Here is a 144,179-nt window from a genome sequence, read left to right as displayed (position 1 = left end):
TATCTGCAGAACAAAGGAGCTTCTTTAGGAGCTTCTTTCTATTAAGTCCACAAATTTCTTTAAAAAAGTAGTGAAAAAAAATGGAATAAAAGATGGCTGGCTGTCACCAAACCTTTAACTATCTACCATTTAATTAATGTACCTTGAGGATTGGAAATCCAGGAGACAATTATCCCAGTAAAGAATGATGGGATTATTCTGGAACTGAAATCCTGTATTATCTTTGAAATATAATGCAGCATGATGTGGGTTATTTATTTACACACTGCAAAAGTTTATTTGTAGGCACGAAAGTGGAGACATTATCACTGAAGACAAGCTCTCCTGCCTTAGCTTGTCCGATTGCTGTGATTGACATTATGCACCAGTTAGTTAGGGATGTCGCTGGATGCAGAAGATCAGTTACAACAAAGGAGGCATTCTGATGTGGGCACAGCCTAAGTGCTAAACTCTCCATGACTTTATACAGGAAATTTATATTTCACTTCAATGGGAGATTTTCTGGATGATGCCACCAAGCATGGCCATGAAAGAAAGCATGAATTGGAAGGTGTTAATCTGCTTGATAATTTACTGGTAGAGGTTTGATAGGTCAATTGCAGCTGACAGGTTCCCTTTAAAGGGTTCTGCCTAAGTCCCATTAGTCCTACAGCAATGTTATAATCAGTGTAGCCAATAACTGACCCAAGCAATCATCTTCCATATATTAATATATCTACATGTTGCACACTTCTCCCCTTAGGAGCTAACCACAGCCTAGGACCGATCCCCACCGAGCTCCACAGTTTCCTTGTTCGTTGACCATCAAACAACGGACTGGTTGAGTATTTGATTGGAAACAACTAACAAGGAAATATAATTTTTTTTATATTCCATATTCCATGTCAGCATGAGTGCTGAGGACATTAATGGCTACAACAGTCAAGTCAATGATGTATGTAGTAATATCAATACTGTAGGATGGATGGGGATTGAAGTAGTAGCTAGACACAGTGATCAGGTGAATAATGTTCTTCCTTTTTATAAACTTACCTTATATCCTTTCTTGACATGTATTGCCCAGTTCATACTACAACTATAATTTCCATTTATGCTTTTCTGTTATAAAAAGAATAAAACAGAAACTAAATTTTTATTTAATCTATGGGGTTACATGGCTCCCTTCCAACATAATTCCATTTTTAATCATGAAGGCATTTTGTGCTGGAACCTCCAGATGTGGTCAGTATTAGCTGAATATATAGTTCTGTAAGCTAAATTGATAAGGTAGAGAGAAATGTGTTCCACTTTATTAATGAATATGTTAATTAATAAGTTAAAAATGTTATGCACATGAAAGGGTACCAGTTGAACCATGTGCCACCGTATGGTGCAATTCCTTCTAAGAATATTTCTGTAATAGGACAGTAGACAGTATTGGCAGATATCAATACAAAAGAAAAAAAATACATTTATGCTTGAAGTTGGTGCTACATACAGTAGAGCTAAAAATAAGCCCATAAAATCTAAGGGTGTGGTTTACAGCTCAGAACTTGTACAGTATTCAGCTGTAATACAGAGATGTGTTCATGAGCAAAAACTTAGAGTTGTTTAAATAGCTAAAGGCCAAATCGCAGACATGTAGCCTGGTCAAGAGCCTTCCCACGACCCATTGTGCTACTATACATTTGTTTAACCAGGTGTCCAGCTATGTGTGTTTCTGTAGTATTTCATTATTTATTTGAAGGATTTCTAGAAAAAAAGACCTCTAAGTATATACATAAAATACATCTAGACAGTTATTAACGAATTTGGTGCAGCGGAAAAATTATTTTAAAGACATTTTCAAGATTTCAGACTCTTTTTTTTTTCATCGTTTTTTCAGTTTTAAGTAAGTTCTCCTGATCATGGATATCATGTCATCATGATATAAATCAGTCACATGCAGTAAAGTCATAATCTATTTTGCATTACATGTAGGGGATAGTGTGTTGTTTGTTGTGTATAGCACCCAATTCCAGTAGTAGGCAGACCCAAGTCAGACCCAATTCTCCAGATGCAGACATAATTGAGTGCAGTAGTAACAGTCTACTACTCTCCTGCATATACACCACTGTTTTAAAGTTTGGAGTCACTTAAAAATGTCCTTACTTTTGAAAGAAAAGCACATTTTCTTTCAATGAAGCTAACATTACATTAATCATAAATACACTCAATACATTGTTAATGTGACATATGACTATTCTAGCTGCAAAGGTCTTGTTTTTAATGCAATGTCTAAATAGGTATATATAGGCCCATTTCCAACAACCATCACTCCAGTGGTTTAATGGTACGTTGTGTTTTCTAACTGTGAAAGAAGGCTAATTGATGTTTAGAAACTCCTTAAAATCCCTTGTCTAAGCATGCTAGCACAGCTGAAGACTGTTTGGCTGATTAGAGAAGGTATAAAACTGAGAAGCTATAAAGTTGAGAATCTGAAGCATCACATTTGTTTGTTCTATGAAACTGTCACAATCACCAGAAAAAAAAAGACCTTTTATGTAAAACTCGACAGTCTATTCTTGTTCTTAGAAATGAATGTCTCGCTGTAACCAAAGTAGAAAGAGAAATGGGAGGCCCCACTGCACGACTAAGCAACAAGACAAGTACACTAGAACCTCTAGTTTGAGAAACCCACTCCTCAAAGGTCCTCAACTGGTAGCTTTATTAAATAGTACCCGCCAAATACCGGTGTCAACCTCTACAGTGAAGAAGCGACTCCAGGATGCTGGCCTTCAGGGCAGAGTGGCAAAGAAAAAGTCATATCTGAGACTAATTAATACAAGGAAAAGATTAATATGGGCAAAAGCACACAGACATTAAAAAGAGGAAGATTGGAAAAGTGTTATGTATATCTAAGTTTGAGGTGTTTGGATCACACAGAAGAACATTTGTGAGATGCAGAACAACTGAAAAGATGCTGGAAATGCCTGATGCCATCTGTCACCATGGTGGAGGTAATGAGATGCTCTGGTGCTTGTAAAGTGGGAGGTTTATACAAGGTCAAAGGGATTTTTAATAAGGAAGGCTATCACTCCATTTTGCAACACCATGTCATACCCTGTGGACAGTGCTTGTTTGGAGCCAGGAAGAAGCAGGCAGTTGGTTTTCTATCTGTATCGTTGTGGGAGCGGCTTGACCATAAGGTACGCAAAAAGTACCCATCAAGCCAATCCAACTTGTGGGAGGGGCTTCTGGAAGCATGGGGTTCAGATTTCTCCACATTACCTCAGCATATTAACAGCTAGAATAACAAAGGTCTGCAATGGTGGAATAGTAGCAACGGGAGCATTCTTTGATTAAAGCAAAGTTTAAACGAGAAAATTATTATTTCAAATGAAAAAAAATATTTCAAACCTTGTCAATGTCTGGGCAATATTTTCTATTTATTTTTCAACTCATTTTAAAAACAAAAGTATGAGTTTTCATGTAAAACACTAAATTGTCTGGGTGAACCCCAACTTTTAAGCGGTAGTGTACATTATGGGTAATCTGCAAATATGTTTTCCAGGATGAGATAACATTGCCTCTTTTGACTACATGTTAAGAGATAGTGTTTTCCATATTCGATCTTGTAAAAATTATTGTACACAAATATATGAACTAAGATTGTGTTTACCTGTGCCCAGCATGAGAAATAGGGGGCCCACCTTTGTACTGGGCCACCCAATGTGTTGAAACAGCCCTTGACACCAGCTCATGCTGGCACACTGGCCCAGATTTATCAAAGTGTTTGTGCCAGTTTTCTGTGTGACTTTGCACTAGAAAGAACATGCATACATGTGCAAGCAGTTTGCACTTTAATTTCAGTGCAAGTCAGAAAGAATGAATAAATGTGGACCAAACGGTTAGAAACAGCACAACCGTGTAAGGGATTTACTCTGAACTGCAGGTGACCACATAAGCATTGGTCCACTCCACAAGCTTATGACTGTCCTATTAACCTCTTTGCAATTTTTTAGGCATTTTGGAGATATGTCTGAATTCAAGTTCATACAGGCACAATGATTTACCAAGCACTGAAGACCCCTTTGTTATAGAATTGCTTGGGGCCCCAGTGGGTGGGGATTTTGTCAGAAGTGTCTGACAGCAGTTTGTCAACTTTAGCTTAGGATCATCATTCATCCTGTAGGCACAAACATGTATGCACTGCACATAGGCACACCAATAGTTGTCCATCCTTAAACACACTCCTCAATATGGAAATGGCAAGTCATAAAGTGATGCAAAAAAGGCTGTAAGTTTATGCAAAACCAGGAAGTAGTACAGGCTGTCCCCGGGTTACGTACAAGGTTCTGTAGGTTTGTTCTTAAGTTAAATTTGTAAGTAAGTCAGAACTGTGTTATATAATTGTAACTCCAGACAATTTTTTTTTGGTCTCTGTGACAATTGGATTTTAAAAATGTTGGATTGTTATATGAACCAGGATTAACAATAAAGCTTAATTGCAGACACCTTTGATAACTGTTATAGCTGTTTATTGTAGCCTAAGGCTAAAGTACAGTAAATTACCAACATCCAGAGGTCCGTTTGTAACTAGGGGTCGTCTGTAAGTCAGGTGTTCTTAAGTAGGGGACCACCTGTAGATGTTTCTTAAATCTAAAACAGATCACAGTTCCAAGCACCTACTTCTAATCTGTATGTAGCATGTGGGAATGTGGGACATGAAACTTTACAATTTGGATTTAGTCTTTTGATATGATTGTGCGATACCTCCTCTTTCTTCATATGCCACTTATTACCACTTATCTCAAATCAAGAAGGATAGAATCCTCGAAATGAAAGCTTGGTACATCACTACAATGAGCAGGTCATTCTCAGCATAGATGGATTGTCAGATTGTGTTAGAAGAATGGTGTTCAGTTAGGAGATCGATGGTGTTGCTTTATATTTTGTGGTTGGTATTATCTGCTCTTGAACGTAACCGGCTAACCATACAATTGGACTTTTCCACTCAGAACTTGATGTGATGTAGTCATTGTCTACATGTCCATTATCTTTCGATAGGTTTTTTTGGTATGCTACTGTGAGCAGCCTTCATGGCCTAAACAAGCTACCATGACCTACAGCATTTCCAATATATCTGGCAAAGGAAGTTGTCAGAAGTGAATCTTGATGGTTTACGTGCCCATTCAGTGTGACAGAATTTCTGTACAAAGGCATCATATTCAATACTGAATAAATTTGAGATGTTCTGCATAGTATGTTTCAATTATTTTTAACATTTGCATTTCATTGACTTGTCTATTGATCCTGTTGTTTTCATTATAAAATTCTTCATCTTGGTGTTGAACTTTCAATTTAAAGAAGTGCATGTTCAAGATAGGAGACCTTGCAAGATAACCGGCGCGGACGTCTGTAGAGATTTATTATAAAGAGTTACTGTTATTGCTTCTTAAGTATCGGCAGGTATCCAAGGCTATAGACTTCTAGAATGGGCGTGCACACATGTCTTCCTGTTTTTCCTCTCCCTTTCCCCTCTTGGATTACTAAATTGACCCTGCATACAGCAAAGGAACCCAGAATTACTGATTAGTGTTTTTTCAGAAGGGCTCCACTGACCCTCTTAAGACAATGGCAGGAAAACCTTTAGAGACAGGCTGATGTTTTCCCCAAATGTATATATATTTTCTTTCAATCAGGTCTTTTTTTATCTCAAGTCCTCTTTCCTGGTCTCTTCACCAATGATTCACTGATGCTTTTCAGTCCAAGATTGAAGTCTCCTGTTTTGTCTTACTTTCCTTGAAGAACATGTACAATTGAGGAAAATAAATCTTCTATTGAATCCCTTAAATGCAATCTACTCATATACTTTTTGTCCATTGAAACATAGCGATAGTCTGAAGCATTACAGTATGCATCAAACAATGCTCATTGTTACTGTGAGAGCACTACATAAGGATTTTACTATAATGGTATATATTATTGAAACATTGCTGTGCACAGGCGGCGCAACTGCTGTGGCAGCTGCACAGGGGACCTAGAAGGTAAGGGGGCCCTCTGTTATCTACTGTCTTTTATATTGTATATACAATACATTTTCTAGCTTAAAAATACTATCAAATTGTAACTGGTACATGAGGATGGTGCTTTACAATAACATATATGGGACCCCTATACTATTCCTGCACATGGGGTCCTCTACTATTTGTATCATCCAACAATGTAATGCTGCATAGGCATTTTACAATGGGTATATCACATAATTTACATTACATTAGCAATATAACAGATGAAAGAGGATGTGCATATAGACCAAGTACAACATCTTTATTGATCAGAGACATTATATATATATATGTATATATAGGACAACAATTTAAGTATGAAGAAAGTAAGAGTGGATTCTAGAAAGATTGACAGTAGGGAGACAAATAATAGAGATAGAAATGCCCATACAAAGGCGAGCGAACGAGTGAGACTGGCATCCGCATGGTGGATTTTATATGCGCATTTTTACTCTTGTTTTGTAAGTATGTTTTATCTGAATAAATTTTAACCTGATTGAACGTACTGCACTATCGCTGTTTAAATCTTCCTGCAGCAACCCGTAATAGATAAAGTAGTTGTAAGGCATAAGAAAACGCAGCGGAATCATCTGAATAGTGGTCTATTCTCATCTAAGTACCTTTTTTTGTGGAACCACATTTGAAAAGTTCCTAAGGAGCAGAAGTAGAACGGAACCGTGGATTTATTAAAGAACATTTGAAAGGACACAGCAGGAGCTCCGGTCAGATTGTTTTTATTTACAAGATAGAATTACATTCCTGGATATACAGGTTGCCAGTGGTGGCGGTGGGGATGAAAAACCCATGTGTATCACTTATCTAACAGGGTACCTCAGTGTCCCCCTTGCTCAGTCACAAGGGCAAATATAACTCCCAGATTAGCAAAGTCATAATAATGAAGTATATAAATGGATATAAGAAAATAGTAGCAAACAAAAGAAAAAAAACATGTAGCACCATTTTGTCTGGTAACATGAAAAACATGATGATATGTAGAGAGACAAAAAGACCATCGGTGGGGCGCATATGACACATTTGAGGGGAAAAAGCATACACTTTCTGCTCCGATGGCAAAATAGAAATAAAAAATATTTAATATGCATCTGTATGTCTGTACATATAAAAACATGGCATCATAAGTATCATGGGTTAGGCTTGTGACAGAGTGTTCATTAATATAAAAAACCTAAAGGAATGTTCATTATGAAAGAATGATGCTGACATATCCTGGATGATGTGTACAAATATGTGTTTATTCTAATAAAATTGCAATAGAAGAAAGAAGAGTGCTGTCCATTCCCTACATTGCATTCATAAATGATCACTGCACTATTCATAAAATAAACAGATAAAGTCATGATCACCGGGGCACCATTTTGTGGTTTAGCTGCACTAGTCATTATGCAACAGAAATGGGACTCTCCGGTGTTCAGTCGGACCGTGCGCCAGATTTATCATGCAAAGTCTGTTGCACGCCCTATGTTAAAAGTGCAAAACAAAAAAATTGGTGAACTCTGTCAGGCAAGTGCAGGGAGCGCCAGATTCATAAAGAACGGGTGCCAGAAATCATGAATAGGGTGCACACTGTATTATACAAAGGCAAACTACATATAGTGCAGTTTACACTACTCTAATTAAATGTGCCCCATTATGTTCCAATGTGCCTAATCTAGTAAAAAAAAAATATATATAATCTATTTATAATATATATTTTATACAGCAAATGTGTAACAGAAAAAAATTACCACCCTTAAATATATGAATAAAATGTGATCAAGAAGCTGTACAAATCACAAAATGGTATCTATGAAAAGATCAGCTGGTCCTGCAAAATTTACACCTTACACAGCTCCATAAAGTAAAGTATGAAAATGTTCTGGATGATAGAACATGACTACCCGCAGACCCTTTTTTTCCTCCAAAGATTTACCATATATACTTGAGTATAAGCAGATGTACCTAATTTCACCCCAAAAAACTGGATAAAAACCTATTGACTCGAGCATAAGTCTAGGGTGGCAAATGCCCCCTGTATATAGCTAGCCTACTGACCCTCAGTATTTAGCTAACCAGGCACCTGCCCCCCAGTATATAGCTAGCCAGCCTGCTGCCCCCCTGTATATAGCTAGCCAGGTTATATAGCTGCCCCCCTGTGTATAGTCAGCATCTGCCCCTGTATATAGCCAGCTGCCGAATATAGGCATCCAGCCTCCATATATAGCAAGCCCCCAGTATGCCTAGCACTTAAAAAAATAAAGTCAAAACTCACCTTTAATACGCCCCCCTCAGGTCTTCTTCTTACTTCTGGAAGTGCAGGTCCATGTGCGCTGATCGCACACACACTATGACATCAGCTGACGCTTACATCATAGTGTGTGCGCAGCCTGCGCGCACAGACCTGCCAATCCCGGAAGTAAGAAGAGGACAAGGGGGGTGTTGGAAGGGTGAGTTTTGACTTTATTTTATTTTTTTACTCGAGTTTAAGTCAAGTGTCAGTTTTTCAGCACATTTTTTGTACTGAAAAACTTGGCTTATACTTGAGTATATACAGTCCATTTTTAAGGTAATAAAATATACCAAAACTATATCAATTTAGCATCTCCTGAATTGCAATGACCCGAACCTAAAGTGAATGTGTCATTTGAACTGTGCAGTGCAGCAATCTATAAAAGCAAAGCCCCATAAAAAGGGTTGCAGGGTTTTTTTTTTGTTAATTTCACTACAATTAGAATTTTTTTTCAATATGTTACATGGAATTTTAAACAGTACTACTGTTTTTTCCTCAGAAAACAAGCCCTTATTTTATTATATAAACTGAAAAATTAATGTGGTAAATGTTTAAAAAGTAAAATTAGCAGTACAGGCATAGTTTTACTTTTGCTATCCTCAAAAACGTATTTGTATATTCCTTTTCTAGAATTCTCAATGGAATTTGAATGGCCTTTAAGACTTCAAACATTTGTAAATTAATATAAAGCCCTAGATGAAATATTGGCTCTAATTTCATTGGACAGTAGCCATTTTTGTGATCTGGGATAATTTATTAAGAAATTCTTCTACAGTATGTGTGTCATAGTGCATGGAACTTAGCTGTGAGAGAGTGGATGAAGACATTTCAGAGCATGGGAATTTTCAAATTCTTTAGGTCCTTAGGGGATGTACTGTAGTTCTAAAACATTGCCTGTTAGAAGGGGTCAGGACAAATGTTATGTTGCAGGACAGAATCTATCCAAACCCTACCAGCACCAATATATTTTTGAAGGGTCTAAAAGATCAGGCTTGAGGAGCTTTAGTTACACTAGGTCAGGTTTCCAAAAAGACAAGTAGGTATCTAATTCTTCTCCTATGATAGAAATTCTTTCCCTTAATAGGGTGTTGGCGTACCCTCTGATGTCATAATCATGCTTGCTTCAGTGCTACTGAGAAGAAAAAAGACAAGAGCTGGGGGAAATGTAGAAAAGTGAGTATGTTTTTTTTTTTTATAAAAAGAAAATAATGGCTTGAGGTAATATACAAGAAAAGGGAATATTATGGACATGGGGATATGATAATGAAGGTGATATATAAAAGGGGGCATAAATATGGGAACTACAGAATAGGGGTATTATAAGTTGGGGGCTGGACTAAAAAGGCATTGTAAATCTCATTATCCCGAGGATATCAGCAATTGGACCCCCGTCAGACAGTTGTCATGTGGAGACTTACAGTCCAAAGGATAGGAGCAGGGCTGGCGCTATGGGTAGGCAAAGTGGGCAATTGCCGAGGGCCCCCTGCCCCCTGGAAGAGGAGAATTTCTTATTTCAAATGAATCTTGAATTTTGTTTCTAGGTGCTCTGGATCCAGAGATATTCAGGTTTAAAGTGAGAATATCAGGTGGCATTTTTATATATAAAAATCAATGACAACAGCAGTTAAACAGTTAATATCTCCGTTTTCCTGACACACTTACACTCACAGAGCCAGAGATACAGCCCCCTGAAGTGTACCCCCCTCCAGATTCTTAGCCATCAGGCTGCAGGGAGAATTTGCTGCACACAGGAGCTGCTGCACCTCACAGATAATGGAAATATTCACTTTATATGTTACTGCATTTTGAGAAGGAATAAAATCAACTAATGTTCATGTTTTTAACCCTTCTGTATGCAGAACTATCTGAGAACACACTTTCTCTCTTATTGCCTTTTATTTCGTGATAGTTCTTTTTGCAGAAATTGACTGATATGATGAACATTCGATCCTCTTCGCCTAATGTCGCTACATATTAACACCGCAACCCAGAACATGTCCATAAAGTTATATGTAACACCAAAAACATACACATGGAATAAAGTTATTATTTTCCGCCATCCTCCATTACTTACACCTATGTTATGATGTTCTCACTCAGATTCTTATGAAGCGCGGAGGGTTCTGTTATTGTGCAGATAATACATTGGCGCACATCTAAAAGTGACTTTTATTATGTCATAAGAGGGGTTTATGGATATATAGTTATTATTTGTGTTACCATTGTGTAAGGAGCATATAATGATAGATCTGTGTGACGCTCACGTAGTTTGGTGTCCCCTGTGGATGTAACGTTCCCTTTGCTGCATATTTTGGTGAATATCCACATGTGGGGTATGTATGATCTCCTCACAGCTTACTGTTTAAGTATATTTTCTTTATATGAGTATCTGGATTTGTACATATTTTAGAGGCAATTTTGAATGTTAATTGCCAAATGCATTGCCTGGTTGTTGGATTTCAAAATTCTATAGGTTTTATGGCGCTTTTACTGTTTATTCTGTTTTATTGCTACATTTTGCCGGTTGTGACTGTCTTACAATTTCTTGCTGAAAAGCAGATATCTAGTTATTATAGTTTTAGTGATATTATGTGGATTTATTTATGTGACCATATCAATATGGGACATTTGTGAACTCTACACATGTCCATCTATTACATTTAGGAGATGTGAAGGTAAATATTTTCTGTTTGGAGAACATTTTTTGCCATCAAAGTTCAAATTTTAAGTATTTTTTTATAAAATGTTTCAGTTTGAATCAAATTTGCATGAAGGAGCCTCTGTCTATAAACTCTTTAATGCAATTTTGAAAATGGGGCAAAATTTTATTTTTTAAACGTCAAAATTGTAAAAATTGCTTAATAGCCCTTGGTTGAATTCCTGGGTGAAGGTGCTTATCATCTATCCCCTGTCTATATATCTATCTGTCTAGCTATCTATATCATATAATCTGACCATTTATATATCTCCCTTTTTCTCCATCTATTTTTCAATCAATCTTCTATTTCTCTTCTACTGTATTTATCTCTCATCCATCTCCTGTATATATGCTGTAACTACGTTATAGTTCTGCATCTGGAAATCTCTATCATCTTTCATATTCATCTTCTATTATAATAATTATAATTAATAATGCTCACAATCTATTCAACCTACCAGTCATTTTGTGGAGTGTGGGAGGAAACCGGAGGACCCGGAGGAAACCCACACAAACACAGAGAGAACATACAAACTCTTTGCAGATGTTGACCAGCGCTGCAAGGCTGTAGTGCTAACCACTGAGCCACCACGCTGCCCATCATTCTCCCTATCATCTATAAAATTCTCCCATATTACAGTTTGTTTTACCATACTAAAGGGAGCCTCTTACTGACTGTGACTGGTTATAAAATAGTTTTATTTTGGGGCCCCACTTTTAGTTTTGCCCAGGGCCCCACTTTGTCTAGAACCGGCCCTGGATAGGAGATAATGTTCAGTTGTGGTAAAGACCTTTTACTAGGCAGCATAGGATAAACATGGATAGATGGTAACAATTTATCCCTTGGTTCCAACTAAAAGAAATGTATATGTTTAGATGATCAAATTAAATATATGGGAAAATCCAAGAAGATAGCAACACATTAGATGAAGACCCACCTATGTAACATTCACATTGACTACAGTAATAATTACATTGATGTCAAACATAAAAATCCTTATTGTGCTAGTGGGTTCAAAGAGGAGGCTTCACGCACACAAAATGAACATTATCTAGGCTGAAAAGATGTGCTACATGAATTATTTGTCCCAGCATTTATTTGTCTGATAGACACAACAGAAACAGGAATCCAGGCCCTTAAAGCAGGACCTCTCTGAGCAGAAGAGGTTAAGAGCGAGCAGACACTCCACCATCTGCTTATGGATTTTTAAGTAACCCCACACAAAGAGCACATCCCAGAAATGTTTTATTTATTTGTTTTACAACTTGTTAAGAGAGAGAAGTTAGCAGATGGTTTCCTGGTCTGTCCGGTTAACTGAAGGTTTAAATTCCTCTTTTAGTCACTGTCATGTCTTTTACCTCTTACACGCCTCTAGTTCAGCTCTTGAAATCTTCACCTAAGGCCCTGTGGAAGGCAATAAATACACCTTCTAACACAACCATCTGTTAATGCATTGTACCTTCTGCTAGCTGGTCGTATGCCATAGGCAATATATGACAAGGTCATCATGTCTTCCGCAGATACCCATTTTATATCCCAGATTAAAGCTTATATTACAGATTATTTTATTTGCCGTGTAGCAATTCCTAAATGTTTGCATTTCTCCTACTGAATATTATTAACAAATTAAATTGTAATATGCATACAATGTTTACATATGTAGTATGGCTTCTGGGTGCACAGAAATATTTCTTAATCTTAATAAATAAACTTAAGTAATTGCTTAAAGGGGTTTCCACACTAAACAACTTAGGCCCTATCCAGAGGATAAGGCCTAACTTACTGATTATGGGGGTCTCAGTGATGATACCCTCACAGATCACAAGAAGGGGGGTCTTGTGTACTCCCATTGGACTCCTTGTTGTTCCCCAAGAGCATTCATCTGTATGGCGCTGACAAGATGGCCAGTGTACTCTGCAGTATCCATCAGCTCCAATAGGGAAGAACGAGGCAGACCGGCCATGTGGGACCAGTTACTCCGCTCATCTGGGGGAGGGACGAGGGGTCCAAGGTGGGTACATTGGACTTGTTTTGTGGGAAAACCCCATTAAATTTTAAAACTTTAAAGTGCATTCCACATTTTCTCACTCTTACTGGATATCAGGAATTCATAATGTTGACTATAAACATTACACAAGGAATCACATCTCAGCCTTATGTCCTCTTTTCTTAATAGTCTGTCTTGTGCTGTTGTTTTGCTGTTGCTTCTATAAATGTATGAGCAGCTAAGCCAAATAGGTGTAACCACTGCACAGTCTTATACTGCCAACACTGATTGGACTGTATACAACCCTAAGTGATACTATCCACTTCAAGGGATAACACATGTATATAAAAATATAAAAACATGTAAATGAGATAATTGTAAAAGAACACTGATCAAAATTAGAGAACGCTTTGGGTGCAGTCACACACTGCATGACAATCAGTTTTGAGGTGGGTTTAGTTTTGTTATTTTAACAGGTGAATTACATTTGTGGAACAGGTTTCCTCATCAAAATCAAGTTTGCCTGATCAGTTCATGTCTTTCACCTGTGAAATTAACAAAACTGCCCCTAAAACCACCTCAAAACTGATTGCCATGTAGTTTTAACTGCAACGTGTGACCGCACCCTTTCAATACCTGCAAGTTATTGGTGTTAATCTGGCACCTGGTGCCAATTTCCTTCATTATCTGACAAACCTTATTTAACAGCCTTCACATTTTTCAGGTTGGCCAAAGAAGTGAGTCATTTTAGCATATTGATTTCTCAAATATTGTATTTTTACAACATCACAACTAATGAAGTTGAACCTCTTCAACAGTGAATGCAGGTGTGTATCAGAAACTTCTTCAACAAAAAGTGGTTCCTTCCTTAAGTTCTTCACTCAATCAGCCTTCATGCAGGACAATGTCCCCTGTAACAAAGTAAAACAGGTAAAGCAGTTCTTTGATACAGAAAACCTCAAAACAATGAAATGGCCAGCCCATAGTCCTGATCTAATACCAATTTCACAGAACTATGGAAGAGACTGGAAGAAGAATGGACCAATATCCCACCAGAGCAGTGTGAGGGTCTAGTGATGTCCCGCAGATGTGCTGATGTCATTCACAGCAAAGGTCTGTGCACATCCTACTGATTAATAACTGCATAAAATGTAATTATAATCTTTCTCTGTGCTACAATCATTTCTCTTCTCTAATTATAATACATTTTTTTGCAAAGTAATACTGTTCTAGTGGCATGGTGTACTCCTTTGTATTCATCAAATGTTGATCAATATACATTACATTATTTCTGAAAAACGCTGTCTCATGAGTAGCTATTTTGCCTGAGCTAATATCTCAATGGGGCACATTTACTAAGGGCTTTGTGCCAGTTATTTGCGCATTCTTTTAGGTGTAAACTGCTTGCACAGGTAATTAAGAAGTGTCTGTGCTACTATTGAGTTGTACGTGAGTATTTTGTGGCGCAGCTGCGCTAGCCTCCTTGCGACACAAATTAGAGGGCATTTCGGCTTACTAAAGTAAGCAGCTCCTAGTGCAACAACAGCTGAGGCAATGTTACACTGCTAGTGTTATCGGAACCCTCTTATAACGCTAGCAGACACTGCCACGCTGTACAATAGAAATGCCAGACCGTGCTGTGAGCGGTCGGCGTATTCATGAGGGGGTGAGTCCATGGCCAGGTGCTGGGCAGCTGTAAACCGAACCTCCGATGTTGTGGCCTGGTTCAACACCTGAATGGAGTTCGGTGAGAATGGGACCTACTGGGAGGTATTCGTGTCCCAGAAGTCCGTGAAGCAGCCAGGCCTACCTGAGAGCCTCCATAATCTGTAGCAGGGTGAGTAAGTCACCTTCTCCCTGCAGCAGGGCCCAAAGGACTCTCCAGGAGTACTCCAGCCCACCGATCCCGGGCACTGGGCTCGCAGCCTGGATAATGAAGAACCAGGGGAAGCAGATTGTTCCCCTCCGAGTTCATTCCCACCTGCACCTTCTGGAAACACGGCATCAGGGATTGGCAGAGCGGCGGTGAGGCAGAGCATGGCCTCAGTCACAGTGTCTGTGGGGACCATGACAGTCTCCACAGCAAAAGAAGACCCAACAGGGGCTCCTGGTCTTTCTTCCGGGGATGCACCGGCAGCCGCCACACGTGAGGCCAGACCACCAGATGTGTCAGATCCTGAGAAGCCTTGCACCACAGAGGAAGAGGAAAGTCAAGCCGCTGATGTTCCTGAAGCTTCAGGAGGTGATGACCTCCCTTAAAGGGCTGATGCCCTGAATAGAGGTATTTTTTGTTTTGTTTTGTATCCCAGTTAGGATGTACCCTAATACCCCCACAGTTTAAAGCCAGAGACTGGACTTTGTAGTAGTTCATAAGTCAAGAGACAATACTTGAACTTCTCCCCGTTGTGCTTGAAAGCACCCCTCTCTGCTAAAAGCAGAATGTAATTCTCTCACTCAAGACAGAAGTAGTGTACCCTCAGTTATTCTGGGAGCCTGTGGCCTGCTCCTCAGGCCATGGAGGATTGAAAGAGACTCCACTAGTTCAATGAAAGCTCACCGTTTTCAAGAAAGGCGGTAAGACTTGTCTGCTCTACTGGCCACCACAGTATTTCAAAAAACAGCTGACACAGAAACAAAAAATGGTCTGTGTGCTCTACACTGTTCCCAGAGACCAAGTTAGTTAGGTGGTTTTTGGCTGATATCCACCCCCAGGACCTAGGAGTAGGGAAGCTGTTTATACTTCCATTGTTATTATGAATATTGTCTTCCTTTTCAAGTAAAAGGCTGTAATTGATATGAAAAGGACTTTTATTGCAATGTTAAGCAACGTTTTATGCCAAAGATGTATACCCATTGGGCGGATATATGCCAATGTGAGGTTTGCACTGAGATATTAATGTTTACTATGCCTAGTTTGTCAGGCCTTTCAGCTGAAGAAAGAGATTATATTTGACCGACTTTATATCTGTCAGTCAGGAGGAATGTAGTACCCTCCACTTTGTGTAAAATGCCAGGTCCTACAGCAATGGCAATGTACTGTGAATATACATTTAATTGTTATATGTTTAATAAAGGAGCAGCACATTTTTATGGGAAGAAGAAGGTAGGAGTTAAGGGTTAGTCAGTGGTCAGAGAGTTGCAAGATAACCTAGAGGAGACAGGCAGGAGAGCATGGGGGCTCTGAGGAGCCAGGCCAAAGTGGAGGCTGAGTGAATTAGCACATCTGGCAAAGTGCAGTTCAGCTGAGGAGCAATTTAGGAGCATTTTAAGGAGCATTGAGGATAGCCCACCAAGGTGGCCGGTACCCCTACAGTTCTCAGGGACTCAAGTGAGCGAACTGGCATCAAGAACATTTTCCTACAAGTCCCCCTCCTTTTCAGTGAGCATAGTGGTGGCCTCTGGTTCCCCTATCAGAAAAAGGACCTCAACCTAAAGGGGAATGGGCGCCACTGAAGCAATATTGATTTTTTTTCCCATATATTTCCTATATCTATATAATCATCTATGGTAATGCTTTTTGTGATATAAATTAAGTGACTGTTAAATAGAAATCCTCTACCAAATTAGCAACTGTCGGTCTATTACTAAACCTAAGGGCCAAACTAAAATTAAAAACATGTGTAAATGACCTAAAAAATATATATAAACATTGCTAAAAAAAAAGGTGACACCTTCCTTAATTATGTGGCTACTATCATTGGTGGCATCAGGATTTTTTTTTCACAAGTCAACAAATATTTCTGTTTCATTTAGATTAATGATGATCAAACAGATCATGTCATACTCTCAGGCTCCAGGAGTAACTTGAACCCCATGGGGCATATTTACTTACATGGTCCGCGGAGTTCACCGAAAGTGCATTGTTCGTCGAGAATGCAATCTGCCGTGATTCACTAAGATCTTCCTGCATGTTGTTACTTCCCCGCTCCGGTCCGCCGGAGTTCATCTTCTTCTTCCTGGTGCATGTAAGTCCAATGGGATACATTTACTAAGGGTCCGAATCGTGTTTTTCCACTGGGTTTTCCGAATTTTACCGTCTTGCGCCGAATTGCCCCGGGTTTTTGGCGCACGGGATCGGATTGTGTCACATCGGTGCCGGCTTGATGCGATAAAAAGGGGGCGTGGCCGTCGGAAAACCTGACGGATTCGGATAAATTGCGCTATTTAAAAAAAAAATGTTGCTTGACACGCACTTGCATGCACCAGGAAGAGGATGGTGAACTCCGGCGAACCTCGGCACAGCAGCGACACCTAGTGGATATCGGGCGGCACGACCTTAGTGAATCCCGGCAAGCTCTGAATCCTCGTCGGAGAAGGCACCATTGGATCGCAACAGGACCGGGTAAGTAAATGAGCCCCATTGTCTTTCGGCACAATTTAAAAATTTAAATCCCGTGCTCACTCCGAATCAGTTGGATTGACCAATGGCACGCCCCCCAATTTGTGTCGTATGAAAGCCAGCGCAGCTGAGCCAAAATCCAATCGCATGCGACACAATCCCAACGCAGACACCTAGTAAATACCTGTCACAGCCGCGCACAGTCCGACGAGAATGAGCAACTTGACCCTTAGTAAATAAGCCCCTATGTGTTTCAAGGAAAAATCTGTAATAGCCTTCCATGATACTATGAGACTATGTGCCATTTATAATAACAGTGTTTTGTTATATGGAAAGGGGCCAATGGAGCTCATCAGGCCCAATGATCTAGGTGTGACTTCTACTTTGCACCCCCTGTAGATAAGCCACTGTCTCATAGCATTTTTCGCTCATCTGACTTAGCTAAATACCATCTAGAACTGCCTTGTATGACATAGAAAGCTGAAATAACATGGCATCCTATGGAGAAAGCTTTTACTACTTTCCCTAGATGCTACAGTCATGCTTCAAGATCTGTTTTAGCAGTTGTGCTGTTGAGTTGCCACCCAAGACAAAAGTTATAATAAATCTTACCGGTATACATAAAAATAGATAAGTGGTTTTCATTTAATGTGTGATATTTTTATTGCAATACATTCTCCTTACACTCTTACTGATACTGATCGCTATATGATGACTATATCTTCTATAGGTCCTGCGTGACTATACATCACTGCGCACCTGAGTTGAGCGATTTCGTTATAACAACCTGTTGTGCTCTTTATTGTTTAAATTACTTTATATATGGAAGTTGAAAAAAGTAGTTAATTGATCAAAAAAATCTATCTGTGATTATAAGATGACATATAAAATATTACAATCAGGCTTCTTCCAATTTACAGTGGCTTCATCTTTTATAGCTGTGATTTATCAACTTAGAGTTACACTTTCTGTGCACATTTATTCATGTGTCATCCATGTGTTGTCAAGAAACTGGACCTAAATGCTCATATAGCATGACTAATTATGAATGTGTTTCATCAGGGATGTACATGTCAGTAAGAGGTCCTTACACATAAACTATGGTTTTACTTGTTTAGAGATTTTTATAATGTAATGTTGATTGTATATGCATCATCAGTATTTTCATCAGTCCCAACTGGAGCTTACTATTTGTATCAGAAAAAGATTCTAATGTTCTTTATCCATGGATACAATGTGTGTAGATTGATTTTTACATTTAATGATACCCACTTATATACTCGATTATAAGCCGACCGAGTATAAACTGAGACCCCTAATTTTACCACCAAAAACTGGGAAAACCTATTGACTCGAGTATAAGGGTGTGAAATGCATTGGTCACAGACCCCCCAGTATATAGCCAGCAAGCCCCCAGTAATATTTAGCCAGCCAGCTCCTAGTAGTATATAGCCAGCCTGCCCCCTGTAGTATACAGCCAGCCCCCATCTAGTATACAGCCAGCCCCATGTAGTATACAGCCAGCCAGCCCCATGTAGTATACAGCCAGCCAGCCCCCAGTAGTATACAGCCAGCCTCCATGTAGTATACAGCCAGCCCCCGTGTAGTAGACAGCCAGCCTGCCCCCTGCAGTATAAAGCCAGCATGCCCCCTGTAGTGTACAGCCAGCCTGCCTGCCCCCAGTAGTGTACAGCCAGCCCACCCAGCACTTTAAAAAAATAAACTTATATACTCACCCACTATCGGCCCAGATGCTCCTCTTCTGTCTTCCCTGTGGCTCCTCTTCTTTCTCTGTTCTTTAAAGGACACCTGTCATCAGGTCTGTGTCACTTGTCCTGTCACTACTACCTGTTGGAGCAGCTCACAAGGATCCCATCCCAGCCTTTATCTAGTCAATTCATACATTAATCATTATAAAATAATCTTATCTTTATTATGTAAATGAGGCTGGTCACATGGTCAGAGGCAGTGATGTCTCTCCTGTTCCCCCTCCCCTCCCCTCGCTCATGTCTGTGTGTAATGTATAGTAAAGCATTGCTACTGTGTGTGCTGCATCTGCTGCATCCTCCTAATACACAGACATCAGCTACACAAGTACCTGACATGTTCTGCTATAACATGGCTGTATCCTGGAGCTGTTCTATCTCTCCTATATACACACACACATACACACACAGGCTGCAGGAGGCGGGGCCACCAGCAAGCACAAGGAGCAGCCATTACATGGAGCAGTTGTCAGTCAAGCACTGGGGGTGTGGCTGTACCTCCCACTCATGAATAAGCTTGACAGCTTGAATATGCTAATGACTCATTGGACATTTCACAGGTCATTTGCATACAGCTTTAGGACCTCATTGCTTAGGTTTACAGGCATGTAGAGGGACAATGAAGGGATAGAGGCAATGCTCACTAATGGCAGTTTATGAAAATATATTTAGTTTAGGGGGGTTATTTTGCATGACGGGTTCTCTTTAACAGCTGGCATAGACACAGCAATGTTATCTGCCGGCAGGCGCATACTATGATGCATGCAAGGTTTTCTCCAGCTCACCTAGATCCACTTTTTTTAGATCCAATTTTTTCTCCATGCACAGATCCACCCCGCTGCAGGGCAATATATCCACAAGAAAACAAAATTCCGGATCCAGCTTTTATGCAGAATAAAGCCGCCTTTATTTCTTACTTCATGGCATCCACCAGGTAAAATACAGGTGGAACGGTTGGCAAATTTGACCGTTCCACCTGTATTTTACCTGTTGGCTGCCATGAAGTAAGAAATAAAGGCGGTTTTATTCTGCACAAACGCTGGATCGGGATTTTTTTTTTGCGGCCGCTGCTGACGTCATAGTATGCGCCAGACGGCCGGAAGATACCATGGCCACGTCTGTTAAAGAAGAACGAAGAGGAGCCACGGGTAAGACAGAAGAGGAGCCGTGCTGACATGAGGGAGCCGCGCCGAGAATTGGGGCTGCTGGAGGGTGAGTATATAAGTTTATTTTTTTTATTGACTCGTGTATGAGGTGAGGTTTTTCAGCACATTTTATGTGCTGAAAAACTCGGCTTATAAACAAGTATATATGGTAAATATGTTAAAAGCAGGTGCAGATTTGGCAAGCGAGTCCCTCCTAATGCAACACTCATGTGCAACTGGCAGAGCAGGCAGTCTATTGCTACCTGCTCCTTGGCATCCTACTGGAGGACAGCTTAACTGGTTATATTTCCCAGGATATGCATGTTCCTCCTAATTTGGGTGTGATGCTCTACCAGGATGAATAGCCAAAAGAATATATGGATCAATCAATTTATTAGATGATGGACTATGCATTTGCATTTTATAAAACCGTTCCCTTCATCAGTCCCAGTAGAAAAAATTTACGGTGCTATGTTACATACACATACATGGTTCCTCAAAATACACTCCTGCAAGTACTTACAGTTTTGAGTGGTGGGGCAATACGGAGGTTAAACTTGGCCCACTTGTTCTGTATGAGTGATAATGACTGATGAGCCCCAGAGAAACTAATTACTGGCTTGTCCCAAAGTTTTGTGATGTTTGCAGGAGCAGTAGTGGATTTGGCTATTTGTGAGAAACATGTAGCAGCTGGAATACGACAAGAGGCCAAGAGCACTGATGAGAGGTGAAGCCCAGCAGGTCAATAACTTCAGGTATGTGAAAACCTCCTAAATTAACTTTTCAAAAAGAGCATTTTATTAATATCTCAGAATGCTGAAAAACCAGTTGGGTTTATATAACAGGTAGATTACCGGTGGTAAAGTGTCCTCTTGTGCATGCTAGTTTCCCCTGATGATGGTGCAGGTTCCAGCTAAATCTAGGGCTCCTGTATTGCAGAGAGAAGGACTGGTGGTAGATGTCCTTTAATTAAATAGAAATTAATTGTGCCAAAAATAAAAATGATTATTATTACAATTGTGATCAGGGCACTGTTAATACCATTGTGAGCCCTCACTTGGAGGGTCCTTCTTCCACACAGTTCAGTTTTGTGTCCTTATTACTGTACTTATTTGTGCTTGTTTTTATGCTTTGTATTTGAACCTCTTTTCAAATCACGCTATGAAATTAATGAGGCTCCAAACATAAATAATAATAGAATAATAATAAAAAATAACAATGGTACTGCTTTCAAGGCTATGCATACTATAATACTATGGTCCATGGTACTACTATGTATGGAGATTTTATTGTCTGGGCTCAATAAATGTATCAGCTCAATGTTATTGTCAAGTTATTTAGAATCCACCATATTTTTTGTATATCATGTATCCTGTCTGATATGCATTGAATATAAATAAAACACTGAGGAAATTTGTTAAAATTTGTTTGTAATTGGCTGTGTAATGTCAACGCTTCTTTGCTGGGTGATTGCAGTTTTTCTGCGACACGTAAAATCATCATTTTCAGCAGTACATTGCTTTTTGTAAATGGGGGTGTGCTGCTCACAGATAAACGTCTATTGCACACTATTACAGTAGTGTTCTATGTAAAAAGGCTAAGGAATAATCTTCTTTAACCCTAATTCTCACTAAACTCTGGCCTGTGTATTATTACTCCTACTCATAATAAAGGTGTCCTAACATAAAATAAACACAAATCTGATACTTTCTTAATATCCACAGGGTTCCCACATTAAAAATATAGCTTAATACCAATAATATTTTATCTTTAATGTCAGAAAAATTTCAGTGATGAATGTAAAAAATGTAGAATCTGATGTTATTTTGATATGGAAATTTATATGATGTTTGGCTGTGGGCCATTGGGGCACATTTACTTACCCGGTCCTTGTGCGATCCCCGATCCAGACGTGGATGAACTCTGCCATAATTCGCTAAGATCGTGCACCCGATTTCCTGCATGTGTCGCTTCCCCGATCAGGTCTGCCGGAGTTCACCTTCTTCCCGGTGCATGTAAGTGCATGGCTTGCGACACAATTTTGAAGTTAAATCTCGCAGCTTGTCCGAATCCGTCTGATCGTCAGACGCCCCGCCCCCAATATGTGCCGCATGCAAGACGACACGATTGCGCCAAAAAACCCTTTTAAATCCCTGTCCCAGTGGTGCAAAGCGACGGGATGTCTAACAAAAGTGCGGTCCGCGGGGCCCTTATTACATGAGCCCCATTATGTTCTGATACACATTAAGCAGTTTGTTGAGAAATTTTAGAATTCAGAAAATGTTTGAGAATCAAAGCACTACATCAAGATGAATGCCATAGCACATGGATATTGCTCAACAAGAAGCCAAATGTGTGCAAAACCCTGGTTCAGGTGGATTATGCTTGGTGTGCTGAGACTGTCACTTTATTACCAGACCTGGAGAACTGTATGACTTTCCAAGACGAGGAGTTACTAGGTATCATCTTCTCTTCATTTACTATTTATAACTTACCTATCCCATCATTGTACAAACTATTGTTTTACTGTTTCTTTTATGTTGGTAAATCAAATAAAAAATATTTTTAATGAATAACTGACATCACTTACAGATGAGCCATGATTGCAGTAGTAAGTACAGAATGCATCATACAATAGCTACTTGTGAACACAGACTGCAGACACCACCTGAGTATCTGTACAGAAATGGCAGTTGATCACAATTTTTTTTATTCATTTCTTTTTTCCATTTGCAACATTTGTGACTTTATTATTATTATTATTATTATTATTATTATTATTATCATCATCATAAAATAGATAACCCCTTTGATAAAAAAAACAGTTATTCTTTGTCTTTGCAGGCAAATGCAAATGACTATTACTTGGCAGAACACCGACTACCTAGAAACTAGGAATGAATCAAAAACATGATTATTTGACCCTTTGCTTCCTGAACATCTGCAATCTTGAGTTCATCATTCCTGGAAAATGAACCCTAGGGTAAATTTGTTCCTGCCATTACTTCTTAATGTCCATCCAAAGATGTCCTATATTGTGCCTGTTTGGCAGCTACACAATTGATTTAATTTTAATTTCAAAACTGAGTGGTGACTACACAGGAAGTTACTGACTACAATATAAGTCATTAGCGCATCTGCCCCTGGCCTCATTGTGTCTCAATCTCTCCGCTGCAGTCACCATGTTTCAGGGTTGCTTTAGTAGTAAATAGGTGTCATTGACTGTCTACACGATTGTGAACTTGGAGGGGAGGGAGGACAAAAGAAAAGTAGTCTAGAGAGCAAAAGAGGGTGACACCCTGAGAATACAAAACTGTTTTCCATCGGGATATACACCTTCTAACAGCTGATACTCCAGGTAAATCCACAAGGGACATCAAAGCTTTGTCTGGGACAGTGAATCTCCCACCTAAAGAGAGGCTTTCAGAGTCAATAAAGCCATTTCACACCTTTTAATCCTACAACTGGAGCAAGATCCTTCATGAAAGAATGGGTTTTCAGGCTGCAGGCCATCTCTGCATATGGTCCTGTGAAAGGTGTATTAAATATAGGAAGGTGTGAAAAGTGACACGTTCAGGCTTGCCCTAGACTCATGTCCTAACTGCATTATACTGGGCTTAACTGGGCCGCAATAATCCTCTTGTGTTTGCAAAGGATTGGCTAGAGGAGAGGTTCAGGGGCCATTGATGCAGAGAAAATTGCTTTATTAACAGTTCTTAAAGAAGGTAAATAACTGCTTTGATACTTATTACATCTATTTTATTGTTTTATAAATGAATAACTTCTATTGAGTAAGAATATAAGCATGTTAGTAGCCAAGTATATTCTGGTGGATAGGTGTGGAGTTCATATAACACAGATTATAATAATTAACTTAAAATTGATTGATGTTCCAATTTGTTATACATAGTGACACCAGCCACTGAAATGCCACTGTAAGATACCTCCCACCATTGTAGCTCTTGATAAAGGCATCAACAGATACTCCATATGTAAAAATGCCACAATAGAAACCATATAGCACATTGCCCTTACTACAATAATGAAACATAACAGATTATATGAAAAAACCCTTCCTCATGGGGTACCAAGATGTATCTGGAGTTGGAGGCTAATTCTACAACAAGTCCTGGAACCTTATTTGATGCCTTTGTTATTGTTTTTTGACATCTTGGAAGAAGACAAATCATAACTATTGGCATTCACCTTAAAGCGTCATCTTGAAAGTCAGATCTGTAAAAAAAATATGTGCAATAGATTTTATGAGGACTAGGTCGATCTCTTAGCTTAGTCCTGTGATTTTTTTTACCATGGTACTCTACTGACCAAGGCTTTATGAGGTATGAAGTACCATACGCGGGTATTACATGGCCCATGACTAATTGCCCTAATTGTCACAATAGGTTACAAATTAAGCAGATCAAAGAAAGGTATAGAATATCACTAAGGAGCGCGCCATCCAAAAGTCTCTGTACAACACAATGAAAGAGCGCTATATGCACAGTAGTCCAGTGTGGAGTGTGCAAAAATAGGAATTGTGTTTTAAACCTACGTGTCCAGGATAGTGTTTTAAAAAACATCCAGTTTACAGGGACAGTAAAGTCTCTAGCACCAACTTAGTGTGGAAGATGTTGATAATCAAAGGAAACATAAGAGAGGTCAGTCTGTCTTGCAAGCGGCCATACGTTGAGGTGCTGCAAGACACACCCAAGGGTGTAAAGCAGAGCAAATGCTACCCCTGCTTTTTCACTGTCTTGCACACACCCCGCTGCTAAGTATTGTGCTGTGATAGCAGATGCTGCTCTGCATATGTGCCTCTTATGATACATACCATCCACAAGCTGTACCCAGAGAGAGGTTGCATTGGGGCCCTATACCTTTAGAAATACCATTAGAAATATGATACCAGAGTTAGTAAAGTCAAAGTGAATTAGAGAACGTGAGAAATGAATGCTGTGTCTAGACGTGTAAGCAACTGGAATCGCCAAGTAAAAAGGATTGCCTTTAAGCTAATACAAGTGAAGTGATAGGAGTAATTATTTTATTTTTTGACTGCGCTTTTAGACAGCATCTGCGCAGAGCTAATACAATCTGTGCAGTGTGGAAGGGGCACTCCTGGCAGAAACGGTTTCATAAAGAGCCAGACGAGCGCACGTGCCAAGTCAAAGGGTTCTTCACGATCAACAAACAAACCACCAAGTACAAGTGAATATAGTTCATGAATTCAGCAACTATCTCTTGCCTTCTGCTGTCTTTTTGTATGCAGTACAGATGGTGGTTTGTCTGCCTTCTGCAACTGTCTAGATGTTTAGTGAAGAAAGGGACGAAAACACCCACCAGGTGGCTGTCAAATATAAAAAGGTATTCATATAATTTGGATGCCCTTCCATGGTCTCTGGTAAGTCAGTACATTCTTTGGCTAGGTAACCGCTTTGGGCTAGGATTACACAATGATTTTGACCAAAACACCTGCTATGAATATATATTATTATATGTATATTATATATATAATGCTATATTGAAATGATGAAATGAATGGGAACGTGATAAAACTACAGTTGCAAGAAACCCAGCATAGCCATGGCAATATGAAAAACACCTTATCTTCTTGCATTATGCTGCAATGTAGCATCGTGAATGTGTGATCTTTAGTAGCATTGTGTGTGATAATCGATATTTAGCCTAAGCCAATAAAAGTTTATATTTGATAATCATACATCTCACCTGAAAGGGATATCAGTTCTCAATGGGCTCAAGCTCAACAGGTTTACATTTCAAATAGTTAGACCTGTGATTTCCATCCTGCGGAAGCAACAAGGCTGGGGCCAGTTCACACCTCAGACATTTAATAATTTTTTTACATCAGTTGATGGAATTTGTAAACTACGCTTTAATAAGAAAACCTTTAATAACTTCTAGACACAGGAATAATCTATCTTTAGTCTTTATTGATTATTTTCATCTTTAATTTAGCTGTGAACTATTCGGCATTTGAGTTTGATGGTTTTTTTTGTTTGTTTTTTTTTAAGTCGCAAAGTCTGAAGCTACCCATACCATTCTATTGACTATGTCTGTTGAATGTGTATGTGTGACTTTTTCATATGTCCACATCTGGATTTTGAAGATGCATTATCCACAACACTGAAAAAAGGACACAATGAACTTTTCTGGGCATTTGAAAAAGTTCATATAAGCAAATATTCAAATGTGCCAAAAAATTTGGAAAAATAATAGAACATATTAGGATTAATGAATCCCAAAGAGTGAGACACCATGGCCAAACTGCAAAACTCATATAAGCAACTTCACTTCAGCAATATTCAAAAGACTTACACTGGTTTGTCATTTTCGGTGTGAAGAGACACAGGCTCATTTTGTGATGCAAAGGAAAAGCGTAAAGTAAACATGTCCATCCTTGCTCTATCCAGCCAGCACAATTCTTCTCTAATATGCCTACTAGTTGTATACATTTGCTAAATATCCTTTGTACTTGTATCCTGTCTGTGAATAACTTTGCTCTCCTCTTTTGCTATGATAGTCTGCTGCAATTTAAATTAAGTTCTCCTAATGTTATCCACTTAAGTTTTTTTTATGGTACATCCTATTGTTTAGCAAAAATAAATCTAGAACATAAATTGCCCTAAAGGGATAAACACATAACAAAATAAACACAATCTAAATGTTTATTTTGGACATTTTTCCATTTAATTTTTTTGTAAAAAAAAAAAGAGGAATCTCATTCTCTTAGAACTATTTCATTAGCTATATCTTTACAATATTTGGTTATTTTAATGCTGCATGTTCACTGGGTCAGGCTTCATAGCTAGTAGTGCACAGTGCAGAAGGAGAGGGGGCTAAGGATAGTGAGGGAGGGTCAGAGCCTAGGGAATGGCCGGGGAGGAGCTGAAATAATGTGGATAGACTCCTGATTGATGTCAGTGGGTGGCCTTTTGCCTTTAATTTGTCTTTCTGGGGGTGGGGAGTTCAGGGGATTCTTTAAAGAACTTGAGTGAAGGCAGCTTTCATATCAGGTCAGAGCAGAGACAGAGCACACTAGCAGAAGTCCACTGCCTCAAGAAGTGAACAAGAATTTAGCACCGAATTGAACCCAACAATGCAGAATACAGAAATGGATTATGATGATTCCAACCCCGACTACGACTATAACTACACCTATGATTCAGATATGTCATGTACTGAGTCAGACTGGGACTTTTCCTACTCCTTGCTGCCAGTATTTTATATGCTGGTTTTTGTCTTGGGACTATCTGGAAATGGAGTAGTCATCTTCACAGTGTGGAAAGCGAAACCCAAAAGACGATCTGCAGACACCTACATAGGTAACCTTGCCCTTGCTGACCTAGCTTTCGTTGTTACCTTGCCTCTGTGGGCTACATACACTGCTCTTGGCTTTCACTGGCCTTTTGGTTCAGCCCTGTGCAAGATCAGCAGTTACCTTGTATTGCTCAACATGTTTGCCAGTGTCTTCTGTCTCACCTGTCTCAGTTTTGACAGATATCTGGCCATTGTTCATTCTCTTTCCAGTGCAAACCTGCGCTCACGTTCAACTATGATCATATCCCTGACAGTTATATGGCTGCTCTCAGGGTTGCTGGCTCTTCCAAGTCTGATTCTACGTGATACACGTGTTGAAAATAATCACACTCTCTGTGACTTGGACTTCAGTGCTGTCTCCAGCAAGGAGAATGAAAAACTTTGGATAGGAGGACTCGGCCTAATGACCACAATACCAGGCTTTCTGCTACCACTTCTTCTCATGACAATCTTCTACTGTTTCATTGGATGCAAAGTTACCATGCATTTCCAAAACCTGAAGAAGGAAGAACAGAAGAAGAAGAGGCTTCTAAAGATCATAACCACACTGGTTGTGGTGTTCGCCATATGCTGGCTGCCATTTCATATTGTCAAAACCATCCACTTCCTGGATCTGATGGGCTATCTGGACCTCTCATGCTCTGTACAGAACCTGATTGTCAGCCTTCATCCATATGCCACATGCCTGGCATATATTAACAGCTGTCTTAACCCCTTTCTCTATGCCTTTTTTGATCTTCGATTCCGTTCCCAATGTTTTTTTTTTTTTGGACTAAGCAAAACCCTTCATGGACAAATAAGTAACACCTCCTCCAGCCTGAGTGCTCAAACACAGAAATCTGAAATCCACTCTTTAGCAACTAAGGTTTAATTGGAAAATGGACACATGATAGACAGGGGAGGGAGAGACACTGCCCTTTGTGGCTAATTGAACTTTATCTCTTCTGCTGATAAAGGAGAAAACTCTCTGTATCTTACACTGGAGCCTGAAAGACTTTATTGGTGACTGTCTCCTTGGAAAATAACCGCGCTGTCTCCAGGTCATCAAAGACTTGCTCAATCTCTCTCTGTGGTACAGGGGAGCTGGCTGGATGGAGCAAGATATGCTATATCTTGGTGGGACTGTTACAACTGTAAATGATAATACTTTGATGACACTTGCAGTGTCAAACTGGGCATCACATATTTCAATATTTAGTGATTCTGTTTTGAAGACTGTATATACATGGCATGTTATAGCACTTCCATAACAATATAGAGCTTTTATCTAACACACTTGTTAAGAGCAATTGTTTATGAAGAGTTGTATAATTAATTTTCTGCAATGTCTTCCAGTTTTGCACCCTCTTATGATAGAATGTATGTGAATAGGGAGTTGAATGGGTTAATTATAACCTCTAACCCTAAGATAACAGCAATTTCTTGCAGAGCAAAGTATTGCTGGTCTCTTCACTCATGTGCAGTGTGTTGCTCTCAGACTTGTATTTATGTATATAAATAATTATAACATATTCCCTCGGAGAGGGACATCTTTTTTTAATGTTTTGTATACTTTTGTAAAATGTTGCAATAAAATTTCTCAATTTAGAAAATAAAGTGAGAGTCTGAATGGTTTGTAAACAGAAGGGTCAAAGTGCAGAGTTTCTTTGCTGTAGGCACATTCAAGTCTTTATTAAAGAGATTTGGATATAATCCCATATAAGCCAAAAATGATACGTTTAAAAAAAAGACACTAATGCAAGAGTCAAAATGTGGAAACATGTACTTACCCTTAAAGCCAACTGTGAAATCTCATCCTCAGGCATTCTTTTTATTACCAAAAAGTCAGATACACATTCTTATCATAATACTTATTTCCATAATTATTAATAAATATATACATTTCTCAAGTAGTTTGAGGTTTTCTCTCCATTTAGAAGGTTTCTCCATTGATTTCCATGATAAAAGCACAGCAAATTAAACAGAATGTTTAGGACCCAGATTACAGGAGAAAATGAAGTCAGTAAAATACAAACCATAAGATGGCCATATATCCTAGACTGAACACTGCCCCCGGACAGTCATGTATGAAGTTAGGAGTCCCTGCCTCCCTCTTGGACAAAAGCCAATGAAAACATGAAAATAGTACATGACAAGAGTCCTGAAAGGAGGCAAGGACTCTTGGTGTCCTAAATTACTAAAATGCTGGGAGTCTAATTCCCATTGCAATCATACAGTCTGCATTTTACTGACTGATAACACCTGTGTGAATGGGCCTATGGCTGGAATCACACATGGAATTTTAGTACAATGCTTGTAAGTCATTTCAATACAAAAGATAAGTCATCAACTGAAGATCAACACCCTTCATGCTCATTAATTAGCCGGTCCAAGAGCTATTATAAAGAATGGAGCTGTAGTGGCCAATCAGGGTAACTGCAGCTCAACCTCCATTGAAATTCAGCTAAGCTGAATTAGCCAGCCCAGCCACTACAAAGTGAACTGAGTTTTTTGGGTTTTTTTCAGCTAACTTCGGATCTTTGTTGGTTCCACTGTTAGAGGTAGTAAGGATCAGCTTATCGGTAAGTGTGCCGGTCATCAGTATTACATAAATGGATAGGATGTAAGGATAGGTCACCAGTATAATAATAGTCACTGAGCCAAGAAACCCCCTATGCTGTCCATACACATAAAAGAAGAAAGTAAAAAATGTAAACACACTAATTTCAACAGGACCGGCTAGCTATGTCTTGTATAAAGGGGTATGCTGATTCTCCCCCAACACTGACTGTCAGACATGTTCAATTACCGACTCAGAGATGTCTGATAGCATAACAAGGCCATAAAAAACCCTGTACAGCGCCACTCACTCTCTGTATGGTTCCTTTAGTATAGAGCTATACACACATCATGCCCTGCTATATGGACATTATGCATTATGCATACACAAAATATCCTCCCATGAGGCAATACTGTGGAAAAGAATGCCAATGTATATATAGTACTGTACCTGCACCAGTGCATGATGTATACCCCACCTTTCTACTGCACAGGATCCAACCTCCTAACATATATGGCAGTGATGGCGAACCTTTTAGAGCCTCAGTGCTCAAACTTCAACCAAAATCCACTTATTTATTGCAAAGTGCCACGCAGCAATGTATTTCTCTTTGTTCATTGACAACTTTCAATCTTTCAGCTTCCCAAGGACACCAACCCAGTTGAAAAGAGGAGGGCAAATTCATCTATCATTGTAGGAAGATTCTGCAGGCAGATTCTTTGAGTTCTGTTTGGTGAACTTCATTCTGGGGTGATGGTCTGGGTGCCCACAGAAAGGGCTTAGAGTGCCGCCTCTGGCACCCGTGCCATAGGTTCGCCACCCCTGATATATGGTGTGAGGCTGCACTGCCAGACAATTCTACTCCAGGTCCAATCTTGCAGACAATTCTGCTATAGCCTGTGCCAGTTCCTTGCTCTTTAGGTAATGCAGCAGTGACCCCTTCATGCCTCTCCCTGCCCATATGTAGTGAAGGTGGTGTGAGAGGGGGGGGTTATAGTCATTGCTGGCTGTGACAATTTCAGGGCTTGTATGCCAGTTTTTTGGTGTACAAGCTTGGCTTACATCATCTCCTAGAATAGTTGAACCCATTTTTAACTATAGATTATGTGGTTCATTGTTGGTTTCAGAAGTTAAACTTACTATGGTCAGCTACCACATATTCACAAGGGATGAGTTTGGTATAAATAAAAAATGTAGATTTAGGAAGTTAAATGTGTCTATAATGTTATCCCCAATTCTAAGATTTAAATGGTTTTTCATGGATAAATTATTATTTATTATAAGTGACAAGGGCTGCGGTTACACAACAAAAAATAACTTGAACGTAACTCTGTCCCCACCAGTGCCTCCCATCACTGCTGGCCTTTTTTGGTATATGTCATGTCAATAGTGTTTGGTTACATAAGCCACTGCCACTAATAAAAATAACATTTATCCCAGAAAACCCCTTTAAGTTTCTTAAAGCCACAGCTTCACTTTAAATGTGAACTCTTCAGCTATAAAGACATAATTTACAATTGTTTCCCATGGAAGGAAGAGCTTGTTTTAATGACAAGATCTCCAATAACCACAGGCCTGTCTTACAGAGACACAACTACACCTATTGCAGGAAGTTAGTGCATATAAACAAATACGCCATGTTCCAAATGATTATGCAAATTATATTTTTCTCCTAAATGGTCCATGCAAATGACAGTCAATATAATAAAAGTCATCACTTACAAATTTTATTAAACAAACCTCCTAATGATAACAGTATATTCTTTAAAATTAGAAAAAACTCCAAATGCACAGTTCCAATTTATTATGCACATCAACATTTCAAACCATTTTATAGGTTGTAAAGAACAGAAAATGGTCATTTGGTGAATTTGCAGCACAAGGAGGTCACATTCACTGAGATCATAAACTATTTCAATCCAAAACATCCTAACAGGCCAAGTTACATGATAACATCTTCTTGTGTCACCCCCTCATCCTCACAGTCTGTAAGCTCTTGTGAGCAGGGCCCTCACTCCTATTGTTCCATATGACTGTTAGTTCTTTATAATGTAATATAGTTGTATATGTCCCCTATGATTTGTAAAGCGCTACGGAATTTGATGGCGCTATATAAATAAAGATTATTATTATTATTTATTATTAACATAGGAACTCTTCTTTGATATCACCTTTACAATTCTTGCATCCATTGAACTTGTGAGTTTTTGGAGAGTTTCTGCTTAAATTTCTTTGCATGATGTCAGAATCACCTCCCAGAACTCCGGTTTTGACGAACTGCCTCCCAACATCATAGATCTTTTGCTTGATGATAGGGTTAACATTAGAGTTGAGGTTAGTGGGCCCAGACAAACATGAAGACTAAATTTCAAAGACTAAATTTCTTGAAAAACTACCAATTCAAACATATATAGTTAAACATACTAGTGTGCACACTTCAATAATGTGCACATACACAAAGTCTGGATGCTTTATTGCTGTCTTCTCAGTAGATAACCTTTGCTATGATGAGTGCATACTGAGAACAAGATAAAATGTCTGCGACCTATGACTTTATCTGTCAGCCCCATCTTTCTGCTCCTACTCTAGGGCTCTGGATATTGTCAGATATGTAAAGTTTTGATGTTTGGGGGAGGTGGACCTTCCTTACCATTTGCTAACATGTTTACTTCTTACTCTAGGCTGTGATAAACCATCTGCTGGTTCTCTGTCTTCCACCCCCTTGTGCAAAACAAGCATCACCTTAAACCATCACTAATGCCCTAATAACACAGCCCTCTAAATCCACAAGAGCACTTTGCTTGTGGGGGTATATCTTTATTTATTTATCTGGAAGGCTGGATTTACACACACACATCACTGACCAACTAGACCATTACTGTGAAGTGGTCTGCCCTGGCGCTATAGGCTGTATTCACATAGAGGGGATTTGTTGCAGAATTGTCTACCTTTGTCCCAATTACCTGTATGACATTTTACATATTAAGCAAATGTTGCTATCAGGAACATGATTTTAATGGAGACCAAACACAAGTTCCAAACTTGGATCTACTTTATTCATAACACTAACACATAATCATGAAGAAAAGATCGAGTTCTGGAAGGCAGTAGAACTAAGCACAGGCATATTTACATGTCTGACCTTAGTGACAAAATATAGCAATTCCTCTTTAAAAGTGACTCTTTATAATGTGATTAGGGTATCAATCTATAATAAATCTTTATTTATCTGTGCACTTGTGCAAAGATAGGAGACAGATGTGTGTTAATGTATTATTGAAACATATACATTATATATGTATTCATCATAATCAGGAACACATGGTCTGTGCCTTAGATCATAGTTATTATACAGGATTACGATCCCTTGTTGTAAATGATGAGGTCATTAAAAGTCGGTCACTGTGTCATCTTCATATTAAGGCAAAAGGTCACAGTCTGAGTGATTGCTGAGGTCATATCATCCCCAAGGTTATATCTAATACCTGTGAGAATTGACAGGAGTCTTCCATTCCTCCTACAGTACCCAAGGAAATAATACAATAAAACCTAAGGCTACCTGCACATGAAATCGACCATGAAAACTGGGACATTAACAAATGAGTCTTGCATTCTGTTTTCATGGATCCTCGTGAACTATAATAATTGTTGAAAAAACGGTTCTGATTGGGACATGCCCTACAGATTGGTGCAACAGACTGTTAAAATAAAGGACATTTAAAGCACTGATCCATTATAAAGCAGTGCAGTGAGTGCTGCCGCAATTGTTACTTAAAGTTGTTGTATTGAATTACTTTAGAAACTCAAAACTCTCATACAGACTTAATGGAGCTTCTTGGTAAAATGTGTATTTGTGCTTTATTTTTCTTGCTGTAATCTATTATATGAATTGCCAAGTGTGATCACTCAATGTATCATTTTTCTTTTACTTTAAAGGAAATCTACCATTTTCTTTTATGCATAAACATACCTTGAGAATGATGTAGCTACACTGATGCAGAAACATATCTTGTTTAATTCTGGTGCTGAGTGGTTTTGCTGAAAAAACAATTATAAAATTATGATAATAAGGCTCTGTCTCTCCTGTAGCTGCCTAGGTGCTTCTCCTCACCCTAATTATGCACTGCTCAAGCCTTTTCCTGCCCAGCATAAGCTGTGAACTCTGTATTCACTGTGTTGTCCCTGACAGGCAGAAGTATTCAATTCATCCAGCTCAGGTTGATTAGTCCTGTCTGGACAGTTCAGGCAGCTGTTTCAGGCAGGTGTGTAAGGTGTGTAAATGTGGTACAAGGCATTAAAAACAGTTGCACAATTGATAAGAATTATAATTAGAATTCTGTTGTGCAGCTAGGCAATGATCATACATAGGCAATTTGTGACAGATACCGGAGGTTATTTATCATTGACAACTTTTATACTCTTTCCTATGTGGCTTTTTCTGGACTATATTATTTGCCTTATGTTGTGTATCATACAGGCACAAAGGTATTGATTATTTTTGTTCAAAATGTCTACACAATTCAAATCAAAAGGCATAGTTTTATTTCAAACTTTTGTTTGCTCCTTTTTACATGACATTTTGGGAATTGCCAAATCTCTCTAAGAGCAGCCATCTTATCTAGACAGAAGATAAAAATGACAAAGCCAGTGAAACTACTGATAAATCAATCTTGAAGTAGGTGCACAGCACAGAAACCATTGGAAATTTAGCAAAATGTGACAAAAGTTTTGTGCAATTCACTTGATACATCCCCCACATTCTCTACATCTGAATAGAGTTGTTCAGGCTAGGTTTATATGAGATTCTTAGCTTGGGTTATACATGACTTTTTAATAGGAAATCCTGTGGTAGATGTTTCAGATTCAATATAGTGATACTGTATAAAGAAAGTACATGCAATACAAAGTATTCTATTTTGCACTAGTTTTGACCAATTTAAGTCAGTATGCAGGGCCGCCACACCATCTGGTGGGGGCCCATTGAATGTAGTCCAGACAGGGAACAGTAATCGCTATATACTGCTCCCCAGAAATAACTATATACACCCTCCCAAGTAATCACTATATACAGCACCCAGTATTCACTATATAACGCCAAAAGTAATCACTATACAGACGGTCCCCTACTTAAGAACACCTGACTTACAGATGACCCCTAGTTACAAACAGACCTCTGGATGTTGGTAAGTTACTGTACTTTATCCCTTGGCTACAATAAACAGCTATAACAGTGCCTGTAATGAAGCTTTATTGGTAATCCTGGTTCTTATGACAATTCAACATATTTAAAATCTAATTGTCACAGAGACCCCAAAAAAATTTGGCTGGGGCTACAATCATAAAATATACAGTTCCGACTTACATACAAATTCAACTTAAGAACAAACATACAGAACCGATCTTGTATGTAACCCCGGGGCTGCCTGTATACAGCCTCCCCAGTAATCACTATATACAGCACCCAGTATTCACTATATAACTCCTAAAGTAATCACTATATACAGCTCCCCCAGTAAGTACCATATAAGGCTCCCCCAGTCACCACTATAAACAGTTCTCCCAACAATCACTATATACAGCTCCCGCAGCAATCACTATATACAGCTCCCCTGCACTCACTATAAACAGCTCCACCAGCAATCACTATATACAGCTCCCCCAGCAATCACTATATACAGCTCACAGTAATCACTATATAAAGCTCCCCCAGCAATCACTATATACAGATCCCCCAGCAACCACTATATACAGCATTCAGTAATCACTATATACAGCTCCCCCAGCAACTACTATATACACCCCCCTGCAAACACTATATACAGCTCCCAGTAATCACTATATACAGCTTCCCCAGCAATCACTTTATGCAGCTCCCCCAGTGATCACTGTATACATCTCCCCTAGCAATCCCTATATACAGCTCCCCAGCAATCACTATATACAATCCCCTGTCATCACTATATACAGCCCCCCAGCAATCACTATATACAGCTCCCCCAGCAATCACTGTATATAGCTCCCCCAGCAATCACTATATACAGCTCTCCCAGCAATCAGTATATACAGCTCGCCCAGCAGCCACTATATACAGCTCCCCCAGCTATGACTATATACAGCTCCCCCAGCAGTCACTACATACAGCTCCCAGTAATCACTATACACAGCTCCCCCAGCAATGACTATATACAGCCCCTCAGCAGTCAATATATTGAGCTCCCCCAGCAATCACTATATACAGTTCCCCCCAGCAATCACTCTATACAGCTCCCAGTAATCACTATATACCTCTCCCCCAGCAATCAATGTATGCAGCCCCCAGTAACCACTGTATACAGCTCCCAGTAATATATAGATACATCCCCCAGTAATCACTATATACAGCCCCCCCCCAGCAACCACTATATACAGCTCCCCCAGCAATCACCTTTTACAGCCCCCCAGCAGTCACTATATACAGCTCCCCCAGAAATCTCTGTATACAGCTCCTCCAGCAATCACTGTATACAGCTCCCCCAGAAATCACTATATACAGCTCCCCTAGCAATCACTATATACAGCTTCCTCAGCAATCACTGTATACAGCTCCCAGTAATCACTATATACAGACCCCAGTAACCACTGCATACAGCTCCCAGTAATAAATATATACATCCCCCAGTAATCATTATATACAGCCCCCAGCAACCACTATATACAGCTCCCCCAGCAATCACTATATACAGTCCCCCAGCAATCACTATAAACAGCTCCCCCAGCAATCACTGTATACAGTCCCCCAGCAATAACCATATACAGCCGCCCAGTAATCACTATGTACAGCACCCCAACATTACCTATATACAATCCCACAGCATTAACTATATGCAGTCCCCCTATAATAACTATATACAGTCCTCTATAATCACTATATACAGTCCCCTATAATAAATATATACAGCCCCTATAATAACTATATACAGCCCCCTATAATAACTATATATAGTCCCCTATAATAACCAACTATATAGAGACTCCTATTACAACTATATACAGTCCTAGGTAAAATAATAAAATTCATCTTCCCTCATGGTGTCAGGGTGGATATCGAAGGTGTACCAAGATGGCGGCAGCCTGCTGCAGGCGGTGCTGTGATGTCGTGGCGCTGTGACGTCACACCCAGCAACGCTAGTGGCAGGGCGCTGCCATCTTGTTTAACCTCCGATCGTCTATAGTAGAGAAGGGAACTTATTGTCATGTGACGGCTCAAATCACCCACATTTGGCGGGGGCCCCTTTAAGGGCAAAGTGGTGGGGGCCCCCCCTGTGATCCGGCCCTGTCAGTGTGTATGCTGATCAATACATTAAAGTGTGCTTTTTATTCAAATTCAAACATATAGGGGCACATTTACTAAGGACCTTGCGTCAGTTTCCGTCTGCACAAACTAGTGCAAACTGCTTGCACATTTAAAAAGTTCCCATGCCACATATGTGTCGCATGTGACCCTTTTGTGTCGCAGCTGCACTATTCTTTACGTGTTACAAATTATGTAATTGAAATGGGTGTTCCAGTCAGAACGGTGCACCACATTTAACATGCAAAGTCCAACAGAAGTGTGTTGCACGGCCCATGTTAAAGGTGCACCAAAAAAAGTTGGTGTACTCTGTCGGGGCAGTTTAGGGCGTGTCAGATTAGTGAAGAACGGGCACCACAATTCACGAATCTGGCACCCTCTGCACATTACACAGGCACAATGCACATAGTGCAGTTTACACTGTTTTTAGAAATGTTCCGCATACTCTTCAGCTAAACTATTTATGTCATTTGAACCCAGTCTTGGCTGACTTTTAGAAAACCCATTCAGCCATTATCCAACCATTGCTAAAATATGTACCTTAACCATATTCTAATGCTATTCATAGAAACGGTTACAAAATGCCATAGCCTTTAGTTCCAAGGAGGATGAAGCACATTGCTAAATGCTAAAACCCAAAATATTTTAGTTTGTCTTCTCAATAGCCCTTATTGACAAGCAATATCTGCTTCTGTGCACTCTGATTTTGTAATAGTGAGAGTGCTGCTCTTCCACACATCTTTCACACCATTCCCAGAATTATCCTCCCCCACACTTTATCTTCTTATCTATCATTCACTTAGATAAATCCCAGATGTTTTTTGCCTCCTTGTGACAGATAGGGAGAAAAAGCCAAATAAAAAAGGAAAAACATCTAGCACCTGAAATCATTCTGACTACCCTAAGACGCTACTATTAGTCATATGTAGTAGACATCTGCTGATCTGCCAGGGTACAAAATGTTTTCAGCAAATGGTTAATTAATAGTCAAATTAGCTAAAAATAACTGGCACATCCCTCTTCAGGTTGAGTGGTAATCATTTTTCACTTCTGGTTTAGTACCTGGAGTACAGCAGTTTACGATTACCTTTACTGACATTTCTTTGACTATATGAGATTTAGAAAGTCAAATACTCTCCCGCTTGTGCAAATGCTTGGAAGGAAGATTGCTAGGCCTTCCAATAACCTTTCCTTTCCCCCAATTGTGCATGTATTCTCAATAACGACGGTTTTTCACAGCTAATCAGTCTGGCTTCTGTTTTTCACAGGTTCCTCATAAACTATAGTTCTTGAGTGATCTGTAAAGCGGTTCTGACTAAGACATGCTTTAGTCAGGTCTGTTGCATGGTCCATAAAAATAACAGACTTAGGCACTGATCCATTACAAAGTAAGGCTCAAGGATGACTTTCAATGTCATGTGCCTCTGCCCTTAGTCATTACTATCCCATACAGCTGATTCGTTGTACTAAAACTAGCGGCTAACCAATTTGTATCTAACATATATGACACCCCTAAGGTTGGGTTCACACATTAGCCCACATTATGAAGATGGGTTTAAGATGTAGATTTTGAGAACAAACAAGAAAAAGAGGGATGCATGTGTCAAAATGAGATACAAATTTTATTAAATGTCATCAAATTCATAGAAACCCTTTAAAAAACCCACTATGGGGACTAAATATACAAAATGACATGGGTATACATAGACTGGGAATGCATTATGCTAGGTATGCACAGATTACTACGTATGGTATAGAGCAGTGGTGGCAAACCTATGGCCAGGGGTGCCAGAGGTGGCACTCAGAGCCCTTTCTATGGGCACTCAGGCCATCACCCCAGGACAGAGGTCACCAAACACTGAATCTTCCTGCAGTCCCAGGCAACTTAAGAGATGCTGCTCTGAGTGCTATTCAACACTTCGTTGGCTGTTTGGAACTGCGGGAAAAGTGAGAAGGTTTTGACAGAACTGCATTATCTTTGGAGATCTTCTTGCTGGATCCACCATTCTTTCTCTACAGAGAGACCCTGGAGAGAAGCTATAATGATAGTCTGAATTTGCCCTCCTTATTTTAACTGATGGCCTCAGACCACCAATACAATTGAAACATGAGGAAGAAAATTTCATATTGGAACTTCACAGTAAATAAGTGGATCTCGGTTGTAGTATGGGCACTCGGTCTCTGAAAGGTTCGCCATCACTGGTATAGAGCTTAGGTTACAAAATAACAAGCTGTATAATGTATAACCAAAAGGTTACCAGTATTGCAAATTATGATAATAAATAATGCAATACAATATAAAGTAGCAAGTAATAAAGCAAATAGTAATACAACCTACATCTAAGTGCAACCTGAAAAATATTTACATCCCCATCCTGGCCTATGTCAGCAGGAACACCCGACGCGTAACACCTATCAAATAGGTTTCATCATCCATCCACGAGAAACCGCTCCATCATGCATTGATTTAAAATTAAAATAAAGCCTCCCATGTCCCCATATCCCCTCCAACCTGACGCTTCCCCCTTCATGACATCATACATGCCTGCCCGATTCCTCACTGGCCACTCCCATGGGACTAGGGACACAGATCTGCATACGGAAAGGTAAAGTTTCAACTTACGTATCTTTTTTTTCAGAAAAAGCCAGTTTTACTATAAATACTCTCTGGCAATGAGTACGCCATTCTCTATGGGGTCATGAATCTAAACATTAGATTTGTACTGACTGACAGATCCTGTGAGTTATCTGATGTCTATGGGACCTCAGGCATCAGCTGTCAAAGGAGATACAAACATTCAACATTCTGAATCTAACCTTGTCTGATCCTGTTTCCTAAGAAGATAATCATTACCTAATAATCTGCTCTAGTAAAAAGGTGTCACTACTACAGTGAAATGTGCTATTCATGCTAAATTCTTATACCTGTCATATTATGCAAATAATTATGCAAATATGTATATTGTAAGTACACACAATCACACATGGGGAGGCGCTATATCCTAAAAAGAAAGTGAAGTCATTGTGGAAAACATCAGGCAAAACATGATGCTTTATGTAATTTATACTAGTTGTGAAGCATGTTGTGTTTCCTTTTTTAATAGAAGTAGAAAAAGTGAAAAAAAAAAAACAGAGCTACCAAACAGATTACATTTGTTTGTGACTGGATACCTTTTTGATGCTTCCTAAGGATTTGAGTTAGCAAAAAGTGGGAAAAAGACAATGATACATAAGTAAATAAGTAACAAACATAAGTAAATAAGATAAGAAAAAGACAGAATATAACAAGTCTAAAGGATCCGTCATAATGTCCATTGATTTGAATGGGCTTCTGTCAGTGCCTATATATACTACTCCAAGTTGGGCTTCCATTATTGGAGCAGGAAATTGGACTGAAGCAACTATTTTTTCAATCCAAAATAACGAAGCCTAACAACTTTTACAAACTAAGGCTGCATTGACATGAAGGTATGGGGGACGTATATACAGCCGATGTACACTCACCGGCCACTTTATTAGGTACACCTGTCCAACTGCTCGTTAACACTTAATTTCTAATCAGCCAATCACATGGCGGCAACTCAGTGCATTTAGGCATGTAGACATGGTCAAGACAATCTCCTGCAGTTCAAACCGAGCATCAGTATGGGGAAGAAAGGTGATTTGAGCATCGTTGCAACGCCACAGCCTTGTATTGTTGCTGACCATGTCCATCCCTTTATGACCACAATGTACTCAACATCTGATGGCTACTTTCAGCAGGATAATGCGCCATGTCATAAAGCTGGAATCATCTCAGACTGGTTTCTTGAACATGACAATGAGTTCACTGTACTCAAATGGCCTCCACAGTCACCAGATCTCAATCCAATAGAGCATCTTTGGGATGTGGTGGAACGGGAGATTCGCATCATGGATGTGCAGCCGACAAATCTGCGGCAACTGTGTGATGCCATCATGTCAATATGGACCAAAATCTCTGAGGAATGCTTCCAGCACCTTGTTGAATCTATGCCACGAAGAATTGAGGCAGTTCTGAAGGCAAAAGGGGGTCCAACCCGTTACTAGCATGGTGTACCTAATAAAGTGGCCGGTGAGTGTATGTACGGCGTATATACGTCCCCCAAGCACTTCTATGGCCCCACGGCCCTGTACGGGAGTGGTACGGTACAGCACATGTGCGGCACTGTACCGCTCTGTAGCCCGTAGAAAGATAGGACATGTCCTATCTTTCTCCGTAATATGGCGCCGTGCGCTGTATATTCCTATGGAGAGGGGCAGTGGTGAGTTGCGCTAATCCCCTGCTCATCTCCGCAGCGCCGATGTATGCCCGCCGTGCCACGGTACGGCGGGCATACATTGTCTGAATGTAGCCTAAGGCTACATTCACACTGCCGTATGGAGGACGTATATACGGCCGACGTATATACGGCCGATATACGTCCTCCATAGACGGCAATGGGCGCACGGCGCCCTACGGGAGCGGTACGGTGCTGCACACGTACCGCTCCGTACCCGGGAAAAAGATAGGACCTGTCCTATCTTTTCCCGTAATACGGCGCCGTGCTCCATGTATCTCTATGGAGAGGGGCGGGGGTGAGCTGCGCTCACCTCCTCCTCCTCTCCCCGTGCACTGCCGTTGCCCGCTACGGTACGGTACGGGCGGGCAACGGCAGTGTGAATATAGCCTTAGACTAATGAAAGCCATTAAAGTCTATTAATACTAATGGACATTATAATTGATCTGATAGACTTCAGTTTTTATTGTTTTAGCAACTGAAGTTAGGAGGTCCAAACATATAGGAGGTCCAAACAGGTCTCTATATATCTATAAGATTTATAGAGACTACAATTCTTTGGATAAACTTTAAGTACATACAGTTCTGAAGTGGTAGATAAATCAATATACGCAGATATATAGTCATATATGCAGCCCTATAATCATATGTAACATACTATATACTTACCTGTATTTGTCTCCTCATATAAGTACACACAACAAAAATCCTTTCAGCAATGAAAGTTTTTAGGCTATAGCAGGTGCACATTCACTCCGATAACAGTTGTGTCCCTTCACACCTCTACCCCTTTTTGGAGGTGTTTTAAAAGGGAGAATAATTGCAATTACTGACAAACTGCTAGTAATTGTGATTATTTCAGGGCTTGTGCACCAGAAAACCGGCATACAAGCCCTGATAACTATCCCCAATGAAGTGTGTTCACATTTACAAGAAAAAAGTTCACTTATGCCATAAATACCATTTTTTTTACTTTGTACGGCGTTGTCCTTTCTCTCCCGTCTTTCTTATGTAGTAAGATATAAATATATAATATCAAATATATTGATATAATATATAGATCAAGTGAACTAGAAAATGACCTTACAGGACCTGTAATCGCAACAGTGATGTGACTTTAATTCTGGAATTGTCATGTCTTATAGAACTGTTAGTCACTGTTTCAATGTATACGTGCAATAGAGATTAGACATTGTGCAATAGAGATTAGGTAGCAAGATCAGATGAGTTCAAGGCAAGAGGCCACTTTTGCATTTATCTCCAGCAGTTCTAATTTTCCACTACTTTTGAACATGAGCTGCTTTTCAAACACTGGTTTAGTAAAGGGATCAAAATACTGTAAAAACAGTGTCAGATCCCACGATGGGGGTGGAATTCACACCTCAGATGGAGAGTGGGTTCCTGGGAGCAATTGGTGTCTATTTAACAACCTGTTTTAACTTCATTAGCGATGGAAGCCCAGGGGAGATAAAACTGTGACAGGGAGCAGCTGGAGGAAAGAGAGGAGACAAAGCTGTGTGCCACATCAATGCCAAGCACTACCAGAAATGTACTCCTCACAGCCAGATAGAGTAGCATTAACTGTCAGCGCATAAGCCTCTTCATCAGGATTGTAACTTCAGACAGAAGCAATATTAGCAAAACCAGACAGAAATTACAGTAGTTACTGATAAGTGGTTACCAGCTAAGAAATGTACTGGCAGATGTAGATGGTCATATTTCAGGCTCACAATACATATGGGAAAGTGTAGTAAAAGTAAAAGCTTGGAATTTACATAAGGTAGGGCCCGGATAATGTATCCACAGAAATTACAGATGTTTCCTATAATGGAATTACAAAGTTGTTTCATCATGCTCATATCGTAATAATACTTGACATATTATGACTAATTCTTAGTTCATAACTGTGTCATGGTTAACATAGTGCTGGGAGCAGATAGCAGCAGAGGTGCTCAAGGAACGCTAATGGCTTCTAAATGGGTCCACCAGGTTATAACGGGAGGTCTTTTGTTTTGTCTTGTGGTTGAAATTGTCAAATTATTTTTTTAATTGAGTCTTATGTATTGGCAAAGTACATTTACAAAAGCCTGGACATATTAAATACAAGCTACTAACTAGAGAGAAAGAAAGATTGGTTATTTTAGCATATTAACCTATATATTTGTGTTTTTATACCCTCTATTCTCTTTTTTCTGTTATAACTTTAAGGAACACCATGCATTTCACATAGTTTTAAAACCATACATTACAAGCTCTATTGAAAAACATATGGAAAAGGTGGGGGGGGGTCAGTAAATGTGTTGCATTATAATGATGAATCTGTCGCAATTTAAGACTGTTGAGTTCTACCTTTAGACCTGCTCTTAGGGTTAGTTTTCTATAACTTGGATAATACATTTAAAGCAGTTTCTTTATAGAAGACAATGGGGTACATTTATTATACAATGGTCCCTCTGCTCCCCGCTGGATATATCAGGAGGTTCCGGTCTCTTGTTAAATTCCGACGGGAAGCTCCGGTGTGGCACCAAAAGGGCACTTTTATACCAGGGCTGACCTGTCGTGGAATAGCACCCTGGCCCTTGCATTACGCAGGTGCAGGGCAGGATGGCACGGTTTCCTCCCCACCCAATCCAACCCAACCCAACCACATGGATGGCCGAGTAGTAAATCACTAAATTACTACTGAATCACAGCTTGCATGACTGTTTACAGGCGTACAATCTGTGATAAATGTGGCCCCTATAGTTCCCCCAGAAGCATTAAAATATATCGTCTATCCTAACTAACCACAGCAGAACACAAGATCCTTCAAATTCCCTTCCTGAAGTCTGATGCACTTCTCATTATCCAGTTAAAAATTGCAATAAAATGATATTTGAAGATTTCTATTGAATGTATAAAATACAACTGAACAAACTAGGATTTTTTTCCCTTGTAGCCATTAGCAACAGAAGGTTCACATATGCAAATATTCAGCATGGAAATATACAATGAATACGGATTAAACTCTACAGCATTTGTCTTTGAATCGGGAACAGAACCTTGCAATCCGGGGACATTTAATTGAATGAGATGGCAAAGATGCTGTCAATCCTGAAAAGTCAAAATAACATGACATTCAACATGTCACCGGGATTGATGTACGACAAGTCTCAAAGCAATAAATACAAAGTGACAGAGAAGAAAACAAAGCCTTAGACATAAAATAACAACATGAATGTGTGAAACATAAATATCCTGGACTTAAGAGTATACATTCTAAACAAATATTCTGCAACAAAGATACAAAGGGTTGTCCCATAGACTATAGCACAACTGCTTAGATTTCATCAAACATCTACAGACAGATTATCTCATGATCTTCCATATAAAAATATGTCATGGAGTAAAGGATGTATTTGCAAACGTTTCTCATGGTTAGCACTAGTATCAGAGAATTAAAGTGGCCTTTTGGATTTCAGTTCACTGGTGTTTTCACATTTTACTGCTGTGCTATTCCAAATTCAGAAAAAAAAAGGAACATGGATACCTATTGTTGTACTTTGCTAACACAAGGTAGAAAAGACCATAATAACTATCTGTATTCAAGTTCATAATACAGATTTCACTGCTTCTTTTGTTTTTTCTCACCACTTTTGAAAACAAGTTCTAATAAAATATTAGGGCTTTTCCCATTATATATACTTTTCCCATATCCACAGGATCCATCAGTACTCTAATCATTTGAGTACTTGGGAGCCCTTGTTCTCAAACATGTAAGCCCTATCCTAAGGACAAGAATGTATAGTGGCAATCGGTAAATAAATCAATTTATATTTATAAAGCGCCATCATATTCTATTATTGGTCACAAAAAAATAAGACATTATAAAGTAATCAAGTAGTGACATGAAACCTGCCAATGGCTTTATAAACCCCCTTAATATTCCTATAAACTGTTGGCTTAGTCTCCCCAAAAAAACTCTATCCTGACTTTTTTTTTTTTTAGAAAAATACTATCTATTTATTTAGAAATTAGTAAAATCCATTGAACTCATCTCTGGCTCTCACACTGACTGCAAAGTTGCTCACTAAGGTCAAGTTAGTACTCCTTGGATGTACCAATCCTTCCTCTGTGTGCATCTCCACAGTATAGACTTTTCTTAATCGTACCCCAGAGATAGTTAGGATGGGGGTATTTTAGAAACCAAATCACTGGCCTATAAGGACCTACTGGGGTTTTAGTGCTCCAAAGACCTGTTTCAAACCATACATCTACTACCATACGTCTACCCTAATTTTATATTGCTTAGATGCATACAAGGGGTTTAGTGAACATTTTGACCACCAAGGTTCTACATTAATTTGTTAAAAAAAATAAGTGTATAGCTTCCAGCGAAAATCTATTGCCCCCCCCCCACATTTTGGTAACTAAAATAGTGTATTGCTTTAAAACAAAAGTAACCTTGTAGCGTGCTTTGTAATCTAATGTTGGGAAGCACCACTGGGGACAAAATGAAGTTCTTTGATGGGTGTAATTCCTAAAAGCGGTCATATTTCTGGGACTAGTTTCATATTACATTAATCTGCAATTGCCTGCTAATGCAGCACAAATGACCAAATTAGGCATCCAATATGCATGGTACTCTGTCACTCCTCAGCTCTATCTTGTTGTTTAACATGTCTTGCATTCATGAAATCTGTAAACCTAGCCAAGTTTTACCCAGAGGTCGGGATGCCCTACGGATGCATCACGGGGGGCCTGGCGGGGGGGGGGGCTTTATCATAGCACCGGGGTGTGATAAAATCCCCTTATACTGTACTGTACATGCACTGTATTTACCACCAGTGTCACAGTATACTGTGTTTCTTTATTCATTATGGGGGGTACGGTATATATGTGTATTTTCTTTATATATACCAGAGGCACAGCATGGCCCAGGGGCATAACTACAGGGGAAGCAGATGCTACAAGGCCTGCAGTGTCAGGAGGCCTGGCCATCCCACCTGCCACCATATGTGCACCATTTTATATATATCATGCTGCACATCGTACACCATAATATGTATATAATAGTGCACATTTCCCATAGTACACAGCTGAGCCAGGAGCTCAGATAAGAAATGTGAGGGGAGAGGGAGGTGACAACAGCATGGCAGTAATAGGGATCTCTTATCTCTACTTCCTGCTGCCTACTTCCCCAAATGATCAGTGACAGTGTGTACATATGTGTATGATTGTATAAATGTCATTGTGAATATGCTGTATGTGAATATTCTCTATGTGTGTATATGTGATTTGTATATGCTCTCTATGTATAAGTATATATGCTGTATGTCTGTATATGGTACTGTATGTATGTGTTTGCATGCTGTATGTGTGTGATGTGTATGTACTGTATGTATATAGGGCGTAACAAAAAGATCGGGACGGTGGAATATCTTGCAAAATACACATCGGATCAAAAAACAAAAATAAACATGTCAAATATTCTTTAAAAATGTATCCAATGATGCCAAACTGGGTACCCTAGTACCACCCCCTGGGGGTAGGGGGTGGGCCAACTCTATAATCTTAAATGGGAACCCCCATTTTGGCTAGCAAAGGTTACCAAATTTGAGCACTTAATGTAGAGCATTAAGCGGAATGTAGTTTCCACATGAAAAAAATTGATTCCCCCTCCCCCCTCATTCCCGGTTGGTGAAAATACAGAGTCAACTTTTTGTCACAGATTTTTTGTGTATTCCAAAGATATCTCCATTTAGATTTTTAGTGCTTATAGTGCCATCTGTCAATGAAAATTACTTAAATCATAGATTAAATCAATGTTGTTCATGGGGAATGTTTAACATGGGGAAACCAAATCTGGAATACAAAATGGGGGTTCCCATTTAAAATTTTGGTATCATTGGATAGATGTTTGAAAAATAAATGTATATTTTCGTTTTTCGATCTGATGTGTATTTTGCAAGATATTCCACCATCCGGACCTTTTTGTTACAACCTGTATAAAATGTATATACTATGTTTGTGTTTATATGCTATAAGTCTATACCTGGTAATTGCTGTATGTATATACCGTATGTATGTGTCTATGTTATATCTGTGTACATGGTGTGTTATTACTGTTGTGTAATAATATGATGTACCGTATACACTCACCGGCCACTTTATTAGGTACACCATGCTAGTAACGGGTTGGACCCCCTTTTGCCTTCAGAACTGCCTCAATTCTTCGTGGCCTGGATTCAACAAGGTGCTGGAAGCATTCCTCAGAGGTTTTTGGTCCATATTGACATGATGGCATCACACAGTTGCTGCAGATTTGTCGGCTGCACATCCATGATGCGAATCTCCCGTTCCAACACATCCCAAAGATGGATAGAAGAGGACCTACCAGAGAACACGTCGGAAGGTGAGTTTTTCTTATAGGCTGGGCATATGGGGCTGCAGGCTGTATACTGGGGACAGGGGGCTGCTGGCTATATACTGGGGGGGGGGGCAGTGGCTGCTGGCTATTTACTGGGGACACAGGGTTGCTGGCTATATACTGGGGGGGACAGGGGCTGCTGGCTACATACTGGGGACTGCTGGGTATATACTGGGGCAGAGTGAACCAGAAACCAAAAAGATCTGGTGTTATAGTAAGGCCAGTATAGTATATAAGATGCACTATATATAAAACTTAATACAAGTTTATTGGTATACATTAAAATTATTTTTTAAAAACCCATCTAAGAATGATGTGTCTTTACTGCCAACCGACTGAAGTATCAGGTGGCTGGTAACTCACCTCCGCTTGATTCCTGATATGGACAAAGCTTAAACACACTGGTAACAGATACAAATATAAGGGTAACCATGCAAAATAGTAAATGAACCATATAACATCACCAATGAGTATCAGACTGGGGGGAGCCGCTGCCCCACGTGTATCACCACCACTCTGGCTTCATCAGGGGTAATCATCTATACCAATCTAAAGGATTTATATCAACTGTCTCGGAACTCCTCCCGTAGGAAGGATGCTAAGTATGGCGGTGACTTGGGCGCCGCATCACAGCCGCACACACGCGGTGCCCCACTCCTCCTTCCTCCATAGTGGGTGCAACGCGCATGTGCGGGGAGACACGGCCACAGCGCGACACCTAGGAGATGAGTCTCTTTGTACGTAAGTCCATATGAACGCTGCGGTCCAGAGGCTTCTTGGTCTCAATTGGGCTTGTTGCAATTAGATTCTATGCATCGGAAAAAGAAAGTTCAGTAGTCAGGCATAGTGGAGTACTATCCGTTAAATATGGATCATTGTCGAATAATCTGTGCATTTTTTTGATAATTTTAGATGTATATTTGGCATAAATGTATCCTGATGATGATATAAATATCACCACCGATGTCAAATTCTTGTCTTTTGTTAGATTTTGGTATGCTGTGTTGATTGTAGATATATTTCCTTAAATTCCTGGATTGTTTGCCCTATATACACTTTCGAACATGAACAGATAATTGCATATTCAACATTTTTGGTTTTGCAATTCACATAGTATCATAGTATCGTAGTATATAAGGCCGGAAAAAGACGCAAGTCCATCAAGTCCAACCTTTAAGAATTAAATAAATGTTTTATCCCCATAACCCGTGATATTTTTTCCCTCCAGAAAGACATCCAGGCCTCTTTTGAACATGTACATAGAGTCCGCCATAACAACCTCCTGCGGCAGACAGTCTCACTGCTCTTACAGTAAAGAACCTTAGTCTATGTTGATGGTAAAACGGCCTCTCCTTTGGAGAGATCCTTTTACTGTTCGTTCAGGTATTTGTACATTGTAATGAGGTCTCCTCTTAGTCGTCTTTTTTCTAAACTGAATAATCCCAAATTTTGTAATCTGTCATTGTATTCTAGTCCCCCATTCCCCGAATAATCTTGGTAGCTCTCCTCTTCACCCGTTCCAGTTCTACTTGGTCCTTTTTATACACTGGTGCCCAAAACTGTGCACAATATTCCATGTGTGGTCTGACCAGGGATTTGTATAAGAGCAAAACTAAGTCACTAAACTGGTCACTAAAATTAAGTTTACCATCCACCAATCCCCCCAAGTCCATTTCAGCACCAGTTTTACCAAGTAATTGACAGTTTAGAACATAATCATACTTTTTGTTTCCATGGCCCAAGTGCATAACTTTACATTTATCTACATTAAACCTCATTAACCATTTCTCTGCCCACTCCTCAAGCTTCCACAAATACCTCTGTAATGCTAAATATCAACCTCAGTATTTATTACTTTACACAGCTTATTATCATCTGCAAATATTGAAACTTGACTGTGTAAACCCACTACAAGGTCATTAATAAAAATATTAAATAGAAGTGGCCCCAATACTGACCCCTGTGGTACAGTGAGATACTCCAGGAAACCCCTCAAATATTTTTCCTACCACAGAAGTTAGACTCACAGGTCTGTAGTTTCCAGGATCGCTTTTTGATCCTTTTTTGTATATTGGTACCACATTTGCTATGCGCCACTCCTGTGGAACATAACCAGTCTTCAGTGAATCTTCAAATAATCTTATAAATAACGTTCTGTCTATCACGGTACATAGTTCATGTAGAACCCGGGGGTGTATGCCATCTGGCCCTGTTGATTTATCTATCTTAGCGGTTGTGAGGCTCCACCGTACCTCTTCCTGGGTTAAACTGTTGACATTCCAACATTTCCTGGGTAAAGACAGTTGAGAAGGCGGCATTCAGTAGATTGGTCCTTTCCTCATCTCCTTCCACCATGACCCCCATGTTATTCCTAAGAGGGCCCACACTCTCCTTTTTTAGTTTCTTATCATTTAAATACTTGAAAAATAATTTGGGATTATTTTTGCTCTCCCTGGCAATATTCCTCTCAGTCTCTATTTTTGCGGCCTTTATCTGCTTTTTATAGGATTTATTTTTCCCTCTATAATCCTGTAATGCTTCACCGCTCCTTTTGCGTTCACCTTAAACACCTTATCTTTCTCGCTTATTGCGTTCCTTACAAGACTAGTTAGCCACATTAGCTTTTTCTTGTTCCTCTTATGCTTTTTCACAGGTCTTTTTTTTAGAATATTTGTCCCATTTTTTGTCCCAAAGTCCCATAGTATTTAAGAGGATATTCTTTACTTTGACCGGATCCCTGAAGATCTCTTGCGTTGCCATATACTGACAGTTATTTTTTAAAAATGGAAGGTGGCCCCATTCCGAAGACTGTTAGAGAGGCCTAGCGTCTCCCATTTACGCCCCTGGTGTGGTAGGTTATGTGTTGAGGGGCTTGAGGGAAGTCATTATAAAGTTCTGTGCCAAACCCAAAGTTAACTTTGCTAATCAGTATTCTAAAGTAGTCATGAAAATCTTTTATGCTAAGTTTATCTTCTGTATTTTTGTCAGTAATGCAGTTGTGGGGATTGGGGGTTAGCTGGTATTATTGTTATCAGTTGTAGGTGATTTATTTTCTTAAATTTGACAATTTGGGGAAATTACCCAGAACTGCCCTAATCATCATCAAGTGCTCATGGTATAGCAACAATTTTTAGGTATATATATATATATATATATATATATATATATATATATATATTTACAGGTAGTCTCTGCTCTCCTCCTGGGGATCATCTCTCATCTATTACACCCTTGGGTGGCAGTAGCGTGACTACAGCCATAGCATCTGCTACAGGGCCCTGGAGGTCCAGGAGCCCGCATGGGCGACTCATTACTTATAGTGCGTTGCGCCGCAAAATTATTACAGGAGCCAGAAGAGAGGATTCCCGGGCATGTCCCTTAATCTGTCCCTGCCTCCTTGCCCTAGTGATTAGCAAGCCCGGCAGTGCATATGCCCCTCCTACTGCCAACTGAGAGGAGGAGTGAGTAAAGTTTATTAATTTTATGCTGTCCAGTGCCGGGCTCCCTCACCATATATATCAGCCCTCTGCTAGCATGAATGGAACAAAGTACCTAATTTATAGAAGCCCCATCTCACTACCTCTCCCGACTGAAGGTTGCATATGATGTGGGTGGTCTGAAGTGGGTTGGTGACTTGTCATCTGCAATCAGGAGAGATAGTGGGATGGACCCAGGGGCACAACATTAAAAAATTATAATACAGCTATCCATCCCACTACCTCTTCTGACTACAGCTGACCAGCCCGGCCTGGCACACCCACCTCATACACAGCCCGCCCTCTTCTCTACTTCCACCCTCTCTCTCCACCACCACTTCCAGACCCACGTGACTCTACCCCCATGTCCCGACCCGCGTGACTCCGCCACCACATCCAAACCAGGCCTGCGCAACAATGAGATGAGAGCCATCTATTTTCCTGACTCTTCAGTCATTGAGGTGAGAATATACTGGATGTTTGTGTATATAAGTTGAATACCTGTGTGTATGTTGTATATACAGAATGTGTGTATATGCTGTATATCTGTGTGCATGTTGTATGTACTGGATGTGCGTGTGTACATGCTGTATATCTGCGTGTATGTTGCATATACTGAATGTGTGTGTGTGTGTATATGCTGTATATCTGGGTTTATGTTGTATATAATGGATGTGTGTGTACATGCTGTATATCTGCGTGTATGTTGCATATACTGAATGTGTGTGTGTGTATATGCTGTATATCTGGGTTTATGTTGTATATAATGGATGTGTGTGTATGTGCTGTATATCTGTGTGTATGTTGTATGTACTGGATGTATGTGTGTACATGCTTTATGTATATCTGTGTGTATGTTGTATTACTTGACGTGTGTCTGTTTAATATATGCTGTATGTCTGCATGTATGTCATATATACTAGATGTGTGTGTATATATACTGTATCAGTGTGTATATATTTTGTATGTGTGTGCATGTGGTGTATACACTGGATGTGAGTGTATATATGTTGCATATTGGTGTGTATGGTGTGTATTTATGCTGAATTTTGGTGTTTATGTTGTGTATGTACTGGATGCAACTGTTTATATGCTGTATATCGGTGTGTATGTTATGTATATACTGGATGTGTGTGTATATACTAGATGCGAGTGTATATATGCTGTATAGCGGTGTGTTTGTGTATATACTGGATGAGAGTGTATATATGTTGTATATACTGGATGCGTGTGTATATATGCTGTATATCGGTGTGTATGTTGGGTATATACTAGATGCGTGTGTATATCAGTGTGTATATATGCTGTATATCGGTGTGTTTGTTGCGTATATAGTCTACATGTGTGCGTATATGTTGTATGTACTAGAAGCGTCTTTATGCTGTATATGCTGTATATCTTTATGCTGAAAATGCTTCTCATTTTCTGGATAAAAAACCCTGGGTTAAAGAAGAGTCTGATATGTCATTAATAGCAGTAGGCTATTGAAATGTACATCAAGTCTCTTAAATATTTGCTTTCACACCTCTGAGCTGATCTCTCTCTTGTGATTTGTGCATTCATTAAAAGGCCAGTGAATTCTTTTTAACTCTCTGTTATATGCTGATCCCTATTAGCAAATTAATTCCCCTCTCTCCACTTAAGATCAGTTAAACAAACTTCTCCCAATTACTGCAAATTCAAAGCAGCGACATCTCTCCTCACATCCCCTCTGACAAACACATTGCACTTCACACCCCTCCTTCCTGATGTGCTTTTCACAGGTAAGTGGCCTTCTGTGGTACGAAACATGTACACTGGCCTTTTTTTTTGTCTAGGGTCCTTCAATTTGCTGAAAAAAAGTCACTTATTATTTGTTTGTTCAACACAGTCACCCACCTCAAACAAGCTTATAGATTTTCTTTTAAAGTTAAAAATGTGTTTGTTTCTTATTCCAGTGACACAAAAATTACTATTCTCCATACCTCATATCGATTTTATCTTAAAAATGTTTTATTACTACAAAACACAAAGATACTTTAATGGTTGAGTTTCCATTAACTCCTGTACTTAGTAGTGTCCATCAGTGTTTTATTTTGTACATTTTTCCACCAAATGCTTTTTTTTTCCAACTTCCTTTTTATTAAAGATTTTTAGTACAGTAAATACCAAACAAAATAAAGAAAAGGCAGTGACAGAAGAGTACCATGAACAATAGCATACGGTCACACAAGAACTGGAAATACATTAACAAAAAAATGTTGAAATAGAAAGTTTGACAGGCACATGTGATTGTATCTCAGGGGGAGGAGTCTGTGAGGTATATGGCTTTCTATAATTGGACTGCTGAGAAAGGTGAACCCACTGAAAAATAAACATGCCCATCTTCAAAATATTAGAATAAGATAACCACTGACAATAAGAACCAAAATAACACAGGAGTATAGAAGGGAAAAGGTATATGGATTCCACGGGTCCCTGGCCACAAAAGAACAAGTCAAGAAAAATACAATAAACTCTCAGCTACAACATCCCAAGAGGACCAGACCTCCGAAAAAATGGTCCATACTATTATGGAAGGAGGCACAGAGGTATTCCATGTCTCTCATATCCTTAAATCCTAATAGGATTTGGAGTAGTGAACCCCCTGGACCACCACAGGCAATGATATAAGCAGACACCAGGGACCGGAATCTAAGTGTCACCTGGTCTTCACCAGAGCCTGCCACAAAGCAGGATGGTCTTGCTGCAGCGTGGTACCCTCAGGTTGTTCCACAGGCGCGACTTGTCCACAGTGGCAGCCAAGGTCGAGGTACAGGATCACTAGGCAGTCTTGTGGTCAAGAACAGGCAGGCGGTCAAGACAGGCAGCAATAACGCAAGGTCAGGGATGGAGCAAGAGATCAGGGCTGGTAGCTTAGGAGCAGAATCATGAACAGGTCCGGAGTCACAACGGGAGGTCAACACATGGGAAGGAAACACTGTGGAAAGCTTCCTCATAGGCATGAAGCACTAAGATTCGGCGAAGAATGCTTTGAGCCGGGAAGTGGTTAGCGCCAATCAGCGACACACTGGCCCTTGTAATCAAGCTCCTATAAGCTGTTCTACTGTTATGGAATTACTAAATTCTCGCCTTCACGGCGTAGCCACTTTTTCTTTTTAATCTTATTCTAGTAATTTTAAAATTTTCCATGCATGTATGCCACTGGTTGAGGGCTTTATACCTTGCCTACTTAGTTATGTTTCTACAGACAAATTTAGTTGAGGACTTATTTATGCATGATAAGTGATCATTTCCATTCGGCAGTATGTGCACCTTTCTGATCACTTTTTACACAGCTTTATTGGGTGATAAAATAATTTTTCAACAGTTTTTCAGCGATTTTTTTAGGGAGCTCATTAAGTAGTAAAAACACAGATATTATTTATAGCTCAGGGAATTATAAATTCAGCAATACCTAATATGTTAAGGTTTTTTTCATCATAATAAAATGTTTTAATGGGATAAGGGATTTTTTTTTTAATTTTTTTAGTTTTTATTCTGTTCCAGAACGGGAACAGAAGATGCAATAGCGTAATCACAATTATAATACACTGTAATGCTATGGTATTGCAATCTATTATGGTTATCAGCGAGTAGATTAAGGTTCATATTGGAAGATCTAGATCCCTTCACATGGCAATGCATCAGTGTCCCAAAATTGCAGGGTGTTGGTGCCAATGCAGTGGGAATTTCCACTTCAAACACTGCTAACAACAGCTTCTAAGTGGTTAAACCCGACAGGAGCCTGGCTATCAGTATTTGCATGGCTCCAAATTTTAATCATTTTACCCTGGTGGTCGCCCCTGTGATCTCATTGGTGCTGCCAATGGGCAGTACAAGGATCTCTCCAGAGATCTTTTTATACCTAGGCCTGTGACCAGGACAAGGGGGCATCTTCTACGCCTATAGGAGAGGCGATTCTACCATCAACATAGACAAAGGTTCTTTACTGTAAGAGCAGTGAAATTATGGAACTCTCTGCCACAAGATGTTGTAATGGCTGATAATTTGAACATGTTTAAGAGGGGCCTGGATGCCTTTCTGGAGAGGAATAATATAATATTGTATGAAAATAAAACTTTTGTTAGTAGTTTCTGTTGATCCAGGGAGTTATTCTGACTGCCATATTAGGGATAGGGAAGGAATTAGCCTTGCATGGTTTTTGCCTTCTAGATCAACGCAATATAATCTATAGGTTGGACTTAATGGACTGATGTCTTTTTCGAACTTTGATACTATGAATTGGTTGCGCTGACAGCTGGGAGCCCCTGGGGGCTTCCATGGCTATCAATCAAGCATCACTATAAAATGAGAAGCAACTCAATAGCAGAATACTGTAAAACAGTTGTATTCAGGTATATTGTATGATTGATTGATCAGAACGCTTAGGGTTCAAGTACCCTAGGGTGCCTACAAAAAAAGGTAAAAACCATAAAAATATTAGCATCCCAAAATGCCTGGTCTACTAAAATATAATATAATTATCACATACAGTGAACACTGTAAAAGAAAAAAATCCACATTTTTGCCATTTTGCCACCCATAAAAAATGTTATATTAAAGGGTACCTTTCTCCACATTTTTCACGAATAAAGTTAGTGATAGGTTTCCATAGATACCCAATAACTAAATGATACCATTCATTTAGCTAAAAATTGTTTCCCACAGATCCCTATAAATACAACTTATCTGTGTTAGATGTGAGTCAGAGGGGGTTTGTCCAGGTTGGCTTTGTGAATGCCTTCTTCTTACCACTTCATGTCATGTGACCAGGGTGATGTTATCGAAGGAAATTGGGGAGGAGTAGAGGTGCATGCTGTGATTTTGTGTGATCAGATACATACATCGGGAACATTTTGCAAATGTTAGAGGGTAAATGACCTTAGATGGCATCAACCTGGTCACTTTAATACGGGTAGTTATATCAAAGGAAAAACTATACACTTCATGGGTCGTGAATCGTGAGCCCTCACCATATGTGGCAGGCGCGGTGCTGACACTGACTGTGGCAGTTAACTTGTTAGGTGCTGCGATCAAACCAAAACCCAGTACCTAACAGTGTTGCATATGGTGTTGCATATAGGCATACTAATACAGGCGGTCCCCTACTTAAGAACACTCAACTTACATACGACCCCTAGTTACAAACGTACCCCTGGATATTGGTAATTTATTGTACTTTAAACCTAGGCTACAATAAACAGCTATAACAATTATCACAAGTGTCTGTAATGAAGCTTTAGAGTTAATATTGATTTTTATGACAACTCAACATTTTTAAAATCCAATTGTCACAGAGACCAAAAAAAGTTATGTCGAGGATTACAATGATAAAATATACATTTCCGACTTACATACAAATTCAACTTAAGAACAAACCTACAGACCCTATCTTGTATGTAACCCGTAAATCCAGTATATTAAACATAACCTGATCTAGACTATGAGAAAAAAAACACTGTACACAAGTTATCCTGGGCTACACTTCTAACCATAGGGACCCTTCTTTGTTTCTGAGCCATCATGGTGACCTATCCTTTTTGTAGTTTAAAATGGTCTCATTATCTTTGTACTGGTTTTCCTATCTAGTTGCCAGCATGTTTTCTCTTCTTATTTCAGAATGGTATCTCTTACCTTTCCCTGCCAAGAACATATCTCATACATACTGACAGAAAATCAGACAACCTTGGGTCTTCATAAAACCCAAGGCTGTCATGTCAACCAATCGCCCCCCTCCCCCTTGATGATCTCACAGGGGGCGGCGATCTCACAGAAAGGCATAATTGTAATGCAGGTGTGATGGGCTTCTGCAACCTGTCTTAAGTAAAAATGAAGTCCCTAGTGGCAGGCACCAAATAAATACTTATAAATTGTCAATAAATTTGGCAAACCTATAAGTCACAGGATATTGGCCAAACCATCAGCAGATTTGGTTTCCAGTATGATCTGTATGCTCAGCTATACACTTCTGTACTAAGATGGTCCCTTCCTTACTTCAGAACACTAGTTATTGTCTTTCTGCAGGTGCTAACATTATGTCCTCTCTTTTCTTAAAACTTAATATTTCTAAGACTGAACTTCTTGTCTTTCCACCATATACTAAATGACCTAACTCTGACTACTCCATCTCGCTCTATGGGATCACTATCATATCAAGGTAGCAGGCCCACTGTCTTGGGGTTGTGCTGGACTTTGACCTATTCAATCTCTTGCTCGCTCTTGCTGCATGCATTTCAGAAACATCTCCAGAATCCGCCCATTTCTGACAATTGAAACCTCAAAAAATGCTAATTATTGCTCTGATTCATTCTCGTCTAGACTACTGTAAATCTCTACTAATTTGTCTTCCACTCACTAAACTCTCTCCTCTCCAATCTTAATGCAGCAGCCAAGCTTGTCGTTCAGACCAAACACTACACGGATGCCTGCAGTTTGTGTCAGTCACTTCACTGGGTGCCCCTCTCCTTCCTAATACAGTTCAACAACTATCAGGCAGCAGACATGGTTACCTAGAAAAAGAAGACCCCACAAACTCAGATATATTTACTGAATATAAGGTACAGGTGGCAGATCATTCTTCCCTAGACAACAGATCAATACCTATGTGCTGGTTGTATCATATGCCAGTTTAGCTATAATGTATTATTTTTAGTACTGGCCTTATTCAGTAGAGACATCTTATGGACCCACAAGGTTCCTAGACCCATGTACAAGCACACCTCCTATGCTCATGTGATGACCCTGATCAGTACTTTAAATCCTGCTGGAAAAAGTAACAAATTTAATACTTTTAATGTATTACTGGCAGCCCTCGACATAAGAACAACTTACAGACAACCCCTACTTACATGCAGACCTCTATGGCCACTGTGACCTCTGGTGAAGCTCTCTAGATGCTGCTGATTTACTGAACTTCAGCCACAGGCTGCAGGGGTCAACATAAAACTTATTTAAGGTATCTTCAATGAAGCTTTATTGTTAAACCTTGTTCCCATGACAGACCAAAATTATGAAAATATAATTGTCACATGGGTGAAATTTTAGGGAGTTAGTTATAAAATATACCAGGTGCAAAATTCAACTTAAGAACAAACCTACAGAACTTTGTACGTAACCTGAGGACTTCCTGTATATGGTTTTATATATATATATATATATATATATATATATATGTATATATATACATACATATATATATTATAGTATTCACATGTATCTGATAACATAGCAGCCTAGAAATACTGTTCTATCCTTGATTCTTTCTAATAGCAGTAATAATAGCAGGTCTGAACACGAAATTGGAGGATAATGCAGTAAAATGCGTCATTGTTATAATAATAATATCACTGCAGCAGAAGAGGATTGTGCATTTACAATTCAATCCTGCAAACAATTGACTTCTGTAAGAGAAAGGATTAGTTTCAGTGTGAATAGGAAACAGAGAGTTTAGGAAACAACTAAAGAGACATTAGACCTGTCATCCACAATGCCGACAAACCATTATTGGGCTCACAATACACAAGTACTGTGCAGTGAAATTCATGAATACAGGAGATCTTTGTATTCAGTAAAGAGAATAACATCCTTGGTTGTTGTCCAACTCTCACTAGGGGATGTCACTTCCACTAAGATCTAAACTTACAAAACAGTACCTTTAGTAAGGGCTGTTTAAGATGGGAATGTCCAGTTTACGTCCACGAAAAATACATCTGTTTTCCACTTAGTGTCGTGTCAGTATTGTATCCGGATCAGTTTTTTTCTCATTTGCAAAATAGAAAACAAAAGGGGAGAGAAAAAAACCTGCTTTCCCAGCATCATCTGTGTGCTGTTTGTTTTTTCTTTTTTTGCATGCTTATTTATGGATAAAGTAGTGAATACTGCTTTTTCCCATCATTAAAATACAGTATGGTATTTGAAATAAAAAATGGATGTTTGAATAAGTCCACAGAATTTAATGGATCATTATACCAAAAGTGAAAGTCATTGATAGCATAAACATGTGAAAAGGTTTGTCTGAAGCCATAATACAGAGGATATTTAAGAAGGTTCCTTTCATGTAGCGTCCGAAATGCATTGGACAATTTCGATGAATATGTCCATGTTCCAAGGAAGAATTTTAACATATACAATACCTTGGCGGATTTGAGCTGGACCATGTACCAATCATGCTTACTTGATCTCAGGTGGAGGGGGTATCCGTGCTCTTCCAATAAGGCGTTTTTTTGTGGAGGAAGCTGGACACCTTTTCTTTGTATTATATGCCTATTACATGCAATTGTTCCGTGCTCCCACGTAAGAACTATTTATTTAGATACATAATATATTTAGATTCATAGTTATATTGTGCCAACTGTTTTGGGAACCTGAATCATGGAAACATATGCAAAGGCGGCATCAGTGCTCTCAGAGTATAGTGCTACAGGATCCTTACAAGTAAGTGCTGACACCTGGGACTGGAGTCTAAGTGGCACCTGGTCTTCACCAGAGCCCACTGCAAAGCGGGTTGGACTTGCTGCGGCAGGGTACCACCAGTTCGTTCCACAGGTGCGACCAGCCTGCGGTGGCACCTGAGGTCGAGGTACCTTAGCAGGAGACAGTCTCATGGTCAGGTCCAAACACAAGGTCAGGGCAGGCAGCAGAGATGCAACGTAAAGTCCAATCCAGGGTCAGAAACAGGAGGTCCAGGCAGATGGGAACGGGAACACAGGAACTCAGGAGCAGGAACACACGGGAGCAGGAACACAGGCCCGAACCCCTTCCAATCGACAAGGAAGAACCGCTTCCCTCTAACTGTCTTCATATCCAGGACCTCCTTTACCTCGAAAACATTGGTGGAATCAGGCTCAGGAGCAAGAGGAGGCACTTGCCGAGAGAAGTGGTTCAGGATGACTGGTTTTAAGAGAGAGACGTGGAAGGAATTCGGGATCCGCATGGAGGGAGCAAGCTGCAGCTTATACGCCACAGGATTGAGGCACTTCAGCAACTAAAATGGGCCCAGGAAACAAGCTTATTGAAGACTGGAGGATATCTGCACTTCTTGTCCGCCGGCGTTTTGGTGCGGATGGATGCCCGAAGCAAAAATTGTCGTGTTTGCTCCCAGATGGATCTGAGATCTCGGACCAATTCCTCCACGGCAGGAACATCAGACCTCTCAGCAAGTAGGAGCGGAGGACAAGGATGTAGTCCATATACAATAAAAAATGGAGCGGAGCCCGCAGATTCAGCGTGTTGTAAGAGAATTCAGCCCAAGGTAGCAGGGTGGATCAATTGTCCTGTCGGGTGGAGACAAAATGGCGGAGATAGCAGCCCAGGGTCTGATTAACCCTCTCAACTTGCCCATTTGACTGCGGATGATATGCAGACAAGAAGTCCAGCTTCACTTGTAGCTGACTGCACAGGGATCACCAGAAATGGGAAACAAACTGGAATCCATGGTCCGAGACAAGGTGCAAGGGGAGTCCATGAAGCCAGAAGATGTGCAGGAAGAACAGGTTGGCAAGGCGTGAAGCTGACGGCAGATCTGGCAGAGGGACAAAGTGAGACATTTTTGAGAACCAGTCAGTTACCACCCGAGTCCACGGGCAGCTGGGTATCGGCAACGGCAGAAGAGGACTAGCAGGTTTAAGATGAGATGGCTTGTTTCGGGCGCAGGAAGTGCAGGAGCCCACAAAATCCCGCTCTGTCCTGATTTCGACAGAGCATTGCACCGCAGGGTGCCCAGCCACACAAGAACAATGTCCCCAAGTCAATATCGTTTTCCGAAGGGTAGGTCGGACATAAGTCTTACCAGGAGGAAGCTGCCAAAGGTCCACTGGAGCAGCAAGAACCCGCCGTTCAGGAGGAATGATATGTCTAGGAGCAGGATCCTCCCCAACAACATCCGAGGCACGAGAGAGAGCATCGGCCTTAATATTCTCTGCAGGATGGAAATGTATTAGGAAATCGAATCGGGAGAAGAAGAGAGAACAACGAGCCTGTCTTGGATTGAGACGCTGAGCAGTCTGCAGGTACAGGAGGTTTTTGTGATCAGTATGGATACTGACTGGATGACGCGCTTCCTCCAGAAGATAACGCCATTCCTCCAAAGCAAGCTTAATAGCCAGAAACTCCCAATCACCAGTAGAGGAGTTCCTTTCCGCGGCAGAAAAGGTCTTGGAGAAGAACCCACAGGTGAGAGTACGGCCTTTGGGCCCCTTCTGGGTGAGAATGACTCCCTTGCCAACGGATGAGGCATCGACCTCTAGCAGGAACGGTTTCTCAGTATCAGGCCGAGTGAGAACGGGAGCAGACGAGCATAAATGTGGGATAAACTGCCAGTAGTAATTGGCAAAGCCCAGGAATCTCTGGATGGCTCTAAGCCCCACTGGACCCAGTCTGTACTGCAGACAACTTTGCATGATCCATCTGTAGTCCCTTGTTGGAGATAATGTAGCCTAGGAATGGGAGACTCCTCTGATGGAACTGGCACTTCTCGAGCTCGGCATAGAAGCGATTGCCCTTTAAGCGCCTGAGAACTTGCCGTACATGGACTCGATGGGACTCAATGGGGCACATTTACTAAGGGTCTGTTGGACGCATTTCCGTCGGGTTTCGGGAATTTTTCAGTTTTGTGCTGAATTGCCCCGGATTTTTGGCGCACACGATCGGATTGCATGTGGACAAACCGCAAAATTTAACTTTCAAAATTTTGTTGCTAGATCAGCATTTACATGCACCAGGAAGAAGAATGTGAACTCCGGCGGACCTCAGGGTGGAAGCGACACATGCAGGAAATTGGACACAGGATCTTAGTGAATCGCGGCAGCTCCGAATCCTTGTCAGACATTCCGGATCGGCGGCTTCAACGGGACAGGTAAGTAAATGTGCCACAATGTTGGAGAACACCAGGATATTGTCTAGATAGACCATGACACAGGTATAAAGCAAGTCCATGAATATGTCGTTGACAAACTACTGAAACACCGCCGATGCATTCAGTCCATAACAACAAACTAGAGTGAATAAAATGCATTTTCTCAACATTTTCACTCCATTTAGATCTTGTTGGCTGGCTGGCCAGTGGCAATTATCGCTGCCGGAGTCATCGCTGGATCGTGGGGAGGTGAGTAGGACCCGGAGCAGTGGAGAGGGGCACAGGTGCGCCTGCAACATGGGAGATGGGTCGCAGGAGCACCCGTGACAGTGGCCTCCAGCTTGCATGATCTATCTACCATGCCAGATGTTCTCTTGAGGGATTTACTCCAAGACCTGGATTAAAGCATCAGTCAACTCCTGGACAATCTGTGGTCCAATGTGACATTGGAGTGACATAACTTGATGTCCCAGATTCAGGCTTAGGACATTCTATAGCATCAATGCCTTCATCCTGCAGGAACTGCTGACACACTACAGCCACAACAGGCCTAGCATTGTCATGCATCAGAAGGAACCCAGGGCCATTTGCAGCTGCACAGGGTCTCACTGTGGGTCATTCACGTACCAAAAGACAGTCATGATACCTTTCGCTAGCACATGAAGTGGGCCGTCCAAAGAAATGCTATCTCAACAAAATGACTACTGTATATTTAATGGTGGCTTAACCCACGTCTAGATATGATTGGTTCATCTTGTCACCTGATTTACTTAATTGAATTACAATGTTGGGATCCATCATTGGAGGTCTTGCGTTAATTTCAGTGACAATCCAACTCTTCAGATTTACAAAAGTAACTAAAAGAATAAAATGTGTGGTTAGGACCCTACACTGCCAGTACAGTTATTGGTCTTGACTTGAGCACACTTCTCCAAATTAACACATTTCTCAGGAGCTTTTAATTACATTTCAGTTTCATTTACTCTCTGTTTTTTTGGTAAGTTATTTTGAGCCAAAACTGTTGTGGAGATCTTAAAAAAGATAAAGTATAATAAAAATATTTGTAAAAGTTCTGTGCATTTTACCACCCTTGGTTTTACCTTACACAACCATGCTTTGGTGCTTCTGTTTCATCGCAAAACCCATGATTCACGGACCAAGCACCAAGCATTTTGTATGTAAGCCCATGCAGTTGTGCCAAGTTTGGGCAAGTATGGGGAATGGGATATTACTGCCATTTTACTGATTTCTCACAAGATTTGCATTTTACCACAGCAAAGCACAGGTAAAAAAAATGTACATATGGTATGTATGTCACTACATTAGGATCACAGATGAGGCCTTATTTCTGAAAACTCATTTAATGATAGATTCAGAAGAACATAGATTGCCCTCTACTGTTGTAGTACACTACTTCCAAGGCTACGCTGACTCAACAGGATGTACAGTGCCATAATTATTGCTGCTTCCAGTCTTATCTTGACCTGATTTCATCAAAATAGGAACAATGGCTGATAACAGGAAAAACAAAACATTATTGGCGTGCTGCATACGCTAGACTACACCAAATAGGTCTGATAGAAACACATGTCCTTAAAACATTATCCGTAAGTGGTATAAAAATAACAAAAATGTGTAAACACTGTTTTTATTAATTGTGCTTGTTTGCTGCTACATTTATGTGAATTAAGTTTACGGATTTATTTTGATATGATGTTTAGTATTTGTTTTGTTGGTTTCAAATTTGGTATTTTTAACATAGAGCTAGGGATATTATCTGCTTCGCATTGGTGCCCATATCCCTTGCCGTTTGCTCTTTTTTTGTGGTTACTTACTACAACTTGCTGCGTCCACCTCAAGAACATTTCTCCCATCCAACCCTTCCTCATACGGTAGTCTACAAAATTGCTTGTACATTCCCTCATCTCCCACATGGACTACTGCAATATTCTTTTCTATGGTTCCCCAGCTAACTGTCTAACACCCTCCAATATATCCTTAACTCTTCTACTCAGCCTCTCTGCCAGTCCCTCTGACCATGTGTAGGTGTAGGACTCCCACCTTCCAATGTAACTGAAAATCCCATCTGTTTAGGATTGCCAACAACACACAGGGGCAGATTTATCAAGCAGTCTGAAAGTCAGAATATTTCCAGTTGCCCATGGCAACCAATCACAGCTCAGCTTTCATTTCACCAGTGCTCATGAATATTTTAAAGGGGAGCTGTGATTGGTTGCCATGGGCAATTGGAAATATTCTGACTTTCAGACTGCTTGATAAATCTGCCCCACAATGTTTTGGATTGTACGCCAAAACCTGTGTGCCACTCAGGCAGTATGCTTGGTTTTGATTGGCTTATCTTAATTTGGTCATAGAAAAAACATAGCATGTGAAATAGTTACATCTATGCTCTTATTATTCTAGGTCTCTGTAGTTTTTTCATTTTGTACTTGCAATTGTTCTCGTCTTAATGTAATGTATGTGAACCCCTTATTGAATGTACAGCACCATGGAATTATTGATGCTCTATACATAAATAAAAATAAATAGTATACAAGTTATGAGTCAATATTACCAAGCTTTAACAAGAGGAATCAACGCATATGGAATAATTATGTTAGCTAGAAAAGATGCAACATTAACCAAATAAATAACTTAAGATGTTTGTAGCCCATGGAGATTAACCTTGGGCTCCACTCACCCATAAATGGCATTATGGCAGCTCTAGGCTAATGTCCAGGAAGGAAATGAATGTTATTCTGAGACAGCTGCAGGGATTCTCTGGCAGGAAAGGGAAAAGCTCAGCTGGGGGAATAGTGCACTCTTATCAGAGACACAAAGACGATGACTGCATTGTCACTAAGGGTATCTCTGTTTGTACAGAACTGTCTCCTACAAATCATACAGCTTCTTGTTCTTTGCTAATGGAAAGCGTGTTCACTTAAACTGCCTTGGTGGGGTAGATAGTAAGACAAATCTCAAAAGCAATAATGCTGAGCTTGAATATCTTGTTTTGTTGCATTCTTGCCATGTAAAAAAAGGTGATGATTTTTCTATTACTATTCGTAAACTGGCCAGTGTCCGTAGCATACAAGTATTACACACAGTGGTTTGTAATAGTATTCACCCTTCCTTTTTCATGTTAAAGGGGTATTCCCATTGTAGCAAATTAATGCTAATGCTTTTATGATAAAAAGATATACAATTTTCTAATATACTTTCTGTATCAATGCCTGTGGTTTTCTAGATCTCTGAATGATGTGATTCTATAGAACAGTTCTATGTTTACTTTCAGTGGACAGAAATCTGACCATGGTCATACAGGTACTTGATAGTAATCAGATCTGTGAGTTAGAAGCGCTCTATCAGTTTGCCATTGGGATGTATGCCCATTCCTCAAGACAAAACTGCTAGAAAAGTTAGATGGTTTCCACTGGTGAACAGTCTGTAACTCTGACCACAGATTCTCAATTAGATTAAGGTCTGAGCTTTGACAAGGACATTCCAATAAATTTACACATTTCCCCTTGTCTTAATAGTATGCTTTGGGTCCTGTTGGCATATAAACCTTGATCACAGACTCAAATCATCAACTTACCAAAACAGGTGTGGTCAAGAATAGCACCATCTATCTTTCCCTTAACTTGGACCAGTTTCTCAGTCTATGAGATGTGTTGGTTTTGCACCAGACGTAGCATTTTCCTTGGTGGTCAAAAAGTAAAATGTTGGTCTCGCCTGACCAGAGCACCTACCTCTATACATTTGGGGAGTCTTCCACATGCATTTTGGCAAGCTCAACATTGTTCAACGTTACTGTTTAAAGGGGGAAGACGGGATTCATTTTTATCATAGATTGATATGATGCATGGAATCCGTCTTGGCAGTGTAGTCAGCCCATGACACAAGAATCTGTGTGTGAAACTTCCAAAAGAAATTACTTAGTAATTGATTTAAAGGGACCTGTCATCAGGAGTCTTTTTTTGGTTCCCCCATGTCCCCAGAGAGAATAGTGTATGCACTGGCGAAAGGTTTTTATAGGAAAATTGGCTTTTTCTAAAAAACAGATAAGTTTGATGAAAGTTTACCTTTCTGTATGCAGATCGTTGTCCCTAGTCCCATGGTAGCGGCCAGTGGGGAGTGGTTTCCCCCCACCCTCGGGAAATCACTCCGCCATGCATCGATTTCAAATTAAAAAAATACTCCCTTCTCCCCCATATTGCCTCCCCACATTGCTTCCACCCTCAGGATGTCATACATGTCTGCCCCACTCCTCACTGTGCACGCCCAGGGGATTAGGGGCACAGAAAGGTAAACTGTGATTTATTTTTCAGGAAAAAGCTAGTTTTACTATAAAAACTCTTGGGGAAATGGAGGAGCTAGAAAAAGGTCTCCTGATGACATGTTCCCTTTAACCAGAACTTCATTTCACATCTCACTTCACCAGCTTAGGCTTTTTTGTGCAGACAATTCAGATGACTCCATTTTGCAAACGTTTTCTCAAGTATCATAGGGACATTTTAACCCCTTTCCATTGATGTTTTTTTTTCCATTTTACTTTCTGTTTTTTGCTCTCCTCTTTCAAAAATTCCTCCAACTTTTTCATTTTTCCATCTACACAGCTGTATTAGGGCTTGTTTTTTGCTAAACAAATTGTACTTCCTATTGACAGTATTTTATGTTCTATACCGTGTACTAGGAAGTTGGAAAAAATTAAAAATGTGGCTAATGTGGTATTAATTTGGTCGGTACAATCACAGGGATACCAATTTTATGTAGGTGTTAATAGATTTTTAAAAATATAAACCTTTTGTACGCAAAAAAAGTCTTAATTTTGCCGTATACTTGGGGACGAGCTGGCAATTTCATTGATACCATTTTGGGGACTGTGCAACCTTTTGATCACTTTTTATAAAGTTGTTGGCAAAAAAGTGTTGAGTTAGATATTTAGGTGCATTTACCTTTACGGGGTTCACCGCCGGGAATAACCGTTTTACTATATTTATAAATAGGGAATTTTGGGACGTGGTTATACTTAATATGTTGTATGTTTTTTTTAAAAAACCTTTTTTTTTTTAACTTTTTCTAATTATATATTCATTTAAATGGTGTTGGGGGCTTTAATTTTTAATTAATATTATTTTTCATTTTTATTTGTTTTTTAATTTTAGTTTTTGGTGTTTTTTCTGGACTGTAATGTATAGTACATGAACAAGTGATCATTTGATCACTTGTTCATACTAATGCACTGCAATAACCAGTACATTAGTAATGTCAGCCTATGCACTTGCAGACTGCCAGGGGCTGGATGGAGCAGGCAATGCCAAGGACAGACCCAGGGACCTTCATTGGGTTCCCAGATGTCCAAATGAGCAGACCAGCGCTGCAAAGCTGTAATGCTAACCACCAAGCCACCATGCCGTGAGACAGTGTAACACTCTGTAAAGCCAGATCACAAAGGGGCTAGCCCATCAGACTCATTAGCATAACTGTGAAAGTTGATTTTAGAAGGAAGAAGGCCATGGATAACAAATATAAGATTACCACAGTCACAGTGCCTGAATCTATGATTAAGTGTTTATCATACTTGATTTTGATGGTAAATTTCATTTAAGCTGAAAACCCATTTATTTAACCTCTTCAAGACTGGCCAACGTAAATATACATACGCTGGTCATGAAGTAGTGTATGGAGAGAACTCACATGGCCAAGCGCTCTCCATACGCTGCGAGTGTCAGCTATTTAACACTGTTTTAGATTGGTGCTGTCACCAATAGTGGCAGTTAACCTGTTAGGGTGCAGTTTATGGGTGCCCCCTGTGACATCATTGGTGGGGCCTGACAGGTTTCCCATGGCAGCTTGGTGCCTGTTTAAGGCTCCCATAGCTGCTATTAAGCAAACTATATTACAGTGTGCTGGAGTTGTAAAATGGTATCAATGAAAAAGTCCTCACATCCTGCAAACAATGACACCTTAAATAGTTCCGCACAGAGAAGGATAAAAAAGTTTCTATGGCGTTTTTTAAATCCACAGTTTTATATTATTTTTTTCAAAGATAATAAGACATATCTAAACTATATATTCGGTATTGTACTGACTCAAAGAATTAAAGGGGTTCTCCAGACCCTGGGGTCATTTTTGGTGATCCCCATAGTTTAAAATCTACCCCTGACAACCCTGGGTAACTTCCGCGGTCGGAGTGGGCTCCGATCAAGGGTGTTTAACCTGCCTATGGGGAGGTCCCCCCCCCCCAATTGCCCCTCCTGTGTCATTTTAGGGGGGGAGGCCGATGATTGTTGCTATGGCAGCCCTAGGGTCCAATCAGAACCCGTGAGCTGCCTGCTGGCAATGCCTGAAAGTCTAGGGCGTCTATGATGTCATCTTAAAGGTGTCAGCTAATTCATGTGCATAGGCTGACACTGCTAATACCTTGCAATACACTAGTATTGCATAGTATTATCATGAACAAGCAATCAGATGATTGCTTGTTCGTGTCCCATGGTGGAAATAGTAAAAAAAAAAATTTCAATAAAAAATAAACTAAGAAAATCAATAAAAATGTCCATAAGCCCCATAACATCTAACATCTATACAACGCAAAAAAAGTCTAAATCATAAAACAAACCCCACTTTTATAGTATCACCGTAACAATCCGTAGAATAAAATAAAATAAATATTGAACCCGTATGATGAACACCATAAAAAAACTTTAAAAACCCGCCAAAAATTATGATTTTTACCTATTGAATCCCACAAAAAATGCAATAAAAAGTGATCAACATATGTACTCCAAAATGATACTGTTGCATAGTAATACATGTCCCACAGAAAACAAGCCATCAACCAGCTCTGTAGCCAAAAGAATAAAAATGTTATGCCTCTTGGAAGACGGTGATGCAAAAATTATAGATTTTTCCCCACATTAGGGTTTTATTTGGCAAATTTAGTAAAACATAAGAAAAAATATTCATATCTGGTATCTCCGTAATCGTATCGACCCATAGAATAAAGATAACATGATTATTAGGCTATATGGTGAACATGAAAAAAAAGTAAAAAATCCAGTACAGAATTGATGCTTTTCTAGTCCTGACCACAAAAAAAGTTCATAAATTTTCAACAATAGGGGATACCATACCCAAAATAGTAACACTGGAAAAATCATATTGACCCCAAAAACGAAAAAAGCTAAACGTATAACCGACAAAATTTGACCATTGTAATGTAAGCCGTGTAACATCAAAAGAAATTATCCAGACATTTAAAAAATGATGAAAATGTAAAGCAGACATATGGGAAATGTTATTCTGCAACTTATTTAGGTGGTAAATCTATCTGCCTGAAAACGCGATGATTTTGAATTTTGAAAATGTACAATTTTTCAAAAAAATTCTGCATTTTTCTTTTAGCCAAAACTTACCACTAAAATGAAGTACAAAATGTGGGGAAAAACAATATCAGAATCACTTTGATAAGTAACAGTGTTCAAAAGTTATAACCATATTACCATATAAAGCGACGGTGTGCCACCCGATCCTGAGCGTGCATGATGCAGAGATGCACACATGTCCGCGCAGCGCCTGTGCTCTCAGATCGATGTGCCGGGCAGGCGTGTTCACAATTGAAACACATGAACGAGTGACCCGCAGGGCAATAGCCCCTACTGCGCATGACTGACAAGTCCTGTAGCAAACTACAGGTCGTTACCCAGGATTTGGGTAAACGGAGGAGAACTGGTCTGTTAAAACAATTTTTATTACATCTTCAGAACAGCAAATTTCCCATAAATAGAGCCAATTGCTTTATTGCTTGGTTTTAGATGTTAAACCATATGAGAATGATGTTAACATCCAGAGAACCCCTTTAAGGAGACTTGTCATCTTAACTGCACATTGAAATACAGAAAAATATTCCCCTTAGAATATGGAGCAAATTTTTTAAACATTTTTAAAAAAATGTAATTGAATTGTTTTTCAGCCACCCAGTACATGGCATTGAATATTAAATGGTGCCACTAGTAAATACAATTTGTTTTGCATATAACAAGCCCTCATATAGTTTTGTAAATGGTAAAATAAAAAGATATGGCTTGTGGATGAACATGAGGGAAAAACAAAAATGCAAAGACCCGAAGAATCCTGATCCTGAAAGGGGTTAAAAAGTGACAAGGGGACAGTGAAACAGGTGACATCAGAGCATTAGATACAATACTGTGAGTAGTATTATGATGGTAGTGGTTTCCTGTACTGTTGCTATACATAGACGTTAACCTCTCAAAATGGATATCAGTTCTATACTATAACCATTGTGAAACACAGCAGGTACATGACCATTCTATAGAAGCAGGAAGGAACAAACCGCTGGCAGGTCCCTGTATATACTCTCAGCCCACGTATGTGTACAGACTGCTCAACCTCCAAATCAGATAGAAGAGGAGATAGCAATGGTGAATACCATCAGCAGTTGCAATCAAAGTTTTACATGCTATACATCTTTGAGCATCCTTAGCAGGTCAGCAGCTGCCAGAAGATCTAGACTAGTGTCCTTCTTAACAATAAGAATCATTACCTCAATTAAGAATAGATCCTTTCTGCTAGGAGGCATCTGAAGAAATGTGATGGCATCTATCAAATGTATGTGCAAAAAGGCAAATACTGGCATCCCATACAGAGCTCACTTGGCTAATAGTATGAGGTATTCCTTGTACATTCTCAGAAATAAACTTATCTGGCACACATACTAAGATGCAACTGTAGTACTCAAGGATGGAGAGCTCTCACTTCTAGGAAAAAGGTAGGCATGAAACAGATATATTAATTTTATCAGAAAAAGGGAAGCAGGAAGCCATGGAGTGTGGTGAGGCCCTTAATATTATAAATATTCCTTTGACTTGCCCACGACACACAAAACACCAACGCCATAAAATACACTGCTCAAACAATAAAGAGAACTTTCAAATAACTGCTAGGCCCCCTCCATGTCCCCTGGTGTACCGGCATGTCTCCTGGGAGCACGTTAAGCCTGATGAGGTGGTGGAGGTTCTCCTATAGGTTCTCCTCCTCCGAGACTCTAGTGCAACCTGGCGTTTCTGGAAAAAACAAGATATGATGTCCCAGATGTGCTCAGTTGTATGCATATCTAGGGAACGGGTTGGGACAGTGTGCAACAACAACGCCTTTATCATACAGGAACAGTTGTCACACTACAGTCACATGAGGCCTAGCATTATCATGCGTCAGAAGAAACACAGAGAGCATTGCACCTCACAATGGGTCTGAGGATATCATCTCAGTACCTAATGATAGTCAAGGTACCTCTGGCAAGCACAAGGGAGGTTGAGCGGAACTCCAAAGAAATGACTCTCCACACCGTTACTGACCCACTTCCAAACTGGTCGTGCTGGAGGAACGTTCTCCACGCCTCCTCCAGACTCTGTCACATGTTCAGTGTGAACCTGCTCTCTAGCTTGAAAAGCACAATTGTTCAAATGTTGAATCTGCCAATGGACCTGGACCATGGCTGCTTATACCATCATGGAGTCTGATTGTGAAAGTTTGTACAAACACATAGAAATGAATGGCTGTAGGGCTCTGGAGGCACAATGAGGAGGTAGCAGTCCTATTGCTGGGTTCTTGCCCTCTTATGGCCCCCTCTACATCTACTGGTGCACTGGCCGATGTCCTGGTATGTGCTCTATTCTTTGAACACTGCTGAGCTGAATTACCTGAGAAACTTCTTTGAGTTATAGACACTGTTACCTGTAGGGATGAAAGCAATGACAAAATGCAAAAGTGACCAAAACAATAGCAAAAAAGTATAAGTATAGAGAAATGCTCCTTTATAGGGGTTCTCTTGCTAATTGCCTTTCATTTCGATTTTACTGAAGTGTCATCGACTTGGAGCTACATTGTGTTGTTTAACCCCTTAAGGACCAGGTCATTTTCAGTTTTAACTTTTTCATTTTTCCATTACAGAGATGTAGGAGGGCTTGTTATCAGCAGGACAATTTGTACTTACTAGTGGCACCACTTTATGTTCTGTGCAATCTACTTGGAAGTTGGAAAAAAATTCCAACAAAAGCAGTGGAATTGAAAAAACCCGGATAGTTACGACATTTTCTACTAGCCTTGCATTTCTAAAGCCTTTGCATTTACGGCTTTAAGGCGAAGTAGTGAAGATTGGCAGGAGGTAGTAGCCTGCTGCTGCCAATGTTCTGGGTGTCTCCAGGGTGAAGTAACTGTTCATATTTGATATTATATCAATGGATAAACACCCACAGCTTACAATCAACAGAGGCTGGCAAATTCCATACAGTGACATTCATCCCCCATAGCCTCTAATCACCTCAGTTGAGTGAATTCCCCATCCCCTCACCTCTTTTTCACATAGAATTCTATCCCCGTGCCCCCCTCTTTCTCACTCAACATCCATCTCAATTTACCCTCCCTTATAACACAGCTTGTACACCCATGTCCTCCTTTTAATAACATGCACATTTTTACTCATCCTGCAACCCATGCAGGCTGTGCCCAGTGGAAGAAACAAGGGACACCAGCAGCCACCCACTGCCCCCACTAAAAGAAAAAAAGTACAAGTGACGTCATAGTGTGTGCGTAGGTCTAGCTCAGGGACCTGGGTCACACTGCTGCAGAAGATAGAAGAGGAGCCGCGGGGGGCACCAGAAGGAGAGTAGTTTATTTATTTTAATGTGTTGGGGGGCAGTGCACTGTGTCTAACTATCTACTGAAGCGGGAGAGGGGGTGTCCTGGGGGTACCTATATACTGAAGGGGGGTGACTACAGTGCGCTGGGGCTACCTATATACTTGGGGGGTGGCTGCATTGTGCTGGGGCTACCTATATACTGGGGGGGGCTACATTGTTCTGGGGCTACCAATATACTGAAGTGGGGGGAGGGGTGACTGCAGTGTGCCGACGCTACATATATATACTCGCAGGGGAGGCTACCTATACACTAGGAGGTGGGGAGCTCCAGTGTGCTAGGGCTACATTTATACCCTGGGGGTGTCTGCAATGTGCTGGGGCTACCTATATACTGGGAGGGCTGCATTGTGCTGTGGTTTCCTATATACTAGGGGGCTGCAGTGTTCTGGCTCCCTATATACTGTGGCAAGGGGGCCGCAGTTTGCTGGGGCTCTCTATGTACTGGAGGGGGGGCTGCAGTGTGCTGGCTACCTTTATACTGTGGTGGGGGTGGTGCAGTGTGTTGGCTCTCTATATGCGGAGCAGGAAGTATACTGGGTACCAATATACTGAGGGCAGTCTGCAGTGCGACTGGGAATTGGGTTCTGGTGCTGTGTTTCTGTACAAAGCTCAGTTGTAGTCTATGTATTGAACTTGATTCTGGTACTGTATTTATGTACTAAGCTTTGTTCTGGTAAAGTAGATATGTAAATCGCTATTATAATAATGACAGGCACAAAATTATAATTGACAGTGTACATTTTTATTAAAGGGGTGACACTGTAAATGTTAGAATTAATTTGGGGGGAGCAATGATTAAGGTAACTGAGAGATATAGTGCGGCATATACTATAATCCATACATAAATTCCTTTCTCTAATATTTATAATTTGTGGTGGCTGTTTATGCTAAAAATCGGGAAGCATCGTATATATAACCTTAGGGAGGAGGCTGTGATTTTATGAGATTCACCCTGTACAACAAATTACCCTCCACACACTGCCTGCACCCATATGCCTCTCTTCTTCTCACACTGCCTACAGCCATATGCCCCCTTCTTCTTACACTGCCTGCACCCATATGCCCCTTCTTCTCACACTGCCTGCACCCATATGCCCCCCTTCTTCTCACACTGCCTGCACCCATATGCCTCCCTTCTTCTCACACTGCCTACAGCCATATGCCCCCCTTCTTCTCACACTGCCTGCACCCATATGCCTCCCTTCTTCTCACACTACCTGCACCCATATGCCTCCCTTCTTCTCACAATACCTGCACCCACATGCCCCCTTCTTCTTACACTGCCTGCACCCATATGCCCCCTTCTTCTCACACTGCCTGCACCCATATGCCCCCTTCTTCTTACATTGCCTGCACCCATATGCCCCCTTCTTCTCACACTGCCTGCACCCATATGCCCCCTTCTTCTTACACTGCCTGCACCCATATGCCCCCTTCTTCTCACACTGCCTGCACCCATATGCCCCCTTCTTCTTACACTGCCTGCACCCAAATGCCCCCCTTCTTCTCACACTGCCTGCACCCAAATGCCCCCCTTCTTCTCACACTGCCTGCACCCAAATGCCCCCCTTCTTCTCACACTGCCTGCACCCATATGCCCCCCTTCTTCTCACACTGCCTGCACCCATATGCCCCCCTTCTTCTCACACTGCCTGCAGCCATATGCCCCCCTTCTTCTCACACTGCCTGCAGCCATATGCCCCCCTTCTTCTCACACTGCCTGCACCCATATGCCCCCTTCTTCTCACACTGCCTGCACCCATATGCCCCCCTTCTTCTCACACTGCCTGCACCCATATGCCCCCCTTCTTCTCACACTGCCTGCAGCCATATGCCCCCTTCTTCTCACACTGCCTGCACCCATATGCCCCCCTTCTTCTCACACTGCCTGCACCCATATGCCCCCCTTCTTCTCACACTGCCTGCACCCATATGCCCCCCTTCTTCTCACACTGCCTGCAGCCATATGCCCCCTTCTTCTCACACTGCCTGCACCCCTATGCCCCCCTTCTTCTCACACTGCCTGCACCCATATGCCCCTTCTTCTCACACTGCCTGCACCCATATGCCCCCTTCTTCTCATACTGCCTGCACCCATATACCCCCCTTCTTCTCACACTGCCTGCACCCATATGCCCCCCTTCTTCTCACACTGCCTGCACCCATACGCCCCCATCTTTTTCAGTCAGTCTTCGCTCCAATGGTTCTTCTCTCATACAGCCTGCATTGTCTTTCTCACACAGCCCGCTATGTATTCTTCTGTTTCACACATCCTGCACCTCAAGCCCCCCACATTTCAGACAGTCTTCAGTCATAGGAACTCCTGCTTTCACCAAATATACCCGTTTTTTCTCACCTAGCTTGCACCTAAGTTTCCGCCTTCTTTTGCATCTCGTGTCATTTCGCAGAAACCTCTTTCTACCTAAAAACATTGCCCATAATAAACTACCCCCGTTACTGCACCAGCCTTTCCAACAGAGTCTGGTCACATGGTGCATCCCTTCGGCCGCCATGTAATGTCATCTAGTATGAAGTCTCCATAGTAACGTCCGAACACTTCCGGTTTTGATCTTCCGGATTTTGGCAGCTGCTGGCCCGGAAGTGTTTACTCAGCTGAGACGTGTGGCATGTGACATCTGGGTTACAACCGCTGCTGGTGATCGGCATGGTATCTGCTCTTGTTTGTGACTGGGCGGGGGGCAGTTAGGGCTGAATGTCTGTACATGTATGCTACTGCGTCACTATGAACGTATATAATCTGTGGTGTGCCGTGTGTGCTGCCATCATAACGATACTCACAGTGAAGTCCCCTGATTAGGGATGTCATCACTGCACTGAACTCTGGACCACTGTGGTATGCTGTCTGGGGATAGGTGACGTTTCATCCTAAATAACCTATATAGTTTATATTAATCCTGGGACAGTATAGAGGTATAGGACTTCCACCTGTGGGTTGTTACCTTCCGTTAGGAATACCTGTATGATTAAAGGGGTTGTCCACTTTCAGAAGATAATGGATATTGTTTGTGTAATGATAAGTTAGAACATTTTCCAATACACTTTCTGTATCAATTTTTCTCATCGGTGCACTGCTCCACAGAGAGTATTCAGAGCTGTATGTTATAATGAGCGGTGCGCCTGTGTCACATCACATAACCAGTGACTGATGCTTATCCACAAGATGTAAACAATGAAGTTTCCTGTTGAATGACAGCAACCGAGATCTAGAAAATGTAGGAAGTGATGCGGAAAGTACAGGCAGTCCCCGACTTAAGGATACTTGACTTACAGATGACCCCTAGTTACACAAACTCTGGTGACACTGTGACCTCTGGTGAAGCTCTCTGGATGCTTTACTTTAGTCCTAGGCTGCAATGATCAACTGTTAAGTCTCTGCAATGAAGCTTTTTATTCATCCTTGTTTCCTTGTCAACCAAAAAATGTTTAAATCCGATTGCCACAGGGAACAAAAAATACTTTGTCTGGAGTTATATCTATTAAATAAACCTGTTACAACTTATATACAAATTCAACTCCAGAACAAACCTTTAGAACCTATCTTGTACATAACCTGAGTACTGCCTGTATATTGGAAAATTTTATAACATTTCTTTACACAAACCATATCAATTATTTGCTGAAAGTGGACAACCCCTTTAACCAATGGAAGTCTTCAGTATCTATCCCAGCTGTGATGTTATTAACAAACGCAATGATGCTAGTGTGAATGGAGTTTTAAGAAAAATGATCTTATTAAAGTATCTTTTATTAACTTCCTCTGAGTGAGACATTAAAATTGGAGCAATGATAGCATAAATGTTGCTTAAAGGGTTTGTTTGACTCCCACAAAAATAGGATATGTCCTGGAATTTAAAAAAATTTAAATCATTTTTTAATTGACTTTATGTTACTGACTGCTGTTTTCATTCCTCCCGAGCCAAAAAGTGGCATTGTATCTGTTTATGTTCAGGTCACCGCTGTGGCTATTCATTTGTCTCATGGATTGGACACAACTGTCATGTGACTGTTATAAGGCCAGTTTTGCACGCTGGGGCTAGTGACTGTATAGCCATAATATGATCATAAACAAAAATGTTGTTAGTAAATCAGATTGTTATAAAGCATGTTGGTTATAGAGAATGTGACCTTTGGTAACTCCTTTTTTTTGTTTTTCCAGCTGTCTCCAACATAACGAAAATATGTCTATTCACATAGCAAAATGGGTCACTACCAATGTTTGCTCTATTTACGATGTCCAAGGTTTATTGTGGGTTTTATATATTTAGACTAAAGGCAGTCCCCGGATTACATACAAGATAGGTTCTTTAGGTTTGTACTTAAGTTGAACTTGTATGTAACTTGGAATTTGGTATATTTTACAATTGTAACTCTAGACAAAAATTATTTTTTTGTCCTTGTGACAATTGATTTTTAACATTTTGTTTGGTCATGGAAAAAAGGATTATCAATAAAACTAAATTACAGACACCTTACAGCTGATCGTTACAGCCTGGGGTCAAAATAAGCCTCCAGAGAGAGAGGTCTTTCTGTAAGTCGGTTGTCCTTAAGTTTGGGACTGCTTGTATATATCAATGAATTGGTGTATATACAATAAACATGCAATGCATTATAATTGCATTTTAAGTGACAGAGATGGTTTTCTCCACAGATTATGAGTTTTGCACCACCAGGGCACACTCCGATACCATTACACCAAGATCAGAATCTCTCCAACTTTCATGCTGACACTGCAGCTTTACATCTCCAGGGGTTCCTCTACCAAGCAGAAAAGTGCAGAAAGAACTGTGGATTCTATGGTAATCCAGCATGGCATGGGTATTGTTCCAGGTGTTGGATCCAGCAGAGGCAGCAGGCTCAGCCCCTCACAGACGGGTAGGTGTTAACCCCACCTCGGACCCTTTGTTCCTTAAAAGGGACCATTCGTATATGAGCAGCCTTGTTTTTGTCATTCAAACTTTGTAAATACTCGTCTGCCTCTTTTTATATCTGTCTGCTATTTGTGCTGCTGATCTCATGTAATGCTGTTATGGTCCCTTTTAATGCCTGTAGTAAAAAAAACAGGTTCAATATAAACAGCTTTTGTTATGTTTAACGCACCTTCTTTTTCCCCCCAAAGAGTCGTTTTTTTCCTATGCAATCTCTACTTTGCTAATACATTTTTTTTTTGTGCCTTGAGTTTTTCACCTGATTATGCTAATTTTTGAGATGCTGATTCCAAAAGCATTTCCACTGTGCAATGGAAGAACAGTACAATGAGTGATGGGAGACACATATGAAGGCTGATTACTGTTGGAGCATCCAGCGCAAATGCCCGAGAACACCTAATTGCAGGAAATCACAGAAGGGAGCATTCAGTGATCTCATGGAAATCTCTAGTCTACAGCCACAAAATATGAGAATCATTTTCTAAATTTCTTCAGCACAATATTTAGTGACCACTAAAAAAAAAAGTTATTTTAGTACAATATCAAGTGACAATTAGTTTTAACAGTGTATGCTTTGTAAGGTGGCAATGCCAGATCTTGAAAAGTAGAGCTGAGGGGAAACAGGTGTTATTTCCAGAATCAGAGCCTTAAAACTTACTTAAAACCAGTTCAAACTTTTAAGGCACCAAAATGAGTGTTACCCATTGTTATGTTTACATTACTTATCCTTTCAATTTATTGAAATGGTCCATACAAAAAATATGGTGGTAAATTGTTCCAGATTAAATCAAATCAAAAGACGAGGGGGCACTGTCTCCGTTTGGAGAAATCAAGGTTTAATCACTGGGGACGACAGGGCTTTTTTACTATGAGAACGGTCAATCTATGGAATAGCCTGCCTCAGGCGCTGGTCACAGCAGGGACAGCAGATAGCTTCAAGAAGGGTCTAGATGCCTTTTTACAGCTAAATAACATTGATTGTTATGCTATATAGGATTGTTTCCCCTAAATCCCTTCCTCATCCAATCCCTACCCTTCCTTGGTTGAACTTGATGGACAAGTGTCTTTTTTCAACCGTATAAACTATGAAATATGTATTCATAATTAGTAATAGTCTAAATTCTGGACATTTTTTTTTATATAATACTCACTAATAGGCATTAGCTGTATACCTTATGTAAGTATTCAGGATACATGACGGATGCCCGTAACAAGTACACATGTATTCCAGAACATTTATTTACTTAGCACTTTATCATCTGTGATCATATGACTTTTTCTGCAGAATACGTGGTAGAGGTCACCTCTATCATGTATTCCTTGTCTAAGGGTGGATTGTAGTAGCTAGCTGTATCTGAACGCTGTTATTAAAGGTATCTCCACTTACAATGTAGGACTCGCCCTGAAATATTTCCTAATGTACGGCATAAACTAGTTCTTCATCTTTCCTCTAATAATAAGGCATTGATCAATGTATGAGAAACTTCTCACATAGCTGTTAACCCAATCATCTTTGCACAAAGGCTATATTTTAGTATTCAGAAAATGTAGGTGATATGTTGCTGTTGTAAGACCAACACTTGTCATCTCTGTTTGTAGAAAACTTTTGAGAACTTTTGTTACAACCAGTTGCACTTTATATACATATACCCAGTATCTGATCTTATGTCTAGTTTTAGGCATCACACTGGAAAACTGCACATTAAACCTGATGTAACGGAGGCTTCACAGCTGCTGAATAGGAAAGATGCATTTCAGAGTGTCACCAATTACAATGTCAATAGTGAGCAGTCTACCGCAAGCCTTTACCAAGCCGGTAAGTAGTTCAATTCCTTCTAAAAGCTACCAGGTATAAAATATATTGCCGATATATACAAATTTGTGGAATATGTATCAAATATTCTATATACCACAATATATGTGAACTGGCCAACACCAGTGGAACATCAAATGTGTATAGAGTTTTCCTGACTTTCCCACCAATGGGAGATGTTGGGGGAAAGAATGGCCTTTTCAAAATGCTGTGTGCTTTCATTTTGTCTGGAGATATCCATTATCTCATGTCAAAAGGTGGTCTGAAGCAATAGAGGTTTTGGTTTGTCAACTATCTTAAGAGTATGACCAACCTGAAGAATGGGGCAGTACATTTAGCTTAAAGAGACCCTCATTTCATTATTACCCTAGTCCCCAGTACTGTATGTACATGTCAGTTAGTATTACTTAATTTAGTTATTGATTTCTACCTAAAAATTCCATGTCATCATGCAGATGTACAATATATTTTTCACTCTGCAGGCTCTGTCTTGCACTTTTCCCGGCCCTGCCTTCTCTCACTGGCACGAGGAGATTTTTCTGAATTTCTCAAAGCTCTCCGCTGTCTGGAGGCACAACCATTACTAACTCGCTGTAATAACTTCATTCAGAGGATGCAAGAGGATGAGGTGAGTTTTGAGTACAAAATACAGAACTTTGCCTTTATATCCCAATATTAAAAATTAAGTTTTTTCTATTTTAATTAACAATATTGATATCCTAGTTAGTTTGGAGTAGTTAAAGATATAGAGCAGTTGAGATATTGACATGTTCCCTTCTGTCAGTATGTCCAAAATTCAGCAGGGTGCAACCAATATGCCCCCACATTTTTTTGGCTCATGTTCCTGCAGCACTATATGAGTACTAGTGAGTCTCTTATGCTATTGGTCACAGTATAGTGTAATATACCCTAAACTGAGTCAATATACAATGCTTTGGCATATGTCAGTGTTGTATAATTAATGTTATTTTTCTTACTTCTTTAGTTTATTATCCTAGATCATCCTTGTAATGCCACCCTCATTAGGAGATTTATTGATGAGTTATAAATACTGTTTGTGTTCTAGACTATAAGTGTGGACAAGAAAGCAGAAGAAGTACAGAGTTTCTACCAACAAATTACGCTCTACTATCCTGGTAAGATTATTTATATTATACATCCATTGATTAAAGAGCTCCTGACATGCCAATGTAAAAATAATGCAATGTAGTCACACAATCTCATAGAAGTTTGTTTCTCATATATTTTTATTGATGAGTACACTTGAACAATAGTCAAAATTTCTGTGTAAACTGCATAATCTGTGAGCGCTATATAAATAAAGAATTATTATAAAAAGTGCAAATAATACCTGGAGGAGATGGTTATCCAGTGAGGACGCTTTGGGACGACTAAAGTAATTATTGGATCAATTGTTTTGTTAAAAAATCTATTTTATTAGGACCGATACACCAATTGTATTAGCAGGCATTTGGAACCCATGGATCGCTGTACAGGGTTCAGCTACCCTTGAGAAAGCTCTGGCTATGTCTCCTAATGACATTGTAGATTACACATGGCTCACCAATATACATGCTTGTTACCACTCTCACCTTTAGCGATCACCTATACTGATTTTGTACTAACTCCATTCTCAGGTTAATCCAATCCTCTGCAACCCTTTCTTCCCCCTACTCTCCTCCTCCCTTCACTTGTTCAGTTTGATGGATACAGTAGCTGGCTACGTATCACTCTAAAATTATTTCTGTGAGTTCCCCCTGTGAGGGGCATATGTTATGTCATGACCTATTGTAAGGCACTATTATGTTTTTTTAATTAATAAAATCTATTTTATTTTGTACAAAGTATCAAATACATTTCTGTAAGCATGTTCAATACTCTTTCTCTGTGCCATGTTTCATTGTTACACATTACTTAATGTATGGATATCTTTTGATGTCTTTGTTAATGTGGATTGGATGGGCTGTTGCTGGCATTGGGTGAGAATTCCATGTCAATAACACCTTTAGAAATATATGTACTTATTGGTGATGTGCTAAATAGTTATTTCAATCACTATATGTCTGCTTTAGTATCTGGAATCATATATACAGTAGATTCAATATCCATGCAGTTATTCTGGCCTTAGAAGCACCAGCTGTTAAATCTTTGCGAATCCTTCTACAGATGTTTTGTACATTTTGACACACATTCTCAATTGTAGGCTCGAGGCGGTGCAGACAATTGCTGCTCATAGATGTAGTCTACTGAATTCTGGACTTGTATACATACATATCTATATATAACCTAACTTGGCATTAATATCTTTACATTTTGTGTTTTGGAAACTGGGCTCCAGATTCATTGCTTCCCTTCACAAAAGCTTCACCAAAAGTTCTCTTCATATCGATGCGGATTTATATATGTATATGTACATGTGTGTGTGTGTGTGTGTATATATATATATATATATATATATATATATTATGCACTTTTTTTTTTTTACCTTTGTGAAGATTTCCCATAAAAGTCGCCATGTTGTCCCTTAGAAACAAGTTAGCTGTCCTTGGATATCACCACCATGCTTTTTGGCAGCAGTGGCCACACACTCAGTATTGAGGCGCCAACCACCTGGATGCAGCACTCTTTCCACAGGATGGCTTTGGGATATGCCGTTTTATTTTGTTTCTTTGTGCAATTGCTCCAGCAGTGGCGGACAACAATCCAGTTTGTAGGGGACAACATGGCTACGTTTATGGGACAGTATCTTCATACAGGAGCATATTTTTAAGTTAACAGTTAAAGAAATGTGTATATACATATGGCAGATGGATTAAATTAAATATAAATGCCTGATAATAACCCTTTAACTCTATGGGGTATATCAGTTTTTGACCGTGGTTTAAATATGGAGCTTTACATGATTTTAAATGTGGAGTATTTTATGATTGTCTGTCTAAGGCTTGATGCCACATGTGCTTTCTCCTGGCCCATGTCCGTACGAGGTGACTGCCCCCACAGCAGTAGAAGGCTATGGGGCAGTGAGTTAGCCGCTGTTTGTGTGGCTACTTCACGGCAAAAGCACATGTGGGTGCGCATGAGGCCTGACTTTAAGCAAGTATTAGTAGATGTACCCCAGTGGCTTTTTGAAGGGAAGCAGCTGATTTGGATTCATATAAGAACCCACTATGAAATAAATAAATCGTCATGGAATTTTGGAACTATTTGGAACCTTTTAATATAGTGCTGTTAGTATTTAGTTTATTGAAGTAGAGATCAGTGAGAATTGGGGAGTTCTTTGTTTTCTTATATGTATCCACATTATTTTTGGATACGATACACATACATTTCTGTGAATGTGTGGCTTCCTTATTTAACCATTGTGTGAACATATATTTAGCTGTGATTGCTAATGATACATGTTTTTAACTGTATTAGTATAATATATGATGATCTATAGTAATGTTACCATTTGTCTTTTGTAGATCACATGTCGGAGGAGAGAGACCGGTTGTTGGATAATATTGAGAAACTAGTGATGACACGAATTTATAAGTCGGTATTTTGTCTGCATAGTTCACAAGATGAACAAAAGGATCTCTTTCTTCACAAGCGCATAAAGTGAGTGCTCTGTATTTTGTATTTCAAGTGGTGGTAAATATAGGCTTTAGTGCTTTTTCCCTAGACACTGGGCCTAACAAGTATTGATCTTACTTTGTTTTTGCTGGAAGCCATGATGAGCCAAACAGATGGTGCATTGAGTGATCTATAAATAGAGATCTTTGTGAAACATTCAGTGAGGAGGCAGCAGTAACTTGAGACTCCCTGTGGCTTTCTGCATGTTTTTGTGGACTTAGTGTAATTGACAGAAAAAAGTTTCATCATGGGAAGCCTACAAAACATTTGGATGTCCAGTTCATGTCATGGATTTGATACCCCTTTCCGCCCTTAGTGTTTCTTATGGCCACCTTTTCTGTTTTAGGTCATTGAGTTGGGTCACGCCAAGGATGCTTCAGCTCCCATTAGTAGAAGGGAGTCAAGAAGAGAAGAATTGGATCTCTTGTTCTGTAACTGGTAATCATATTTCTTTTATGAAGCAAAAATGAATGGAGACGATTTTTCCTAAACTTAACAGATTGGAAGAAGGGCTTGTCCGACAGATGACACTTATTCACTCTGAACATCAATTTATTAGAAGTGAATTAAATAGTTACATGTGCAACTGTTGCTCTATTCTGTAAAGGATAGTTTGAATAAAGTAATGGAAATACCTAAAGATATGATGGAGTCCAACAGATATCTAACATCTGTTGTCTGCTTTGTATTTTGAGTGTCCCATAACCAGAAAGATGCCAGTAGCACAAATATTACTGCTTTGTACAAGGCCCAATTATTACAAACCCCAAGAAGGAATTCTGAAAATTTAAGAATGCATTTAAAGATTACTGGTGATAGAATGTCCTAGTTAGGCTGCTTTTTCCGTCTAGGGGATGGGGGGAGGGGGGGACTGTTTTTTACATGTTTTATTAACAAAATATTAACTTTATAAAACAGCCAAAGGAGCTCAGGCTTACAGCGCCCAAGTGGCTCTCGACTTCCCAAGCTTTTAATTTATGCACTTACCCGCTGCAAGCCTCCTCCTGCTCCCGGCCTGAGATCTAAGAGAGGGCACACACCCCGCTCTCTCCATGCCTTGGTTCAGACTTAGCGTCCGGGAGCAGGAGGAGGCTTGCAGCGGGTGCATGCATAAATTACAAGCCAGGGAAGCCAAGAGGCACTCGGGCGCTGTCTGCCTGAGCACCCCCGGCTGAGCACCTCCTACAAAGTTAATATTTCCTTATTATAGATGCCAGAAAATGTGTAAAAAAACAGTCCCCCCATCCCCTAGATGAAACAAGGAGCCTAATTAGGACACTCTAAGAGTCTTCCTTCATTATGGCTGTTGATATATCTGTTCTGCATCCATCTGTGAATCTTGAAGCCTTTACTGAACTTATTAATGTTTCGGTTGTACACATTTTAGGAACCACTTATCGTTTTTGTTTTCTTTGTTGTAGCACTGATAGAAATGGATTCAAAGAGAGCTCCACAAGACAAGCTATCCTGTGTGTCTAAAGCTTGTAACTACCTGTACAAATCCATACAGAGCTGTAAGATGGAGCCAGCCACAGCTGATGATTTACTGTCATGTCTAATATATAGTACACTGAAGGCAAACCCACCCCGTCTGTGGTCAAACCTTGAATATATCACCAGGTTTTGTAATCCAAAGAGACTTATGGCAGGGGAGTGTGGATATTATTTTACCAACCTTGTGAGTATACAGTATATATAGTTTCTTATCTCATTTCCTTTATTCCTAGGTTACCATTAGGGCCTCTTGATCCGTAGGCGTCCCATCATCAGCAAGTTAAGCCCTATCCTGTGGATAAGGCCTAACTTGCTTCATGGGAACATACAAACTTATCCAACCGAAGGGACAAATTGACTCTACTAACATATTGGGGCACATTTAACATGCAAAGTCCGACAGAATTGTGTCGTACGTCTCATGATAAAGGTGCACCAAAAAAAAAAAAAGTGGTGCAGTCTGTCGGAGCTGTGCAGGGGCGCCGGATTCAAGAAAAACGTGTGCCAGAATCTGGTGCCCTCTGCACACTACACAGGCAAACTGCACATAGTACAGACTGGCCCGCAGAATGGCCTGTCTGTGACTCTCAAACACTGAAAGGTCAGAAAGCCATACGTTGGCCAACCCATGTTTTATATACAGAACAGAATAACACAGCACTGATTTATTTCTTTGCTCAAAACAAATATTTTATACATATATTACATATAAAATTATACATACTTGTTTCTATGAGGACAACTGCTGTTTAAATGCCCTATTAGAACATGTCCAGAGGAATCTTATTCTTGTCTGATTTTCTAATGGTTAATGAATCTATGGTAATTAGCTGGAGACTGGGACTACTCTATAATATTGAAGGATAACTTCACTGGATCATGGAATGGCTCTGGAATTTGCAGCAGCCGTTATCTGCCACACATCAGAATATTATACACTCACCGGCCACTTTATTAGGTACACCTGTCCAACTGCTCGTTAACACTTAATTTCTAATCAGCCAATCACATGGCGGCATGTAGACATGGTCAAGACAATCTCCTGCAGTTCAAACCGAGCATCAAGAAAGGTGATTTGAGTGCCTTTGAACGTGGCATGGTTGTTGGTGCCAGAAGGGCTGGTCTGAGTATTTCAGAAACTGCTCATCTACTGGCATTTTCACGCACAACCATCTCTAGGGTTTACAGAGAATGGTCCGAAAAAGAAAAAACATCCAGTGAGCAGCAGTTCTGTGGGCGGAAATGCCTTGTTGATGCCAGAGGTCAGAGGAGAATGAGCGGACTGGTTCAAGCTGATAGAAAGGCAACAGTGACTCAAATCGCCACCCGTTACAACCAAGGTAAGCAGAAGAGCATCTCTGAACGCACAGTACGTCGAACTTTGAGGCAGATGGGCTACAGCAGCAGAAGACCACACCGGGTGCCACTCCTTTCAGCTAAGAACAGGAAACTGAGGCTACAATTTGCACAAGCTCATCGAAATTGGACAGTAGAAGATTGGAAAAACGTTGCCTGGTCTGATGAGTCTCGATTTCTGCTGCGACATTCGGGTGGTAGGGTCAGAATTTGGCGTCAACAACATGAAAGCATGGACCCATCCTGCCTTGTATCAACGGTTCAGGCTGGTGGTGGTGGTGTCATGGTGTGGGGAATATTTTCTTGGCACTCTTTGGGCCCCTTGGTACCAATTGAGCATCGTTGCAACGCCACAGCCTACCTGAGTATTGTTGCTGACCATGTCCTTTATGACCACAATGTACCCAACATCTGATGGCTACTTTCAGCAGGATACTGTGCCTTGTCATAAAGCTGGAATCATCTCAGACTGGTTTCTTCAACATGACAATGAGTTCACTGTACTCAAATGGCCTCCACAGTCACCAGATCTCAATCCAATAGAGCATCTTTGGGATGTTGTGGAACGGGAGATTCGCATCGTGGATGTGCAGCCGACAAATCTGCGGCAACTGTGTGATGCCATCATGTCAATATGGACCAAAATCTCTGAGGAATGCTTCCAGCACCTTGTTGAATCTATGCCACGAAGAATTAAGGCAGTTCTGAAGGCAAAAGGGGGTCCAACCCGTTACTAGCATGGTGTACCTAATAAAGTGGCCGGTGAGTGTATATCACCATGGAAATAAAGAAATGTAAGAAGTTGTTACAATAATAGATTAATATGCGTGCACAGCATAACAAAGAATAGTCATATCACCAGTGTCTGTAAGGGAGTGGGGCTGCCCTCCCAGCATGTATCGCCACCTATACTGTGGCTTCCTCAGGGGTGACCCAAGGAGAGGTGGTGATACATGCAGGGAAGCCAGCCCCCACAGACACTGGTGATACCATGACTATTGTTTGTTATACTGTGTATGTTTATTAATGTATTGTTTTGACACTTTTTGCCATTTATTGCACTATTAGCACTTTTGGCAGGCAGTTTTTGTCACATTCACTGCAAGCATATTTATATTCTTTGCACTTTAGCTGGTTCACAGTCACATTTGAAGCGCAGGGGACAGCACAGTATTTAATGCCATACTGCCCTGGTTCACTTTGGTATGTGGGTTTTTTTTTTTAGTATTTTTATCATAGTCTATTTTCTATGTGGTTTCAATAAATTACATATATACTGTACTCCCTAAGAGTTTATTGCAGTACCAATACACATCACTCTGCTCTTTTTTTCCATGTTCATCTGTATATAGTATGACGTAGTATTTATCAATAGTGTATGCTTGTATCTATTGACAATTATGTTTCCGCCTATACTAAAATGACCTTAAATTGGTAAAATGCTGTGTCTCATGTTCACAAATGTAAGTAATAATTTCCAGCATCGCAGATGGATCCACTTTATTCTGAATCTCATGGGATTCCCATATGTCAGGAGACCTCCATAATGGTTTTAAAGGACATCATGAGATGCCCCTCTGTTCTGGTTTTTGTACATATATGTTATGTAATATTTATAAAATGAATGCTTTATGTTAAGTGCTTCTATATTTTGGATTTCCCATTGGGGCACCTTTTCCCTTAGGCAGATTGTCCAAAACGATCAGATGGCAGATGATTCAGCAACAGCAATGGAGTATGTCCTGATATACATTTCCTTATTACAATATTGTTTCTGTATTTTTTTTTTTTTTCTTCCAGTGTTGTGCGGTTTCTTTCATCGAGACTTTGGAGGCCTCTTCTCTTGGCCTCAAGCAAGATGAGTTCAAGCGTTTAATGCAGGGATCAGAAGTAACAACTTGTGTTTCAGGTAATGGACTAAGTATACTGCAACAAATACAGAAGAACAAGGAACTTCTTGTGGAACTTCAGCATCGGCAAGATACTCTGTTCCAAAAAGCCAAGTGCCTGGGAAAGGAGCTGGAAGCCTGGACTAGGTCTGTTCAGGTAGAAATCCAGGAAATCGTCAGTAGATTCCCTCTAGACACCAAAGCTCCACCAGAAAGTTGTGTTTGATGTAAAAAAAAGAAAAATCACTGCAGATACAAGTTGGAAGTACAGACTAGTTATACATCCTAAGCTGCTATTGACCTAGTGTATCCTGAGCCAACTAATGAAGGATTTTTTCCAAAAACTTTGTTAAACTGTCCTGTTATATTTATGATCCATCAATGAAGTGCTAACATTTTTCATGGAATCAAAGCAGAAATGTTGTATTGTGGCTGTTACCCTACAGATTTTAGACACTTGCAAATTTTTTTTTAGGAATCATATAAATAACCTAAGTGCTTTTAAAAACTGTCAAATAAAGCTAATTTCTAATAATTTTAATGATCCGTAATGTTCACCTTTTGATTGTTGGTTTTTGTTGTACTTTATCTCAATAAGCTTTACAGACTTAAGAATGTTATTACCAACCTCATCAGGGAGCCGCTGTAATTGGCTAACAAAAATTATAGGGCTTTATATATTTGCATAAAGCTCTCCACAGATCAAGAATCATTGGTCCAATAATATGGTTTATATGAAGTATTCTGAATACAGACATTTTAAATAAATTTGCAAGTGGGAAAATAGGCAACTAAGTTTTCCAGGATGGGATAAGGAAAACCCTGCCTCTTTTAACTACCTTGTAAGGCAGCTCAAGCATGACCAAGTCCAATCTAATGACATGATGTCGGATTAAAACCAAACCAATATATTTACTTCAGAAGGAACAGATTCCCAACGGTAGACAGCAATATTTCTACCTAGTTGGGTCTCTTCAGTACAGCGTAGGGAATTGGTTTGCTTTGGTGAGAGGCTTGTGACTAGGGTCGGGAATTAAGAGTTCTCCATACGGAGACTGCCAATTAAGACCGCCCTGTAGGCGTGTGGAGTCTTCTAGCCATGGATGTTCCACTAGGGGATTCTGGGAAAATATGCAAATACGTTTTCTGGGATGGGATAAGGAAAACCACACCACTTTTAGCTACCTTGTAAGGCAGCCCCATTGACATCAAGCATGACCTTAAGGAAGTCTAATGACATGATGTGGGATTAAAACCAAACCAGTATATCTATTTCAGAAGGAAAAGATTCCCAACTGTAGACATCACTGTTTCCACCTGATTGGTTCTCTGCAGCTAAATGAGGCATGTTTTCCTTATTCAGCCCTGGAAAACTTATTTGCAGTGGATCGTCAATGGCTGTCTCCACATCCCTACAAGGTGGCTTGAACTGGCAGTCTCCGTAAGGAGAACTTCCCGGCATTTGCAAGTAATATTTCTACATAAATGAATAATAAAATGTGATAAAACAAATTAGACTTTTTGAATGCCCAGCTTGAAATGTCCAGCTTTATTGTGATGGTTCTTTAGAATGTCTAGTACAAGTTACCACTTATTGGTTGGCATCCTTTGAACAGAAATTTGCATTAGAAAATCAGAGCAGTTAAGGTGCTCATTGTTGGAAATTAAGGCCTCTCCCTTTTTTTTTTTTTTTCTTTCTAAGCCAGGGCCCTCTTGTTGGACATGGTGACAAAGATTCCTTAAACAAGTAATAATGTTCCACAGCATGTTGAGTTTGAAATCTGACTTGGCCATTCTAAACCACAAATCATCATGTCCTTTGTTGGCTTACTTTTTATACTTTGTGTATTGTTGTATCGCGCTGGTAGCAGGTGATTATATGATCATTAGTTTGAATTCATGGATGGCTGCACTTCAGTTATACCTTTAAATTCAGCGTCAAAACGTCATACATTAGACCAGTGCAGAGTAGGACTAGAAAGTCTTCTGCTGCGCCAGATATAATACTGTATCTGGTGCCGGTTTATAAATATGGAGTAGTTTAAGTCGCACTTCGCACCATCTATTAGTTGCTTAAGTTAAATTTATCATCTACAACATTCTAACAAGTTGCGCTAATTGTCTCAATTGCACCCAAATAAATGAGAGGATTAGTGGAGTTGCACCTTATGACAGACTTAAAAGTGCACCCCATTTATCAAGCAGTTCATAAATTTGGTACATGTTAAATTCAACAGTCTCAAGCAAAACTGCTTTCTTGTTGCTGCACAATGAAAACATTTTCCCAACGTTTATTCAAGAACATAAACCATTTCAAACCCTCAAATCGTTTTATGAATACATCTGCCCGGACAGAGCTGAACTCCAAATGATGTATTTCAGTTCCATTAACACTAACACACCTATGAGGAGATTTATGAGAAGTGGCACTGGTCAAACCAGACTATCTTCCAAGAGTGAAGAGCCTGAAGTTGATGTCTGCTAATTGCAGACTAAAGTGAGGTTAAAGGAGGATTTTGGTATAACTGGTTACAGCAGAACAAATACACAGAGAAGTTAAACAAATATACAAATGTGAATAGTTTAAAATGTTATAGGCTGGTCTGTATAGAGGCCAGAGGTCGGTGATGGGATGGAAATGGACTGGAGACACAGTCCTTATTCTGTGAAGTAGACAAACAGCTTGGCATGTATACAGTATATTGCCATGATTGTGTTATCTGAAAAAGTATTTAGAAGAAAATATGACTTTTAGTAGAAGGGTCTAAAAGAACTTGTAGAAGTAGTTGAATGTAAGGATATAATGTTTTTGTTGGAGAATGGCTTATACAACACATCTGGGATAATGCTTAAACTTCATCTGCTGCATGTTCTTTGTTGTACGTTAAAGAATAGCGAAAGAAAAACACAAGTTGGCTACATTTTTTTTTTTTTTTAATAAAGCACCTAGGCTCAGGGCTTTCGGCTTCCAATAAAAAATAAATATTTATAAACAAAGACATGAGTTCAAGAACTACAATGTTTAAAACTTTCCAGAAAAGCACGTGCCTTATCAGTAAAAACCATGAAAACATTAACATTTAAGGTGTACTGACTTCTACTCCTCCCCTTCCGAATCAATTAACAAGGGGCATAAAGTAACTGACGTCCATCAGAAAATAGAACAAATAGTGTAGAATAGTTCAATCTCCTCTGGCAATGAGATCCTCAATGTAAGCATCCAACTCATCATCCGTATTTATGTCAATATCCTACAAAGAAAGAAACAGAATTTTACTTACTTCCAGACAGATCCCAGTTTTTTTTTTCCCTTTTTAAATGTGACATATGTTACGTCATCCCATACTAGATTAAATAGTTTGCCCTATTAAATAAGCAGCTTCCTTACAAGTCTCTGTGCATCATAGTGATATATGATGCAAGAAGCTCCATCTTTCCAACAAAGGAGCAGCACCAACACAATCATGATTCTGAATGCACTTGGAAATCATCGGGATCAGCTGCAGGCCATGGTAGCCAGTAAGAGTAGAACACGATACATTTCACGTAAGTTCTTGTATCGAAAACTTGGAACGTGTCACATAAACTGCTTTGCCACTGGTTCCACAGCCAAACAACTGTAATTCCAAGCTTATAGTGAACCTGTAATGTAAACTAGATGGCTTTGGTTATCATAAATGACTGCACCCCACAACATAATTCTGGAAGCAGAATCGGTGGTGCCCAGATTAAAGACTGCTCTCTAGCTATCATTGTGTCTTAGTCACTGCTGAAGATAGACCTCCTTTCATTGATGTCTTTATCTACACCATAGTAGCCATTGAGAGCAGTGGCTTGAGATCAACGTTACAGCTGAATTTGGACATCTGCCTGCAGCTTAGTGTGCTGCAAGGTTCCTTCTGATGCAGTAGTATAGAACTAATCACTACGCTCCATTCTTCCAATCTGATGGTCTGTCTGTTCAGAGATTCTCAATCTCTTCAACTCTTTCTGTCATTCCATTTTCTCATTGTTTTTCCAGCCACTGGGATGTGCAACAGTGCTCACATCCTGGCCATTCACACAAGCTTTTCTTCACATGCATATTTGTTATGTGCGCGACTTTGGCCCATTGTATTAAAGAGGATTTGTCAGACATGCATTTTGTTCTATGTGGTCTGCTTGGCCTTATAATATACTGCAATAGAATTGGAATGCAGTATATTAGCTCCAGACCACCCTGATGAGGTCGCGGAAAGTGCCAACTCATGTTCCACCACAGAATTTTTTGTGGTTGACGCCAGCCTGTATGGAGAGGGATCAGCAGTGGACAGTCTACATACATACCTTGTTGCATCAAAACAAATCTGCATGTTTTGTGGCAAGAGGCTGAAATTTGGTTCTTATAAATTGTAGGGATCGCATAGGTAGGCTCTTGAAACTGAACGGTGGCGGGGGGTGTGTGTTTTTAACCCCTTAAGGAGGCAGCCATTTTGTAGCTTAAGGCTCAGCCACATTTTTTGGATTCTAAGTTTTGTGTTTATTAAAGAAAAAATGATGAATCATTTCGAAATCATTGCATTTTCAGGCAGATAGATTTACCAAATATTTACGAAATAAATTGCTGAATAACATTTCCCATATGTCTACTTTACATTTTTGAAATGTTTGGATAATTTATTTTGACGTCACGCAGCTTACAAATCGAATATCGCTTTTCCGTATTTTCAGAATTGACTATTTTTGGGATAAATACAGTTTTGAATCAAATTTTACATATTTAGCATCAAACCCCCCTATATAATCAACTCATTTTCAAATCTGCACCCCTCAAACTATCAGAAACAGCTTTTAAGAAGATTGTTAACCCCTTGAGATCATCATAGTAATTGAATCAAAATGGAGGTGAAATTTAGAATGGTCACATTTTGACGGTTATACGTTCATTTAAGCCTACAATTTACTCATTTCCAAAAGATAAAAAGAGAAAACCCACCATACAATTTGCTACAATGCCACAATAGCATTTTTTGTGGGATTGAATAGGTAAAATCATAATTTTTGGAGGTTTATAACAGTTTTTTTAACGGCGTTCATCGTGCGGGTTCAATAATTATTTACTGTTATTCTACAGGTTGTTACGGACGCGGTGATACTATATATGTGGGGTTTGTGTTATGATTTAGACTTTTTTGGGTTATATGTCTCTTTATATGTTATGGGGCTTATGGGCATATTTATTGATTTCTTACTTTATTTTTTATTGAATAACCTTTTTTTAAAAATTTTTTTTTACAGTTTCCACCATGGGACATGAACAAGCAATCATCTGATTACTTGTTCATGACAATACTCTGCTAATACCCTGCAATACATCAGTATTGCAGTGTCAGCCTATGCACATGCATAGGCTGACACTGTGCCTTTAAGAGGACGTCTTAGTTCTTACAGGCAACTCTGGGGACCACTCCGACCGCGGGTGTTATACTGTGATTCCCGATGCAGGTTTGGCTCAGATTTTGAGCTGAACCGGCATCGGCTCTGCATCCGATATATCGGACGCTGAGCGGGAAGGGGTTAAGCAGGAATACCAGCCATCTTCACTTGTTCACTTTGTTATAATTAATAAGTTCTATGCTGTGTGAGGGTTATATTTTTCAAAGAACTTACGTTGTGACCCTCTTAATTTTCATCTAGTATCTTAATCAAAATGCGGCTCATAAATATTCATTAGGGTCCAGCCCTACTAGAATACTTAATTAAAGGTTGTCCGGTCACCTAAAAAGAAATTTAAATATTAGTATTGCTAGGAATGCGTCAACTTATCCAAATCACTATATCTAATTTGCCTTATGTGCTTATTCTGTTGGATGGTCATGTGTCCAGTAGAGTGTGACGTTTCCTGGTTTGCGTTGATGTCCTCTGGCTGAAGACATGGGCCTGTCCCGCCCTTCTGATGAAATGTTATTGGTGACAATGGTATTGATAATATGCAAAACATTGAAGTGTTTCCTAGGATGATGAGATGTCCACAACTTGCCAGGACTTTCCCAAATGCACTGTGGCTACGGGTGACTTCATGTGAAGCCGATTTTGTTGCAGGAACTTCTGTGACTGAAAGTCTGAACCAATGATCTGAAAGGAACCTCCTCAAATGAAGGTGCTTGCCATTTGAGCCCCCTATCAAAAGGAGTAAAAGCGATTCTCTTCTATGAGGTACCCTAATAGATGATGGTCCTTAGCAACCTTCCCATTCCTCCCACACACAACTTATCTCAAAAAGGTGTCTTTTAAGGGCATTTTTTTTTGTGGCATATTTAATTTTGGAGGCTAAAAAAAAACATGAATTTCATGCATTTTTTACAAATGTATTTTGGGCATAAATTGCATTCCATGTCTGCCGGGTGAATTTCTGTAACAAAGTATTTTGCAAGGTTTCCCAAAATACACGTGTGAATGTACTTTGACTTAGAGCATTTGAAAATGTTTTCTATCCAACAAGCCAGACTTAAAGGGCAAGGGTTATTATAATTTTTTTTATTTTTTTTGTAAATAAATAATTCTGGTTAATATGTACAACTTTGCAACATACAGTCAGATGAAAAGTACGATTAATTTCACACCATAACCATAATGTCTGTAAACATGTACATTGCTAAATCCTGCTGAAATATTAAAGGGGGTTATCCGAGTTTTAGAAATAATTTATATTAAAAAAATAAATGTGTACTTACCTCCTCAGGCGCTGCTGATGCCCCTGTTCGTTTACAGGGGTGCACACAGAACTGACTGGAAGTTCCCATCCGACACCATCTCCCAGCACCCTACAATGCTGACAGATAGGGATGGATGGGCGTGACTGGCCACCTTGACGACTGGAAGGTTGTTTAGATTGTGAGCCCCATGGGGACAGGGACTAATTTGTCATGCTTTGTGCAGCGCTGCGTAATCTGTGTGCGCCATATAAATGATTTTTTTTAAAAAAAGCTCCCTGTGCGCGGCTTCTGTGCCCCTGTAAACAATTAGGAGCACAGATCAGAAGGACTGCGGCGTGGGACATCATTAAACAAGGCTGCACTCACACAGCGTATGGGGGACGTATATATGTCTGATATAAGTCACCCATACACGGCAATGGGCGCATGGCTTCCTACGGGAGCGGTACGGTATAGCACAAGTCCGGCACCTTACCTTTCCGTACTCCATGAAAAGATAGACACTTCCTATCTTTTCCTGGAATATGGTGCCGTGCGCAATGTCCCTATATGGCGTCAACAGGTGCCCGCCGTGCTACGGTACGGCGGGCACACGTCAATGTGAATGTAGCCTAAAACAGATCTGAGGAGTCTAGAAGACAGGAGAGGTGAGCCATGCATTTTCCTTGGATATGATACATGACATGTTTCCTACATTCAACAAAACTATTTATTTATAGGGTGGATTTGAAATGGCAGTCACTCAGGGTAAAAGCTACTAAAGAGAAACAATGCCTTGAAAATTCCTTACCTCCTGAACCTTCTGTAAGAGGGAGACAATGTTGGTCCTTAACTTCTGCAGCTTCTCTTCAGCTTCTTTGTATTTCTTTTCTGCATTGCGCTGCATCTCTTCACAGCTTTTTGCACGGAGGTCAGCACGGCTCTGGTATGAGTTGCACAAGTTCTGCAGGCCCACTTCATACTGCTTGAAGTATTCTTTCTGAAAACAGAAAGACAGACTACTTATGGAACCAGATTAAAGATGGATGCTGTCTAGCTGGTAAACTAGTACCCATGCAATATAACATGAAAACATTATATAAATACATATATAAATATAAAAATCCTATCAAAAATGTATTTTTATAGCTCTATATATATCTGTTAACAAATATTTTTAAGATTGTTCATTTTAAGATAGTGAAGCTAAAGTTTTATTGCACCCTCTGCTGTTCAACATTGGAATGACCATCTTTTGTTTAATCATAGCAGAAATAGACAGATCCAATGGGTGCTTGTAAAAAAGCCTCAGGCCAGTGAATAATCCCATATAGAATATACAAGGTAAGCATGCTGCACTAGAAACAAGCAAAAGTAAGAATAGTTCTGTTGACTTGCTGTAAAATCCTGGTCCTGTCTACTATGGGACATAAATGAGGTCCAAAGTGTTGAGATGCTATTATTAGAAGACTAACACTAAGCAAAAAGGTGTTCGCTCTTTCCCTCCTACAGCCAGTGAGTTAAACCAGATAGCAGATAGTCTTCTTCTGTTTGCCTCCTATGTGAAGCCGAGAATAAAACACCACCCATTAAATGCGGGGACGAGACCTTCCTCGTCAGAGAACGGTACCATCCCTTGAGGAACAGTGAAATGGAGTTGGGGCCCTTAGCTGCTGAGCTTCTTTATATATCTGCAGGACTGCTCTATATCTAACATCACATTTATAGTAACAATGAAGTGCAGCCCCCATCTGACTGTTTCCAGCATCCTCATGGGCTGGTAACCAGAGGAGTATCATATGAGGGGAGCAAAGAGGGTGGTGGCTCTGCCCCCCAGGACTTTAGGGGGCCCTCGTGCAAGCTTTCAACTCTTATATATTTCCCTGGTATGTACAATATGTATGGGATGAGACCGGTGACTAAATGCAGAATGTGTTTCATTGTAATAATTGACAGGGATAAAGCTTATTGCACACAGGTTGTGTATAGCACTTGTCTTGCAGTCCAGCTGCTGCAGCAATACACCCAGATACATTGCAGTGAACAGGATTTGAAGCAGTCGTATCTTAAGCATTCAGACTGTTAGGACACCATAGTCTTCAGCTGTTTGTACTATCTTTTCTTATTGTTCACATTTACAAAACAAGTTGCATAATACTCTCCTAAGACTCTAGAGTGTGCAATGGTATTGTCCAATAGTATACAAGGGAATACTTCACAGCCTTTCCTTTCCCTCTATATAACCTCACTCCAGGGAGACACTTCTTGGTCTTTTTATTCAATAAAATGAACACTAAGTTGGGGGTTTCATTTTTAGACAATATATTTCCATCACTTACCAGTGGAAAAGCTATAAGATCTTCAGCACTCATTGTACTCAGTTCGCTCTTTGTTATGGGGAAATTGGGTGGTAAAAAATACCTTAGGCAGTTCCTGAAAGAGAGATATAGTTTATTAAACCATATTGCATTAAAGGTGCATTGCCACTTTTATCTACTCATTAGCATTTAAATCCTTATTTCAAGCACATGTAGCTCCTACTATCAGGGGCTTTCCAGTCTATTTCTATAAATAGCCCAATTATAGCAGAGGTGGTCAAAATGAGTGGAGGTCCAACACTCAGGACTCCTGCTGCTCTGCTGATTCGGTCTCCCTATGAAGTTGGAATCAAAATGTAGAATTTAAATGTTAAAAAAAAAAAAATTGTAAAAATACAATTCAACAAATGCAAAAATAAGAAAAGAACAGTGAGCTTACCGGAGAACTTGTGTAAGCTGTTCCACAGGAGCGAGACAAGCACTGGGCTCTGTTGTATCTGGTTCAATACGAGTGTTCTCAGAGGTAGAAGGCTCTGGCTGCGGTGTATCAGGGGTCTGATGTTCTGGTGATGGTGGCCTCATGAGTCTAACATCATCACTACCTTTCTCCACCCTGAAATATTTAAGAGAGCATTCATAGTATTAAAAAATTGCTCAAAATTGAGCAATATACTGAAATGATAATGACACTTTTACCAGAATTTATTTTTAATGAAGGAGAGTGGGAAAATGTTTTCAGATATTAAGATAGTTTCATAGGCATCTCAGAAATAAAATTTATTGATATGTCGGTAGCTAACAGATGCTGAATAACTACAAATAAAGCACATATTTCTATGGCCAATTTTCTAAATACTGTCATCAGGGAACTCCCCCTACAAACCACACACAGTACCTTTTAGATGTCTTTATACATGTTCACCTCTATCCATAAAATTGGAGCCAGCATTCTTCTAAATAAATACTTTTATTGATGTCTATTCCAATCATCGAGGCGAGAGCTGCAGTTAACAGTCAGGCTATCCCCCTCTCCCTACTCACGGACAATGTTGATTACTCTTCGCACAACTAGAGTCTTCTTACTGCTCACAGAACCCACCTTTACGAGGGAGTAGTTCACGATATAACACAGATCCACTGTCTCTTGCTCACCTGCTCCCCCTTCCTCAGAAATTTCTTCAGCCATTAGCAGTGTCAGCATCAGTGAGGAGAGGGGGGGGGGGGTAGCCTGACTGTATACTGCAGCTCTCCACCTCCCTGACTGTATACTGCAGCTCTCCACCTCCCTGACTGTATACTACAGCTCTCCACCTCCCTGACTGTATACTGCAGCTCTCCATCTCCATGACTGGAACAGAAGACCTCAATAAAAGTCTTTCCAACGGATAGAGACATCAGTGGAACATCGATAAAGACATCTAAAAAGGTCCTGTTTGTCGGGAACAGGCGAACATATTCACTTTAAATCTTGATAAAATAAAAATGTACATAGAATGTAGTACCATCGATCACGTGGTGTAGTATCTGTTGGCACATAATCAAACTTCACTTTCCAGCGTACACCATGTTTTCCAGCTTCTACAGAAGTAACACGCCCTGTGAACCACTCTTTGTTTACACGCACTTCTACATGTAAGCCTTTATCTGCAGTAAAAAATAAATGATAATGTTGATGTACATTATACATAATACTCACAAGGTCGCTGGGACCACCACTGATTATTAGGACCGGTTTCCTGAGCCCCTGTTCCACAGGAAATTTAATATACGCCAATGATACAGGTACCCGGTCACCACACTGAAAGTCCTTGGGAGTGATGTGGCTGTTAAACTTGGCAATAGTAATTATAGGGCGCCCGGTGATCATACATTTATCACTTATCTTGTGGATACATGATAAAAACGCTTTGGGGAAGAACCCACTTATATGTCTAAAAGTTGCAAACGAAGGCCTCATGCACATGACCAAGTGTACTTTTGTTAGCGATAAGCAGGGGGACCATGCTGTGCCCAAACTAAAAAGAAAATAATGAGGCTGTGAATCAGAGACAAAAACATTGAGATCACAGCAGAAATAAACTTTTGTGTACAGAAAGAGCAAGTTTAGGTCTACAGGGTGGTTGGAAAAATGCAACAAAGACGGCTGTAATTTATCATGACAAAAATGCTTTCCCTCTGCCATTTGGTGGCGGCTATATACGGTCATTGCAGAAAGGCTCTTACAAAATACAAGGTATAATACAGGCGGTCCCCTACTTAAGAAAACCTGACTTACATACAACCCCTAGTTACAAACGGACCTTTGGATGTTGGCAATTTCCTGTACTTTAGCCTTAGGCTACAATAAACAACTGTAACAGTTATCACAGGTGTCTACAATGAAGCTGTGGTTGTCCTGGTTCTAATGACAATCCAACATTTTTTAAATCCAATTGTCACAGAGACCAAAATAATTTGGTTGGGATTACAATGATAAAGTATACAGTTCCAATATGTCCAATTATACTGTCCAACTTATACTATATGAAGTATACTGTCCAATATGGACAGTGTCAACTTAAGTATGTATGTAACCCGGGGACTGCTTGTATATTTTTTCAAACAAAAAAAACTGTACATCGATCTACTTGGCTCCTTTTGCTGTATACCATTCTACCTGTAGGTAAAAGCTAAAGGCTAATGGACAGTGCGTTTATAAATACAAGGATTGGATGGCTATGATGGGGCCATTTTTGTGGAGTGAGTTTAACTTATGAACAATATTTTTTCCCACCAGTTTCTTCACATTTGGATTTTTTTTCCAACTTCCCATTACAATGAATTTCACTTGTTGACACTAGCCCCCATACAGATTCGTATACAGATAAATTAAAAAGGACGAGTGCTAATCTTTAGGAAGATAATATATAGAAATGGTAGGAGAAATATAGGAGTATAGGGCATTGGGGCAGTAGAGAGAACTTTTTCAGTAAACTGTTTTTTTTTCTCCGACTTCAGGGAAGGTGGCTTTAAGGGATTAAAAAAAAAAAAAAAAAAAAAGATATTGTTTTACCGTATATACTCGAGTATAAGCCGACCCGAGTATAAGCCGAGACCCCTAATTTTACCATCAAAAACTGGGAAAACCTATTGACTCGAGTATAAGCCGAGGGTGGGAAATGCATTAGTCACAGACACCCCCCCCCCCCAGTATGTATACAGCACTGCCCCCAGTAGTATACAGCACTGCCCCCAGTAGTATACAGCACTGCCCCCAGTAGTATACAGCACTGCCCCCAGTAGTATACAGCACTGCCCCCAGTAGTATACAGCACAGCCCCCAGTAATATACAGCCAGCCCAGCATTAAAACAAAATAATAAACTTATATACTCACCCTCCGGTGGCCCCGACCTGCAGCGCTGCTCCCCCGATGTCCGCGCGGGTCCTCTTCTGGCTTCGGCGCCCGTCTTCTGTCTTCACTAACTTCGTGCCGGGCGCCGCCATTGTTCTCCCCTGGACGGCGCCTAGTATGACGCGCGCTGCTGACGTCATACTAGGCGCCGCCTGGAGGAAAACCATGGCGGCGCCCGGCACGAAGTTAGTGAAGACAGAAGACGGGCGCCGAAGCCAGAAGAGGACCCACGCGGATATCGGGGGAGCAGCGGTGCAGGTCCGGGCCACCGGAGGGTGAGTATATAAGTTTATTATTTTTTAAAGATTTTTTTATGACTGTATGACTCGTGTATAAGCCGATGGGACATTTTTCAGCACATTTTATGTGCTGAAAAACTCGGCTTATACGCGAGTATATATGGTACTTATTATCATTATTTTCCTATTAGCGAGGACTACCAATAAAATTGGGCAAAGCAATGCTTATGGAGTTAGGGATTGTTAGATTGCCTGATGTATATATTATATACAGAAATGAGCACATTTATGAGAAAACCTATTCCATTGATATTGTATAAGTGATGTTCATCAATAAATATAAAACTTATAAAAAATAAATTATTGGTGAACATTTATGTATTTTCACACAAAAACACATACACATAAGAAAAGGATTAAAAAAAAAAAAAAAGAACAACAATAGTGTACCACATAGGTGTCATATGTAGAGATGAGCGAGCACTAAAATGCTCGGGTACTCGTTATTCGAGACGAACTTTTCCCGATGCTCGAGTGCTCGTTTCGAGTAACGAGCCCCATTGAAGTCAATGGGAGACTCGAGCATTTTTCAAGGGGACCAAGGCTCTGCACAGGGAAGCTTGGCCAAACACCTGGGAACCTCAGAAAAGGATGGAAACACCACGGAAATGGACAGGAAACAGCAGGGGCAGCATGCATGGATGCCTCTGAGGCTGCTTAAATGCACCATTATGCCAAAATTATGGGCAACAGCATGGCCATGACAGAGTGACAGAATGAAGCTAGATAGCATCTAAAACATCCAATAATTGACCCTGACACTATAGGGGACGGCATGCAGAGGCAGCGGCGGAAGGCTAGAGAGTGGCATGGCGACATACCCTAAATGGACTCAGGCTTCAAACCAATGGGTAGCAGAGAGGAACCAAAGGAGGTGAGCAAGAAGCGCTCAAATAATATCGGTACATGATAAAAGTTTGCCAGTATATTTTGTGGATTACACAGCAGGGTGGCGACAAAGTTAACATGGAAGCCATGAAAACAATCCAAAATTCTGCCTGACACAGCTCGTTTGATAAGGGGACGATGTATGGAGGCAGTGAACTAGTAGTAGATTAAAGGTGCTGCAGTTAAAACTATGTTAGTTGTTTCTTGGCATGGAGCTGGCGCTCCGCTGCCAGGCGAGCTTTCGCCAATCCAAGCCCCTGTCTCTAGGCTACTCCCCAAACAGCACTTCTAAGAACCTTTCGGATAAGATCAAGTGTAGTAGCGTTCTTATAAGTTTGGGATATGGCGGGTGAGGGGAATGTAAACATCTGCGCAAGAAGCGCTGAAATAATATCCGTAAATGAAAAAAGTTTTCCAGTATATTTTGTGGCTTACACAGCAGGGTGGCGACAAAGTTAACAAGTTTGATGTGGAATGCCCTGCAATAGCTTTTGGGCGGTGTGCCTTTTATCACCTAGGCTCAGCAGTTTGAGCACCGCCTGCTGTCGCTTAGTGACGGCACTGCTGCTGTGCCTAGAGCTACCGACTGATGGCGCCATGCCCACGGATGGTAATTCGGAGGAGGAGGGGTGGGAGGATTTGGAGGTATAGTAGGCCTTTGAGACCTGGACCGAGGTAGGCCCCGCAATCCTCTGCGTCGGCAGTATATGACCAGCCCCAGGGTCAGACTCGGTCCCAGCCTGCACCAAGTTAAGTGTAGTAGCGTTCTTATAAGTTTGGGATATGGCGGGTGAGGGGGATGTAAACAGATGCGCAAGAAGCGCTGAAATAATATCCGTAAATGGTAAAAGTTTGCCAGTATATTTTGTGGATTACACAGCAGGGTGGCGACAAAGTTAACAAGTTTGTTGTGGAAGCCATGAAAACAACCCAAAATTCTGCCTGACACAGCACGTTTGATAAGGCGGGCATGTATGGAGGCAGTGAACTAGTAGTAGATTAAAGGTGCTGCAGTTAAAACTATGTTAGTTGGTTCTTGGCATGGAGCTGCCGCTCCGCTGCCAGGCGAGCTTTCGCCAATCCAAGCCCCTGTCTCTAGGCTACTCCCCAAACAGCACTTCTAAGAACCTTTTGTAGAAGATCAAGTGTAGTAGCGTTCTTATAAGTTTGGGATATGGCGGGTGAGGGGAATGTAAACAGATGCGCAAGAAGCGCTGAAATAATATCCGTAAATGGTAAAAGTTTGCCAGTATATTTTGAGGATTACACAGCAGGGTGGCGACAAAGTTAACAACTTTGATGTGGAATCCATGAAAACAACCCAAATTTCGGCCTGACAAACCTCGTTTGATAAAGGGACGATGTATGGAGGCAGCTATATGGACGACTTTTGGAGGTAGCAATGGAGACAACGTGTGGAGGCTGCTATGGAGACAATTCAATTTGGATAGTGCCTGTATGTGGCAGTCCAAAAAATTTTTCAAACCAGAGGAGCAGGTAGGTGGCCCTTCAGAAAAATGGAATAGATTGAGTGCCTGTATGTGGCAGTCCAAAAAAGTTTTTAAACCAGAGGAGCAGGTAGGTGGCCCTCCAGAAAAATGGAATAGATTGAGTGCCTGTATGTGGCAGTCCAAAAAAGTTTTCAAACCAGAGGAGCAGGTAGGTGGCCCTCCAGAAAAATGGAATAGAGTGAGTGCCTGTATGTGGCAGTCCAAAAAAATTTTCAAACCAGAGGAGCAGGTAGGTGGAGCTCCAGAAAAATTGAATAGATTGAGTGCCTGTATGTGGCACTCCCAAAAATTGTTTAAAACAGAGGACCGGGTCGGTGGCCCTCCAGAAAAATTAAATGCATAAAGTACTATAGGTAGAGCCAGTGGGCCCTGTCAAAAAATAGCCAGTTTCCTCTGCTTTACTGTACAAAGAGCAGGAGAAGGAGGAAAATGAGGAGGAGGAGGAGGAGGAGGAGGAGGAGGAGTGGATAAATTATTCAGGTTGAGCTTCCTTCACCTGCTGGAGATTGGAAATTAGGAGAAATCCATGCTTTATTCATCTTGATAAGCGTCAGCCTGTCAGTCGACAGGCGTGTACGCTTATCGGTGATGATGCCACCAGCTGCACTGAAAACCCGCTCGGACAAGACGCTAGCGGCAGGGCAGGCAAGAACCTCCAAGGCGTACAGCGCCAGTTCGTGCCACATGTCCAGCTTTGAAACCCAGTAGTTGTAGGGAGCTGTGTGATCATTTAGGACGATGGTATGGTCAGCTACGTACTCCCTCACCATCTTTCTGTAAAGATCAGCCCTACTCTGCCGAGACTGGGGACAGGTGACAGTGTCTTGCTGGGGTGACATAAAGCTGGCAAAAGCCTTGTAAAGCGTACCCTTGCCAGTGCTGGACAAGCTGCCTGCTCGCCTACTCTCCCTCGCTACTTGTCCCGCAGAACTACGCACTCTGCCGCTAGCGCTGTCAGAAGGGAAATACTGTTTCAGCTTGTGCACCAGGGCCTGCTGGTATTCATGCATTCTCACACTCCTTTCCTCTCCAGGGATGAGAGTGGAAAGATTTTGCTTGTACCGTGGGTCCAGGAGAGTGAACACCCAGTAATCGGTGCTGGAATAAATTCTTTGAACGCGAGGGTCACGGGATAGGCAGCCTAGCATGAAATCTGCCATATGCGCCAGAGTACCAACGCGTAAGAATTCGCTCCCCTCACTGGCCTGACTGTCCATTTCCTCCTCCTCCAATTCCTCTTCTTCTGCCCATACACGCTCAACAGTGAAGGACTCAACAATGGTCCCCTCTTGTGTCTCGCCAACAGTCTCCTCCTCTTCCTCCACCTCCTCCGATATGCGCTGAGAAACAGACCTAAGGGTGCTTTGGCTATCAACAAGGGAATCTTCTTCCCCCGTCTCTTGTGAGGAGCGCAAAGCTTCCGACTTCATGCTGACCAGAGAGTTTTTCAACAGGCCAAGCAGCGGGATGGTGAGGCTGATGATGGCGGCATCGCCACTGACCATCTGTGTTGACTCCTCAAAGTTACTCAGCACCTGACAGATATCAGACATCCACGTCCACTCCTCATTGTAGACTTGAGGAAGCTGACTGACCTGACTACCAGTTCTGGTGGAAGTTGACATCTGGCAGTCTACAATCGCTCGGCGCTGCTGGTAAACTCTGGATAACATGGTCAGTGTTGAATTCCACCTCGTGGGCACGTCGCACAACAGTCGGTGAGCGGGCAGTTGGAGGCGGCGCTGCGCTGCCCTGAGAGTGGCAGCATCTGTGCTGGACTTCCTGAAATGCGCACAGATGCGGCGCACCTTCGTGAGCAAATCAGACAGATTGGGGTATGTCTTGAGGAAACGCTGAACTATCAGATTTAACACATGGGCCAGGCATGGCACATGTGTCAGTCTGCCGAGTTGCAGAGCCGCCACCAGGTTACGGCCGTTGTCACACACAACCATGCCTGGCTTCAGGTTCAGCGGTGCCAGCCACAGATCAGTCTGCGCCGTGATGCCCTGTAATAGTTCTTGGGCGGTGTGCCTTTTATCGCCTAGGCTCAGCAGTTTGAGCACCGCCTGCTGTCGCTTAGCGACGGCACTGCTGCTGTGCCTAGAGCTACCGACTGATGGCGCCATGCCCACGGATGGTCGTTCGGAGGAGGAGGTGGAGGAGGGGTGGGAGGAGGAGGAGGCATAGTAGGCCTCAAACACCTGGACCGAGGTAGGCCCCGCAATCCTCGGCGTCGGCAGTATATGACCAGCCGCAGGGTCACACTCGGTCCCAGCCTCCACCAAGTTAACCCAATGTGCCGTCAGAGATATATAGTGGCCCTGCCCGGCAGCACTCGTCCACGTGTCCGTGGTCAGGTGGACCTTGTCAGAAACGGCGTTGGTCAGGGCACGGATTATGTTGTCTGACACGTGCTGGTGCAGGGCTGGGACGGCACATCGGGAAAAGTAGTGGCGGCTGGGGACCGAATACCGAGGGGCGGCCGCCGCCATGAGGCTGCGAAAGGCCTCGGTCTACTAGCCTATAGGGCAGCATCTCCAGGCTTAGCAATCTGGAGATGTGCACATTAAGGGCTTGGGCGTGCGGGTGGGTTGCACTATATTTGCGTTTCCGCTCCAGCGTCTGGGGTATGGAGAGCTGAACGCTGGTGGATGCTGTGGAGGATCGTGGAGGCGACGATGGGGTTTTTGTGGCAGGGTCCTGGGCAGGGGGCTGACTATCAGCTGACACAGGGGAAGGAGCAGTGGTGTGCACGGCCGGAGGTGAACGCGCTTGTTGCCACTGAGTGGGGTGTTTAGCATTCATATGCCTGCGCATACTGGTGGTAGTTAAGCTAGTAGTGGTGGAACCCCTGCTGATCCTGGTTTGGCAAATGTGGCACACCACAGTCCGGCGGTCATCCGGTGTTTCCTTAAAGAACCTCCAGACTTCTGAAAATCTAGCCCTCGCCGCAGGAGCCCTTGCCACGGGAGCTTCACTAGTTGACACATTTGGCGCTGATGCACCAGCTCTGGCCCTGCCTCTCCGTCTGGCCCCACCACTGCCTCTTCCAACCTGTTCTGGTCGAGGACTCTCCTCCGTCTCAGAAGCACTGTGTTCACCCGGCCTCTCAACCCAGCTTGGGTCTGTCACCTCATCATCCTCCGATCCCTCAGTCTGCTCCCCCCTCGGACTTCCTGCCCTGACAACAACTTCCCCACTGTCTGACAACCGTGTCTCCTCATCGTCGGACACCTCTTTACACACTTCTTCCAGTACGTCAACAAGGTCATCATCACCCACAGACTGCGACTGGTGGAAAACCTGGGCATTGGAAAATTGCTCATCAGCAACCGGACAAGTGGTTTGTGACTGTGGGAATGGTCCAGAAAACAGTTCCTCAGAGTATGCCGGTTCAAATGGCAAATTTTGCTGGGAGGGGGCAGACTGGGGGGGAGGAGGCTGAGGTGCAGGAGCTGGAGGAGTGCCGATTTCGGTGACATGGGTGGACTGCGTGGAAGACTGACTGGTGGACAAATTGCTCGAAGCATTGTCGGCAATCCACGACATCACCTGATCGCACTGTTCTGGCCTCAACAGTGCTCTACCACGATTCCCAGTAACTTCAGACATGAACCTAGGGAGTGTAGCTCTGCGGCGTTCCCCTGCTCCCTCATAAGCAGGTGGTGTCTCACCCCGCCCAGGACCACGGCCTCTGACCCCTGCAGTAGTTGGACGCCCACGTCCCCGCCCTCGTCCTCTACCCCTAGCCCTCGGGTTAAACATTTTGAAAATGAGAGTTATAACTTGAATTTTTTTTTTAACTTTTTTTTGTTTTTTTTGTTTTTTTTTGTGTTTTTTAGTTTTTAAAACCAAACGATGCTATCCTATTGCTATGGCTATTTTATAGCCAAGTATGAAAGCACACTGCTATGCCAGATGAGATGACGCTGAGTTATGAAAAAAATAAACGTAAAATAAAAAAGGAAATGGCAGACTGTGCCTAATTGAAATACAACCCCGGGCCCTAATAAATTTTCCCACTTCAGTCTTTGCGATGGATATGTGCGTCACTAAGCGCAAAACACAGTGGTCGCAAGTCTGACTCCAAATTGCTCACAATTTGCTAGTAGATGCACTGCAACAACTACAGCCACCAGCAGATCAACCAGAAATCAAATATATATAACGCTACTGTAGGCGTAATTAAGCCGTTTGTATTCTCCTATGGCTATTTTCTAGCCAAGTATTACAGCACACTACTATGCCAGATGAGATGACGCTGAGTTATGAAAAAAATAAACGTAAAATAAAAAAGGAAATGGCAGACTGTGCCTAATTGAAATACAACCCCGGGCCCTAATAAATTTTCCCACTTCGGTCTTTGCGATGGATATGTGCGTCACTAAAACACAGTGGTCGCAAGTCTGACTCCAAATTGCTCCCAATTTGATAGTAGATGCACTGCAACAACTACAGCCACCAGCAGATCAACCAGAAAACAAATATATATAACGCTACTGTAGGCGTAATTAAGCCGTTTGTATTCTCCTATGGCTATTTTCTAGCCAAGTATTACAGCACACTACTATGCAAGATGAGATGACACTGAGTTATTAAAACAATAAACGTAAAATAAAAAGAAACTGGCAGACTGTGCCTAATTCTACTCAAACCCCTAATAAATTTTCCCACTTTGGTGTTTGAGGTGGATATGTGTGTCACTAAGAGCTAAACACAACGGTAGCAAGTCCCCCTGCTAATTCCTCACAATATGGTACTAGCTGCAAATAAAAAAAATAAAAAATTATAACGTTATTGTAGCCCTAAGAAGGGCTGTTGGGTTCTTTTAGAATCACTCCTGCCTAACAGTAAGCTAATAGAACACCCTAACGCTTTCCCTGACCAGCAGCAGCTCTCTCCCTAGCGGCATCCAGACAGAGAATGATCCGAGCAGCGCGGGCAGCGGCTAGTCTATCCCAGGGTCACCTGATCTGGCCAGCCAACCACTGCTATCTACGTGTAAGGGTACCACGTCATGCTGGGTGGAGTGCAGAGTCTCCTGGCTTGTGATTGGCTCTGTTTCTGGCCGCCAAAAAGCAAAACGGCGGGAGCTGCCATTTTCTCGAGCGGGCGAAATACTCGTCCGAGCAACGAGCAGTTACGAGTACACTAATGCTCGATCGAGCATCAAGCTCGGACGAGTATGTTCGCTCATCTCTAGTCATATGTTACCTTTCTGGGCTTCTTTACTGGACACACTGTCCTCAACCTCTGGACTGTCCTGCTGCAATGATACATTTGAGTCATGAGGAGAAGCCGAGTGCGCACGCAGATCCTGCTCAAAAAAATATAAAACATGACATGTATTAGCACATCCTACTATACGCTGAAAAATGTATGCTTTTTAATTGCCATGCACAATATGAATTGCCTATAAATTGTTTGCATTTTATAACCGTGACTTAAAGGGGTATTCCAGGAATCAGCATAATTCATATACAACTGGGTCCTTAAAATAACTTATTACATATAAGCTTATATCTAAAATTTAGCTCCACTTAGCAAAAAAATGCTGTGGACACAGACTGTAATGAATTAAAATGCTACTGGCCCTTTAATCAGTCCGTTGATTTCCTCCGTGCAGAGCAGCACCTGAGTGAATTGCCCCCCCCCCCGCCTTGTTCAAATCAAACAAAATTGGTGTCAAACGTTTGTGCTGATTTGTGCAGCAGAAATTTTCGTTTGTGCCGCTATCGTTTTTAAGATTTTAATGAAAGTTTCCAGGGGTCGTCAGAGGTCAACCAGCCCCCCCACATTGCCCAAATCAAACAAAACTGGGACCGAACAATTCTGCTACGTTTGTGCTGCTTAAATTTTTGTTTGTGCTGCTTTTGTTTTGAATATATGAACAAAAAATTTAAGTTCAAAAGTTCAACCAGCCCCCCCCCCACATTAACCGAATCAAACAAAACTGGTGTCAAACAGTGCTACGTTTGTGCAGCAAAAATTTTTGATTGTGCCGCTATCATTTATAATATATTCATACTTTTTTTGCAGAGGTCATCAGAGTTCATTTCTTCCAAAGTACAATGTGTTTGCTAGCTCCCCCTGGTGATCAAGCCAGGGAAGTGTCACTAGGTTTGTTTTTTACCAGTTCATCCTAAACACCTTAAACACCTGAACATACCTTAAAATGATAGCGGCACAAATGAAAATTTTTGCTGCACAAAAGTAGCACTAACGTTTGACACCAGTTTTCTTTGATTTGGTTAATGTGGGGGGGGGGGCTAGTTGAACTTTTGAACTTTAATTTTTTGTTCATTTATTCAAAACAAAAGCAGCACAAACAAAAATTGGAGAAGCACAAACCAGCACAAACGTAGCAGAATTGTTCGTTCCCAGTTTTGTTTGATTTGGGCAGTGTGGGGGGGCTGGTTGACCTCTGATGACCTCTGGAATCTTTCATTAAAATCTTAAAAACGATAGCGGCATAAACGAAAATTTCTGCTGCACAAACCAGCACAAACTTTTGACAACAATTTTGTTTGATTTGAACAAGTTGGGGGGAGGGCCAACTTCAATCAGGTCAGAGCAGCCACAGGACAGAAGATGGCCGCTAGTCACATGTCCACATCACATGTCCTGCACCAGCCTGGGCAGGTCATGTGATCACCACTATGTTTGGCTGTAGTCGGTTGCAGTGCATCCAATATGCACAGTGTTTTGGTGATGTGCAGTGATGGCAGTTACACATCATTACTATGGTAACTGAGCAAGACTGTTACATCATCACTGGGAGCAGAGCATAAGAGGTAGGAGGAGTTACTGAGAACTAAAAGATCATGGAACTTGTAGTTTCCAGTGGCAGCCATCTTGTTAAAGACAGTCTATTTTAAGCAGGGAATTTCCTTTAAAAGTCTGTTCTATTCCTGATCTAATGATTTAGGCCAGAGGTGAGCAACATTAATTGGTCCAAAGGCCATATTATCATAAAGCTCAACTTTAGTGCCCCATATCACTAACCAGTACACTAGATGCACCAAGAATAACAGTACAGCACAAAATGCCAAGAAAGAATAAGATAGAATATAAAAAAAAACAATCCAGAAAATCACATTGTATAAATTATATAAATTTTGCAGTGAGAAATAAGTATTTGATCCCCCACCAACTATTAAAAGTTCTGGCTCTTACGGACCAGATAGACACTTCTCACCGCCTTGTTACCTGAATTACAGACCACGTCTTTAAAAGACTCCTGTTCACAGACTCAATTAATCAGTCAAACTCTAACCTCTACAAAACGGGGAAGACCCAAGAGCTTTCTAAGGATGTTAGGGACCTGCACAATACTGGAATGGGCTACAAAACCATAAGTAAGATGCTAGGTGAGAAGGGGACAACTGTTGGTGCGATTGTAAGAAAATACCACCATGCAAAATCTCAACTCGTGGGGTATCCGTGATCATAATGAAGGTGAGTGATCAGCATAAAACTATACAGGGGAAAACTTGTTATTGATTGCAAGGCAGCGGAACCACAGTCACCAGGAAAATCATAATACATAAAGCCGTAATGGTTTCAAATCCTGCAGTGCCGGCAAGGTCCCCCTGCTCAAAAAGGCACATGTGCAGGACTGTCTGAAGTTTGGCATTGAACACCAGGATGATTCTTTGCATGATTGGAAGAAGGTGCTGTGGTAGGATGAGACAAGAATATAGCTATTTGGCATTAACTCAAATCGACGTGTTTAGAGGAAGAGAAATGCTGCCTATGACCCAAAGAACACCACTGTCAAGCATGGAGGTGGAAACATTATGTTTTGGGAGTTTCTCTGGTAAGGACACAAGAATACTTCCCCACATCAAAAGGGAGAATGGATGGATTCATGTACCAACCTCCTGATACAAATCCTGAGTGCCAACCTCCTTCCCTTCATCCAGCAGAAAATTTATGGAGGGAACTGAAGTTTGGAGTTGCCAAATGAAAAAATCCTAATGGTTTAGGGATGGTCTACTAAGGGGAGTGGAACAAAATTCCTCCTGACGTGCTCAAACCTCATCAAGATCTATACGTCTGACTGGTGTACTGCCAACAAGGGTTTTGCTACCAAGTATTAAGTCATGTTTTCCAGAGGAATCAAATACTTATTTCTTAACTTGTAATTAATTAAACCCACAACCTAATCTAAGGTGAATAACTGTCAATTTTGTTGTGGTCTTTTCCATAACACCAGAACAAAGGAATATTAAGAAAACTTTATAAAATCAGTGTAGCTTACTAAAAGAGTTAATTTAAAATATATAGTACCTCTTTTACTTCTTCAATAAGATCTTTCTTTTCTCGTTTCACTTCCACCATTCTTGAGCGTTTAGCCTTTTCTGGTTTTCGTAGAGTTACTGGCTCTTCCTCCTCCTCCTCGTCTTCTTCTTCCTCAATAACTACCTGTTGTGAACTTCTCTTTCTCATATTGCTTACCTTAATTTGGAATTAAAATAATAATAACAACTTAGGAAAGTGGATAATTGCTGTCACTTGATGATCGCTTCTTTTAACTTTATTAAATTCTGCTAGGAGGAACGCAGAAGATGTTTATTACCTCTTCTGCCTTCTCATTTTTTAAAGTAGTGCTATGCATTGAACACAGGTACCAGCACTGCCGCTGGCTTTGAAAGAGTTGAGCAGAGCTGCTGGGTCTTATCAAAACCTAGTACAGCTCTCCCTCAGACATTTGCACCCACAAGACGTCATTTTCCCCTGTAACTGGGGCTCTTATGGAAGGCCCTATTATAATGCAAAACTTGCAAGGAAAAAATAAAACTGTAAAAATGTCCCCCAGGGGTCTTTCATGACCGCATGGAGGGCATATAAAGTAAAAAAAAAACCTATAAAATATTAATACATATTTTTAAATAAACAAATAGTTTTCAATAGAAAACGGAAAATCTGCTACACTACAAAAAAAACCTTCTGTCCGAGACTCTGTCACACACTAGGGAATTAATTTTGAATAGTTAGTTTGTGTAAATTTGACAATAAAAAAGATTAAATAAACACACATATACACTCACTGGCCACTTTATTAGGTACACCTGTCCAACTGCTCATTAATACTTCAATTTCTAAATGGTGGAACGGGAGATTCGCATCATGGATGTGCAGCCGACAAATCTGCGGCAACTGTGTGGTGTCATCGTGTCAATATGGACCAAAATCTCTGAGGAATGCTTCCAGCACCTTGTTGAATCTATGCCACGAAGAATTGAGGCAGTTCTGAAGGCAAAAGGGGGTCCAACCCGTTACTAGCATGGTGTACCTAATAAAGTGGCCGGTGAGTGTGTATTAAATAAATAAATGTATATATATATATATATATATACACACACACACATATATCACACTATACATTCCAAAGAAGTCCCATTTATCACAAAAAAATCCACAAAAAAAGGTAGCAAAAAAAAAAAAAAAAAAAGAGTACCGTATATATTCGAGTATAAGCCTGGGGGCTATATACGTTCTAGTAAGGCAGGAATTTTTTGATTATAGCCTGCCAGCCCCCTAGAGTATATAGGCTGCCTGCCCCCCTCAAGTATATAGCCTGCCACCCCCCCCCACCCCGAGTATATAGCCTGCCTACCAGTCCCCTCGAGTATATACCCTGCCTGCCCGCCCCCTCGAATATATAGCCTGCCTGCCTGCCCCCCTCGAATATATAGCCTGCCTGCCTGCCCCCCTCGAGTATAAAGCCTGCCTGCCTGCCCCCCTCGAGTATAAAGCCTGCCTGCCTGCCCCCCTCGAGTATAAAGCCTGCCCGCCACTCCCGGTTCGTCGCAGGCACCATGACGTCAACCGCAAGCTGACATCATAGTGTGTGCTGATGCGGCTGATGTCACGAAGACTGTGACGGACCAGGACCCAATGTCGGAGCCACGATGGATGCCAGGGAGCGTCAGTAGGTGAGTTCACATTTAGTTTTTTTCCTTGACTCGAGTACAAGCCGAGTTATGTTATGCATAACATAAGTTATGACCCTTAAACCAATAAGTACAAAAAATTGTTAAAAATGCCCCACTCGGTAAAGTCTTTTCTGGCCTGGTCATTGAGGGGTTAATTAAAATGTTAATTTATAAGAAGTCTGTAATAGATAAGATATACAAAAATCTTTGAGTAAGACAAGTCCCAGAAATTACTGCAGCTTTAGTCATGCATTTATAAGGTGGTAAGTACCTTGCTCTAAAAGAAAAAACCTATATATGTGCACAATACCGTACTCCTAACCTTTATTTATGAGCAAAGCGCAGTACTAATACTCCTATCCTATACATACGAGCACAGCACAGTAACACTACTCTTTCCCTGTAAATATTGGCGCAGTATAATATATACTGTTATTTGTAAGATGTTGGAGCGCTAAGTAGGACTAGTATCTACCACATATGGTCACTATAAAGAGGTAATACTGGTATACCTGGGTTGGAGGTCCACACACACACACACACAGACACACACACAGACACACACACAGACACACACACACACAAAAGTATTTTGCTCCACCTTTCCCATGCTGAACCCCTGGCTGCGCCTCTAATAAAAAGTTTTATAATTTGTTGTAAAAAATGAAGTCACAAAAGATCTCCCCACCCAATAAGATGCCTCACCGTTGGGCTTTTGCTTGGTGCTGGTTTCTTTGTGGCAAGTGTCTTAGAGTTCTTCAAAGGTGGAGGTGGTGGTATGATTCTGGAGGATTTTGTAGTCTGTACCACAGTGGGTTTTGATTGAGTTTTTACAACTGGTGCTATTTTGTTAGGAGCCTTGGCAGTGTGACTAGTTTTGACAGGTCCCGGGGAAGGAGCTTTTGAGGTGCTAGCCTGCTCACTATTCAACAATGGTTTTCTCTGAGATTCAGCTCTTTTGGCTATGCTGCTAATTCGTGCAGATGGAGGTTTCACAGCTTCTTTTAATACTGCAGGAAGAGGTGGAGATCTTGGCCTCAATGGTCGACTTACTGAAACAGGACTCTATCAAGTAAAGAAAATTGCAGTTAGCTACTGATTAGAGACTTCTGAAAATAAGAGGACAGGATAGTTATTTACCTCAGTGGGGCGAGTGCTAACTTCCAAGGGGAGCTTTTTCAGGTCTGCGTTAGACTGGACTGTCGTTATTTTCTGCAATCAATTTGGTAACAGGCAAGTTATAACAAAGACACTGATGGAAACAATTATATTTATCCATTTAAATGGAGTATTTCCTATTTCTTCACTATACAGAGAACAATTATTTGTATAATTCCTTAATATTTTGAAGGAACTACCGCAAAATACAAAAAGATGTTATTTTTACATTTTTATATGCCAAATTTACCTGCAAAGCATTTAGCTTCTGCTGTTGTTTTTGGATCTTTTCACTTAAGTTTTTTTGCTTCTCTTCCTGGGTTACAGTTTCTTTCTTGAGTACTCCAACAGGTACTTTCTGTTTCAACTCTGTAGACTCACATCTGAAATAAGCATATAAATGTGGTTTTATTAACTAATCCATGGTTTTTTGCAACCATCTGACATGCATGGTGGCTTCACAACTTTCCAAAATGGCTATTTTAGAGAAATGAAGGGTCAGACATGTTGGGTCTCAACGTCAGAACTGGTTTGTATGCAGAACAGAGCATCTTGGGATGACATATGAACAACATTTGATACTGCTCTATAAACACCAACACTACATTCTGCTTAGAAAGTTGTATAGTTCAGCTTCTAGCGTGAAGAACTTGAGATTATACTCTGCATCCACTTTTCTCCCTTATCCCCCTCTTTTTGCCCTTTATTTCTTCATATACTTCTCTCTCTTTACTTTCACAAGGTTTATTAAAGAAAACACACACAGCATTTGTTAAAAAATTAATATTGGAAAATCCGAAAACTATTAGGGTAATCCTTAATTTGACAGTTTTATATGCTGCTGCATGTTTATAAATCTTACATCTACTATCTTAAAAAAGCATTTGTACTTCTAAAAACAACTATAGCTTGTCTAGCTGTTCCATTTTTTCAACTTATATGTGTCCTAAAATAAAAATTTTAACACAAAAAAGATAAATAAATAGCCATAAATAAAATGGTTGCATTTATTTTCGAAATACAGACCTATCTTGCTCGGAGTCGGGATTCATTGAGCAGACCCATGTATCTGGGTACTCCCTCTCTACAGCACTAAGCTGGAAAGGAAGAGTTCGCCATTTCAAGCATAAATCTAAAACGAAATAAACATAGTTAGGAAAAACAGGAATTCTTCTTAATGGCAAGATCCTTATCATAATGGTTCGTTCCTTAAGCCTGTATAAAAAATATGTGTTGCATATGGGCTGCATAGGGTTGTGCACTGTATGCTGCCGTATATACATCCAGTATCCAGGGAGACCAGAACAAGTGGGAGGTGCATTCTGTTAGTCAGCCAGCCAATAGTAAAGCATCATTTGGCAACCCACTGTATTGTATACGGATAAGTGACAAATGTGCACATACAGATAAAAAACATCATGTATATACAGATTCATATGGCACAGAAATATAGGACTGAAGAAATTATACCTTTGTATTAGAAGAGTAACAGACAAAACACATTTACGATAACAATAATAGTATTGTCCTGTAAAAATACTCCTTAGGCTATATTCACACTGCCGTTGCCCGCCCGTACCGTACCGCAGCGGGCAACGGCAGTGCACAGGGAGAGGAGGAGGAGGTGAGCGCAGCTCACCCCCGCCCCTCTCCATAGGAAGTTATGGCGCACGGCGCCGTACTACGAGTAAAGATAGGACAGTGCGATAGGACATGTGCGGCACCGTACCGCTCCCGTAGGGCGCCGTGCGCCCATTGCCTTCTATGGGGGACGTATATCGGCCGCTATCTGCGGGTGAATTTCTTCCAGCGATCTACCGCAACATATGTTGCATACGGAGGAGGTCACAAGAAAAACACAGGAGTGTTGGTCTGAATAGCGGTATATTCTTATCGGAGGATTCAGGAATTTGTGCTGGAGGAGTGTGAACTGCTCTATTTTGACATATTGGAAGAGAAAGACACACGGAAGCAAGGGAATCGGGAGCTCCGGTCAGAACTCATTTTCTATGTTTTACAATTTGGGTTTACTGGATCAACCCTTGACTGTTTGTAGCTCCATGAGAGAGGTGTGCAGAACATAGCTGTTATTGCTGTATTTTTTGCACATTAGAAACTTGTCTTCGTGGGAATACCCCTTTAAGTTATTCAAAATAGCTTTTAGGAAGTATATTAACCCTTTAGGTATCTTTAGGTCTTACAAAGAACCGAGGCCATCATGGCGACAGATGATCACTCCCCAACGATGTCACGGGGAGTGACAATCTCAGCCACAATGGCTTTTCTGGCAGTGATCAAACAGTAATATGCAATATGCAGAAATCACCCACCTTGTATGGACTGGGCTGAGCCTGTGAGACCTCTTTATACAGGTGCATGCGTTGGTAAGGGCAAGATGCTGAGTATATGAGCTGGCACTTGTACTCTGACCTCATGGCCATAGTACTTCTCATTGTACCACTCTATTTTGCAGTATATGAGCCACATAATGATCAGCACCATATACTAAAAACAGGGAGAAACTGAGAACTGTTGAGGAAGAGCTTTGTGTGCGTCTTTCCACCATTCCTGCCAGGATATCCCTTTTGTGTTTATCGAAACAGGCCCAGGTTTCACACTGAGTGAGTAAAATAAATTTAGAATCTATATTATTAACTATATGTATAATATGACTGTTTTAGTGTCATTTTGTGCTATTTTGCTTAGTGGTGTGCCCCAGGATTTTCTAAGTATAAAAAGTGTGCCGCGGCTCAAAAAAGGTTGAAAATCACTGGCATAGACATTTAAACAAAGATCCTACGACTTCTATTGGACTGCCAGCATAGTGATTGAGCAGCCTGATAGAAGTTTTTTTTTTTTTTTTTACTGGGTAAAGTAGTATAGTCATCGAATTCCAAATTCTGGTATCTGTGGATCCCTACATATGAGTAGCAGTGAAGGGAAGTGGACATATACTGGGGAGTATGCTCCCTAAAGACCCCTTACCCAATGCAACGACCCCCTATTGCCCCCCCAGTAGCTAAGTCTTTCACACATATTGAATGCAGAAGAGGTCTCAATGTGTATTTGAGGGGCCAGTAGCAGGGAAAGATGATCCCCCAATTGCAGACCATCTGTCCATAGGAATTGTGTAGCAAAGACAGGTAGGTCTAGCACCCGCCCTATATTTTGCTGCACAGGCAGTCGGTTCATGGCATGGTAATGCACAGTACCTCACGGTGCATGCACTGCGCTATGATCGTGCCCAACAGAAATAAATGGGACCGTGCAGCTAGCTCACAGCCACAGCACTGAGGCCTTACTACAAAGGTACTTGTAAATAATGTTAAATAGCTACTCACCACACTGAATAGTGGTTGGGATCTCCATTGCACGCCTTCTTTTATACCTTAATTCAGTAGATGGTGGCTGATTCCAGTTTGCAGATATGTAACCAAATTCATCCCAAAATTTGACAATTCCCTTCTGGGCTATGGGGAAGAATAAGCAATAATAAGCAGCTTAATTTTTGTGGTCAATAAATGTTCATCTCATTAATACACATAGCAAGGGCTGGAAAAGCATAACTTGCATAACATACATTTTCTAGTTTTACAATTTAAAAAGAAGACTTTTAAAAATACTTCAATGACACATTTGTGTCATATGAAGGCATGCAAACATAAGAACATAATATATGCTTTTTAAGTGAAACACTTCATTTCAGAGTGGCCATCTGTTTGCACAGGTTTCGTTTGTAGCATTACACACCACAATGAAAACATGCCCAATTCAAGTAATTTGGGCCCATCAGATGCATGGTGTATCCAAAAGGTTCCATAGGTTTGTATAGAGCCTTAAAATGCTATTCTACTGTCTTACATCAGAACAAGCAAACACTCAATACACATAAACTTACCTATGCCAATATCTTTCCAGTACTGTGCCAAGTGTTCACCCATAGCTCTCAGAAGGTGTCGGTACTCCTTAGCATCAGCAAAGTCTTGTTTGTTGTGTGTGGGCTCCAAAACAAGATAAGGAACATCAACCACTCCTACTACTCCTCCACATGCCCTAGTAAGAGAAACCGTCAAAATGCAGCCTGGGATAGGGACCAGCAAGTAATATTTTATTATCTTACTATTATGGCTTTAAAGTGCCTTAGTCACAAAGAGTTTAAATATATTAACAATTTAAAATTCTATACACTGTGCTAACTGTGCAGCTTTTAAGTGTCAGCATAGATGAAATCCTGTCCAACCTCCTAGCCTGTATAATCTGAAAGATGGTTTCCTGGAAATCCTTTGGGACATATTGCATATTTTTCAAACACAAAAAAAAAGAAACATCATTTATCACTTTTACCACTAGTACGATGAATGATAAAGGAAAAGGTTCATTTATCATAATGCAAAGGCACAAAAAAGTTGACACCAAATAGTAATAGTTACAAAGTTAGACAAGACCAACTTAAACTTAGATTTATCATTCATCATTAGACACTTTCACTAGTCTGGTACAGACAGGAAGTTTCAGTGTGTCGGATTGCATAGAATTAAAGGGGTATTCTCATTTCAGCAAATTAATGTCATTGTTTGTAGGATGAAAAATTATACACTTCTCCAATATACCATTGTATTTGCTGGAATGAGAGCACCCCTTTAAGGCCAAACAATGAAGGACTTTTGAAGTGCTGTATGTATGTGTAGGTGTTGAATTGATTATTTGGGCTATGGACAAAATACCTCTCAGGTATTGTAAAGGATCTGTCAGAATAGTGTTATTCCAACCTAATGAGTTAATTTCGTCAGTCTTTGGTCCTGGAACCAAGAGAAAAAAAGCAAAACAACAGCTCCGTACCATGTGTAGTGCATAAGCTGTTTTACTGTTGCTGTTCAACTCTGTTCTCTATGTTGAATTCAGGGTCAAAATCATAGTGTAAGACCCATACCATTCTGATACGGAGGAAGAAAAGGCGATACTTACATTCCTCCATCAAGCTGAGGTCCGACCTTCTCATACATTTTTATTAACCGACTGCAGTTATACACAAACATGCCATCAAGCTCTCGTTGTTCAATGTTTACTCCAAAGATAAAATTTAGCTCCTTTGGTTCTTTTAGAGCTCTGAAAGAAAAAAAAAGAAAGAAAAAATATTTCCTATTTTGTCATCTAAATTTCACATACTTTAACGAGGGAAAATGAATATACGAAAAATAAATAAACCCTATGCGCAACTGATAATATCAATAATTCCCTCTACTGTTCATTCCTGTTTTGTATGTTACAGGCCGGTGGCACATAAATGGATTTTAAAGACTGACCACAGTATCGTGGAAGTGATATATGATGCAAGGAGACCCTGCTTCCCAGGGGGAACAGAAGTACAGTACTGTTATCATGACAACACTGGGGAAAAAGGGACTTTCTGCATCTTATACCAATATAGTATATGTCAAATCTTTTCACTGTGTATCGGTGGAGAAAAAATTTATTAAAGGAAATTTACCAGTTTCACTGATGGTAGAAGTGTAGCACTTACTTACAAAAAAGAAAAATCCTTGCGGACTCCAGCAATCAGATCCAGAAAAGATATGAATAAAATCTTTGCTTTATTAAATCAATAGGGAAAAATCATTAAAAATACATAGTACAGTCACAGAAAGACTGACGCGTTTCGGACATGTCTGTCCTTAGTCGTAGCCTAAAAACACTGACAAAGTACTGAGTATATAAAGAGGCACCAAAGGCTTCTGGGAAGGGCATCTAAGCACCTGTTACTTTGATAGAGCCCAAAACAACTGAATCGAAATCACACATTCATATACATCAAGAAAAAAGACAAGAGACAAAAAGGCACCATAAACATACATACTTGAAATAACTAGATATGTTCCCAACTTAATATAGTATATAATACAGTAAATCACTTTTTAGGTTCATACCCGAAGGAGCTCGAGTCCCAGTTCCAGGATCCAGTAGGAACCACACGTAGATTTGAAAAATCTGAAATGTTTAGATAAACCTGAAATACTCTGTGCAAAAGTAAGTTCTTTTTTGGACATCCCCTCCATCATCTCCCACTGAACATGTTCTACGCCCCTTAAGAGGCGGGGCTGGACCTGGAGCTGGGCACTCGAGCTCCTTCGGGAATAAACCGAAGAAGTGATTTACTTTACTTAAGTTGGGAACATATCTAGTTATTTCAAGTATGTACGTATATGGTGCCTTTTTGTCTCATCTTTTTTCTTGATGTATATGAATGTGTGATTTCGATTCAGTTGTTTTGGGCTCTATCAAAGTAACAGGTGTGAAGAGGCCCTTCCTAGAAGCCTTTGGTGCCCCCTTTCCTCTTTATATACCCAGTACTTTCTCAGTGTTTTTAGGCTACGACTAAGGACAGACATGTCTGAAAAGCGTCAGTCTTTTTGTGACTGTACTATGTATTTTTAATGATTTTTCCCTATTGATTTAATAAACAAAGATTTTATTCATATCTTTTCAGGATCTGATTGCTGGAGTCCGCAAGGATTTTTCTTTTTTGTGATATCCACTTGCTGGCCCCCATGCAGCTCTCCGTGCATCGGAAGAAAAGATCCTACATATTCACAGCGTCAGGGAGGGGAGATGAATTTTCTATATTTTGTAGCACTTACTTACGCCTTTCTTTATGCGTGAATAGTACCGCCTGCTTCCACTAAAGAGCAGTCCTATGACATCAGAGAGTCGGGGCTTGGAGAGTGCAGGGAAGGAGCTCTCTCCTAGCTCCTCAGGCAGAAGAAGGCAGTACTATTACAGTGCAGGCGTGAATACCGTATTTTCCGGACTATAAGGCGCACTTAAAAGCCTTGGATTTCCTTGGAAATCCAAAGTGCGCCTTATAGTCCGGTGTGCCCTATGTATGGCGCTGGGCAGCGGACCATACTTACATAGGTCCCCGCTACCGGAGACAGCAGATCTCCAGCGGGAACTGCAGACCACGCGGCACGAACAACTTCTGCGTCGCGTCCCGTCGGGTCTCTGCTCCGCCCCCGGACCCGGCGCCTTATAGTCCGATGCGCCTTATATATGGAATTATTACATATATAAGGCGCATCGGACTAATGCGCCTTATATTCCGGTGCGCCTAATGGCCCGGAAAATACGGTAAGTTGATGTTGGGTGATGTCAGCCTGAGCGCCTTCAGCTAATTTACATATTTTTCTTAAATAATTTTTCTCACTTATTGTGCCATTCTTTATTCAATTAAAACAGTTCCACTTAGAGCATTATGAAACGCACACACAAGTGCTACACACCTACCATCTATCAATGATATTGATGGTGGATGTCCATTAATTAATCCATTGCTATATAACCAAATGTTACCTAAACAGTTTGCCTAAGCAATAAGCTTTACACACAAAAAACTCGGCAATGGGTTCAATTGCCTACCTTTGTTTTGCCTCCTTAATACGTCTCTTAACATCTGCCTCCCGACGGGCTGTAATTGCAGCATTCTGCACCTGCCTGAGTGCAGCCTTAAAAAAAAAACCATGAAACATAATTTGGGATGATTATAATCTCTCAAAATAGTATTATCATAATGGTTTGTCTACGTGACACTCAAACATATTTTTAATTGACTTTGATGTAGTTTCAACAACCATGTCAGGATGCTTTGGGACGGGACACTTAATTACACACAGGTCCTTACGTGGGGCCCTAAATCACCCTGTGTTGTTTCTCCATGCCTGCAATTTAAAAAAAAAAAATCCAGAACTCTCAGCAGTCTGATGCTCTCTAAGTAAGCATAAATGTATTTATTTGTTTATTTTTATAGTGGTCAGAAATATAACACGGCTATTTCTGGGATAAAAAAAAACACAGTTCCTTAAAGGACACCAGTCATCAGGTCTGTGTCACTATTTCTGTCACCTCTACCTGTTGGAGCAGATCACATGGATCCCATCCCAGCCTTTATCTAGTTATTTCATACATTATTCATTGTAAAATCATCTATTTTTTATCATGTAAATCAGGCTGGTCACATGGTCAGAGACAGTGATGTCACCCCCGTTACCCCTCCCCTCTCCTCCTCCTGCTCATGTCTGTGTGTAATGTATAGTAAAGCATGGCTAGTGTGTGTGCTGCATCTGCTGACATGCTGCATCCTCCTAATACACATGTGACATCAGCTACACATGAATCTGACATGTTCTGCTGTAACATGGCTGCCTGGAGCTGCTGTATCTCTCCTATACACACACACATGCACACACAGGCTGCAGGGGGCGTGGCCACCAGCACCAGGAAGCACATCATTATACGGCCTCACATCATTATACAGGCTGTCAGTCATGCACTGGTGGTGTGGCTGTGCCTCCCACTCATGAATAAGGTGGACAGCTTGAATATGCTAATGCTTCATTGGACATTTCACAGGTCATTTGCATACAGCTTTAGGACCTCATTGCTTAGGTTTACAGGCATGTAGAGGGACAATGAAGGGATAGAGGCAATGCTCTCTAATGGCAGTTTATGAAAATATATTTAGTTTAGGGGGGTTATTTTGCATGACAGGTTCTCTTTAAGGTTTGATGGTTTAGTGTCCCAAATTGCCTTTACAGGTTTCCTTTAAAATTCTCCTAAAATGGCTGCAAAGCCATTTCAAAATACACGTTATATGTATTTTTCATGCACACTGTCACCACATATGAATGTATCTCAGGGAATCAATTCTGGCATTAATGGAAAGTTGTCACCAAGAATGTAATTTTTAGCTAGTGTCAGGTTCCAATAGCCTATGCTATGCAGATTTTAAAAATGGCTTTGTCAGCATTCTGAATCATTTTAATATTTTATGCAAGTTTAATTAATATTACCCGTCTCTCTGCCAACAGCATGTTCTCCCAGGGGAAGAGGACAGCTGCAGCATGTGTGTGCCTGTGTCAGTCTCCTCTCCTCCATACTCAAGCATCTCCCTCCCCACTTTCTGTCATGTGCATTGAGCAAACAAGGGAGGGAGGGGGATGGTATGGAGGAGAGGAACAATGCATGAGAAGATACAGGCACACACAGGCTGCAGCTGCTCCCCTTGAAACTCACCACACACTACTGGCAGGGAACCAGGAAATGTAAATCAAACTATTATAAACTTCTCAAGTCATCAGAATGCTGACAAAGGCATTATTAAAATCAGCGTATAGGCTATTGGAACCTGTTACTAGCTAGAAACCTCATTTCTGTTGACCGGTTCAATTTAAGGGTCAGGCATAAACTAGAGAAAGTCTTTGTGACCGAATTTAAGGTTCTATTTTTATCAACACATAGACCAGAAAATATTATCACCTGCAAGTTATGGGCTTTTCAAGCAAAACATGAAAGTGCTAGAAAAAATAAACATGTATCTACCTCCATCCCTGTGTCTCGTGCATCAGTCTCTCCATGCAGCGCACAGTCTAGCTTCTGGCTGGCCGGGTGGTTGGCCATGTCCAACCGTCCCCTGTTCCAGCGCTGTATCAGGCACTGGGATATGGGGAAGGGTGGGCGCTTACGTGCTCCTGTAAACAAACAGGGGCACGGCAGAAAGTGACTCTGGCACGGGACACCAGGAGGAACTATGGAGGCAAGTACATGTTTATTTTTTTATAGCAGCCCACATAGCTGTTTTTTATAAGTCTCGGAAACCCCTTTAAGTGTATAAAGAGACCAAACAGGCCAAGCACTTTCCATGCAGGGCAGTTGTACAGCAAACAAAATACATCTGCCTTGGTAAAAGGCAAATCTATGGTCTTTAATTTATGGTCTTCACCAAGGGTTATAAAATAATGTTAACTTTATACTCCAGGTTTACTTTTGCCACTTTTGTCATAAGATTATACAAAATAAAAATGCCAACACATTTCAAGACTTGCAAATAAGGGCATTTACAGTACAAGTTGTAATTTTTACTGGTACTATTTTGGGGTTAGAAATTGTATACAACATTTACTGTGGAGTGTAAATACTGTACCACACATAAAGGCCAGGCTTGGCAATACCCAATACGATTTACATATACATTTCCCTTAAAAAAAATAATTGTAATGCGATCATTCTCTTGTAGTGCAGTGTATTATACTATACATTATTACTACAGTATTGAAAGACTATTAGGTCCTGCCCGTGCACCATCCAGCATAAACCACTGTTATAATCTTGCCACATCTCGTTTCTTGTTCAGAGAATACTGACAAATTTTCCCAATATGTTTAGCACAACTTTAACAACCTTACCCTGGAATCCCGGGACAAGTCATCTCCAAGACGAATCTCTAGGGCTCGCGCTTTACTTTCTGCCTCATGTGCTTTTTCCTCCGCTGCAAAAAAAATAATGCTTACAATAGTTATTAACTACATGTAGCTGCACAAGGTCTTTCAGCTTAACTGAATAAAAACATTATCTTCTATGTTTTAGTGTACCAAGAGACCATTCTATCATCACAATACCTATTTTTGCCATGTGCTCTGCCTTCTTCACCTCCTGTTCAGCTCGTGTTTTAAATCGATTTGATGTATATTTGTACATTCTGAAAACAAAAACCAAATACAGCACTAAAATATCATGTTCTAAAATGTCCAAATGCTAAATAATTACACCTAAAATCATTAAAGGTGTTTTTCCAACTTTGCAAGCTATCCCGCGATCGGTAGGGGATCCGACTGCTTGGACCCCTACCAATCACCAATGGGATCCCCAGCAATCCGGAGAATGGGGGTCCTGTTCTCACCTATGGATGGAACAGCAGGACAAGCATCACACCTTCCACTCCATTCAATAGTAAGGGCATGTCAGAGTGCAGCACCCGGATATCTATGGAACTCTCATTCACAGACTGAGGCCCCAAGATAGCCGACTGCTGTTTTCCGGAAATTGCTGAATGGAGCGCCAGGATGCATGCTCAATCACGCATGCTCCAATCTTTGGATTGCTGGGTTTCCCATTCACATGATCAATTGGGTCCCAGTAATTGGACCCTTACCAATCAGTTTGTTATCCCCTATCCACAAGAACATTTGAAGTTAGTACAAACATTAACACCAAAAGCCATAATAGATCAACTAAACTACTTCTACATTTTGACCTTGTACTCCCATTTTCAGTGACTAACACCGAATATGATTTCTCTAAATTTTTAAGAAAACACTTTTGTAGTCCAATTTGGACTTTTTACTCACCTGGGCTTGTAAAGACAACAAGACAATCTTTTAGTCTGAACCTTGTGACCATGAATAAAAATTCTCATTCGTGGGTCAATGTAAAGAACAGCAGCATAGGCGCGAAATGAACGGCTCTCAGGTTTCCTAGAAAATAGATATATATTGACACAAGTGAATACAAACAATACACCTTTTTTCAGCTTATTTTCTTAGAATTCTGCATTGTGCCATTCATATATTATTGTGCTTAGAAATTATAAATTTTGTAAGAATGTAATGCCTAGAACAGGGAGAAACCTATGGACACAACCAAGTACACGCAGTCCCCAGGTTATGTACAGAATAGGTTCTATAGGTTTGCGCTTAAAGTGGTTTGCCCACGAAAGAAAGTTCTCTAATCTTAATCTCATAGTCATGTTTACACAATAAATATAATTTTTAACCCATTACATTGCAATTTTAGTCAGTTTTTTAGCAGTTTTTGGTCCTATTACTTCCTAGACAGCTCAGTGAAAGAATCCAGAGTGTGTGGGGGAGGGCACTAGCTAAGAAGACACTTCAGGAGTCCTTTGTGTTATGAGATGCTGTTTGCTGACAATGTGTTTGATTTTCAGGGTACAGGGTTTAGCTACATTTTAGTTAGCTTCAGAACATTCTATTAGTCTGACACATAGAAAAAGAGACATGAGACAGATCAGAGTCATGTAATGGATATAAAACTGAATGATACACTCAGCTCTGCGGTCTCACCTAATCGATAAGACACAGAGTCAGCACTGACTCAGATACAGAGCTCATCTTGTTTTTAGAGCTTCTGATATCTCCTTTCCACACTGCTGAAGCACAGTGATGAACCAGGAAGTGCCTGTGTCTGTAGTGCTCTCTGCCTCCTACCCCTCCCCCTTCTCCTGCAAGAGAGAACTCTTACAGGTGATCATTGTAGCTTGGGGCTAAAGTTCTGTAAATTAAAAGCGGTCCCCAATCTAAGAACACCTGACTTACAGCCGACCTCTGGTTATAAACAGCCCTCTGTATGTTGGTAATTTAATGTACTTTAGCCTTAGGCTACAATGATCAGCTGTACTAGTTATCAAAGGTGTCTGCAAATAAGCTTTATTGTTTATCCCGGTTCTTATGACAACCCAAAAGTTTTAACCCCTAGGGGACACAGCCTATTTTGGCCTTAAGGACGCGGCCCCATTCTTCAAATCTGACCTGTGTCACTCCGTTCGTGAGCCGGTGCCAGAAGCAGGACGTTATAGAACGTCCCCGTGCGCTAAGCATCTAGCCCCGGGGACGTACTATAACGTCCTGGTGCGCCTAGGGGTTAAAAGTCACAGACACCAAAAAAATTTTGTCTGAGGTTATAATTCTAAAATATACAGTTCCAACTTACATACAAATTCAACTTGGGTTCTGTAGGTCTGTTCTTATCTTGTATGTAAGCCGAGCTGTATAGGCTTTAGGGGAAATATACAGCCCCGGAGGTCATAGTGGGCTGAAAAGTCCATTTGTAAGTAGGGGTTGTCTGTAAGTCGGGGATGTGAAAGCATTTAGGAATCACAAAAACTCACTCACAGAGCTGCAGACTAAATTAAGGTTTAATGGTCGATGCTGATGTGCACAATGCTGAAATGTTTACAACACACTATTGACTAAAAAAACAATAAATTAATGGAAAAACAAAAATGTCAATGAATTCCAAAATAAAAAGACATATACACTCACCGGCCACTTTATTAGGTACACCATGCTAGTAACGGGTTAGACCCCCTTTTGCCTTCAGAACTGCCTCAATTCTTCGTGGCATAGATTCAACAAGGTGCTGGAAGCATTCCTCAGAGATTTTGGTCCATATTGACATGATGGCATCACACAGTTGCCGCAGATTTGTCGGCTTCACATCCATGATGCGAATCTCCCGTTCCACATCCCAAAGATGCTCTATTGGATTGAGATCTGGCGACTGTGGAGGCCATTTGAGTACAGTGAACTCATTGTCATGTTCAAGAAACCAGTCTGAGATGATTCCAGCTTTATGACATGGCGCATTATCCTGCTGAAAGTAGCCATCAGATGTTGGGTACATTGTGGTCATAAAGGGATGGACATGGTCAGCAACAATACTCAGGTAGCCTGTGGCGTTGCAACGATGCTCAATTGGTACCAAAGGGCCCAAAGAGTGCCAAGAAATCTGCCCCACACCATGACACCACCACCACCAGCCTGAACTGTTGATACAAGGCAGGATGGATCCATGCTTTCATGTTGTTGATGCCAAATTCTGACCCTACCATCCGAATGTCGCAGCAGAAATCGAGACTCATCAGACCAGGCAACGTTTTTCCAATCTTCTACTGTCCAATTTCGATGAGCTTGTGCAAATTGTAGCCTCAGTTTCCTGTTCTTAGCTGAAAGGAGTGGCACCCGGTGTGGTCTTCTGCTGCTGTAGCCCATCTGCCTCAAAGTTCGATGTACTGTGCGTTCAGAGATACTCTTCTGCCTACCTTGGTTGTAACGGGTGGCAATTTGAGTCACTGTTGCCTTTCTATCAGCTCGAAACAGTCTGCCGATTCTCCTCTGACCTCTGGCATCAACAAGGCATTTCCGCCCACAGAACTGCCGCTCACTGGATGTTTTTTCTTTTTCGGACCATTCTCTGTAAACCCTAGAGATGGTTGTGCGTGAAAATCCCAGTAGATCAGCAGTTTCTGAAATACTCAGACCAGCCCTTCTGGCACCAACAACCATGCCACGTTCAAAGGCACTCAAATCACCTTTCTTCCCCATACTGATGCTCGGTTTGAACTGCAGGAGATTGTCTTGACCATGTCTACATGCCTAAATGCACCAAGTTGCGGCCATGTGATTGGCTGATAAGAAATTAAGTGTTAACGAGCAGTTGGACAGGTGTACCTAATAAAGTGGCCGGTGACTGTAGATGACAGATACATTAATTTTGTATTATTATTTTGGCAATATATTCCCTTCTTCACCTTCACAAAAATTGTGTGCCAGTAGCTTTACTCCTTATATCACCAAACTGTATGCCAAGTACAGTATGAAATGAAATGAAATGCTGAAATGGATACATTTATAGAAGTGTGTAAACTTTGACATACATCTTATGGGTATTTTTATTAATACAAGATCATGGGAGAAGAAATTCTCTGAATTTTAGTTATGCATTCTTAGAAGATGCAATTTATATTTGCGATACAATGAGGTAGATTTTACCATTTTTAAAACCAATAACTTATTTGGGAAGCAACATCAAATATTTGTTAAAACTTCTCACTTACGTTCCCTCAGGTGGAGTACCAGCCATCTGAATATCTTTTGGATCAGATTCTACATCAAGCTCTGGTTCTCCAGAGTCCATTAACTTCAAATTGAAAATCACAACTAATGTACCTAAGAACAACATAACAAAATGGCATTTATCTCATGATAAAGTTTGCAAAGAGAAATAAAATTATTCAACATAATTTAATGTAATTTACCCGACTCTCCAGTGATCTTTCTGAATTGTTCCATAACCTCTTTTTGGGAGCGAAATGGAGAGTACTTGTAGATTAGTTCAGTTTCAATGGCAAATTTTTCCATATTATCTGACAATGCCTCACCAGTTTTTGAATTCCATGTGGGAAGAGGCACAATCACCTACAAAGAAAAAAACGCTGTATTACAACGGTAACTGGGATTAACATGTACGATCCATATGTAAACAGTGAAATGAAATCAGCCACAGTAACCCGGATCAGGTTTCTATTTACCCGTAATACCAAAGATCAACCAAAAAGAATGAAAAGGTGAATGGTATTAAAACTTAAAATGAAAACAAACCATCACAAATAGCCATCAAGATTACCAGCCCAGTATCAGTGATGAAGTTAAACTCACAGTCATATACAGTCATGGCCAAAAAGTTTGAGAATGACACAAATATATTTTCACATGATCTGTTGCCCTCTGTTTTTTATGTGTGTGTCAGATGTTTTTATCACAGAAATACAAGTGCAATCATATTATAAGTTACAAAAGCTTTTATTGACAGTTAGAAGGAGTTACTGCAGCAAGTCAATATTTGCAGTGTTGACCCTTCTTCTTCAGGACCTCTGCAATTCTCCCTGGTCTTCTCTCAAACAACTTCTGGACCAAATCCTGACTGATAGCAGTCCATTCTTGCACAATCAATGCTTGCATTTTGTTGGTTTTTGTTTGTCCACCTGTCTCTTGATGATTGACCACAAGTTCTCAATGGGATTAAGATCTGGGGAGTTTCCAGGCCATGGACCCAAAATCTCTATGTTTTGTTCCCTGAGCCATTTAGTTGCTTTATGGCAAGGTGCTCCATCATGCTGGAAAAGGCATTGTTGATCACCAAACTGCTCTTGGACGGTTAGGAGAAGTTGCTCTTGGTGGACATTCTGGTACCATTCTTTATTCATGGATGTGTTTTTAGGCAAGACCGAGAGAGCCAATTCCCTTGTCTGAGAAGCAACCCCACACATGAATGGTTGCAGGATGCTTTACAGTTGTCATGAGACAAGACTGGTGGTATCGCTCACCTTGTCTTCTCCGAACAAGCTGTTTTCCAGATGTTCCAAACAATAAGAAAGGGGATTCATCAAAGAAAATTACTTTACCCCAGTCCTCAGCAGTCCACTCCCTGTAGCTTTTAGTCTGTCCCTGATGTTTTTTCTAGAGAGAAGTGGCTTTGCTGCCCTCCTTGACACCAGGCCTTGCTCCAAGAGTCTCCGCCTCACAGTGTGTGCAGCTGCCCTTCCTGAACAAGTTCTGCTCTGCTGGTAGCCCAATCCCAAAGCCGAAACACCTTTTTGGGAACAATGGAACCTCTCTCCTTGAATTCCTTGATGATGCGATAGATTGTTGAATGAGGTGCAATCTTTCTAGCTGCGATACTCTTCCCTGTTAGGTCAGTTTTGTGCAGTGCAATGATGACTGCACGTGTTTCTTTAGAGATAACCATGGTTAACAGAAGAGAAACAATGATGCCAAGCACCAGCCTCCTTTTAAAGCGTCGAGTGGTGTGATTCTTACTTAATCATGACAGATTGATCTCCAGCCCTGTCCTCATCAACACCCACACTTGTGTTACTGGTGCAATCACTGAAACGATGTTAGCTGCTCCTTTTAACTCCTTAGCGCTCTGCGCCGTAGCTGTACTGCGCTGAGTCCCGCGAATAGCGCTCAGCGCAGTACAGCTACGGCGCAGAGACGATGCCGGTTCAGCGCTGCACAGCAGCCGAACCGGCATCGTTAGCCGCGGGATTTCAGCGGTAATTTACGCGACCGCGGCATTTAACATGCCTACAGGGGGTCTTTACCCCACGATCAGCCCCCCCGCACAGTTTTCGGGGGGGGGGGGGGGGCATCGTTGTTTTGGCACCTCTGGGGTCCAATCGGGACAAGATGATTGCTTGTTCATATCCCATGGTAGATCATGTAAAAAAAATGTAAAAAAAAAATGTTTTTCAATAAAAAAATTACTTTATAAATCACTAAAAATGCCCATAAGCCCCAAAACATATAAAGAGACATATAACGCTCAAAAAAGTCTAAATCATAACACAAACCCCACATATATTAGTATCACCGCGTCCGTAACAATCCATAGAATAAAACTAAATAACTATTGAACCCATATGATGAACTCCGTAAAAATAAAACGTTAAAAACCCGCCAAAAATTATGATTTTTACCTATTATATTCCACTAAAAATGCAATAAAAAGTGATCAACAAAACATATGTACTCCAGAATGATACTGTTGCAAAGAACAACATGTCCCGCAAAAAACAAGCCATCAACCAGATCTGTAGCCAAAAACGTAATAATGTTATGCCACTTGGAAGACGGCAATGCAAAAATGATAGATTTTTCCCCACATTAGGGTTTTATTTGGCAAATTTAGTAAAACATAAGAAAAAATATTCATGTCTGGTATCCCCGTAATCGTATCGACCCATAGAATAAAGATAACATGATTATTAGGCTATATGGTGAACACGAAAAAAAAAACAGTAAAAAAATCCAGTACAGAATTGATGCTTTTCTACTCATGACCTCAAAAAAAGTTCCTAAATTTTCAACAATAGGTGATACCAACCCCAAAATGGTAACACTGGAAAAAGCATCTCGTCCCGCAAAAAAAATGCCGTCACATGGCCCAAATAACAGAAAAGCGAAAATTTTATAGCCTTCAAAAGGGGGCAACGAGAAAACTAAAATCCTGGCAGCTGCTGGGTGCTCCTTCCCTTCTGCGCCTCGCTGTGCCCCCATAACACAAGTAACGACCACGTGTGGGGGGGTCGCTGCACTCAGGAGAAATTGTAGAACAAATTTTATGGTGAGTTTTCTCTTTTTATCTTTTGGAAATGTGTAAATTTTAGGGCTAAATGAACGTATAAAATTTGACCATTCTAAATTTCACCGCCATTTTGATTCAATTACTATGAAGATCTCAAGGGGTTAACAATCTTTGTAAATGCTGTTTCTGATAGTTTGAGGGGGGCAGATTTGAAAATAGGTTGCTTATATAGGGGGTTTTTGTTGCTAAATATGTAAAATTTGATTTCAAACAGTATTTATCCGCAAAATAGTCAATTCTGAAAATACGGAAAATCGCTATTCGATTTGTAGGCCACGTGACGTCAAAATAAATTATCCAAACTTTTGGCCATGACTGTAAATCAATGGTTCTATTTTACTGGCCAGGGCGAGGAGTCAGATGGACTAAAGAGTCAGAGATGGATTCCAAACTTTACCACTAGAATGCCTTAGGCTACACTCACAAGAACATATGGGGACGTATATACGGCATATATACGTCACCCTTACACTTCCATGGCCTCACAGCGCCATGCGGGAGCGGTACGGTGCAGCACACGTGCGGCACCATACCGTTCCGAAGCCCATAGAACAAGTCCTATATTTCTACAGAATACGGCGCTGTGTATTCCTATGGACAGGGGCGGGGGTGAGCAGCCGATGTATGCCCACCGTATAAAAAAAAGAATTAAAAAAAAAAAAGTTAAAAACCTAAGTTCAAATCACCCCCTGATTTAAAAATGAACAGGAATAATCATTAACTCGTTAGGCAGCGCTGTGTCCCAAAATGCCGGATCAAAATATAATGATGGTTATTCCCAGCGTTTAACCCCATATGTCCAAAACGCTACTTTTTCACTTTTTTGAAACATTTTATAATTAGTAATCAAAAGGCTGTACAGTCCTCAAAATGGTAGCAATGAAAAGGTCATCATCTCACAACCCTCTCAGTGCTCCGTACACCGAAGTATGAAAAAGTTATTTAGGATGTTATGATGACAAAATTAAGAATTTGTTTTGCACAGCAAGTTTTCATTTTTTTCTAAATGTATTAAAACACAATAAAAACCTATATAAATGTAATATCACCATGATTGCACCCACCCAAAGAATAAAGGAGAAATGTATTTTTGGGCTGCACACTGAAATCTATAAAAACCAAGCCCACAAGAAAATGTTGCAAATGCGTTTCCTACCAATTTCACTGCATTTGTAGTTTATTTCCCACTTCTCAGTACACTCCATGAAATATTTCGTATACCACCCATACGAAATGCAATTTGCTGCAAATTTCATAAAACAACCCCTCACACAGCGCTTTACATGGAAAAAATAAAAACTTTACAGATTTTTGAGGTGGGGATGTAAAAAAAATCAAACCGCAAAAAAACAAACAAAAAAAAAACGCTGTTAAGGGGTTTTGGTTTGATAAATGAGTAAACATTACTAACCTCATCAATCCCTTCTTCTTCATGAAAGGTACGTGACATAAAGAGACAGGACATTGTCTCTCCTTTCTTTGTGAAAAGGATGAAATCTTTTCCAATTCTCATAGAACCACTAGATAAAATAGGGAGAGAACAGAGTGTCCATTCAAGCTAATTTGCATAATTTTATGGTTCAACATCAAACTTTATTAATTGTTGCATCATGTTACAGCATGTGATGAGGCATTACGTATCTCGCAACATTTAGACATGTGAGTACACTTAGAGTATCTGAGTATGCCCATTTGGAGAATGGTATACAGGACATTTGTAGCAATAAGTAAACTTTTATCAATAACAAAACAACAGTTTAACCTGTTAAGGGTAGTTGGAAAACTTGGAGGTGATTTAGAAGTAAAAGACAAGACGGTATGCAATAGGGTAATAGGGTTTAGGAAGGAATAGGTAAGGGTAGGGATACATGTATTTGCATAATTTTAAAGACTTTTTACTCAAACAATGGCATAGAAAGCTCAAAGAAGAGCAGATTCTGCCAGACTGAGTACACAACAGTATGTGAGTGTGCTTGGTCCTGGTGGTAGATGCCCTTTAAAGAGGACCCGTCACCCTTAAAAATGGAACTCGGAGCTGCTTACTTTAGTACTCCTAGTGCTAAAACAAACGCAGCAGTGTTATAATGCTAAAGTTATCGGAAACCTCTGATAACGCTAACAAACACTTCTGCGCTATACACTAGAAACGCGGTCTCAAGGCGTATTCATGGGGGGTGGGGCGTTCCAGGCTCTGCCTCTCCTCCGGACCGCCCGCTCATTCAATCAATCCCGCCCCCTCATAAAAAAATAACTAAACACAGATACTTACGATTTCAAACCATTTCCATACTGTCCAATTTGAATAGACTCAGGAGTTCTTTTAGCAGAACGTCCAAACTGGATCACACTGGCTGCCTCACCTATTGCAAAACAAAGCAAATGTTATTGCATATAAACTTTGACCGGGATATATACTTTTTTATTTTTTTTACATTTTGCTTCTCTTAGTCTCCGTCATTCAGCAATATCTATTACAGCCTGCTTGAGGCAGGCTGTAATAGATGAACATTGTTTTCACAATACATTGAGATTGTTTGCCATTTTGCACACTCAAGGTATGAAGGCATAGTAAAAGTATCTAAATTACATTAAAGCCCATAAGAAAATGTCACAACTGTGTTATATTATCCATTTCACAACATTTTTTTCAGCTTCACCGTGCATTGCACAGGATATTAAATGGTAGCACTAGGAACTACAATTTGAGCTGCAGCTAACAAACCCTTATATAGCTCTGTAAGTGGAAAAGGAACAAAAAATAAATATAAACATTTTTTTTTTTTTTTTTAAAGTCTGAAATTAAATTACAAAAAGAAAAAAAAGATTCCCAAAAAGCAGTAGAAGAGCATAATAAAACTATGATTTGTTATCATAAAAATCATATCAAATCATGGAATGATGGTAACACTTTGTTTATGCCATATGGTGCACCCCATAATTTGAAGTACTTGTAGGATTCCCAGTGGTTGTTCCAGATCATACAATGCCCATATCATGTTCTAATTATCAGATTTACTAAAACTGCAAAAATAAAATAAATGTAAAAACAAATCTTACTTGGGTCCATCCCTGCTCCATCATCAAGAAAGCAAAGCATAAAACCTCCTCTCAATTCTTCTCTTGGCACTGCAGTTGACAAATTAGCAAATACATATTAAAAACATTGTTATTAAAAACATGATAATCAAATCTACAAAAAGCAGTAAATGTAAATAAAAAATCCTTTTGTGTGAACCATCTTCTTACTACCGGTAATCAGTGGAGGTGTTACATCTGGAAACTGCATCAATCAGTTGACATCTTCAGACATTTTTCTCAAAGCCTACTGGATTTGCTGGGTACTGCAGCTCGGTTGTTTATTCCCATGTTCCCGACTCTGAGTAATATGAAATCCCAGTGACCGTGGCTTCTGTTATCCACTTATTAAAGGGAGTCTACATTACAACCTCCCAACTTGACCACAAGTAAACCCAGCATTATGTGCGGCATATTTTATTCCATCCTGCCCCACTGTTGAATCCATTTTTGACTACTCTGAAGTGCAATGGTAAACCCAAATAAAGAAGATAAGCCACGAATAAAGCTACTTGAGAGAGAATATTTAATGCAAGTTCCATTCCAACAGAAAATAGGATACAAATGATAATTACCATGGCTTCTTTCAGATTCTTCTTACACATACCATTTTTAAAAAAATATTTTATCACATGCAAATTCCATGTGCAAATATAAAAGTTTTCCCACAGTCAGATAAAACAATAATGTAAGTTTTATTTTAACATACCTGTGAAAATATCAATTCTTGTGGCATCAGCATCTCTGTAAAAATGACAGGGCATGAATCAAAAACTGTATATACTCTTTTAACAAAACAAAAACTTAGGAGTTAAAAAAATTCCTACCTTGCATTATCAACTAATTCAGCTAACGCCCCAAACAAGAACTCATGTGTGGTCCTATTTAAAATAAAAACAGTGTAAGCATAAAGATAACACATAAAGAGGCAACTTTTTAATTGACTTCTTGGATTTTTATGATAACGCAGTCATCAGCAATATTTAGGAATATGGTAAGAGGGAAGCAGCGAAACAGGTACAGTCCCATATGTTTCTGTCTAATAGCATTTCTCTTACATTACGCACAACAAAACAGTTTTTTTATGCTTTATATGTGGAAGACATCAGAGAAAAACTAAGCTCTATCCACTGCCTCAAGAAAAACTAATAATTACAGATCTTATTCATGCGCTATAGTGCAGGGCTGGAAAGTAGATGATTTTGTGTTCTCTTGCACCGACTTGCTCATTGGCTTTATCCAGCCACTGCTTAGGTATTTACTGAAGTGTTCCAAAAGGTAGAGGCAAGGCGGCACTCTCTATGACTTATGTTGTCTGTGCAATGTGTAATTTTATTTAGCAAACAAATATAAACGTGTTTGTTGTGACGTTTCCGCCATATACTGTCCTTCTTCAGGTAACAGAACATGTCACATTCAGTCGTAAATGTATCAGGAAGTCCACAAAACAGAATTGATTATATATAATACAATATGTACATATTAACAAAAGGGAGTCATTAAATTCATATATGATATGATAATCAAGTGAGAATACATAGTTACATACATTTCTTATAGAGGGTCACTGCATACTTATAAAATGAGGTAGCTTATTCTACAGGTAAGGAAAACCCTGATAACTGCATCAGTATGAGTATTCATTTCATCAGTGGCTGACCATAACTGGGTGAAGCTGACTACTGCATCAATTTGCCTCATTCTACGTTCAAAACCCAAGGTACTGCCATGGGGTACAATGTTGCAACCCCAAATGCAAACACTTACATGGCAGATTTTAAGGAAACATTCAACTACCCATGTCAATCAATTTCAACTCAGCGTTGCATTTGGAAAAAAAACAAACATCGATGCTGTGTTCTGCATATGGGGTGGCACATTGGACTCCCTACATGAATTCCTATCCATTCTTAATGCCACATGGACAGAACTCAAGTTCATATTACATATTAGTGAGAAGGAAATCAATTTTTTAGATACTATGATTATTAAAGAAACAGATGGTACTCTGTGGTCTAACTTATATATACGAAACCAACAGATCCAAACAAACAATTTACTTAATTTTTACAGTTACCTTCCTAGTTCCACAAAAATTCACTTCCATTCTCTCAGTACAAGAGATTAGAAAGAATTGTAAGCAGACCAGAGATTTTGTCGCCTAGATTAGAGGAAGTGAAGAATACATTCCAAAGAGGTTACCCCCATAATACCTTATCAGTACAAAAAACAACATCCTAGACCAAACAATGCTTCCATGAAACAAATTTTTTGTTGCCCCAGTGACAATCTGAGTTTCCAAATTTTTTGCTGTAATGGGACCAAGGATTATCAATAAAGCTTCATTACTGACATCCGACAGCTGATTATTGCAATCTAGGACTATAGTAAAGTATCCAGAGAGCTTCATCAGAGGTCACAGTGGGGAGAGGGGTCAGTTTTTAACTAGGGGTCCTCTGTAAGTCGGGTATCCTTAAGTAGGGGACCGCCTGTATATATAATCAATTCTGTTTTGTGGACTTCTTGATACATTTACACCTAGGGACCCCTTGTCACCTTTCGTAGGGTTTAGGACCCTAAGAACGGAACTGGTGACAAGTGGATTTAATCCGAACAAGGCTCACTGGTTAAAAAAATATATATATACTCGAGTATAAGCCTAGTTTTTCAGCACAAAAAAACGGAAACCGAAAACTCGGCTTATACTCGAGTAAAAAAATATAGGTTTTACCAGGTTTTTGTGGTAAAATTAGGGGCCTTGTATTTGTATATATATTATACCGTATAAGCCAATGTAGAGGTCCAGATATCCAGATAAAGCATTTTATAACGTGCAGAACGAATTATGTTGTGTACGCTATTTTCTGTACTGGTAACAGATTTTACATAGGGAAAACTAAACGAAATGTGAATCTTTGTTTCAGCAAGCATATAAGGTCAATAAAATCAGGAGGGGGAGCACCTAGGCTCATAGAACACGTAAAAAACATTCATAATTCAGAACCCAGTTGTTTATTCATAGCAGGGATAGAACATGCACTCCCATTAAAAACTTTGGGGGGGGGGGGGAAATCGACAGAGGCTGCTAATACAAAAAGAAGGAAAGTGGAATAGACATTGAAGTGTTTTTATGATCAGAATACACAACATGGATATATAATGAACTGCAGTCCAATTAATACGAGCACTCTACATGATATTGTTGCTAAGTCCCTAAAGAATTTTACAATTCTTATCTTTGTTAAGGATTGTACATTAGTAGGAACCAATTTGTATGTGCCTATGTAGTTTTTGGATATTGCTACATATGATTCTTTAGCTCTGTGCTCCTCAACAGCCCCTCAGTTCTGTTTTAAAAACCTCTATAGTTGCTTTTCAGATAAAAAAAAAGCTTTAACTTAATGATATTGGTCGATAGTGCTATGCTACGCTTAAGAAAAAATAATTGATTGCTATACAGCATGTGAGCACTCACCTAGCAGAGCCCTCAGATCCCGGGTTGTGGGCAATGCCTCCAAGAAGGTGAGCTTTTTTCGGAGCTCCACCCACACGCATCGTCACGGAGCGGCAACTTTGTCCGCATGCCCAGCGGATGTGTTACGTGAGGGGGATAGCCGATGCCTCCTCCGTATAGGCAAGCCCTCTAGCCAGGTAGAAGAGTGTCTCAGGTAAGGTTATACCTTATACCGTGAAATGGATGACGTTTTGTCTTGATGTGAAGCCCTGCCCCTTTGTTTTCTCCTCACTCCCTGTTATGGCTTGTGCCATGCCTGTATAAAGTTTTTGAAAGTATTCACTAATAAATGCAACATCCCTTTTTATTCAAATTCTCCTGTAAATTGGGATTAGAGGACCACTGCCTCCTCCTGGAATTTATAGTGCACTCTCATAGTCTGCAAATTTACTCATATATGTTTGCCAAGTTACCTATGGTTCATAATAATTGGAGCAGTAGCCAGTCAGTCTTTTTTTTTTTCCTTGTGTAATATTGTAGGATTATGTTTATCCTTCTAATCAAGTTTTCTTGGGATGCTGTCCATTCCTGTTGAAGAAGATGTTTTGTTTTGCTAATAGCTATGCCAAAGTTTATGTGCTTGCCAAATTATGTGAGAAAGTTTGTCATATTGCCAGATGGTAAAAAAGTAAAAATGTTATGGTCAGCCCCACAAAGGGTTAAGTGGAAAAAAAATGTGAAATTATATGTGATGTAATGACCACTGTGAGAGTAGGGACTTATTCTTATGTACACTGCGTATATTGCCTGTGATGTACTATTTTGGAGTCACTGTTAGTCTCTTAATTGGTTTGGTCTAGTGACTGTGCTTTTGAGTCTTTTTGCAGCAGATGCAACAAAAGAGTAGGGGAGCACCGATCCCTACAAGCCTTAGATCTGCCACCTGACCACTACCTAGTATCTTTCTGCCCCTGCGATAACCATTTCTCTCACATTTCTAAAGTCCAACAACTTCCAGATTGAGCACCATAGCAGTGACCACTGATGACCAGCTTTATCTGAACACTTGTGTCCTTTCCACATGGATCTCACATGTGCCAAAGACATGTGCTACTAATAGACATTCATAGTCACTATTCATATAAGCGCATAAAGGGCCTAAACAGAAAAGTCCCAGGGAACAGAGATTGGAAATTCTGCCATTAACCACGGGCTCCAAGCCTTTGGCCAGAGTACAAGCCACAAAACACTTCTTCTGTCAAGAAGGAGATTGGATTAGTCAACCATACGCTTTGATTGTATTGCTTTGCCCCTGAATCCCTAGCGTTGAGATCACTCCTAACCTGGGCACTTCAGATATATTTTCAGCCTGTAAAATACTGGGAGAATATTGTCTGCTCAGATAATTCCTAAATTGAACTCTTTATGTGCCATAATAGACACCATGGAGTAGATTTATCGTCTCCGAGAAGTGTTCTAGTTGCTCATGGCAAGGAATAAAAGCTCAGCTTTACTTTTATAAACAGCTGTGAGAAAATGAAAACTGATCTCTCATTGGCTGTCATGAGCAACTAGAACAGACCTGTCTTCAGACACTTCTGATAAACATGGCCATTTTTGGAGGTCGAACGGCAATGCATATCACTTCAAAAAGACAATAGTGAAGTTTGGAGAAGGAAAATCATAATGTCCAGCATTTTTCAGCATATGGCACTTGGATATGGAAAACTTCATAACTGAAAATGAAAATAAAATGAGGGTGGTCATTTTGGCAAGAAAATAACACACAGCCAATGAATCTCTCTTGGTTTGAGAAAAATTACGCTGCTCGAATGGTCCAGCCAGTCATCTGACCTGAATCCAGTGGAAAGTGTATGGAAGGAACTAAAGCTCAGGAGCTCAAGGCTGTTCAATACTTTTTCATTTCTCAATAATGTATGGACATCTATGTCATGATTTCTTTGCTAGCGTTGAGTGGATAAGCTGATACAGTTACTGCCATTTGGTGAAAATTTCATGCCATTAGCACCTTTCGAAAAATACTTTTTCATCCCTTTTTTGTATTTTAAAGTATCCATCTTCTCTCCGAATTCTTAAGTTTCCAGATAGCCCTTCTTCAACTTCTGCCTCTGACCTCACATCACCTATCAATCTGACCTTCCAATTTGTTTCTTAGATGAGAAGTTAGAACTCAGAAGAGAATAATTATTCTCCCTTTAAAAAAATAGTTTAGACTTGTCAAGACTTGCAAAACCTCTACAAGAAGAGGATCTAGGAATGGATGGCAAGTTTTGCTATTCCACTTAATGAAACCACCAGCAGGTTGTTGACTGTAACGGGTGACCCCGCAATCTACGTCTCGGAATGCGGGGGCACCCGTGGCCCGTTGTGTGGTGCGGACCCCGGTCCGGTCCTGTCACTGATGTCCCTGCGATTCATGTTGCGGATCGCGGGTGCACCTATGCTCTGCTGCCGCTGTCCAGCTCCCCCCAGGTCGGTACTTACCTGTCCCGGCTCCTGATGGCTCCAGTCCCTGGCTCCGGTCCCGCTCCTGCTTGCAGACTAGGGCGTGCACACCCGACTCTTCAAGAATTTAAAGGGCCAGCGTCCTCCTTATTGGCGCTGGCATCCCGGCTCTGCTATATAGCCTGGCTACTCCCAGCATCCCCTGCCGGATCTCCTGTTACTGAAGAGAAAGCTCTCCGTGTGCCTGGGCGTTTACAGACGCCTCTGTGTATTCTGAGTTTCCCGTATTCCTGTGGTGATTCCTGTGTCTCTGTGGCGGTCACGGTATCCTGTGGCAGTCCGGTAACTCAATAGGTCCTGCCAGCTTTCTGAGGTCCTGCATATCCGAGGTCCTGCCTGCCCTGTATCCCGGCCTGCCCTGTGGCACCCGTGGAGCGACCTGGTGCCCCCCCCCCCCCCCCCCGCAGCAAGACCATCCCGCTTTGCGGCGGGCTCTGGCAAAGACCAGGAGTCCAATTAGACTCCGCTCCCGGGTTGCGGCTGGCATCTTTATTTCCCGCAGTGGTCCAGGGAGTCCACAAGACTTTAGTCCTAAGGGACTATTCCCAGAGATTGTGACATTGACTAACAGTTTTGGCTATTTTGGAGGGCACTATCAAGTGTGTCTGTCGGTTTTAACCCCATGGATGGATCAGAACATCACTGCAACTAGGACAGAAGGTCACTACCTCTCAGAGAAGTCCTGTTACAGGAGACAGCTCACCCAGGCAGGTCAGAGATTAGTTTGAGCTGAGGTTAGACAAAATCCAATAAAAGCCATAGATCAAGGCGGGCAGAAAACAGACAGAATACAAAGTTCAGGCACAGTTCCACTGCAGCCTTCTACGTGTGATGCCGACTCTTGTCACAGCAGTGCCTAGGTCGCCTCAAGATAGCCACCAGACAGCTGGTGCATATATGCAGGCATGAGCGGCCTCAGAAGCTAATATTGAGCCCTGACTAAGACCCTTCTCTGTTTTTGCCACCATACCAAGATTACAGAACACATGGCAACATGGATATAATTGAATCAGAAGCCAGCTACCAGGCCTACCAAAAAAACTGCTGTAAATATCAAGAAAGGAAGTAACCAAGAAAATAAAGCCATTGAGGACAATACAATCGGAGGTGGACTCTTATACTGCTCACTTAAATGAAGCAGAACGGCGTATTTCAACACTTGAAGATGACTTGGCTGTTCCACGGGGGGGAAAATGTGTCATGGAAATACAAGATCTTTACTACTCCAATCTCAAAAATTTGTTGTAACAGTAAACCCAAACAGTAAAGTTTTTGATACACAAAAAGAAAGAATCACAGATTTTCCAAATGTTCCAAAACAGGACAGGTAACCAAAAATCTGTCATAAAATAACATTTCCAACTGCATTCCGGTGACACAAACTCATCATTACACGACTAGCAGATAACCATCATAAATTCAGACAGATGATAATATAAATAATTTACCAATAACATTTCTTGGCATGAAGAATACTTACGAGTTAGTGTGAAGATATTCGAAAGTCAACTGAGCACGGTTCAAACTACTATAGTTTGTAAAGGCCATGATGACAACAGTTCCCGACAGAGCCACCAAAATATTTTGTCACACATCCACCAGTGATTCGTATATATCTCTGAAGGCCGTTTTAGGTGTCAGAAGTTATTGCTAATGAATCACAGAATGAACTAGACCAATTACATAGTGGCTCAATATCTGAAAATTAAAAAAATGCAAAGTTAGAAATTACATCCTCCCTTTTACATTTTCAACATAGTTTTTTAAACTGTAGAAAAGGTAAATAGCCTGAAGTGTTAAACGTCTTGTATCAGCTCCACACGTCTAGACCTGCCATTTTTTCAGTAATAGTTAATGAATCCTGCAATAGCAGCTTTTCCACACTGGGCTCAGTAACCTTTGTGCACGATAGCTGTGTGTGACCGAGGGAAAATCACCCACCTCACACTAATCACCGCTGGAATAGATAAGCGAGACAATCCAGAAACCGATTGCTACTGAACTCTACGATGCACACATCCTCCCCACTCGCAATCCCCAGATCACCACACTTTATCACAGGTCGGTTTCCGGCGCGATTTCCCGCCCCTTCCGCAGTGCGCAAAGCTCGTTAGTAGCCGCCCAACCGATCGTGCACGCGCCCCCTGTCGATGAAGGACAGCTGCTCTGCTGAGGTGAAGGCATTTGAGAAGACACAGACTAGCGTATGAGGCGCTGCTCTTTCGTGTGTGAACCGGCAACCGTCTAGAAACACTTTGCCGTTTACAGACAACGCGTCTCAACGAATTGAGAAGAAAAAGAGGACCCGGGCAGGAGCTGCGTCACCTGGACCACACCACGCCCATTGCCACACGTGACAGTCTGAAGACCCCCGGAATGAAGGGGGTGGGGAGAGCGAGACTACTAGATCGCGTGTCATGCTCGGCGGTTGGGGAGCGCGTTTCATGCTCGCGGTTCTCATCAGGCGGTTGTTTACGGACTGCCCGCTGCCCGTCCGACCTCTCAATTTCAGTCACATTTACCGGCACGTAACGGGTGAAGCTGCCGTTGCACTATGCATGAGGTGATTTTAATGGCGTTAGGGGTTATGCGTTTACTTGTCGGTTCTCGGTATAACCGCTTCTGGTATGCTATCACTTCATCCTCACACTGAATGACTTTATATGGTAAATATGGCCGCCGCTGAAGAAGCAGGAGGCGGGATTATTGTGTGTGTGGATAACAGGGAAGGCGTCTCTAAAATGGAAGGCAGGGTTTTGGAGTTTTCTAGCGTTTGTTTTCCATTGCTCTGGTAAAGCTGGAGGTTTTGTGACAGGTTAACTGTTGCTTTGGATTATGTAGTTGACATTGTTGGTAATTGTGGCATAATCATCATATTGAGAGTTTTCAGCAGGTACTTATACAAGGCATGGGTTCAATTGCTTAAAAAGGAAATCGTGTCACGGAAAACAGCATTTGTTCACATAAATGGCAATATTTATTCACGGGGGATGTGACACCCAGAAAAAAAAACCAGAAGATGCCTTTTTTTTCCTTTTAC

The 144,179-nt window shown here is 40.7% G+C and overlaps 3 protein-coding genes across 9 annotated transcripts; 2 read left to right on the top strand and 1 right to left on the bottom strand.

Moving 5' to 3' along the window:
* Positions 1-27,254: 27,254 nt before the first annotated feature.
* On the top strand, positions 27,255-29,149 carry LOC140127934 (apelin receptor B-like). The gene has a single exon (XM_072149162.1). The coding sequence runs from the start codon at positions 27,367-27,369 to the stop codon at positions 28,456-28,458; it is 1,092 nt and encodes a 363-aa protein (XP_072005263.1). The 5' UTR covers positions 27,255-27,366; the 3' UTR covers positions 28,459-29,149.
* Positions 29,150-75,773: 46,624 nt separating this feature from the next.
* Positions 75,774-88,887, top strand: LOC140127899 (rab5 GDP/GTP exchange factor-like). 5 transcript variants are annotated; one of them, XM_072149096.1, is made up of 9 exons: positions 75,774-75,901; positions 77,903-78,126; positions 79,853-79,995; positions 80,475-80,620; positions 81,059-81,128; positions 83,457-83,592; positions 83,954-84,045; positions 85,029-85,285; positions 88,258-88,887. In XM_072149096.1, the coding sequence occupies exons 1-9, from the start codon at positions 75,899-75,901 to the stop codon at positions 88,570-88,572; spliced, it is 1,386 nt and encodes a 461-aa protein (XP_072005197.1). In that variant the 5' UTR covers positions 75,774-75,898; the 3' UTR covers positions 88,573-88,887. The 5 variants fall into 5 exon arrangements, with proteins under 5 accessions (XP_072005197.1, XP_072005233.1, XP_072005214.1 ...); XM_072149132.1 differs by having other exon boundaries at positions 75,792-75,901; positions 78,002-78,126; XM_072149113.1 differs by lacking the exon at positions 75,774-75,901 and adding an exon at positions 75,929-76,087.
* Positions 88,888-91,273: 2,386 nt separating this feature from the next.
* On the bottom strand, positions 91,274-143,529 carry MORC2 (MORC family CW-type zinc finger 2). Of its 3 annotated transcripts, XR_011855075.1 has the most exons (28): positions 143,081-143,493; positions 142,620-142,837; positions 135,987-136,040; positions 135,869-135,903; positions 135,142-135,210; positions 134,354-134,444; positions 133,496-133,604; positions 129,194-129,353; positions 128,993-129,104; positions 125,709-125,834; positions 124,980-125,059; positions 124,767-124,849; positions 121,945-122,030; positions 119,497-119,637; positions 118,430-118,584; positions 117,873-118,001; positions 115,558-115,663; positions 114,782-114,914; positions 114,514-114,585; positions 114,079-114,438; positions 111,725-111,892; positions 108,647-108,749; positions 98,841-98,982; positions 97,778-97,951; positions 97,360-97,453; positions 95,832-96,020; positions 93,996-94,103; positions 91,274-91,597 (listed from the first exon to the last, which is right to left on the bottom strand). XR_011855075.1 is itself a non-coding variant. In XM_072149081.1 (27 exons), exons 2-27 carry the CDS (start codon positions 142,685-142,687, stop codon positions 91,529-91,531), a joined length of 3,108 nt encoding a protein of 1,035 aa, XP_072005182.1. In that variant the 5' UTR covers positions 142,688-142,837; positions 143,465-143,529; the 3' UTR covers positions 91,275-91,528. The 3 variants fall into 3 exon arrangements, 2 of the variants coding, with proteins under 2 accessions (XP_072005182.1, XP_072005174.1); XM_072149081.1 differs by lacking the exon at positions 93,996-94,103 and having other exon boundaries at positions 91,275-91,597; positions 143,465-143,529; XM_072149073.1 differs by lacking the exon at positions 93,996-94,103 and having other exon boundaries at positions 91,275-91,597.
* Between the last annotated feature and the right edge of the window lie 650 nt (positions 143,530-144,179).

Source organism: Engystomops pustulosus, chromosome 1 (genome assembly GCF_040894005.1).
Source record: "Engystomops pustulosus chromosome 1, aEngPut4.maternal, whole genome shotgun sequence".
Classification (NCBI taxonomy): Eukaryota; Metazoa; Chordata; class Amphibia; order Anura; family Leptodactylidae; genus Engystomops; species Engystomops pustulosus.
The sequence above is the reverse complement of the archived record's forward strand: the minus strand, read 5'-3'. Positions and strand labels throughout refer to the sequence as shown.

What these genes read in the sequence shown, in the direction of transcription:
- LOC140127934 (XM_072149162.1), top strand. Translation starts at nt 27,367, where the DNA reads ATGCAGAATACAGAAATGGATTATGATGATTCCAACCCCGACTACGAC.
- MORC2 (XM_072149081.1), bottom strand. Translation starts at nt 142,687, where the DNA reads ATGGCCTTTACAAACTATAGTAGTTTGAACCGTGCTCAGTTGACTTTC. An exon ending in AGAGCACATGGCAAAAATAG is followed by an intron (nt 124,850 to 124,979) that starts GTATTGTGATGA and finishes TTTTTTTTGCAG; the next exon opens with CGGAGGAAAAAGCACATGAG. An exon ending in TTAGCACTCGCCCCACTGAG is followed by an intron (nt 114,439 to 114,513) that starts GTAAATAACTAT and finishes TTTACTTGATAG; the next exon opens with AGTCCTGTTTCAGTAAGTCG.
- LOC140127899 (XM_072149096.1), top strand. An exon ending in GCTCAGCCCCTCACAGACGG is followed by an intron (nt 78,127 to 79,852) that starts GTAGGTGTTAAC and finishes TCTTATGTCTAG; the next exon opens with TTTTAGGCATCACACTGGAA. An exon ending in AATTACGCTCTACTATCCTG is followed by an intron (nt 81,129 to 83,456) that starts GTAAGATTATTT and finishes TGTCTTTTGTAG; the next exon opens with ATCACATGTCGGAGGAGAGA.